The following is a 144,179-nucleotide window of genomic DNA, read 5'->3' on the forward strand; positions in this document are numbered from 1 at the left end:
GACATTGCTTTCCCCTGAATTCCATGTGTAGCCTTTAGTAGGCAGGTTGATGGGACAAGATAACACACTCAGGAACATAAGACCATGCTTATGAAGACCATATAACTTGATAAAAAGCTCCAGAACGAGTGACTAAATACTAAGTGGACCTAACAGGGAGACCACATTCTGCATTTCAGCTCCACAGAGACTGACAGTTAATGCGGTGACACCCTATGAGTTGTACTGTCTGTGACACACTGTCACTTAACAACACATCCTCGTTATCAGCCGAAGCCCCCCCATGCATTCTCCCTGTCAGGTGTTAAATTGAGCCTGATGTTAAAATGAGACGTAATCTAGTCATCAAAATGGAGGACAAACTGGGCGTCGTGTGTTTTCTCTGCACTAATGACAAACATCTGTTTACTGTTCCCATGCCTTCATTCGCACAGATGCGCGAGTATCCTGCAATTTAGAGGCAGCGAGCTGTGGGAATGACACCAGCTGTTGACCAGTTTTCAGTATTGGTGCATTACTTTATGTCATTTTAATCCTCTGTTTAACTTGTAGCTGAGTGTTCAGACCTCCAAATGTAGATCAGTTCTCATTCCACAGGTAACTATGACTCTGGGGCTGCAGGATCCAGATCCAGGCTATTATTAGGACCAAGGATCTATTGGAATTCCTGGGGTAAAAAAGTCTCCCCATTTCCAATTTTTGACTAAACGTTAGTGAAAATTGCCAAAAATCAGCACGCAAATTTAGAACAGGCAAAATATTTTATGAAATAGGAAGCGGTGCAAAAATATCACAACACTTGGTGGAAACATGTCACAGCCCAAGACGAACAAAAACAGTCTATTGGGACCATGTCCTCAACTCAACAGGAAGTTGGCCATTTTAAATTTGGCATCCAACTTGACGATTTGCACGTTTCATAAATTAACTTTATGAAATTAACTTTTTTCATAATTAACGTTAATGTAATGTTTAAAAAAAAACATGTACATTTGTACTACACACCTCAAAGATGGAAAGTTATCAAAAGATACTGCAGATTCAAAAGAGGCGTGGCCACGTCAACGATTATGATTTTGGCATATTTTGACCATTCACCACGAAGCAGGAAGTGCCCCGTAACGTCGCCATACATTGACCAACGGGCTCAAAACTTAATATGTGACAAAAAAAAGACTGACTTTGAACACGTCTACGAACATAACCTTGACCCAGCAGGAAGTCAGCCATTTTGAATTTAGCTATCGTTTCGAAGTTGACTGTGTCTTTGCTGTACATTGACTCATCTGCTCTAAACGTCATACATGAGAGAAGAGACCCTTCCAGAAAACATCAGCACATGAGTCAAGGCCATAGCGCCACCTGCTGGCAGGGTGCTGGCTGCGAGGGCCCCACACAATGGTTCAAATTGACATCAGTATAAAGTGTTTTCAACAGTTTATGCCACTGCTTGTATAAAAGACTTTATAATACTATAAATGTATAATGTCACAACATTACAAGTTACAAAGTTACATATCTGCTGCTCCTGGTCTCTCCCTCACTATTTTAGAAAGCAGGTTTGAAGTTATACGACTCTCATGACCTGACACTAAAATAACTGCAGCCCGTGTACTTGAGAGGGAGGGCGTGTGTTTACAGCCTGAGTGAATGTGATCAGCTCCACTCTGCATCTTCAAAGCAAAAGATGTCCCCTTGAAAAAAGTGTGGGAGCAGTGTCTCGCCCTCCCACTGCATCACTCAGCATTATTAAGCAAAGACGGAGAAGAGGAGGGAGAATGAGGCATGCAGGCGCAGAGGACACATATTATTGTGGAGTGATGCAGCAGTGCACAGAGCTCTGCAGATACTCTCCCATCCTCCATAAATCGCATCACTAATAGATGAGATCTGCTCCCAGTTTCTTCAAATAAATCTCCCCACAGAGTCAATATGCTTCCTTTTATGCATCAGACGCTCAGACTCTGATACTGATCTGTGCTTTACTCCGGTGCAGTATGACTGACATATGAAGACATTTTTTTTGAAAACTGAAGAGCATTTCATGTTGTGCTGTGCTGTCTGATGGCTGATGGCACAAAGGAGCTGCCCCAATGCTCTTTGAGGGCCGCCGCTGGAGGAGTCTGTGGCAGAACGTGTCCCTGAGTTGCCTCAGTTCAGCACCGAGGGGATGAGAGGGATTATCCGTGAGGGCTTTTAGCTTCGCCCTCATCCTCCTGTCTGTCACTGCCTCCACACTGTCCATCCTCACCACAGGGCTGACCTTCAAGAAGAGGACACTGGCCACCACTGGTAGCAGCCCGGTGCCAATGCCTCCTCTTACAGCCTGCTCTGTCCCTGTCCCCTGTAGATGTAGAGGAGCTGCAGTGTTAACTGACCGGTGCAGCTCAGGTACTTGCAACTATCTGCCATCTCCACCCCTTGCCCATGAACAAAAGAAGTGGTGGTATAAAAGGAGACTTTGTAGAGAGGTTTTCCACCTTTCAATTCCTGGGAACGCACATCTGTCTCGTGGTCAGCAAACACATCTGTTCTCGTTAAAAAGGCCCAGCAACTTCCTGAGGGTCCTTAGATGGAACAAACTGCAGTCAGTCAAGACTAGTTGTGACTTTCTACCGTGCCACAGTTGCAGGTGTGCTGGTTTATGCCATGTCTGTGTGGTACACTCGGCTGCACAGTGGCCGTCAGAGGAGAGACTGTAGAGAGAAATAATAACTGCAGAAAAGATGATCGGCTGTTCACTTCCCTCCCTGGACACCATTTCCACTCTGGAGCCAAAGCAATTGTCAGAGGCCACTTCCATCTGAACCACCACCTGTTCAACATGCTGAACTCTGGTAGGAGGTACAGGATCATCAAGAGTAAAACCAACAGATGTCTTTCCATGGGCCGCTAGAATTGATGTGCAATGATGTAGAAAGTTCATGTTTGTTTGTTTGTTTGTTTGTCCGCATTCTGTTTTTATATTTAATGCACTTTACAGAAGTTGCTTTTAATCATTTCGGAATGTGGATGTTGTCCATGTGTAGAAAGTCCACCACCAGCCACTCAGATGTTCAGAACCTCCTGATGTTGAGCTGCAGATGGTTCCTGTCTCATCATTCTGCAAAGTTCTCCATCAGGTCATAAGATACTAACCTCGTCAACCACATAAATGAAGAATGGAGCATAGCTGTGGATACATACTGGCACATCCATACGACTAAGTAAAAAATATACAATAATAACAGTAAATGCATGTCACTGAGGCGGAGAGGTTGATTCACCTCCTTATTTGGCTCAAAGTCAAGAGTGTAACATGAGCCGTATCACTGTAGTCAATTATTGGATTATTTTATTATTAAAGGTATACATTATCCACTTGTATACCTTTGAGTAGCTAAACCCCCCCCCAAATGTCACACACTGAACCTTTTTATGTCCAATTCAATTCAACTTTATTTGTAAAGCACTTAAAAACAACCAGTGGGAGCAAAGTGCTGAACAGAAGAATAAATAAAAGACATACAAACTCCGTTTAAATTGTCAGATTATATCATGTTCTGTATATTCTGTATATTCTGTATCACTGTAGTGTTCCTGCTTCCAATCCCAATTCGATGGCACCCAAATATTCTGGAAATTCCTTTTGATGCATGCCTTTGAACACATGTGGAGTCCACACTGCTGCATTTTATTTTGCCACCCAGGCTGTGGACCACATTGAATGGAAGTGAAACCATCTTGACAAGCAGTTTTTCAACCCTGCACCAGATTTTTCTTGATTTTTCCTGAATCTGAATCTGGGCTGTGTGTTGGTTTACCTGTCACAGGGTCATGGGGTTTTCTCCTGTAGATCACTCATTTTATGTGACAGTCTAAAAGTGTGATTTAAACACACACACACACACACACACCATATATCAAACCCAGTGACTACAGTGTCTCCACTCTGTGACACACACCGCTCCCCTGAAGGCATCGCACTCCAGCCATCTGCTCCAGCAGCGTCAGCCTGTGATATCACTTTGACAGAAGCTTATTTCCACAATATACTCTCAGGATCAACATATCTGTCCACCTACAGGATTCCCACTGCAATTCTTCCGCTGAGCAAGATTTATTTCTTGTGTGCGACACAGTGCGTAGGCAAAACGTATGGAGATGTCATCTCTGTTTTTTTCATATGACACCCAAAAGAGGAGAGGGTTGTGGGAAAGACTCAGAAATATTCACTGGTTCTTGGTGGGTGACCAACGTTTGAGTTCTGCAATTTTAACTGCAGTAAATCTGAAACACTGTCATGTCATGTAGTAAAGGAATTATGGTGATCAGACTCATTCACAAAGAAAAGGGATTTCTTTTTATTATTTGTGAGATTTTTCCATGACTCAGTGGTAAAATGGTCAAAAAGGTCTGAAAATGACACAAATTTGTGCGGATCTAAAGAGGCAGAATGGCAGAAATGTAATTACTGTTTATGATTCACTCACACATGTGTTTAAAATATCAAGGCCTGCCTGTTGCTGGCTGACATAACAAATAGCATCATATTGACTGAAATAAGCATGAGCGACTGCTGTTGCTGCAGGGACAGCATATATTTAGACAGCGTTTACATTAGATCCAACTACAACAATAACACAAGTGCTGCAGCCGACTGCAGCGGTGTCTCAAACTTGAACACGATTCCTAGAAACTATTTGTTTGTTTAAAAAAGCAGTATTATTTCAAAAAGCTGAAGTGATAAGAATTCATCCCTGCAGAGGTTGGCGGGGAGGTGCAGCAGCAGCCGCAGCACTGACTAATGAAACAGACTCCAATTTCACAAATTCAAAGCTGTGTTTATTTCTCTGTTTCTCCAACAAACAATAAAAAAAAAATTAGCTGAGTATTTGTGTGACTCTGTTCCATAACTGTGCCTCACCTGATCAGTCTGTGACAAAACAGGATAAAGCCGACTGTGGACAGAGCTACTACACTGTTTGACCCTCGCAGATAAATGACTGGGGCTGATGCAGCATCCCGCTGAATCCTGGGAATGTGTAGAATGACTCAGCGTTCTCATTAGGAGTTGGCAGAGAGGATATCCATCACGCCACCACAACAGAGTTATAGTAGCCTATAGGAAACTGACACCGGCTCTGACATTCTAATTGTTGGCTCACTGCAGAGCAGACACTGCTGACTGCTGAGGAAACGTTACTGACCCTTTTTCTGCCGATGGCTGAAAACTATCTGAGGTGAAATCAGGAGGAAGTGATTAGTGGGAAATGGCCAAATTTGTACACTGTGATTATTTCTGAAACAACTTCCAGCCCAGTAACTACAACCACATTAACCTGGTACCTGCCCATTCAGATTTGTATTAGATAATGTAATGAACCAATATATGAACCGATCTGATTAAACAGATATTTAGAACTATGCATGCTATGGACTTTACTCACACTTACACAAGGAAGCGTGCAGGAAGTGTACTGGCTGACATTCATCTGTGGCCTCAAAGGAAAATGTGCATTTAAAATATGGATTGTATGTAAAGGAGCGTGATAGAAAGTGATGCTGTGCTGTAAAGGATGTCCCTGTACAGGTACACACAGGTGTATGAGAATAAGGGGAATTATACTAGTGGTACCTGCCCCACTGGTGCACAGTAGGTGCCCTTTTAATTGTCACCCCTACCCATCCAAATGTCTGTGCATGCCACTGCTTACACAGCTATTCTAGTTCCAATGTTATCATTGTTTCCTCCATCAAGATCTTATGTTTTTAGCTGCATTAGTCTGTCACTTTCTAAGCATAATTCACAAAGTAAAGAAAAGATTTATACACAGATCTGTGTTCAGATCACTATCTGATCTATCAGATCTAAGAAATTTGAAAATAGGGAGGTGGATTATCACAACTTGGTTTGTTTGACACTTTATTTAAAGAATGATTGTAAGACCACTGAAAGAACCTGGCTGCAACATGAAGGACATCACTATCCCTGTCACCGACTGTAGCTATGGAAACTGCTTCTTTCTCATCCCGACTGTACGTCACAAAACACAAGACAAATCCGTGCAAAACCAAGCGATAGCTATTAAATAGTGACAATGCACCTAGCTCAAATGAAATCAAGGATACATTATTGTCCCCACGGGGACGTTTTTCTGCGGCATTCGTGCGACGACAGCTGCAGAACAATACACAGCAAGACAGGGAGGACAAAGGACATGTCATTCAGAGAATATAAATAATAGAATATAAAGGAAAAGGTAAAGGAAATTCATTCAAATGTGGACAAGACATCAAAACCTGAGAGTCAGGACTGACGTGACTACATTTGCTTTGCTTCACATTCACAGCCTCACAGGGGATTACTAATGTTGTCAAAGCAACAGCAACAAACCGTTGTTAATTTTTTTGCTATTTTTGATGACATTATCCCCCTTCTGTTTGCAGCCAGAGGTCAGGGGTCATCTGCAGAGCAGCAGCGTCTTGTCTGACGGCTCTAACACATGGTCGGCCTCTATCTGCAGCCTCAGCCTCTCCAACAGCTCGTTCTGACACACTCTCTGACCTCCATGTAAGAATTTGCAAATGCATATGTCAATACTAATTCCCACAAGCTTCACCGGCATGAATGGAGGAGAAAAGCAATGCTGCCAAAGCATTTCAGGACATCAATATCGCTGGTGCTGATGCACAATAATGAACTGCATCTTATGTAAGACTGTGACTGATAACGCACACATGCAGCAGCAGCTGTCATCAGATGATGCAGCTGATCATTTGTAAGTTATGCTCAAACCTAAACACACATTGACATACTGTATATATGTATGTATACTGTATACACACACACACACACACACATCCTTCAGCCACGTGACACGGACGAGGTGGATATGAGGTGTCACTGTGTGTGCGTATGCTCTCATCCGCCTGCAGGTGTTGTTGCCATGGCAGCAGCATATGAAATTGTCTGAGTGAATCATGAGTCGACTGTCTGTTCACTCCGAAGCCATGAGCTCGGGTCCTGACCTTCTCCATAGGGGGCGCTGAGCGTAGTGTGTCAGAGAAGCCAGTGAAATTAGATTCTTCCACCGCACACGGACCACGTACAGCCTTTTTACTTCATCCAACCGCTGTCAGGTCAGTGACAACCGTATCCTCGGGCTGTCCACTTAAAATTAGAGAGCAGCTGTCACTGGATTATCTTATCCTGAAACAGATTCTTAGAATACCCGGGACAGAATTATCCTGACGGTGACAGGGACAGAAGGAATGGAGCTGGCAGACATTTTTGGGGGCAGGAGCACCTAAATGCCTATTTTGAACCACCACGATACTGACAGTGGCCTGTTGAGCACGAACACTTACGAGTCTGCCAAGGTGCAAATCTTTAAGGGTGGTCCTTTAACCCTTAAACGTCCACTGTGTAAGAACTGGTGACATCAAATGGTGAGAATGTTGTGAGTCCACAGATACAGATGTTTTAAGATTGGTTTATGCTTCTGCTTGAACGCCAAACAATGTTTATTTTAAAGGGATTCAATTATGGGTATTATATTATTGTGGACGTGGGCGTGGCTGACACCGATGGAGTGCAGGTGTGATGATGGCTCTTGAACAGGTGAGATAATTGACACAGCTGAGGCTGCCTTGTAATCACCATGCTCTCACTTTATATATTCAGTAGCCTGCCGGCGCCACGAAGGACTGACTGCTGCACACAAGGAAGGAAGAGCTGACGGAAGCATTGAGGTGCATGGGACACGGGAGACGCTGCTAAGTTTATATTAGTTGGTGTGAGTCCACAAATAAAAGTTTATGTTAAGCTGCGAGCAAACCAAGTGTGTCTACATCTGTGTGGAGAGAACTCACAGTGGTAAGAGACCTACTACTACACAATGTTGATTAAGCCTAGAAAGCTCCACGACTCCATGTTTCTTAGTATTGCTGCACACAGGAAGTGATTAGTTTAATATCAAGGCAGACAGAGGCAATGGCCAAAAATAAGTTTGAGTATGACTGAAAACTCAAAGAAGCTCTGCAGTGTGACAGGTTAAATCATATGCTTCTTGCCCAGCACACTGCCCCTGCACAGTCGATGTATACATTAAATGCTCCCTGTGTCAGGTCTGATAGTATTGTTTGACAGAGCCTGTTTTCAGGAGGATGATGCAGTGTGACCAAAGACCAAACAGAGGTGGAATCATTCAAGCTTTAAATCAGCGACCAAAGCTAAATCTGTTTTTCTTAGTTAATGAAGAGACTGTCAGAATACAGTATGTCTGTGTCTGATGTGTTTGAGTGTTTTCCTCTTGGACTGTAGCTGTATTTGTCTCGTGAATGTGTCCTCCTAGGTTTCCATACAAAGCCCAATGAGAGCTGTGACAGTCTATTTACAGCAGCGTCCCACAGGGCTGGGGCTGTATGGGAAAACACTGTGTACCGAAACACATTGATGGCTTTCTACAAACTGTCGTCCCTGTGCAGGAATCACATTTTCATCATGATGTTGTTACCATATCTCCACAGTAAAAAAATTTTTATTTTTTATTTAGTCATTCACACCTATAACTGCAGGGCTGTGGTCTTCAGGGACACACACACACACACATAGAGAGGTTCATCTTGATCTGAGCTCCAACTGTAGAAATAATAACAGCACGACGGTCACATGGTGTTTAATGTGTGAAGCTGTTGTGAGTGTGAAGTGAGGTGCTGGATTATTGATGCCTCTCCGAGCTCCTCTGCCGGGCTCTTTTCTGCCCGTCTCCTCGGGGAAGAGGTGCGCTCACTCACCTCCAGCCCGGGTGACAGCCAGGTGAATTACTTTCTTCATTCTCCCCCTGCTGACCCTGCAGCTAGTGGCCAGCAGCCGTGCATTTTAATATGGAGACAACATGAAAGAGTTTGTGTGTTTCTTTGTATTTGAGGACCTTTTCTGGCATAAACCTTGTCCCAATGCAGTGTTTTAGTTGCACAAACCTGTGTGTATACTAATATTTATATCTTTGTCAGGTCTAAAAAAACATCGTTGTGGGGACATTTTGTCAACTTTATAGGGCTTTTTCAAGGTTAAAGGAATACTTCACCAATTTGCATTTAGCTTTGTATTACTGGAATAGGGGTAGTATTTGTGAAGTGTCACTAGTGAGCACGTAACAAAAAAAGAATCATCCCTATTCTAGTAATACAAAGCTAAATGCAAATCAGTGAAGTATTCCTTTAAGACCTGGTTTTAGGGTTAGGCACCTAGTTGTGATGTTTAGGGTAAGGTGCTAGGGAATATATTATGTCTTTGATGTAAGATATACTGTAGGAGTGCGTGTGTGCGCGCGTGTGTGTGTGTGTGTGTGTCGCTGTTGTGAGGGATTTTGTATTGAACAAAAACAAAAATAGAAAGAAAGGGAACGACGGCATGATTAAAGAGAATGGAGCAGAGAGATAAGAGGAGCATATCAATAATTAAAAGGTCATGCATAAAGATGAGGGTGGGTGGGTGGGTGATGTTGGAGGTGGGGCCTTCATTTAAATGGTACCTTAATCCTCCATTAATGTGCAGCAGCCAAGATCTGCATCCTCGTCACACAAGGTCACAAGGATGGCGACACTGAAATTCACCATGGGGATTTATTCATGCAAAACCTCTGCCCTTCTCATGAAAGTAAACATACTGTATAAGAACTGACGTGCAACAGTACTGTACTGTATTTGTACTGAATAATACATATTGTAGTTTCTCTCTGTCTGTTTAAAGGCATCTGTAAAACCTGATTTGATTCGGTGACCGACTAAAACACAGTTGATGCTCTACAAAATAAGACTAAGCCTAAAGGATAAATCCTTTCATTGTTAGACAAATGTGTGAAATTATTCTTGTGTGTGAATACAAATAATCACACAATGCAACTGGAGACATTATAATTAATCACAGCACAGACCGAGAAATCTTCTCACCATGCACAGTATTTAATCTTATTTTAAGTGTTTCTTTAAGTCTTGTGATGTATTGCAGTATTGCACGATCCTGCATATGTGGTTTCATCGCAATATTCAGAATTTAAAAAACTAGGGTCATAGACAGTTTTGAAGTGTTGGGATTACATTTTTGTAATGTGAAGAAAAAAACAAAACATAATTAATTTTTTAAGGGCATTCGGTTAAACGTGATCATTAAAACTATTTTTACGCCATATAAAACATTTCTTTAGCTTAGAAATAGTAGTTTAACGTAGTCGTCCTCAGAGACAATGTCATGCTTGAATGTCCAGCGTGAAAGAGATCCTGACATCTATTGCAGGGATTACAGATTGTCAAAAAGGATTCAAGCGTGTCAGGAAACAACAGCACAACAGAACAGATGTTGTTCTTCCTAGTTTGAATAGTAAGCCTCTGCCTAAATATCTGAAATGTGCACTGGCTGGTTTGTCCATTCAGGCCACTGTAGAAACCTCTGTAAAGGAAGGCCCTTGTCTAAAGTACATATAAAAGTCTACTTCTAAGTCTACAAAAACAAAACTTTGTATTTTAAAGTGGTTTTACACATATCCAAACATATTATGGAGAGTACATTTGACTGCTGCTAATAAATCATCCTAAATATCACACACTGGATCTTTATCTTTTGGTAAATACAGACTATAAAGGTCCTTCAAGTCATGCTGATGAGTATCTTTTCTTCAGATTTTATATTATGTATATACACAGTATTATGTAACAGTGCTTCTTAGAACTGGCCTTGGAAAGATGGTTTCTCAGTCATACATTATTTAGCCTGATGTATATAAAGACCAGAGCTTGGATGTGCATGTCTTCATCTGGTGTTACCATTCTTGTTATTTGCTATGTGTACATTGTTCAAAATGAAATTAAATGTATGTGAACCTCTAGATAGACAAAAAAAACAACAACATTTTAAGGATAAATACAGAACTCTATCTTCTTTCACTATAGATTTCTGTATATAATTAATCTAAGGAGGCTTTGGGAACAGTTATCCTCCATTCTCAGCATCACACTGTGCAGATGTGTTAATTCCGACTATCTCAGCAGAGACGTTTCGCCTCTAAATATAACCACATATGCCAAGTTCAGAGTATTCACATTGAATCAAAGATCATTCCTGGTTTAGCTTTATAAACAGAAACAGAGTGTCACCGGGTTTTCTTGTTAGTGGTTCTCCTGTTTGCAGCTCTGACCCGGTCACCTCGTAAACACTGATCTCTGTGAGTAGCGCGTTAACCACGCAATTATGAGCAGCTAGGGAGCGGGATACAAATGGTGTCGTGGAAAAGTGAGTCACAACACAAGCTGTGCTCAGAGATAATGACCGATTTACTCCCTTATCGTCTCAACTAGTGTGTTTCAGTGTGAACTGCCCCCGTGGAACCAGAGGGCATTTTACCATAACCTCCAGATTTATATCACAGGACGGATTCAGCTGCGGTTTCAGGGAGGAAGGGAAGAAATAAACCTCATTAGACTTTTTTCTGATGGATGCGAGTTCAGTTGTGGAAAGATGAAGAGAAAAAAACACTTAATTTTTTCGTTCGATTTTGCTCAGATATGGTTTGTTATAGTATATTCTTATTATTGAGGCGAGTGTCAGCATCTGAGCCAGTTTGCTCCTGTATGCACTGCACACGAGGTCAGAGACGATGGAGCCACACACTGGCTCCAAGCCATTTTAACTTCCTCCACTTTAATATCACCCACTCACCATATGAGCCTCCTTCAAGGGTAATGAGGGAGCAGACTGCTCACTTCCCCTCTCTGGACAGCAGGTTTTCCCATATACAAACACGATTTTAATCACAGACAGTCAACTTGGGGGTTATTACAATGTGTCTTGGGTCTGGGTTTTTGGTTATTAGCTTTATCCGGCGTGTGGGTGAACACATGAACGTTTTTTTTTCCAGTAATAGGCTGATGTTTGTTCAGTTTAGAAGGGGATGTAGATTTGCAGAGAGAGATTTGATGTTTGCAGCAGTCATTTCCAAACAGACAGAATACCTTTTTAAAATGAACTGAACAAGCCCACTGCAGCAACTGCAGCGACATTCTCAGTCAGTATGTGGGCAGAGGTTTGTGTAGTTATAAAAAGTAAAATAAAAAATAAAACAAATCCTGTAACTGTCAGTATTTAGGCCAGTTTGACGTTGTGTGACGTAATTGATTACACATTTACAGGATTTTACATCATTTACAAATATCTATCATATACTGTTCAATCCAATCCAACTTTATTTGTAAAGCACTTTAAAACAACCAAAATTGCTGAGTAATACATAAAAGACACAATAAATAATAGGCATGGAAGCTCATATGAGGCGATAAGATTCATCTAAAACTAAAATAAAAAGACATAAACGTGGATGAGACAATATATCATGACTTTAAAAACTTGTTTTCTCCAAAAGAATCCAACTATTTCTACTCAAAAGGTATTGGAACTTCTATTTATCAGGGTTATCTGCAAGTTTTTTTTTAAAAAAGAAGACATTTTTCAGTTTCATTTGAAGCAGGTTCATGGGAAGGCTGTAAGACGCTCTATTCATTTCTCAGTGAACACTAAGTAGGTGAAGTTAAAAGGAAAAAAACCTTTTAACATTTTCTACTTTACCTGATTATATTTCTGTTGTCCATGTAATGTACCTCTGTTTCATTCATCTGAGATAAATGGCTGACTCAGTTTTGGTTTAAGGAGGAAATGGAAAATTGCATGTATCAATACTATAAAATGACATTTCTTGTACAATTGCAATACAAAATGAATCGGCGCCCAAGTATTATGATACAAACAAATCATGAGAAAAGCATATATATATATATATATATATATATCCTGGACTTAGCTAGCTATTTTATCAACTTAATTAAGCAACTTTATAATGCCCTCCTGGCAGCTGTATTCCCAATTCCCAATAATTAAAATAATCTAATTTTTCAGCCTCTTAAATGTGAATAAGTTCTGGTTTCTTTGCTCCATATAACGAAGAATTCATTAAAACTGAATTATTTTGGTTTGTGGACAAAATGAGACATTCGAGAACATCATTTCCATGATTGAAGAACACTGATCAACATTTTATGATATTTTATGACACAAACGAACTATATATAATTTTCTTGCAGCTAACTTATTGTTGTTTAAATGCAAATAAATGAGGATGTCCAACAAGATTTATGTACATCTATCAGCTGTCATCCACAGGATTATTCCTAGTGTTCAAGATGGAAGAATCCAAGGAGCCATGAGAGCCTGCCTGTCACAGATGAATGATTGGACTCGGTGTGACAGCCGCGTCAGTGCCCCCTCCCTAAACTTTGAGGCAATAAAGCCAAGGAGGTCAGAGTATGACACCATGTTTGACCCCCAGCATGAAACCTCCGCATGGCATGTCAGAGGTGACCTTCTGTGGGAGTCAGAGGTCAAGGTCTTAAAACAAGAACCCCAATATCATGGAACCCACGGCAACCTGATGCCCATCTGGAAGAATCCACCACATATGGGTGTAAGAAAAGAAATAAATGTTTTAATTCATAAATTGTGATTTTATAACTCATATGTCTGATGCAGATGATGAATGTAAATTAAACCAAGCATCAGATATCATTGATACATTTAACAACTTTCAACCAAGAGCCAATAACAATAATAATCTGACAATTTATCATAATAAATGACTAATTTATTTTGTTTTATTGTGATATCCTTTCGTGGACATGTATTGTCCTTAATCTGCAGAGTTGTGGAGCCCTATAGAGAGAACTGGACTATTCAGTGAGGTTATTAAGCCTCCATCTGCCAGATTCCTTCTCCCTCTTGCCTTGTGTTTTAGTGTCCTGGCCTTACATCACTAACAATGGGGGCTGGAACTAAAACTCCAGGCTGTTGTAGAATACACAGAGGCTGATTCACATGCTAGACAGTGATATAAAATATCAGTTACATTTATAGTCAAGTCCAAATAATTAAGAAAAAAAAAACCAGACATAAAATGAGTTGTGACATCAGCCATAAAAGCCTGAACTCCCATTTTGAAGCCACAGAAATTGCGATCTGGCATGTGACATGTTGACATTTTGAAAGTGAAAAGTTCAGACGTGTCAGCCGGCTACCAGACAAAACCAGCCATCAGTCACACTGATTACAAAACTGCTTCATCAAATGAATATCTGCTCAAAGATTGTAGGTTAAACTGCTGAAAAACTAACATGTTGCCTCTGACTCTAACCATGTCCTGAACCATGAATACAGACTATGGTCATCCGGCCGGACGTACAGGGATCCACAGTTTAATAAGGTTTGACTGAAAAACGCCTTTGTACACCAGTCAGTCTTAAAACTATGTATGGAACATTGAGGAGCCTTAAACACCATCTTGTAATGTATGTAGTTGTGTCTGTAGTCGGTATAATGTAATGTTTAATGTAGTTTTTTTCTGTCCCGTATGTTTTGTACAAACTGCAAAGCTGTGGTGATGCAAGACACATTTCAGACATGTTCCGACAATAAATCGTATCGTATGTCCACTAATGTGTTGCTCTCTATTTTTCTCTAAATGGGAGCATCATCCATCCATCTCCTACTGCTTTGAAGAGGATCCAAGACAAGCAAATAAAACCATTAGGACACAGTTTACTGGAAAGTATCCTATAGACTCCTATTCAAACTGACTATTTTTTTAGGTCTATGGGTTGGTTTAACAACAGCAAAACCACTTTATTATTTAGCTGAATGTATGCATCAAGTTTCACAGTAAAGCTTTAAAAGTGCAAAAGATTATTGCCGTGGGTGAGAATGTATTTTATTTTTAAACTGGGGCCTTTGAATTAACCAGTTTGGGATGTGGATCACAGCTACATCAGAGAGCAACAGCTTCTTTCATGAACCAACAAGGATTCTACCGAGCATCAATATGGAAATTAAACATTTCCTGAGGGGAACTGCAGAAACTTGTCTGGTTTACTGATATACTCGTGCCTGGTAAATAGAGTGGCATCAGTTTAAGAAAAGACAACTGACACTGTGTTTTTTTTCCTCCAGGCTGTTGCTAGTGAGAGTGTGTGCAGAGGATGAACTGCAGTGGTTAATAAATGACCATGAGTGACAGTCCAGGATGGAAGATGAATGAGGGCAACTTATGCAGAAAGAATCCAATCACAGAGGGAGAGCTCCCAATGTTCCCTGTGGAGAATGAATTAAAGAGTAAAGGTGCAGAGCTTTAACATGCTGCCCAACTGCAGCACACACACACACACACACACACAGGCCCACTGGCTTTTGTAATCACCTGTGAAAAAATGTGATAACATCCAGAACCTCTGAAGTGAGATTTAATTTCCCTGCACCCAAGTCAAAGAGACACGAATACTGCAGAGGGAAAAAATCTATAAAATTAAACCTTTACTCAAACAAACAAAAAAGTTCTCTAAAAAAAATTAAGAATCATGATTCCGGTTTTGTAGTGTGTACTTTTGGTTATCGGATGAAGAATTGGAGTGTGAATAAAGATGAAGGCGGGTTGAAATGCAGAGCTATAATCCTCTGAAATAACTTTTCTGAGCTCTTCCTTTGGGCCAATATAATACTGTGACACCTTGAATTATGCAGCTCATTTGTGAGAGAAAGAGAGCGAGTGTGCGTGTGTTCTTACATGGGTATCTTTGTGAGGACCAAAACACTTGGAAACCTAAGGAAGTCGGGACAGTTTGACTGCTCCTCACCTTCTGTCACCCCTTAAACTGACTTTTTTGGGGGTTAAGACCTGATTTTAGGGTTAGAAATGGGTTTAAACAAACACTTCACCTATTTCCATTTAGCTTTGTATTATTAGAATAGGGGTAGTATTTTTGAAAAATTGTGCTTCCCAACCTCAGTTTCCCCTGAGTTGAGAAATATCTTCATTCTTTTCTTTGTTACGTGCTTACAGTCAATTCAACATAATCTATTTGAATAAGTTTTTTCAGAATAAAAGCTCTGAACTCGATATGAAATTTGAATTTGTTTTGTGAAGATAAGCAAATAATTTTGAGATTACATTTGTTAAATCATCTGCCAGACCACTGATAGATACTGATGCCCACGGGCCATCAATTGCTGACCACTGAGCTAGGGGATGCATTATGTCTGTGATTATCCTCACTGTGTATGCTGTGTAAACGTGTGTGTGTGTGTGTGTGTGTGTGTGTGTGTGCGTAAGAGAGAGAGGGACATCAATAAACAATAATTATTTGTCGGTACACATCATCACACAAATCACATGGAGCGGTGCCATTATGAAAAGCTCAGGGCTCTCAACAACAAACCACCCCCTGAGCAATTAGTGGAATAGAGAACGGAGCCCCTGCCTGTTCAGGAAAATGAAAACCAAACCTCTGCAGTGATTAATAACACATGCAACACAACAGTCTAGACTTAAAAAACATTTAATATTGGCATTTAGCATTTAATGGTCATGGCCACTTTGATGCCCCTGATAGCAGAGTCTTTTCCTCGCTCTGTGTGCTGCCACCCACCATGACTGCAGCCCTCAGTGTAACAACTAACAACATCATTCCTACAGGCAGTGACTGATGATGTCCACCGCCCAGAAGTATCCACCCTCTGTCTTTTCTGGATTATAACAGAGGCAGAGTGATGGTGGAAGGATTTCGAATAATGTGAGTTACTATGAGGTGTTTAGGAGCCTCCACCATCATCTCATGTGGTGGATCTAATCCTCACACATCCTTATCTGGAGGCTCAAGCTCAGTTGGACGGCAAAGACAGCTTGAGACAGGATGATGCAGTGAAACATTCATAACTAGCCTATTTTGTTAGTGGAGTTTGCATGTTCTCCCTGTGTGTGTGGGGGTTTTCTCTGGCTTCTATGGCTTCCTCCCACAGTGGGTTAGGTAGATTGGACACTAAATTGACAATAATAGGTGTGGGTGTGAGAGTGGATGGTTGTTTGTCTCTATATGTGTCCCTTTGATGGACAGGCGACCTGTCCAGTGTGTACCCCGCCTTTCGCCCTGTGTCAGCTGAGATTGGCGCAGCAACCCCCACGACCCAACGATGTAGAGGATAAAGCGGTTGGAACTAGAATATATTGGCATTTTGAATGTGTTGTCTAAATGAGTCGTTTAGTCTGTAAAAGTATTAAAAACAAGCGAAACTGATTTGTCTGACTGAAACAGCCAAAAAAGGAAGAAAATGTCACATTTTAAAAACTGGAACTACCACATTTTTAATTAATGGATGATTTAAGTGATTTAACATCATTATAAATGATTGCAATTGCAGATCTTAATTCAAATTAAATGTGTCAACATATTATCAAGGCCCATCAATTACTTTCATAGTTGTAATATAAGCTGTTTTTATTTTTTTCTGTATAAGTTTCCAATGAAAATATACATTACTTATACAATTTCAGTATCAGTTACAGGATGTAAAAAGAAAAACAAGAGGTGAGAGACAGAGATGTCAGTAGCACTCAACTCTCCGTCTCTCACTTCCCACCACACAAGGTAGTACAATATAATTGGAATAACTATAATACTAAACTAAAATAAACTAAATAATATCTTTTATTTGCTTATATTCCACTCTGTATTTTAGGGGTTGGGCCACAATTTTAGAAAGCGGGGTACAGAAATAGTAAAAGTAACTTGGGCTGACCCTTTATTGTGTGGCGTTCAAAGTGTTGCAACAACGTGTTTAGGACTTGAAGACTGGAATTAACTTCTACGACTGTTTGTGAATGACAAAGTAAATCCAACAACAGTGCATTCACAGCAGACGACAAACCATCAGCGCTCATGGGCCGTCACATCAGTGGATGAGATGTTCTGGAGGAGGAAGTAACACCTTTCTGAACATTCACTGACGTCTCACACCCTCCCACCGAGCAAGCCCTCCTACTGCCGCCCATTGTGTCCCAGAGGAATGATAATCAGGGTGTTGGACATCAGCAAGGGAGGGGGGAAGCTTCCACTTTCTCTTGGCCACTTCATGTGCTGCCAAACAGAAGACAAACAGGCATTGTGCTGCAGCTCAGCTGCTGCTGTTGCTGCTGCTGCTGCTGCCCTGACTGTCCCTGTTTATAGACCCATCACTTAATTGTGGCCTCACACAACTGTGTCCTTTCAAAGCTGCTTCTCTAAGATAATTACCACAATTCAGGCTGCGCCGACGTCTAATGGCTGACTTTCATTCTCTCAACTTTGACATGTGTCTTTAGTGTTGTCATCTTATTTATTTATTTAGGGTATCACACAAAATAAAATGTATGCATGTTTTCCTTTTTCAAAACTTTACTCACAACGGAGACTTCCCATTATTTTGGTTAACCTTTGCATTTGTAAGAAAACAGATTGTGTCTGAATTTGCACAAGCAGCAGCCATGATGCAAAAAAAGGGAGAAAAAACCTTGTAGACGCTCATAAGTGCGTCTCTGATTGCAGCACGTTCTCCTCTCCTCAGGGGTGCTATCTATATCTGAGCGTGTTGATTAGATATCAGCCCCCACCCACATTTGCAATTCGAGGCCTTGGTATTGTCACATTTCCATGCACTTATTTGTTTATTTTCTGCAGGGTGTTAATTTATAACTGTTAAATATAATGCTCGTTTGTATTGAATATTGCACAAGGCTCATTTACTGCTCAGCCAAATTAAACTCTGGGCAAAATTAAAGCCTGGTTGTGCATTGGATTTAAAGTTTCCATCTCCACTTGTTTGGCTACAGAAGCACATTAGCAGTTTTCACACTTTTTTGTTAACATTCATCACAGTCTGGATAATTCATGTTGTGATGTTGGTTATGCAGCTTGTGATGCTGCAGGCCATCTCTGGTCGTCCTGTAAAATTACTGTGGAGACCTGATAAAACATCTCATTTTGGTCCAACGGCTATTGATGACACACACAGATTGATCAAATTGAATAATTAAATTATACATTTGCTACGGTTTCTAGGTACACAAACTCTTTGGAGAGCCTCTCGACTCCGGTGTTGTGTTTAATTCCACATGATTAAAATAACTATTATCCTCACAAGACCATGTGTAACACAAGAAGCAGAAGAAGTTTAGCCCCCACCATCACTCTTTAATTTTGTCGTCTGTGCTAAACAAGCTGCATGCTCCCACAATAACAGTACTGACGTCACTGGCCACCCTTGGACACACGCTGCCTTCACGGTCTCCTCTGAAAATCTGGATTTTGAGAACCTGACATGAAGCGGTCAGAGCTGGGAAGAAACAGGCCTAACTATGGTTGGTATAATCCAGTTTAGAAAATGCAGAACTAGTTTAGTTTAATGAGATTGGCACAGCACCCCCGTGACCCACAAAGTGGTAGAAAATGGATGAATGGTTGGACAACATCCTTACAGACAGTCCTAAAAGTATTCTAAAAAAAAAAGCTGCATAGAAGCCAAGGTTTTTTTTTACGTCTAACTGTAATCTGATCCACCCGCTTTGTAAACTTTTGCTTTCCTTTGTGTTTGTCCCAGGTGTCCTGCATTGTTTTACAGGAGATTTCAGTGGAAAAAAGGGTGTTGGGTATCAAAACCAGCATGTAAGTTGATATTGCATTTTGTTCCACAAAATAAATTAATCTATTAAATATATTAATCTTCTTATGTAATTACTAATTTTTTGCTTGGTTTGTTTCTGCCCTGGCTCCCATACTCCCATACCAACACCACTTGAGCAGAAAGAAGCTCTCGCTTTCAGTGCAACCTAAATCTCCGACAGTCCTTGAACGCGCCGGCCAATACTCACGCAGAGGAGCGCTGATTGAAGCGGAGAGAGGGCAGCAGAGCGGCGGCGGCGACGACGGCCATCTTAGAGCTACAGTGGTAACCGACACTCATCTTCTGGATTTTATTTTTCTTGTTGAGAAAAACACTCCGCCTGACTGACGGGGGAAGAAGGAGAAGAAGACCGTATTTTTTAAGTCGCTGCGGTTTGACTCGAATTCGGGATGCGGTTCCGAGGGAATACGCGATTTGCATCCGCTGTCGGACTGGTCCTCGGACTATTATGTGCGGTGGAGGCAGCTAAAGGTAACTAAGCCGGGATTTACTGTACATCCCTGGCGTGTTTTTGTCACGCAGCTTCTATGGGGATTGTGGTGTGCGGTTGTACTGAGTCCTCTTTATCTTAGAACGTTAGTGAGAATTTGCGGGTTCACAGTGATGCGTGTTCACTAACCTGTTCTGGGATGGTTCAGCTCCGCAGCAGACGCAGCAGCCGAGAGATGATGGAAGTACCCCGCCGGTAGCAAGTGCATTCATCCCGAGATGCAGTCAATCTTAACCTCTGACAATCCAGAATCAAACATTAAATCACATATACATATGTAATCCAAGTGTAAAAAAAATACACCCTAATACATGTTTTGGAGTATTGTACTTTAAAGATAACGTTAAGGCCACGAATCGACCCCCTTCTATCATGTTCTGCAGTTAAGTCTATTTTTAGGTTCAAGTCCCCCTTTAAAAATAAATAAATAAATCAAACGCACACATTTGCGTTGTTTGTTGTCCTATTATGTGTCAACTTGCGCATGTATTGCGCTTCTTCTTCTTTTTTTTTTTTTTATCTACCAAAGGGCAGTTAAGCACGTTTGTAGTTAGGCGAGTGATTATATGTTTCATTTATTTTACAGTCAGTGCCATTAAATGCAGAATGAATGCAGCCAAGGTTTATTTCCCCACAAGTATTCCTAATGCTTGGTTTGGCATCGTTGTGGTCTCATCAGGATGGAGCTTGGTTGGCTACGCATTGCAGATCCTCTTCACATGCTTCTGTTTTATCTATGGATTTAACATTTCAATGTGCAGTGATTACGTCACATATAAACCTTTATAATACATATACATATATAGATATAGATACATATTATACGTGTGTATGTATATGTATATATATATATATATATATATATATATATATATATATAAATAAATGTGGGCTCTTCATTTGCAATGTCACTGATGGACACCATGCCTCCTTTATCTGCTGCAGACAGCAGAGTAGGGCGGACCACCTCCACTTCTCTGCTCACATGAATCCTCTCTTTACTGTCAGAATCTTCGTACTGTGTTTTTAGGTTATACTCAGTCCAATGAATCCCAGACAGGGCGTGTGTGTGTGTGTGTATGTGTGTTTGTGTGTGTGAAGGCAGGTGCATATTATTAGTCAGTGTGGCCATATCAGCATGCCTGGGCAGCCACCAATGCTGGAGGCCATTGTGAGCTGTTTTCTTCTAACGTTACACCCATTTTTTTTCTCTATGAACAGAATAAAGACCATAAAAGGGACGTTTGATCCTACGAAAATCAGCACAGGGGCTTTTAGTCCGGCCATATTTTTTACTCCTGTTGCCATGTCGAGCAGCTGAGAATGCACAGCACTGCGAGGCAGTAACTTAATTTCTCTTTTTTCATCAATCAAACGGAAAAGGTTGAAAGCAGTTCGTCCCAGGTAGTGTGTAACTGTGGTTGTTCTAATGTGTTTGTAAAACACACCTGCTGGCTTTCCAGTCCTTATCAGCAAAGGAGGCCTGTGAAATCACCATCTTGGTGAAGGCTTATCATTTAATGACCAAAGGTCACTTCTGTATTCCATGAGCTGCCTCTTGTCACCTGCAGTCCAGCTTTGTGTTTTCATGGCTGTTGCTGTTGATTTATTTTTAAAGTGTCATAGTGTCATGTCATAGTGTTTCTTCTCCCTGAATCGTGTGGTCTAAATCTTCTGAAAACGATTTGATGTTGTCACTTCAGAAACAGACTGAATTAGTTTTGGCTCATTCAGGATTCATTCAATAATCTATAGAAAAAAACATGTCTTGATACAAGTGGTGTTTCTAAGATGCATCGCAATGCGGAGACGGACGATTCTGCATCGATGCAGTGACGGAACGAAATCGATTATAGCCACGTAACGGTGCTTGTTGATGTTCCCATCTGCTAGAAGCTGCAGCTCGACTGCTGAGACATTAGTTTTGGTTTTGGATGCGGAACGTTTCAATTTCATTAGTAAAGAAGTATTTAAATTCATATTTAATTTCATATTTTTACATATCAACTGATGAAAAAATTGCAAATAGAGTTGTAGAGAATTTAGGATACGATGCATCATGTTGTCGAATCAAATTGAATTGTTATTATACAATTGTAATGGAATTGTGAGACCAGTGAAGAGACACAGTCCTATTTGATATACTTCCCAATTCATACCCACACAGTATTTGATTAAAAAAAAATGACAATACCACTAAGGAATCATAAGTGTGTGTCTTATGTAGCAGGCCTGTTGAAGAAGCCTCGACATGTTTTAGGTTTTGAACACCTTGTTGTCTTTAGCAAGACACCATAACACTTCTGTTATGGTGTATGTGACTTGTTTTCCATGTCTAACCCATGTGATCTGTTACCATGAGCAGCTGCTGTGTGTCTATATGGTCTGGAGTTAAATGTAAGGTCTGCTTGAAATACACAAGGTTCTCCAGTGCTGGGCGCCCAAGGATAGACAAAGGAAATGCTGCCTGACGGGAAGTTTCTTGGCTCATTCATCATCAAATTAATTAATTCTAGTTGAACAAATTGGATTTGTGTCCTGCTTTGTATGGTACCATGGACTTAACATATGTGTAGTCCTCACATGGCTGGAAGAAAATAATACAGGTCTAGTGTTTTAATTTCAAGTCTCTTCATTTATTGTAGGCGCCCGCCATTCATCCACGTAAAATTGCTGTTTTGGTAATAGTCATGCTGTTTTTGCATCACGTCAGTAGTTTTTCTTTTTGAAGTAGATTTTATTGTGCTGGTGAACCCCTGAGGTTCTTCCCTGATGACAACATTATTAAATCACTCAGTAATTGAGATGACTCTGGGGAAATAAATATGCTTACAGTTTGTATTTGCTGTTGCTTTAAACTTTCAAGCAACCACCAATCTGTGTGACATGTGTTGTTCTGCTCTGTTATGGCAAACAGACACTATATGCATGCACAGTCACAACTTTAGTTGCACCGTTGACCATGATTTAATCTAGAAATAACATTAAAAAATGTGGTAGCCAAAGAATAGCAATTTGGTGAAATTGGTGAACTACTTTTGTTTGATGTGTTTTTATTTGAGCCTACCTATTATCCGCTGGCAAAATTAAACATAATATGACACTGGTGTCAGTGTGTGGTTTTGATTGATATGATAATTTATATTATGTACAGTGATCTACTTCACTGTTTGACTCCATCACTGATTGAACGCACATGAAACTCTAGGAGCGCGTGAAAACACATATGCTCAGACATCATTGTCTGTACTTGTAGATTTGTCTCAGTGCAGGGAATCTGGAGGAAGAAACCTCTTAACTACATTATACCAGACTGATTTCCTAAGTGTTTTATAAATGGCTGCTTGGTGGCACTATAATCACTTGCTATTTGAGTGATGGACTAAATTTACATCACATTTCATTTAAATTTGTTTTCTGTTTGTTGAGGTTACGCTGTCAAAGTGACTACTTCTGTGGAGCAGAAGCACCATTATGAAACATTTTACCGTGCGTTTCCTTCACTAACAGTTTTCTTGCCCTAGACACAGGCCCTGTTCCTACACGTTAACTCTTACATGTTTTCAGTATTTATTCAGAGCTTCTGCAGAGGAACAAAGGGCTTTTAGACCACGACATTGAGGTCGGGATCTTGACTAAGCATGTCACAATGTGGTCACTGTTCAAAGAATCGCGTCTCAAGCCTCTCAAGAATGTCTATATGAGATAATCCCCAGAATGTGCTAAGTTGTTGGAAGTATTTTGATTTGGTAAAATGTTACTTTGTCCTGGAAAGACAGGCCATGAGAGTTCTGGACTAAATTTGGGTCGGCTATCTCAACTATCTCCCATTGGTGCCTTCGTCAGCTGAATGCAGTCAGTGAACTGTAACGAATGGGTCATTCAGTTGTGAATATTAAGTTGTGCCAAATGACTGTGAATTTGTGTCGGCCACTAGAGTCCCTGTTCTAAATGTTTTATATGAATACGTCTATATAAGAACTTCAAAAAGCAACACGTTATAAACATCACATTGCGTGAAACTCCACAAAGCCTCAACTATGAATGATGAGTTTAGTTTTTCTTTGAAATGTCAGTATTTAAGTAGAATTTTTTTAAATAAAACAACAAACAAAAGCATACAGGTTTTAATTTAATTTCTGAAGTTTATCCGGCTGTGTTGACCCCTCCCTTGCATCCCATCGCATCTAGCAGATAAACTGGCACTGCAGAGTTATTCACTGTTAGGGTGTGTTAACATTAAGATTCAGATTCCGTGGGAAACAGGTAACCAGAGTGCACATTACCTGCCACAGTTCGTCTTCAGCCGTGCGCCTGTGCAGACCTGCGGCTGTCTCATTCTCACTACTTCACTCTCACTGGCCCTTTTGTGTCGTTTACACTGAGAGGTGATTGAGTTGCATTCAGGGCTCTGCAGCTCCCAACCCCCTCTTCAGTGCAGCGCTACGGTCATCCAGGGTGTGTTCGCTCTCTTTGCGTAGCAGACAAACAAATGTTGTTGCCTGGCAGGGAAACTGAGAGACTCTCCTGTGTGAGCGGGGTGTTTGGGGAGTAAGGGGCCCTTAAGGTCTGGGCTTCCTTTCAGATTTTTTAAGTCTTGCAAGAACAGTCCCCAGTCTGTGATACGGGTGGCTTGCGTCAACAAGCTCAGGGGCTTGAGAGGCAAAAATAAACAGAGGAGTGTGCCCACTGTCAGAGTGTTAGCAGATTGTATGTCGATGATTCTTGGTCCATGGACTTAAAAGTCACTAGCATAAATGTCAATAGGGCTGTCACTTTTTTAAAACTCATGTTTGAACAAATATCAAAGTATTATGTTGAAGATATTAGTGTAGACCGTGTGGTAAATTACCTAAGATTGTCTGATGTGCTTCTAGGCTGTATATTTTAAGACTGAAAGTTTCAAGTTTGAACTAACCCCACCGAGTTTGAGTAGGTATCTGAATGTTGGATAAAAGTGTCAGTGACTCAAATCTGCATACATTATATGCCTGTATGGTTTCAACTTGTGTCTGTCACTGCTGGATATTATGGAGTATTTCCACCCGCTCGCCTCGCCTCACCACAGGACGACACAACACGGCACTACAGTTTGGCGCTGTTTGGCTTGATTTGTGTGTGGGACGTCTCTTCCTGTGACGGCACTCTGGCCAGTCAGTGGCCGGCAGTCTGACCAATCATCGCATAGTACCTACTCAGCACGCTTTTGGAACCTCGCCTGAGCAGGAACTAAAAATAGTACTAAAAATAGTACCTGGTACCAGGTATGGAAACGTTACTTAAACCGTGGCGTGGCGAGGTGAATAGAGCTAGTGGAAATGCGCCATTAGTGTCCAACTTCTCTTGAATCTTCCCTGAAGATTGGGCTTGTAACCGCAGGGTTGCTGATTCAAATCCAGGTATGCATCAAGGGTTGGGTGCCCCTGAGCAAGGCACCCAATTATCCATTGCTCCCCCCTGGTGTTCACTACTGGTTTGTAAAAGCATGGGTTAAATGCAGATGTCAAATTCACTATCACTAATTGGTGTGTGTGCAAAAATATCTTGAAATGTCTCCCACATACTTGTGTTTTTACAGGTGGTGTGTTTGCATATTTTACACAGTTACAGCTGTTCACATTTCCCAAACTTTTGTGTCATCTTCTTAGAAACAGCTATCAGCAAACCACAGACACTCCCTTCTCTTCTCTTCAGTGTATTGCTGCAACTGATGGGACCAATACTGTATGAACAACAACCTGGCAACAGAGAGGCTTTATTTAGTCTCCTGTAGTAATAAGACAGGCTACACACTCTGCTTGTAGACTGTGCCGCCACTAATGCAGCCTGTGATTGTCATGTTTGGCCGGTAAATTCAATGTATTCATAATTGTGTGTAATTTAATATTTTCAACAAAGCAGAGCCTAGTAATTTGTATTGTTACTTGGGCCTTAGTCTATAATTTACAATATATAACCTCTCTTATACTTTCTGTAGGTCTACCTTTTGTTGATGTACAGGTATTCTCTGATTGTAGTATTATTGAGGCAAATGATGACTAAAAATGAAGGCTTGTAGGCATCATATGTGAAATATGAGCTGAGTCAATGAAGCAGAGCCTGACAACGCGTCACAGTCGTGACACTTGGCTGCAACATCATTATTACACAACAAGCCCTCAGAGGTTCCTAGCCTTCTTCTCATAATTACTGACTGATCATCTGCTGCAGTTATGATGCTACAATCTAGACAGCTGTGCTGGTTCTCTGCTTTATGTACTTGGTCAGACTGGACACATATTTTAAATTGATGTTCAGGTTTGGTGTGATCACATTGATAAGGGATAGTCTGTATTGTAATAGATGGTAATTTGAACATGTTGTAGCTTACATTTACTACATTGGATGCAAAACTCAGAATATCTCTCAGGCCTGTGTATTACTTTCTCTTGCAGGAAATCTCTACTTAGGTGTCATATTTTTTTGTTTAAACCATTTAAAATTAGTGAAAGTTATAGTCTATTTAGTCTAAGTTTTTGGCAAGAATATGACAGAGAACATAGAACAACAGTGGTATGGAGGGATAGAGCCGTATACAGGTGTCCTGTTGAATGTCAGGATTACCATGGTCCATTGTAGCCCTAACATTCTTACAGAAAGCATTTCATTATATTAACGGGTGAATCGTTATAGCGTAGGCTTCAATAAAAAGCTTGGCAGTCATAAATGGGCTTTTGTCTTTGTGCCTCTGTCAATGGCCATTATAATCGCGTTTCCACCGAGTTTAAAGGTTTGGTTTGGTACATTTGGTTTTTGCATTTGCATTACGAGTAATACCTGTCTAGCTCCACCCACGACAGTCAGCTGATTGGGAGACAGAAAAACCCCATTTCCTATCGATTGGTGTAAATATCCCATGGAAGTCGAAGAAAATGCCTATTCTAATACAAATGTTGATGTCTTGTTGAGACAAACAGCCACAACCCGAGCAGGAAAAAAAGCTGCTGGATGTCCTCCATTCTTGTCTGTTGTGCCGCGTTCTATGTCATTGTACCGGTACAAAGCCACGCTACGTGGCCATTGGGCACAGCCCACACCCCACCTACCAAGTAAAGGTAGGGTGGGGTCAAAATGCAAGCCTGATCTAGGGCTTTACCATTCCGAACTGTACCGTATTGTACTATGATGGAAACACAGCATATGTTATCCTGTTCTTTGGGGCTCAGAGTGGACAACAAATGGTTAAACATTAATGACGGCTCATCTTGTTGCTAAAAATGGTACATATTCCCCCACATAGAAATGGACTGAATGAGTGCATGAATGCGGATAATTGAAATGGAGAAAGCTTTTACCTATACATTCTCATATTTATATTGCAGTAATAATGATCTTGACTGTATCTTTGAAACTGTTTTTTTAATATCTATAAATGTCTCAATTGTCAAACCAATATTTCATAACACTGATAGATTCACTTAAAGTGTAACTAAACCCCCTCTTCTGCAGCAATATTCACCCAGTGCTTGATTTAGAAAAATGCCAAAGAAGTGGGCTGAGATGTGAGTGAGAGAGAAAAGGAGAAAGCGCAGTGTGGGTGTGTGGTCTGGTAGTGAAAAAGAGTCAGTCCTACACATAGCACTGTCTGATTGTTTCCGTAGACATGTTGCTATGCTGTTTGCAACCATGTAAAATGTTATCGACTGGTATTGATCACAAGGGCTACAATGACTAGCCCGTGATATGTTTGAGTTTCTGACCTCTCAAATGGAACGTGGTGAACTCAGCGTTGATGTCACTCCCAGTTCCGAGTTCTGATGTAAATGAAACGCAGCATTTATCCTTGTTCACCTGTGTAAGCAGACAGCTGCATTTCGATGCTGCTTCTTCTCAGAGTTATCCCACTCTGTAGGACATCTGAAAACATCCAAATCCAGTGGATTCCAGCCAAACATCACTTGTGTTTCTTGCTCTTCATTAGTACTTGGCAGGCTTTGTTTGATGTCCTGTTTGTAGCTTGACCTTGCCAGTGAATAAAATGGATGCATTCCATTATGGGATGAAATGGTATTGGCTTGATTTGCTGCACAACAGGATTGCTGTGTCCAGTAACCCTGTCTCTGCGCACATAAGGTTTCATGTGTGTTTGTCATTTTACAGAGGCAATGTCATTTGTCAGATTAGTTAGATTTATAAATGTTTTGGTATTGGATTCCATATATTGTAGGGTTGGCCTGCTGCTGTATTTTTTGGGTTATTTTTGGCATATGATGACATTGCAAGGTTAAAAATGATTTAGCGTCAGTGCAATATCAGCCCATAATATATGTGTTTAGAAACTCCCCATACTGAATTGATATGTGTGGCTAGAAATATAACAGAGGGTCACTGGTGTCCAATTTTGTCCTCCGCCTCAGCCCCACAGTACAGTACAGTATAGTGTTATAGTCAAAAAGAAATTTTAGTGGCAGTTTTAAGCGAAGTAGTTTCTTGGATCATTATTTTTGTATTCCACTACCTTAAAAGTATGCAGAATGTTTTTTTTCCATTCCACTTGGGGATTTGTATCAGATAATTTTTACCTTTTTTGACAGATTATTATTATTATTATTAGAACATTCAGTCAACACTACAGTTAATATACAACACATGGTGCTTCCACAACATCCTCTACTATATGTTAGATATTTCTTTATCAGTTTCTTTGAAGTGAGGTAATGGCTGAGTCTGTAGGATATAATCAGACCAGTGGTAAGTATGCTTTGCATGAGATGAACTAGTTTCCTAATTTAGTCGAATTTAGAAAAAGGCTGTCTTTTTCCATGTGAAGCATCCTCAGCGCCACAGCAGCAGGCCCTTCTCAGACTTCTTCACTTCAAAGCACTTTTTTAAATCTTATTCCTTCCTAAATCCCAAAGCTTCCTCTCCCTTAAGAATCACAGAAATCCTGCAGGTAGTATATATATTATATACCATGCAATAAATCACCCAGTTTCCGTGAGCAATAGTGTCTGCGTTTATGCATATCTCGTCTTTGTTGCACGGCCAAGCAATCACAGCACTGTTGTGATTGGTCTTCCCATTCAGTGCTGGCTGGCATTCAGGGAGATGAAGCTGTCTTGTCAAATGGGTCTTGTTGCCAGTTTCACAAAATGTATTTCATGCTTTTGATGAAACTGTGCATTAGGGTTCATTTAATGTATGGTGTGTGTGTTTGAATAGTGCCTTGATTTAATTGCTGACGCACAGTAGTCGTGTGTTTTGCATGTGAATTTGGCCTGATAGAGCATCGTCTTCACTCTGCCATCTGCGAGTATAAATGTATTGTATAATTATTATAATTGTATAATCTCTTTTTCCTCAGTTGATTTAAGTGCTCCTCTCAAACTGTTGTAAATTGGTCTCTTCTGTTGTTTTTAAATGCTACATGTTAGATAACAGTAAATTAAGTTAAAATAGACATTTATAGATCAGATGCAGGCCGTTTTTACTAGGAATGATTTGACTGAAATGTTTGCCATTCAGGCCACACGGTAACTGTATGGAATTTGCGTATTCTCTCTGTGCACAAGCAGGTTTCCTTCAGGTGCTCCGGTTTTCTCCCAATGTGAATGTGAGAGTGAATGGTTGTTTGTCTGTGTGTTGGCCCTGTGATGGACTGGCAATCTGTTCAGGGTGTACCCCGCCTTTCGCTTTATTTGGCCCCACCGGCCCCACAACCCTCATGTGGAGGATAAAGAGGTAGACAATGAATGGATGTTTTTCCATGAACTAGAGGACTTTAATGTTTGCTTGATGTTGTACCATTCAGTGCTGGCCCTGGTTCAGCACATCTCGATGCTGAAGGCTACTAAAAACTGAAGGACCCGACTACCCGTAACTGTGACTCTGTGGAAGCTATAGCAGATTATCGTAGTAGTCTGTCCTGGCAATCTGTCTAAAGACATCCACTTTACTTGAGGTCACAAGATGCTGAGCGCAGACGATTTATTGAGCTTGATTAATTACAAATGACTTGCAAAGACCGTAGACAAGCACTGCAGATACGGGACACGAACCAGAGATGTGAAGGAATAGGGAGGCTTTATGCAGTTTACAGCATCAGAGACGTTTGCACATAATTTACTACACATATACTATTTGTTTGTCATTGCACATCTACTATATCAATAGACCTTTTTGACAAATGTGGTTTAAGATACTGTACGTCATTCTCAATATTGTGATGTCGATGTCAAACAAATTCCATTTAAGCAGCTTTTAATTCATTTTCAGTGATCAAGTAATCACTGAGAATTACTCTAAATTATGTAATGACACAACACAACTCATTTGCCCCCCATCGCTCATTTGTGCTAATGTAGATTTCCGTTACATGTGGTTATTTTTTTTAAGGTCAGTATATAATGCTGGAACAGAATGTGTTATTAAGCATCAGGCATCTGAATCATTAATTTGTGTTGTTGTGGCTTTTAACATAATGAAATGATGATGCAGTTACGGGTTATTGTAAAATGTTTGGTTCACTGACACAGATCAACTGACTCTGGATGTACAGTATAACACAGTTCTTTTTGTTTTTAGATTTTTTAATTATTAAATCTGGAGTATATTTCTTTCATTTTAAGACTTATAAGTACAGAAAATCAAACAATTGTGTTTGACAAGGACTATACGAATATTTGAATCCAATTGCACATTTTAATGACAAATTAAGGTCAAGTAATGTCTGGTTCTTATAAAGCATAAAGTATCTCTCAATGTTTAAACAGAACAAAGAGTTTGTTCTTGGACAATGATGCCTTTCATAATATAAGTTCTGCTTAAATAGCATTGATAAGTTTCAAATATGATTTCTTGGAGTGTGTTTAGTTGAGACCATTGCCCTGATTATAATAATGTAATCTTGAAGCACAATTGTACATTCTTGTCCTGGATTGGTATCTGTAGATCATTTAAAAGCCAAACAGTTGGCTTACTTACTAGTCATACTTCATATGTGGCTTTGGTTCTCAGGAAATACTCCACTGCAACTCCTAAAGAAACCTCTCCTATAACTTCTGGCAAATGATGACACTTAATGAATAAATACAGGTTGTTAACCACAGATTAATTACTATGTAACCACACCTGTTTCCTTTTTGGGACTCTTATTGGACTTTTGTCAGTGATATCTCACTGCTGATTGTGATAATGCTGCAGTACATATCTTTTGAATAGATTAGTTTGATCCAAGACCCAGGGAACTGATCATCTTAATCAGTGGGGTTAAGGTGAGGGCATTAACTGAACTGCTGCACGGACTCAGTGAATGTAATCAAACACTAAAAGAGTGCAAGAGCCTTTTGTAAATGGCTCTTGCACAAGAGTTGCAGTTAGACGCCCTAATTATAATAAAGTGGTGCTGTGCCCAAACTAAAACCCTTACTATATGATTGTGTTGTGATAAACAGTGCAGACAAAGATTTTTGTTTGAAATTGCTTATTTGTTCTGATGAGAGAGGGGAAAAAAACATTACAGACATTATTTGTATAGACCTTTCTTTGATTGTAGGCACTCATGTTTTCTCTTTTTGTTCTCACAGTCAATAAGCACAAACCATGGATTGAGACGACTTACCATGGGATCGTAACTGAAAACGATGACAAAGTGCTACTGGACCCTCCTCTGATTGCACTGGATAAGGATGCTCCACTACGATATGCAGGTAAGAGAGGAGGTTTAATTATGCTGCTGCTGCTGCTGCTGTTCCTTGTTCCTTTAGTGCCTCAGTCTCACTAAACATAATCTTATGCATCTCTCATTTGACATTAAAGTAAGGAGACTAAACACACAAATAAGACTTTACATTAAAGCGTAGGGATAGAGAAAATCAAGACTTTATTTGTGGCTAATACCAATATATTATCATTGTATTCCCACTGTCTTTTACCTCTTTTAAACATCTTAGCTGTTAATAATAATTTATTGGTGTTGCACTTACTACCACACTATTTGAAACTGCCATTTCAAAATCATAGTGCTCCAACTGAGTAAAAGACATTTGTAGATACATCTCATATGACAGTAGGTAGCGTACATCGCTCTTTACAGCATGCTTTCTGTGCTCTGTGAAGCATTTATGTTGCAAATAGGGTTTACAGATCATACTGGATTTTACGTTTATATTTTGCCGATGTCCAATCAAGCAGTTTTGGCCAGTATCTGACCGATACCGATCATATTGGCTCATACTATATATATTCTTTTTTTGTTTGCTAAAGTGTTATTTTTCAACTGAACTAGTTATTTGTGAAAATTAAAAAAAAAACATTTAATAATCAATTTTGCCATTGTGGAGGCTCAATATAGATTAAAAGATCACTGGTTCAGTTCTCAATGTTGGATAATTGGTTCATGAACACTTGGTAGCAGACTTGGTGGCTTGTTGGCATTCTCCACATGTAATTATTATGACATGTCTGTTATTCTGACACACAGCTGGCTTCCATATCCACTAGACTCGCCCTTTTGATATTCAGATCAAAATACTCTTTCATGTTATTTTCCCTCCCAGTGGTGAAGCACAATTAGTGTGCTTTATGTACCAAGGCAGCATTGGCTCTGGGGCTTTTTAATCACATCAGGATTGACTTTGGCAAGAATTCAAAACACCACAGCAGTGGAAATTATTTCACATCACATGACCTGTGCGATCTTTTGTCTGCTGTGCTCTTCACACTCTGTAGTCTCACTCCATTTGAAATGGCCTTCTTTTAAAAGAAAAATGCCAGATAACATCTCTGTGCCAGTCATAGGGAAAGCCAAATGTAATATTCTTCACAAAGATGTGGGAAATAAAATGTGTTGGCTACCGAGAGCGACTGCCGATCATGTGCTGATTAGGGGTGATTGGTCGCGGCTTGCAAAACTCATTAGCAATCGGATTATCGGGCTGTAAGTTTGTGAACTGCGATGATTTTGTCAGGGCCTTTAATAATATTCCCACCACACAAAGTTTGTCTCCTCTCACAGTAAATTAGCACTGAATACAGAGCCTGGCTCTTTTGTTTCAGCCTTTTTGATGAGCTTGAGTTGTGTAAATGGACTGTGTGTCCTTGTGAAGTCGCTCTCAGGAGCGAGCAATCTGGCCTCACGTGTCAGGAGGGCTGACCAGCCCGGCTGTGTAAGCCTCCTTCTAGTTGGCCCCAACTGTGCATACAAACAGGGTTCATTGTAAAGCTGACCCAAAGGCCGTCCAAATGCCCAATCATTGGCTCTTCAGTCAGATCGGTGAATAGGTGAATGTTAAGCATGAACAAGAAGCCTCTGTCTGCAGTCAGTGCTTTGACATGACTGCAGAAATAACTGAGTTATTGTGTAAATATGACTAAAAGCAGGGTTTCAAAATATATATTAACAAGAGTCTGACTGAAATTGTAGTAAATGGAATTTCTCAGTGTTGAACTAATGCCACTTTTCCACTACATGGTCCCAGCACCCAGCACGACTCGTCTCGGCACAGCATGTTTATTTTTGCTTTTCCATTGCGATTGTACCGGGTACCTGGTACTTTTTTTTAGTACCTGTTCTGATGAGGGTCCAAGCGAGCTGAGCCGATACTATGCGTGACATGGTCAGACTGCCGGCCACTGATTGGTCAGAGTGCCGTCACTGGAAGAGGCATGAGCAAGACGTCAGACACAAGAATCAAACCGAACAATGTTGAACTATAGATCAATTAAAAATACTTCAAAATCCTGAAAACTTGTGTTAATCTCCAACATTTAGCATGGAAATCTAAATATTTAATTTATTTTTAGTCTGGTGTCTGGTCTATTGAGCTGTATTTCAGTTTGGAGTCAGACGGAGTCTGTGCTCCAGTCATGAAGGAAGTTCTGAACAATTCTGTAAACAAATCCTTTTAATTTACTGATTCTAGTGATTCAGTACATCGAAAATAACTGCATTACAAGTCACTCGTCACTAGTTTGTGTGTGTCGCATGTAAAGCAAAGTCACGGCAGTTTCATGAAAACCTGCTGTGATGATCCCGCCCAAGGAAGTACTATAGTAATTGAAAACCAACCAAACCTTGTAGAGTCGAGCCGTGCCGTGCCGTGCCGTGCCGTGCCGTGCCGAGTTGAGTCGAGTCGTGTCGGGAGCATGTAGTGGAAAAGTGGCTTAACACACCTAGATCATGTGGATGAGTTGAATTATAATTGCATGTGTACATTCACTTGGACTCAAACAAGCCTAGGTGGTCTGTGCATGTACCACCATTCCAACCCTGGGCTTTTTAATATATTTTAAATAATAGAGAAGCTGTCTGAAGTAGGCCGTAGTTGTAGGCAACTGGACTTGCTTGAGGTAAGTGACCTGGATGACTTGGAGCCTTCACAAATAAATAAGTTGGCACAGCAGTGTGTTTTTGGACAGACGAGGAGACCAAATGTAAGCACTGCCAGCTTAAAGAATTGAGTATTATGGGAGTGCTGTGTCATAGAAAGACATGGAAGCAGATGCAGACACACGTTAGTATGTTAGTAATCTATTCCCTGCTAGTGTTTGTATACTGGTATAAGGATTATAGTCTACTGAATGCCATAGTTAATGGCAAGTGTAGCTTGACTTAGATGTGCATGGATATGTACTGCAGTATACTCTAGCACTGGTTTTAAATGTGTCTTTCTGTGTTTTTTTACATGTCTTTAGTCAGGCCTGTCTGTCATACATCTAAACCACAAACGTCAAAATAGGTTTAAAGTTAATTGATTCAAGGAAGACAAATATAATTATACATTCAAGACAATTGAAAAAAGGTGTGCTCACATAAATATACATCACTGAATATATAGAATATTGATCTCTGAAGTATAATGTTATCGTACACACCAATCAGAGTGGTGGCTGACAAGCTGAGTAATTCCTAAGGCCCCTGTGTGAACTAGTCATTAGAGCTGTGGTGAACACAGAGGCCCACAACTCCCACGGCATGACTGGCCGTGTACGGCCACCCCGAATATGAAATCCATTTCTAATTGTTTAGTAGGTGAAAACAAAATGTCCAGGTCCATCCCACTGGAGGCCCTGACTGCCGGGGCTTTAAAACAAGCAGTCGAGCAGAAATTCATCAATTCATCATTGTATGAATGTGTGCTCCCGAGATTTCTTTTTCTCATCTTCCCATTCTCTTGAATTGGGAAATGGCTCCGATTTTTAGACTGTGCAGTATGGATTTTATTATTAAACGGTGAATTAATTAACTGATCAAGTAGTCTGCACAAAAATATGATTGGGATGTTTTTGAGACAGCCATTCTTTCTTACCTGTTTTAAATTCTTTCAACTGCCAGAAGACTCTTTGCTTGCGAAATGTTTTGTAAGCTTTGAGCAAGAGTTATGTTTCCCCTCCTGTCCTCCCTCTGTTTTCTCTGAGCCTTCCAACTCTTCTTCTAACTGATCTGGATTTATCTTTTCTCCCTTCCTTGTAGAGAGTTTTGAGGTGACCCTCACTGAAGAAGGTGATCTTGGGCTCTTTCTTCTGCCTTGTGCTGAGTTGTTACTATTAACCCACTAACGCAAAAAACACATCCACACGTTTACACAGCAACTCCCGCCATGCTCTGTAATATCCCCATTTGGTTTTCTCGATTTTTCTTTTCTTTTTGTTTGTTTTGTTTTCTCACCCTGAATATTTTTAAATTCCTACAGCTGGATGAAAAGTGTGATTTGGGGCTGATTGTACTTAGAAATATCTGTGCATGAGACATCCATTGCAGTTTGCAGACCCTAACAGTTTTTCAGCTGTCACCAGGAAACAGAAAGCCGCTTTAAACAGAAGTTTAAACAGGAGTCACTCACTTTGCTTTCATTTTGTCGATTTCAGTCCTTTCAGATAAAAATATGGAATGAAAATCCAAATTAAATTTAAAAAAAAATAAAACATGAGATGATTCCATAACTTATCCCTCATGACAATTGGAGTAGAAATGATAGATTTGGTATTTAAAGAGAACAGAGAAAGAGAAAAGGCACTTGTGATGTTTGACGTGCCCCTCTGTGATCTATCAGGTCTATGCAGGTACAGTGACTCCTGTGGATTTTTCTGACATTTAAACCTTCAAATGCTGAGATTGTTAACTAATGCAAACTCTCTCTGCTGTAAAGTTTCTGTTGTTGCATCTTTGCCTCCGTGGATCTCTTTTGAGTTAATTTTCCACCACTAATCTCTACCATTAGCATGGCTGCAGTTGTCATTTGATGTGGATGTCAAGCAAGTTGATATTTCTAACCCCAGTTCTCATCCAGTACCTTTTGTTTGAATACTGTTATTGTATCAGTTTAGTTGATTTTATCATTTTAATTTGGATTTTTTTTTTCCTGTAGTTTGGGGTGAGAGGCAAAATTACACAGGAAGACTTCCTTAAGTCATGCGACAAATATATTTGAGGTGTTGTCTGAGATCTTTTTATATTTCTTTCACAGACTTTTTAAGATGGCTGGATTTTGCTGGATCCTGTTATCACAGTGCTTTTTAAAGAATTTTAATTTTGCAAAAAAATTCCTTTTGTTAATTTCCTTTTAGTTTCATACGGTCATTTTTATTCATTACAGAGAAAAATGATCTTCAATTTAAATACTGTTCTGTATGTACTTAAGTTTTGGTCTCGGTTTCATGACTTTCATTAATAATATCTTACGTACTCCTGTGAAATGCCTGTTCACACATCCTTTCGGTTTTCTGCCTGCATGACTGGATGCAATGTTTTCCAGTGGCTTGAAAAAGACACTGTCTACTGTTACTAAATATCCCACACCCTCTCAACCCAGCCCCCCTCCCCCAATCTACTCACCCATGTGACCGTGCTTTTGGGCTTCCTCCACAGACACCACCCACCCCTATCTACAACTCCCTGGCTCCCAAAAACCGTGGCTGATCTTTTTTGCGTGAATTTATGTTTTTTTTGTTTTTTTTGCTTGAACATAATTGGTTGTTTTTTTTAACAATAAAACGTCACACCTGTCGTCAGTCATTCTGACAAACTCTTCATTGACTCTTGACGTGTTCAGGTGAGATTTGCGGCTTCAGGATCCACGGACAGAATGTCCCCTTTGAGGCAGTGGTCCTGGACAAGTCCACTGGTGAGGGCGTCATACGGGCCAAGGACAAGCTGGACTGTGAGCTGCAGAAAGAGCACACCTTCACCATCCAAGCCTATGATTGTGGAGAGGGTCCTGATGGTGCCAACATGAAGAAATCACACAAGTGAGTCAACCTTTGGCAGGACACAAACCCCTCGGCAGATCTTAACTTTGAGTATTCCTACTTTTTAGACTGAAATTTTCTGAAAAGTATAAATAAGTGCTTAATAAATATTAACAGCTCATTAAATTTAAATCCCTTCTCATTTCTATGCAGGATAATTAAGGGAACTTTCAGAATTAGCTTGTGTTCAGTTCACGTAAAATTCTGTTTACCATGATTTCAAAAGCTTAATTATTAAATCTGAACTGCTGAGAGAGTCATGCACAAAGCAATCTCTACAATTTTCCACAGTCAGTTGGTAACTATGGTAGCATGAATGAAAGACTAGTTTTATTTAGAATTTTGGAAACTTTCAGACAAATACAAGAAGAACAGAAGATGGTACAAACAGAAAGACAGTAACCATTCCCCATGTGATTATTCAGTACAAAATGTGTCTTTCTTTGTCATATGATATATGAGGTCTAGTTGTCAGGATTATACATATTACTTTATTAACTCTTTGACTGAATTAATAAATTTAGTCATCTGGAAATGTTATAATAGAATATGTAGCTAAGGTTAAGGATGACCGAGCCCTAACCTCAATTATTTGTCCCATTAGGGCCACTGTTCACATCCAAGTGAACGACATCAATGAGTACTCTCCCGTGTTCAAGGAGAAGTCCTACAAAGCCACAGTCATCGAGGGAAAGAAGTACGACAGTATCCTGAAGGTGGAGGCAGTGGACGCTGACTGCTCATTCCAGTTCAGTCAAATCTGCAATTACGAGATCGTCACCCCCGATGTGCCATTCACCATCGACAAAGATGGTAAGGACCTTCACTCAGTGGTCTTAAAAAGGAACCTGTCCACACAAAAACATGTGGAACCAAACATATACACTCTTTTTCTTTCTCGTTTTGTAGTAATGTTCCGTAAACATGGCATTGTTTCAGGAAACGTCTTCATCCACTCGAGTAGTTGAACATGCATGCTGTGTACAAATGTATATGATCACAGAGGCATAGACAGAATAAAGATAGCCAGGGCAACTAAGGAAAGAAAAGAAGTTATCATAAAGCGAACAGAACAAACAATCTTCAAACACAAGAAGAGGAATATGACGAAGATAAGCGACAGTGAATGCAAGAGCAAAAGAGAAGTGGGATTAGGACATGATTATTTTCCTAAAGTAGTGTAATGTTTGTGTACACGAAAAGACAAGGGTGGAGTCCCAAAAATGCAATTTCCATGTGGATAAAAAACTTAAGCTGACTGACCTACACAGTTTTCGTGTGGACAGCCTCTTAGAAGCGTCAATTTTATTTACACACATCACGTTTTCTATTGATCTGTGTAAACAAGGGTGCCACAAGAAGACTGTCTGTCATTCGCAAGATAATGTCCTTGTCCTTGGAGTGTCTCTCTGATTGGTCGATCATTTGTGTCTAGCCATAGGAATAATAAGCTTTAATTGCAAAAGAAAAGTTTGAAATTCGCTTGGCTCATTTTTATGAACATTTTTTGTGACTTCTGCACAATTATTGTTGCAAAAAAGAAGCATCTTGTAAAGCCTTGGAGATGTGACCTATAAACACACCCCCCCAGGATGTCCATATAAGGAGTTATGTATTATTCCCACGGCAATTTAAGGGTGCGCATGGTGCGATCCGTGCTGCATGTGCAATAGGGGTTAATCTCATTACCAAGCAATTGCCTGGAAATTGCATGAGAAATAAGACGGCTTTACCATTATATTACTGCCTAATTGTAAGATTCTTACCATGTTGTTAGTGAGCGGCGCTACCATTATATTACTTCAGCCTGAAAGTGGGTCACTTTTTGTGTGCTCAGATTTCTCATTTGCAGTTCTGCACAATGTAAAATGTTATGTTTGTTCTTATCAGGTGAAAGGTTTTTTTTATACTTGAAACATTTGACTGTATTTTTTTTCTTTTTACGTCCTCAGGCTTTGTTAAGAACACAGAGAAACTGAACTATGGTAAAGAGCACATGTATAAGCTGACTGTAACCGCCTACGACTGTGGAAAGAATCGTGCCTCGGAGGATGTGCTGGTCAAGATCAGCGTCAAACCCACCTGCAAACCCAGCTGGCAAGGTATCAAGGCTCTCTTTTACTGACTCAACTTCACCAACCATCACTGGTTAGATGTTCTTTTATTGAGCCGATTCACCGCAGACACACAGTTTCCCCTTGAATTTGAATGAGGTGTTTGATTACTTGATGACTCATTACTATTCTCACCTGTTTTGTGTGCTGTGCTAAAGAAATGTATCTTTACTTTTTTTCTACTCTGTCTAACCCTTTCAGGTTTCAATAAGAGGATTGAATATGAGCCTGGCACCGGAAGCTTGGCCCTTTTCCCCAGCATGCACTTGGAGACTTGTGATGAGCCAATCACCTCCATCAGAGCTAATATCGAACTGGAAACCAACCATATTGGGAAGGGCTGCGACCGTGACACTTACTCTGAGAAATCACTGCACAAACTGTGTGGTAAGTAGCTGCTCCACTGGAAACTGTAGTTTTTATTAGATGGAATCAAAATCGGCCTATTTTCACCTATATTCCTGCTTGCTTGCTTCCTGTCTGTTTTTTTTAGGAGCCAGCTCTGGCACTGTGGAGCTCCTGCCTGCACCGAGCAGCTCTGTCAACTGGACAGTGGGGCTGCCCACGGACAACGGACACGACAGTGACCAGGTGTTTGAGTTCAACGGCACGCAGGCGGTCAAGGTCCCTGATGGCATGGTGAGCACCAGCCTGAAGGAGCCCTTCACCATCTCTGTGTGGATGAGACACGGTCCTGGAGCCCATGAGAAGGAGACCATCCTCTGCAACTCTGACAAGACAGGTAACAAGAGTGTCAAAGAAAATGTCATTTTCATTATTAAGTCAAACTGCAACTATATTTGTCCTTTAAACTTGTACTGCCAAAAAACGAATGATAGCTTTTAGAAAATATTCTACCTGTATATGTGATTAAAAAACAAACAAACATTGTAGTTTTAAGCTCTTTAATCTTATTGACTGTAAAGTCAGTGTCCAGTGAGGAGGAGGCAGTTGATCAGCCTCTGTCCGGCTGCTTATATAAGAAGGATTACATCAGAATGACTGTGGCCTGGACAGGAAGCTCCCACAGCCATGATCTCAGCACCATTCATGACCTCTATTCATACAGTGTCTGCTTCACAGAGTCATGAATGCATCCTATTTGTGTTCTCTCTTTTCTACGTTTTATGTTTTTTATGTTTTTACATTAAGCTAAAAATAATAAATAAGTAATTCTGATTTTAAAAAGTGTTTACTTTCACCAAGTGTTTTTGTAAATATATTTTGTTTTTTTGTTTGTTTTTTTACTACCAATCTGATTTCAGAAGCATCTTCTTCTGAGAACCTATGAAGTCATTGTTGTAAAATCACAAGAACCAGAACTTAACATGACAAAATCCCAGTAGTTACATATTCCAGAGGGGATTATCGTTGTTAAATCATCAGACATAGAATTAGGAGCTTTTGCTGGTAATTAGAGTTTATATTTAATTTGCTGGTCTTAAGCAACAGTAGTAAATAGGAGGGGAAAAAAAACATAGATCACCCCAGATTTAAGTCTCCCTTCTGTTATTTCTGTGTGGCAGTTTTGATGTTGTGTTTTAGTGGCCTCTTATGAATTCTCTTATGAATAGCTAGATGAAGCAAACTGCTCTGTGATTATGGGCTATAAAAATAACATTCTTTTAACTGACTGACTGATTCTTTTGTCGGGGTACTTGATCAAAACTTGTCATCACCTGTCTCCTGAATCGTTTTGGTTTCATGTCCTTTTCTTTATTCTCCGTTTCTCCTCCGCAGAGATGAACAGACACCACTACTCTCTCTACGTCCACAACTGCAGACTGATCCTGCTTCTCCGCCAGGATCCATCAGAAGCCGAGAACTACAAACCAGCCGAGTTTCACTGGAAGCTTGACCAGGTCAGTCAACACGACTACTACACATTTTAAGACCGTTAGCCTGGGAGAGCATATCGTATGTAGCTTTCACAGTCTGGATGCTTTTCATTCCCTCTGTTGTGTGGTCCACAGGTGTGTGACAAAGAGTGGCATCACTATGTGCTGAATGTGGAGTTCCCCACTGTGTCTTTGTTTGTGGATGGAACCACGTTCGAGCCCTTCCTGGTTACAGAGGACTACCCACTGCATGCCTCTAAGATTGCAACCCAGCTTACGATTGGTGCCTGCTGGCAAGGTAAACTTTTCTCTCTCTCTCTTTATTTATTTATTTTTTCTTTAAATAGAAGACTGCAGTAAAATTGAAGAGTTGTAACACTCTGTTTTAGCAAAAAAGTAAATCACAAAGAATTCCTCTTACTGATAATCTGCCTCTGTAATACCCCATTCCCACTGGTCAAAATAACAATTTAATCCTGGGTTTTAACAGGGTTTTTTTTACCAGTGGGAATGTGTTTAATCGACATTCACTCCCGGGCCAAATGACTGCAATACATGCATGTTTTATTGGCCTCTGCTCTGATCAGAATCAGTAAGAAATACCTTAATGAACTTTTGTTTGCTTATTTTTGCCAGCAATGTGCCAAAGAGTCCTGCAAGGGCACATTTTTTAAAACCCACACATGCTATATCCATAAAGCTCTGTAACGGAACTGACCCGTTAACCATTATTATGTCTAATGCAATAACACACCCGCCTGTACCTGTTAATAAAAGCCCTGCAAACCCATTTTCAATGCGAATTTCAATAAACCACAGCCGATCACAAAAAAACACAAAATGCCAAAATAAAAAATCCATGTGGGATCACAAAGTATAACAAAGCCTCTAAGAGAAAATGACTCTGATGCTCCATTCTTGGCCCAACACTACATCATGCATTAGTCTTCTAGCATAGCCTTTAACCTAGTTAACATTAATATTTATAGCGATTCTTACTTAAGCTCTTATCTTCACTATCACTTAATTCATCATTTGGCTCATCTCAACAATTGATTTGAAGAGAGACCGAAGTTAAATATCCAAAATAGTGACCACTGTAACGTTATCACTGAGGGCTATGGGGTTTCTTTTTGTTCTCTTCCCCAGACTTGTATAGTTTCTAGCACATCAGTGACATCATATTTCATGTGACCCACGGGTGAACCACCGGTGATGGAAATGATGTTGATCCCCTTTTTTTAGCTGCTTCACCAGGCTTTAAATATTCCCCGTGTCTCTGCTAACTTTAGTGCGAAAGAGGCTTAACACTATCTATTTTCTGGAAATGTACTTTAATGCTGCTTGTTTACTTCCTTTTGCTCTGATGTTCTCTGTGTAAAATATAACACGCTTGTTATTTCATTGTCAGATGATGCCGTATTAACTCTCTCTCTCAGATTCTCACTTGATTTGCACCCCGGCCTCGTGTGAAGCGTCTGAATTTTTTCCTGCAGCTCCTTAATCTTCCTCCCTGTCTTTCCCTGCTCTCTTGTTTCTGTCCTTTACAGACAACTCAGGACATGACAATGACACTGAGACAGTCTCTGAGTCCACCTCAGGTTTCTCAAGCCTTTCCCTTATTTCATGTGTCCACAATGTCCCACCACGCTAACTGCATTTTCATGTCATTTTGACTAGAATGATTCTCATACATTCTAGATAAAGAGAGAACCATTAGCAGCATGACGCACAATGGATGAGATTGGTGTGGTTTTGTTTTTTTGTTTTTTTTTATTTACATTGCCAGATAATATTTGCCATTTTCTTCATGTATTTGTACACTCACCTCACTGCAGCAGCGAGGCGGTTTTTCACAACAACCTGAGACAGAAACAGAAATAGACGTAAATAATGAGGACAAAGCTCTGACGTGGCTACAACATTTTGAATGTGCTGGCTCTTCTTTCAGAACATGACCTTCTGGTCAAAAGCAGTAGCTCCTCCCTATCAGATAACTACAACTGCAGCACACACACACACACACACACGCACACACACACTGTGACCTTGAGATGAGGTTTGTTACCGACTCTGCAGTGGTGCAGATTTATTCTCATGATGGTTTAGCAGAAAGACACATTGCTGTTGTTCCACCTCTGACTTAATGGGATTTGTGCAGCTCAAAACAACACTTAAAGTTAAATGTGTATTTAGAGCATTTCTGCATTAATCAAGGTGACATCACTATCGTAGATAATCCCTTCCTTTGGTTTTTCTTTTGTTCTGTTGTCATTTTTTCTACAGTAAGGCAGCAGTTCACCCTGCAGACGTTGCATGTGTCTACAGCCTTTTATATTTTATATCATTCATCATTCTCCTGTCTGGCTCTCTGGGCCACAGGCCTTGTATGGACACACATTCTAACTTGCATGAATGCCATTCACACCAGCTTTGCACCTTGAGAGGGAATGCTTGAATGACCAGTCTAGAAAAGTCTGTGGCGTGTTCACTCGAGTAACTTTGTTTCTTCCATCCTGACGAATCCAGGCGGTAACGGTCGAATGGCTCAGTTTTTCCGGGGGAACCTAGCAGGACTGATGATCCGCTCTGGCAAAGTAGAGAACAAGAAGGTGATCGACTGTTTGTACACCTGCAAGGAGGGTCTGGATGTGCAGCTGCCTGAGGAAGTAGCTTCAACTGTCAAGGTGAGGAGGGTGGAAGGTGTCTCCGTCAGGATGAATCTATAGTAAAGTATTGATAGTACAGTATAAAGGTACATCAAGAGGACTCTGTAGCCTATATATGTTTCCATCCTCTTTGGGATTCCAGGAGAAGCAGTCGATAACGTATAAAGGGGTTTAAAGCAGTTATAAAGGAGTCCTGAAAGTCTGAGATGTCGCTTTCTGTCATTTTAATGTTGAAATTAAAAGGAAAAGGGTCTTGCTTTAATTATTTGTCTTTCATTTGGGTCGTTCCAACCCGAATGTTGTAATTGTATCCTCTGGTCAGAATGATTATATTTTAACATTTTTCAAAGAAACATCATCCAATCGTTGAAGAATACTAACCAACACCCTTTTGCACAATAATCTGCTTTTTCCACATATACCACATAGATATAATATTTATTTGTGAATAACTCTTTAACTGTACTGTAACTGAATGAAGATCAGTTGCTTTCATTCACGCCATATTTGACCTGATTATTAATAGTAGCACTGTTCATTTACCTGACTTTTTTCCATAATGAATTTCATAATATTTCATTTTCTCTGCATTATTTCTTGAGAATTTATTGAAAATGTCAAAAAAAATAGTTATATGTCTCAAACAAACTTGTGATTCTTGTGATATTATTTTCTCTCGATTCCCTCTGATGATTCACATGTTTAGGTGTAAATAAAAGTGTGAAAAAAAGTGTTAAAATGACACGCGCTGTTACATTGAATTCTTCTCGCAGGTGGAGTTCAACCCTAACCAGTCTTCTCTGACCATTGAGGGCGACGACATTGATGCCTTTGACAAGGTCATGCAGCACATCTCCTATTTGAACTCTCGCCAGTTCCCAACCCCTGGCATCCGACACCTTCGCATCTCCACCACTGTCAAGTAAGTAGCAGAGGACAAAAATACTTCACAGCTTGTTAACGTGCTGGGCGGTTTGACCAAACATTTATATCACAGTATATTTCAAAATGTCAAAGGTTTCATGGTGTACAACGGTATTTTTTATGCATGAGCATGAGTGAGTGCTCCAGCGAGAGAGAGGTGCAGTTATGTGTGTGCGTGTGTGTGTGTGCTCTCATATTGAGTGGTTGATGGAGAGAAAGAGGGAGCGGCACAGTTGAGTGTGTGTGTGTGTGTGTTGCAATTACTACCATAGTTACTTCTCCAGCTAAGCCCTTTGCATGTGTGATGCAACAGTGAAAAGGATTGTCCCTCAAATAGTGTTTTCCCGTTTTTTTTTTGCAGTATACGAAACATTCATATCACAGAAAGAATTATAACCGGTTTTCAGCGTAAACCAGTATTCCACCCTGTGCTTGTTATCCTCCTTTCTGCTCGGCCTCTATCATGCCACCTCATCTGTCAGTCAGCAGCTGCTCAACATTCATGAGACCGGTTGTTTCTGCCTAATAGAAATTCAGAGACGGTTTGTGTTCCTGCTTTAAGGATGGTTTGTTGGATTCTGATTTCCACAACAAAAGGAAAACATGAGCTGTTTTATTGTTGAAAAATGATTCTGCTGTTTGTTGTCTCTTTGTATATTTTTCATAGGACTGATGTAGTCAGAGAGTGAAAACAGCTGTGTTTGCCAATAATAAATCAGCTCTAGTTAGCGTTTCAGTGTAATGTTGTTTTTCTACCACCACTGTGTTCTTGTCAGGTGGTGCTATTATAACTAAATGAATGCAGAAAAACAACCGCAGTGAGTGTTTTATATTTAGAGTTGCGCAGCAGTTTGCGAGTCGGTTTCTTGATTCTTTCCCCCACGGTTAGCACTTCAGGTAGCCCATGTTTATTCATTCTCAATAGTCATGTTTGTTATCAACCGTTCCAATCTTCCCTCTCATTAATATATCCTCCCCCAATTATCGTGCATTCCTCCAGATGCTTCAACGAGGATTCCTGTGTAACGGTGCCAGATGCTGAGGGTTACGTGATGGTGCTGCAGCCTGAAGAGCCCAAGATCAGCCTGAGCGGCATTGACCACTTTGCCCGCAGTGCTGCGGAATTTGAGAGCCAGGAAGGCGTGATGCTCTTCCCCGAGCTGCGCATCGTGAGCACCATCACCCGCGAAGTGGAAGCAGATGCTGAGTCTGAAGCCACAGAGGGCGCTGATGATGACCCCACTGGTAAGAAAAATGCACCCAAGAAACCCTGATAACATTAAAGGGAATGAGTAGATCTCGTTGACCACAGTGATTGTACAGTTGATGGCTGTGTGGGACATACAGTAGCTCCTGAGGATTATGTCTGCATGCTGAAGGGATTGGACAGAGAGAGGGTTAGGGAGAGGGAGGCAGTGAGAAAAGAGGTGTTTACTACTTTATGGGAGGGGTCAGTTGACCAGACATGCCATCTGTTAGGGCTGTGTATGAGCGAAAGGGGAGAGATAGTGCATGTGCAATGTGTGTGACACAGATACAGGGAGATACAATGCCCTGTGGTGTACAGCAGGACCTATTGATATTACTTGTATTATCCTGCCACACCTTACACAGTCAACAAATGAGATGTCACAGTAGATGATTAGGAGTCACTTCCACCCAGTCAGAAGTTACAAAACTGTCATATAAATGTCATAGTAATTTGTTTTAAAGGGGAAATGAATAAGACAAAAAAGATAAAAGATAAAATTCCTTCCAGTTGCATGTGTCTGTGCGTCTTCTATGTGTCTTACATCTGTTTTTTTAAGACAACTACTGAAAATGGACTCGACTGATTAATGTACACTGCTGATTTTTCTTTAAAAAACCAAACAAACAATAAATACCATTAGCTTCTAAACACGTTGTGATCAACCTGCAGGAGTTCATGATGAAGGACAGATGTCAAAAGCTAACTGTATTTTTGTCGTACATGTTCTTGATCAGGATTCTTGCTCATCTCCTTTCTGTTCATTGTCCTCAACTGCAAACCCTCACACCATACCTTTGTGTTGTCTAATCTATAAAAACACGGCTGACTTGTTCCCTCTGCTCTGACTTATATATGAATCTGACTTATAATGGTAATTTAATATATAGATGAAGAGATATGAAACTGAAATAGCATATTTTTCTAAATGCACCAACCTTTATTCCAGTATGTGTGTGTGTATTAACATGTCACTATGAACCCCAAAAGAAGACTAGTACATAACAGGCACAACAGACAACCATAAAACTGTGGAAATAGATTATTATTGATTTTCCTCCCGTTGTTCATTCAGTCCAAGAGACAGTGGTGTCAGAGGAGATCATGCACAACCTGGACACTTGTGAAGTGACTGTGGTGGGAGACGAGCTGGACGGGGAGCATGAGAGCCTGGACGTGGACATGTCCCAGCTGCAGCAGCGCAGCCTGGAGATGACCTCTTCTAACCTGGGCCTTGTCATCACAGGTACAGAGCACAAAACATCTAACTACATAGAAAGAGAATTCCAAGTCCTCAAAAATAAACAAACATTAACGTTGTATAAACGGTGTGTGTGTGTGTGTGTGTGTGTGTGCAGGTGTTCAAACTGCCAACCACATTCATTATAGGATTCACTTTAAAAACCTTGTTTTCCATGACATCACCGTTTTCCTCTAACCCGTTGCTTTACTTTTGACACAACCTCGCCTCTGTGTGTTCCAGGCGTGAACACCATGTCCAACTACGAGCAGGTCCTGCACCTCATCCGTTACAAGAACTGGCACACTGAGGCTCTGTTTGACAGGAAATTCAAACTGGTCTGCTCTGAGCTCAACGGTCGCTACATCAGCAACGACTTCAAGGTTGAGGTACGACTGAGCTTTCGTCAGTGAGGCCACGGTACACTGACGCACTCACAACTGAAATTTGCAGGTCAAGCCGTTCTTTTCCCGCTGTACTTTACTGGCATCTAAAATGAGGAACTAAGAGTTTGAAAGGGTTTACATGTAGGGGTGAGACAATATACAATATTATGGCAGATCTCAGCTCTCACAATAAGTGATCATGGTGAATTTCTATTATTAGGATAATTATGAACATTCACAAACTCTTTCTAACAATTCAATAATTTGTAACAGTTTTTATTAACACCAGTCATGTTCACAAATGTTGACATTGAATGAATGAATGAATGAATGAATGAATATCTTTATTTAAGTTACATTCATATAAAAAGAAAACATTATGCAGGATCATTTAACACAAACGTGCCAATAACCGAAAAAGGAATAAGCCAAAGGGTGTGGCTTATTTTTCTGGGGAAATCAGAAATTTAGAGAACTTACACAAGTACTTTATTAATACTGAACTGTCAATTCACATTGTACGCTGTAATTGTTTTACATTTCAACAATATCCTAAGGCAGTTTTGATTCAATACATCCTCATTGTTTTATAAAGAATAGCACATTCATCTATATGTGTGCATCTTTTCTGAAAGCTTACAGATTTGTACCAAAATGAAGGTTGATTACGGACATAAGTCTTCATCTGTTTATGCTCAAGAATCTAAAGAACTACATTCAAAATCTATCACAATAATATTGTAAATCATAATTATTTGAGTCACGTGAAACACCTACTTACATGTATGATTTTGTTTCTGTTCCCTCAAGGTGAACGTAATCCACACGGCCAATCCCGTGGAGCATGCTAACAATGCCATGGTGCAGCCCAATTTCATTAACCCCATCCATCACGCTTCTGTGGATCTGACCGGTCACAACCTGGTCAACGCTCACCAGGCCTCAGGTACGGCAACCAGGAAATGCCAGACTTTTACTTAAAAACGGATCATCAGTCCAGATTATATTTAATATTATCGCAATGTCTATTAATAAAAAATGAAGACTGACACAAATGAAGAAAGTAGAGTTTGAGTGCAGTCTAGGGATGGGACGATACCACTTTTTTGTGTCTGATACCAATATCACAAATTTGAGTATCTACCGATACTGATATATATATATATATATCTATATATATATATATATATATATATATATATGTCTGATAGAGTCATTTTAAACCATTTATGAACTATGAAGCTGTTAACAACACATTTGTGCCGAGTCATTTCAAAGACATATTTCCCCAACTGTGTAACAAATATTGTTCTCCCAAAAAGAAGAAATAAACAGCCCAAACATGACTCAGCTAAAATGATTTTGCTGATGTTTACAGTCAGTACATAGTGAAGCATGTGATATATATATAGGATTTTGGGATTGTATCGGATTCCACATTTATCTGTCCAATATCCGCTCCAGCGATTTTGGCAAGTATCGGACTGATACTGACGATACCTATTCCCATCCCTGGTGCTGTCTGTGACATCTGTACAGACACCGATCAGAACACAGCCTTTTGTTTTCCAGCTTGTATAATCTTCCTTTTGTGCCCCGACTAAGTCTTCCACTACAAGAGACAGACTCTTTGCTGTTAAGACGGGGCAAAGTGGATCAGGCTGGCAGGAGACTGGCAAAGCTATTTAAACAAAGACACACCAGCATTAAACTGCAGTTTACCAAGAGCCCATTAATATCAGCTCACAATGAAACTGAAGTCCTTGAGATGTCCTCAGCCAGACGTGGAGGCTGCGCGTCCACGCATAAATCTATAAATCTAGAAGAGGGTTTTTATGTGAGTGTGTGACCATGGGCAAATTGAACATACTTGTCATTTTGTGTTTGTCTGCGTTTGTTTGTTGGCCTCCCTCCTCACAGTGGTTCCCAGCGCCGCCACCGTTGTCATTGTGGTGTGTGTGAGCTTCCTGGTGTTTATGATCATCCTGGGCGTGTTCCGCATTCGAGCTGCACACCAGCGAACCATGACGGACCAGGAGAACGGCAAGGAGAACGAGATGGACTGGGACGACTCGGCTCTCACCATCACTGTCAACCCCATGGAGGTAAAAACTGCAAAAGAACAACGGAGTTTACATGTAGGCAAAAGGCTCTTGCAAACAGAATTTCACTACTACGAAAAAAATGTGGTCATGTTGCAGCCCAGACAGTGGCCCAGATTTATCTGAGCTACTATAACTGACTCATGGGGAAACCTCAGAAAAGAAAGCTGCACCAAAAGTCCACAGTGGAATTATCTCCTTAATGAATCAATGTTTGTACAGTGGACAAGTTACAGCACATCTCTGCAGAAGGAGTAGTAGATTTGTTTGGAGCGGGGGTTTCAATGACATTAAAGATTTTATTGTAACTTGTGAAATAGGGGATTTCATTTCTTGGACTGTTGTCAGTGTGGATGAAGAAAACTATTATTTCTCTCTCAGATGTTTTTTTCTCTCGTACTTTTAGGTATAATTAAAATAGTGCTGTGTTCTTGTTAGATGACGTGCAGTAATATTCAAAATGATACTAGACAGGATGCTCAAAATTATAACAATCAAAGGACATTGTACAATATCGTGATTTATAAACGTGTGTAAAACAAAACTGTGAACATGGGAGCAGTCAGTTTTAAGAAACTGTTGTATACGCAGTTTTAACCTGCATGTATACGCTAAGTCGGAGTGGAGTCGGAAATTTCCTCCCAGGTCTTTGACCCGGAAGTAGCAGACAATGTATAAACTGCAGCACTGTTGCTGGAAAAGAATAAAACAACACAATGGACTTTAGAACCACAGCACAATCCATTTCACTGTCCATCAGCCGTTCGCTGTTTGTTTTTCTGTGACGTAAAGGTCAACAGGAAACAGATTCATTATGCACTAGTTTATAGAGAGGAGATACAGCGCCACCTACAGAGGTGGAGTCAGGGTGTACGCAGCCAATAAATGTGATTTTCCTCTGCATGTATACTTGGACTCGGCAAGTTGTCTACTGCGGCCTTAGCTCGATTAAAGCGTGCATGTGACTTCCCACCAATAACCTCCCCGTCCTCTCCAATTCAGACGTACGAGGACCAGCACAGCAGTGAGGAGGAGGAGGAAGAGGAGGAGGAGAGCGAGGATGGAGAGGAGGAAGATGACATCACGAGCGCTGAGTCAGAGAGCAGTGAAGAGGAGGAGGGCGGGGAGCCGGAGGACCAGCAGGGAGCCAGCAGACAGCAGCAGCTGGAGTGGGACGACTCCACCCTCACCTACTAAAGCCACACACACACACATACACATAACCGACACACACACATGCACATTCACACACACACACACGTACAAGCTATCTCTGACATACACGCATCACCAACTCACACTTACTCAGAACCTCATTCTCAGTTCTTCACTCCCCTCTCCCGATAGTTTCATGTCTTAAAAAGAAAGAAATCCCCTCATCATCATCATCATCATGGTTTTCCTGTCGTTATCTTAGTGGTGGTACTCAAGTGTAGTGTAGTCATCACCGGATTGCTGATTTTTACTGTTTTTTCTTTCTTTTTTTATTTATTATATTTGAATTCCCAGGAAAACTTGGCCTACATTAGTTTTGAGCTGTGTGAGGAAGCCAACCCTGCACTTTCTGTACTGTCTTTTTTTTCTCTCAGACATAAGGCATTCAAATTTGAGAACAATGTTTTCCCCCTGATGTATATTCTCGCTTAATGCTTTTTAGATTTGTTTGCCGCTATAAACTCTCGCGTTTTCTTGCCTCAGTAGTCCACAGTGAAACAAAATGACGCTTTTAACAAGTAGACTGCATTTTTCTTTTTCCTTTTTCTTGTTTTCTTTTAGTGCATGAGGATATTTGAAAAGTCATATGTGTAGAGAAATAAATTGCTTTTTAAAAAGATTTTGTAAATATAAAGAAACCATGTAATTAGTCGATGTGTTAGTGAAGGCCTGCTCAACAGGGTCCAATATCTAAAGTGATGCAGTATGTAATGTAGAATATTTGTGTCACAGAGGCTGTAGCATGTTGCTAAATTTACGCAAAGGCTGTTCCATCACGCTTGTACAAAAATGTCCGATGAGTAACCCAGGACTTCTGTGACAAAGTCGTATCTATTTTTTGTTTTTAATTTCCTTTTTTTTTTTTTGCAAGGAGGAAAAATAATTTCTCTTACTGACTGGTGGATGGTTTCAGCTTCATATATGCTTTGCTTTGCTTGCACAGGTGGCAACGCTCCACTCCAGGTGTCACATGTATTTCATTCCTGATAGATCTCACTGTTGTACAGAAGGGATTTTTTTATTTTTTATTTTCCACTCGGGATTAAACGCTAATGTATAAGTTGACATTTCGTGTAGAATGGTACAAACACCAGTCCAGCAGGTGTCGTGCTGTTGGTCTTGAAATATGGGTACGGACGTTTCTTCCAGCGTAACTGGACAAGTAGAGAAATTTCTTCAGCAGCTTTAAAATGGTTTTCGCCGGCATTTCAGTCGTGCCGTGCTGACAGAACCAGGGAGAGAATAAAAAAACCCTTCAAACTACGGAAGGAGCAGATTTATAACAGTCAGAGCTTTGGTGGCGTTTGGTTGAATCGTGTCGTTGCTGGTGTTTATTTTTGGGAAGAGAAGTGAAGTTGAAGTGCTTCTCAGGATTGCTCGGTTGCAACTTTATCTTCCACGGCTCAGCTATTTAATCTCGAATAATAACACGTACAGTTGACGCATTTTAAGCCGGTTTCTCACTGCAAAATAAGCAGTGACTCACTCGTAGTTGAATGAATTACAGTTGAGGACATGGCTGCTTAGTTTACAATGGGAAACCGTTAAAAATGAATTGTCCTCTTGTTTGAATCTTGAAAATGAAATTATTTTTTTTGCAGTAGACCACTAGATTTTATTGTACATGGAACTGTACTGTAGAGTTATTATAAGATATTTGTTTACATTTGGTAAACTTATTTTCATTCTGGTATTAGTATAAATGAGCTTATACAATTGATTGGGAAAACTGTGTCCACCCTCTTATCTCCTCTCAGACACTGTTGTAATATTGAGTGTTAGTCTCATGTTTTTTGTGTAATGAGTAAAATGTAAACATTTCCTAAACCTGCATTAATTAAATCAGATTTGGGGTATTGAAGTGAGCAGAATGTGCGGCGGCGGCGGCGGCATCATCATGATGCCCATATTTTGCATGCAAATTTATTTTCTGAGCTCTCATTGACGGCGGTTTACAGGCTACTTATCAGGATATGAGTCACATAGTTGAGTTTTGGCTTTTAAGTTGTATTAAATTATTTTTTTTTTTAGATGTCGGAAATTAAGTGACAGTCTCCCCTCCGTGATGACTCGGACTTAGCAAAAGGAGAAGAAGTCTGAGGTTGAGACGGGAGTGCCTTTTGCCTTTTTTCAGTCATGGTGAAATTAGCAGGTCTAACAATAACACTCATCCATGCTCTTTTTAATTGTGGCATTGTTTTATTTGTGTTGGTTTAATGCTAGAGTTCTCATTGGGGCTGGGGAGTACATTTTACTTTACATTTGTTGTGAACAAAAGTCAGCCGCTAGTTTTAACATTACCAAACATTTCACATAGATGTCATGTGTTCATGTTGATGTGTAGAGGACGTAGATCCATGTTGTATCTTCGATAGATATTGTACTTATTCATATTGACGGAATCCACCTTTAAAAAGATGCACAATACATAATGAATTTGCTTTGGCAGTGTAAAAGGGTAAAATACGGTTAAATGAGCTGTATATGTGTATAGTGGAAGGTGATTTTTGAATAGTTTCCTATTGCCTGAGTTTTGGAGAAATGATATTTGAGGGCAGCATGAAATTCACAAGAGTAAAAGCCTGTTGACGCTGAGAAATTGTCAGTTTCATTCAGTCAAAAACTTCACATCCACACATTTCATCTGTAGTTTCACGTTTGAGACTGTGGGTCACTGGCATGTGCACGCTGACTCTGACGTCACGTCTCCATGGCGACTCCTCCGTGTCCAGTTTTCTGGGTTCTATGATTTGTGATCGGCCCCTGAGCTCAGTGTAAGTTGGTTGAATTAACTGAATGTCACTGCCTAACAAACTGAAATGCAGCCATACTGTAATAACACAAAGATGTAAGGGGAATTTTCTTTGCATGAACCACAAGTTTGTGTACGTTCCATGTGGGATTGTGAGACTGGAGTGAGAAAAGTGACGTGATTCACTACTGATTCTCATACGGTCCGTTTCACACGTCCACACCACTCCAGATATATACTTTGTTTTTGTTTCCTTTAAACTTTTGCTCAAGGAAAGAAGGTTGAGTATTCTTTGTATTTTTTTCCTTTTTATTTTTTGAACAGTTGGATGTTTTCCTTTGTGCTTGTTGGAGCTGCTCTCACTTTTCTACCAATTGAAAGGCAAATTGTAGTGAAGTCGATGCTTGCTCGCAAACAAAATAAAGGATTAAGAGATGGTATAACGTCTGTGTGTCTGTTGTTTTCATTCAGTCTATCCCTAGTGTTTGCAGCGTTGATGGCGCTCCCTTGTCTTGAATATTGAGCAGCAGTGCCCTCTGGTGGTAAAGGTAAAACATTTTGTAACTCAAGACTGAAGGTACAATTCTAGAATATTCCGATCTGTGAAAAGCTGTAAGATGAAATACACTTTAACACAATCCTCTACTCGAACACTACTGATTAAAAACTAGTTTGAAATACTAGACAACAAAATAATAGAGACTTTAAAGTGTAACCTCCATTGTGACGTAACTTTCTTTAGAAAAAGTTCCTCTCAAGACTAAATTGCTAATCTAACTGGTGACTGAAAAAATGTTTGTATTCTACTTGTTGTGACCCCCGCAGACACCAGCATTATGTTGCATCTGAAAAGTGACCACACATCTAAATGGCCACCAACTAGTCATCGTAGTGAATGACTCAAATTAGACGCTGTCACATGACCTCACACACTGTTCAACCCACGGCAGATCAAACTACAGCCTGATGGGTTTGATAAAAAGCCTTACGTTTGGTAACTTATCAGATATTTTGTTTATTAAATGCTCAGTCATGCTTCCATCTACTCCTCTCTGATTTTGCATTTGCTTTCTAGTCCTTTGGTGATTGGCAACTGTGCCACACTCAATCAGTGGTTCTCAAACTTTTTATACCAAGTACCACCTGAGAAAATATTGAGCCCATGAAGCAACACCATTATCAACAACGTTAATATACAGTGGTGTAAATGGGTTGAGCAATGTCAGCAACAGACTTTTCACAGGAGGCAGATTTATTCCCAATAAGGTAATTTGCTTTTATCATCCTTGTCTTCCTCACACACTGGTATAGTGAATTTTTGGAGTGAGAGATCTAATTATTATTATTATTCGTTATATTTTCTATGTACTATGGTCAAACTCAAGCTCAGCTCCACTCTGATCACATACCCTGGAATAATCAGTAGATTTCCCTGATTTCCCTCCAAATACCACCAAAGGAAGCATCTGTACCACAGACCATAGTCATTCACTTTGTTTGCAGTGTTGCATGTATTTAGCATTTCTGTTATTTTCCTCGTACACAGGACAGTTAAGTTAAAATGACATTCCATGTTGAATATTTGCAGCGCTTGCACAGGAAATCAACATCTTCATCATAGCAAGGTTACAAACACATACATCCAGAGCCGCTGAGAAATTCACTGCCTCAACTATCCTCCATATTTATGTACACATCTTCATATTTGCTCGTACCTACAGTATAATACAACTGTACACTATTCTGGACAAAAGACATTTACAAAGGTATGGGGACATATAAAAACATACTCTTAAAAAGTGGTCACATTCACAGCAACACCTAGAAGTGCATCAATTGTTTACAAAATCAACAATCAATTGGCACATTTTTTTTTGATAATAACAGAGTTAAAATGTATACTTTGTGGAATAATTATGCTTTGGTGTTCACACCAGAGCTGGCTAAAGCCATAATTTTGTCCTCCGACCCTGAAAAAGAATAAAAACAAGTTAAATGTGAATGTTCATCTAAATAATTTGTGTTATTAAATATTTTTGTGTAATCACACGTTTATTCTCACCTGGGTTTGCAGTCACTTTTTCAAACTGGCTCAGGGTCGCTGTAGCGTTTTCACTGAGAAAAGTCTCGTCCTCTGCAGTGAGCTGTCAAACAAGACAAAGGCAAAATATATGGAGCCTGCTGTAGCAACTAGTCACAACGACATGACCAGAATAAGTCAGCGGCACAACTTTAAATGTCACAAGCCAGTGAATCACAGATGAAGCAGTGGAGAAAAACATCACATCTCTGCTGTGAGCATTCCTCACCTCCTCTCCCAGTTTTCTCAAGGCTGTGAGGATTTCCATCTTCTGCTGCATGTGCACATCCCGCGACAGTTTCCCCACCATGACATCCCGATCCATCTGCACAAAAGATCAAACAGTACAATTGTTAGGACAAGGGTTAACACATTAGGGAGTGACAGATTAATTAATTCCACACTGTGCATGAAATTCTAGGCACTGCTGCACAAACCTCTGCTAGTCTTAACCTCAGCTGTCCTGGCTGCTTCTTTGCAAAAAGACGGATCACCTCTGGTGTTTTGAATGCTTGGCTGATGGCAGCCTGGATTGCCTGATGAAGATAGAGGCATTCGATGGAAATTCAAATCACTGAGTCAAGTTACTTTGATTAAATGCCACTTCAATAACAGTAATTATACACAATCCACTCTGATTGTCCATACCAGCTGCATCCCACCGAGTTCATCCACAAGTGTCATGTCTCCTGTCATGATCTTCTTCAGAGAGTCGTGGAACTCACTCAGCTGTTCCAAGGTTTCCTTTTTTGTCTCCTCATACTCTTCCTCGTCCAGCTCTTCTCTGGAATAAACACAAGAAGTCTACATAGTACTGCATATTCTGGCACAGGTCAGACTTGACAGAGGTTCTCATTGACAGCCCCATCTTCTGTGATGGACTGGCGACCGGTCAAGGGTGGTCCCCGCCTTTTCCTTTATGCCATTTGGGATTGGCTACAGTCCCCTGTGACCCTCATGTGGAGGATAGAGTGGTCAAAAATGAATGAATGAGAGTATGTCCCTTTACTACACCTGCATTCCTCCAGGTCCTGAAGCTGCTGCATCAGTCTGTCAAGCTGCTCTTCCATGTTCTGCCTCAGTTTTCCTGTTTCTGACTTCCCACGTGAAGCCATCCTTTTTAAAATATGTCTGGCCTAAAAGAAAATGTTTTGAAAGAGAAAAACAGAGAATAATACAAGAATCAGATGCTGAATGTGATATGGATCATCTTCCCACTATGGCAATGTGGGCTGCTGAGATCTTGCAGGTGGGCATCACACGGGAATGTAAAAATTACATAGCCTGCTATATACAGTTGAACAGTATTTCAGATTTTTTCCTCCAAGTATCACCAGAGGAAACTCACGTACCACTGGTAGTACACATACCATAGATTAAGAATCATGGAAATAGAAAGTTACAGTAGGTGCAGGACATCAAATCGTATCTCCAGAATAAAAGCTTACACATACCAAATAGAAACCAAATAGCAATGTGAGTAAACACAAGCTCAATGCTAACGTTATTATTTATTAGTAATTGGGACAAAATGTGTATCTACTATAGTGTTGTGCTGCATTCTTGCATACGTTCAAATTTGGGAGTGGACATCAGAGGCTTTGCTACACGTTTAACATGTTTAATGTCCTCTCAAAACAAAGTTTTGGGGAACTGCAGTAAATCTACTTTCACGTCAACCTAGCATGCTAACTGTAAGTACCGTCCTCAAAGTGAGCATTGCAACAAAACTGTGAATTATTTAGCCACAAACGAACAATTCTGAAGAAACTATGTGTTAATGGTTGTACTAAAATGCAACTCACAAATGTACTGATTGAACAAAACCAGCTGTTTAGCCGATTAGCCTGTTAGCATGCTAAAAGAAAAGAACTCACCGTGTAAACAGGTGTAAACAGGTGTAAAACAGCCTTGCGATGAGTCAAATGTTTGCAATAGGTTTGACTACAAAGCAACTAAATCGCGCACACGAACGTCCACGAACAATAGACACTTAACAATAGACAATAACGCTGTTATTGACAGACATTTGTGTTGTCTGTGAGGGAGTTTGTGCTTGTGAACGTAGCTCAGCAGCAGCAGCAGCGTGGGTGTGGCTGGCGCGTGACGTCTCCGTCCTGTTGAACATAAGGTCTCCCATTCAGGAAGCAGGTCACAGAGCAACTGGATATCGCTGTGTGTCTTCTGGTAGTACAATTCATATTATCACATTATCTCTGTTTTAAACTGTATATGATAAAGCCCATTCGCTTCCACTGCCATATTTAAGCCACTGGAACGTTTACTACGTTCCGCTTTGCGGCAAACGTAAGTCTCGCGTTAACTGGTTACAGATGAAGCTAAGGTTTAAACGCGTTGTCCGTCTTTGTAAACCGTTCACTCCCCTGCGCCAACGTTTATTGAGGAAATCAGCATTTTTACCTCGCGCAGACACAGGAGCTGCTGGTCAGTACATCCGAATAATGGATTTCAAACATTTGAACTGACTGATGGAGGCAGCAGTGGAACAGAGGCTGTTGCGAGCCATGATGTGTAATCGCTGAGTTGTCAATATATAATATAGATTATCATCTCATACTAAAAAAAATGCTATAGAGATGCTTTCAAAGACCTTAAGTCGGATCTACAGTTGTGTTGTGTTGTGTAGTGCAGCTTCAAGATGCATTCAAGGAACCTTTTAAATGTCATTACTTCTGCAAAGTACATGCACATGCAGTCCACTAATTAAATGCTTGCTGCTGTCACCTTGTAATTGTAGATACACCACAGATTATGTCTTCATTAGAGTAGAAAGAATTGTTTAATTTGAATTGTTTTAAATCATCAAATGAATAATACAATATGCTCATCCATACAATGGAGAGTGAATGTTTACAAAATGTCATACTGGACAGACTGTCTAATGGCAAGCAGGCACGATATCATTGAGTGATCTGCCCCAGGCAGAGCCATGGAAACTACAACAGGATATAAGGCATTTACATACTGCAAATGTAAACATACTGTAGTTTTAGCACACTTAAACTATAATATTGAGGCTGCCACTGTTTGCTCTCTGTTTCTCTCTGTTTCTCTCTGTCTCTCTGTACTGAAGTATTAGTAACTGTGGAGGATAGCATTATATCTGTCAGTGAACAGCCTGCCAGAAATTATTATTAGAAGAAGTTTGAACTGGGGGAGGATGGGAAGGTGGTGGGACTGGGGAGACGGGAGAGCAGTTGGGTGGAGAAGTTTGGCCTGTGTTGAACAACTTTGAACTGTGATAAAGAACTTTGGGACAAATATTTCTTCTATGTGGAGGACAGCATTACACATCAACAGCGTGTACAGCCTGTTGGGAATCATAAGAAGAAGTAATAATAAAAAGAATAGGGGAAGTGAAATAGAAATAGGAAGTAATGTAAAATTACAGATGTCAACTGCTACACCAGAACAAGCAATGTAAAAATAAGCAGGCACATTCTCTTGCTATTTTCTAGTTTTATTTCATCTTTATTAGATTTCATCTTCTTTCACTGTAAACTAACTGCACACTCTTTACCTTGTGGTTGAATTGTAAACCCAGCTCCAGAATGTGGTATGGAGGCTCCCAATATAACCAAGGTGGTCCTGCTGGCCTGCGGCTCCTTCAACCCCATCACCAACATGCACCTGAGGATGTTTGAACTGGCTCGAGATCATCTGGAAGACACTGGTTGAGTGAAATTGAAATACTCAAGACACATTTTCTTTCTCACTTCTAGAAATATCAGCTCCTGCACATTGTGAGGATTTAATTTGCCCTGATTTTGAGAAATACTTTGATTGCATCTGCATCCATTTCCAAGACAGCTGATATTAATTGAAGTGTGTGGCTCTCAAAGCATAGAAAGGCATCAGTTTGGTAGTTTTTTTTTTACCACAGATGAAATTCACCTATATACCGCTGCAGAAATCACAGAACCTGGGCGAAACCAAAAATGTCACTGTGTATTGCAACATAAAAGCAGTGTCAGGATGAATGTCCTTGAATAAGACACTGAACACCAAAATGCACTCAGTAATTAGGTCAGCACTTTGTGTGCTTTGCTGCTATTGTGTGTGTGTGTGTGTGAAGAAGTAATGAGTATCAACCACTAATTGGTATTTTAAATCTTAGCAATGCATCATATATTGCAAAAAATTTGATCTAAAAAGTTACTGCCAGTAGCAGCGCAGTTACATTGCAACATAAAGTGGATTAAATATTAATTTATTCCCCAGACAACATTGAGTAGAAGTAAAGACAAAATGTAGATAAAGCAGTGTAATGTTTGTCATAGGTGCTTCCTCAAGTGATATGTGTCACCTTTGGTATGTTCCTCATCAAGTATATAAAGACTCTTGTGCATACTGTGTGGGTAAAATTCCTTTTTAATTAGGGCCTGAGCACAGTGTGGTGCAAAGGTCCTGTTGCACCCGCTCTAAATATTCTTTTTCATCTTTTTCTTTTACTTGCTCTTTGTGCGAATTTGTGACGGCCTTGTCATGCACAAAAACTCACCAAACTCGGTGTGCATATCAGAAGCTGCGGAACCTGCAATCTGACTCATGGCGATTTGATTTGATTTTGCAGGGATTATACTTAAACGGATTTTGCCATTTTGTGTTCCCATGGTAGTGACCAAAAGTATGTTTGCAGGAATAGCACACTGCAGGCTTCTGCCTGTGATAAACCTACAAAGCCTGTCATTGTGCAACCTACTGACAACAGGAAGTACGTCTTCAGTAACAATAATTTTTTCATTTATTTGAGGCTGTCAAAGTGAAGTCTCCACTTGCTGTACTCTCACATAAATTATTGGTGGCCTCCCTCTAAAGCCACGCATTGGTCACTCCACACCCCAACATGCACGGTGTGCAAGGGTTTGTTCAGTGCTGCTTGCGGCCCTAGTTTTAACTGAATCTGCTTTGCTTGTTGCTTTGAGTCATGTATTTTATTCACACCCCTTTAATTTGTGTCAAAGGTCAGTACAGGGTGTTGAAAGGCATCATCTCTCCAGTGGGTGATAGCTATCAAAAGAAGGGTTTGGTTGAGGCCTCCCATCGTCTGGAGATGGCCAAACTGGCCACAGAGAACTCGGACTGGATCACTGTAGATTCCTGGGAGATGGAGCAGCCTGAGTGGGTGGAGACAGCGAAAGTTGTCAGGTAAGTTAAGAATAACACTTTGCCTCTCGCTGCTGCTGCAATGCAGGGGTGTTGTCTTTGTTGCTTTTAGTCCAAAGACATCTCCCAATGACTTGAAGGCATTACGTGATCCCTCATTGTCCTTAATCAGAGCTTATTTGCTTGTGGTTCATTGTTTTCCTTACCAGAGATATATAATGATATTTTAACACAATTTACAAGCAGCGCCTCAAACAAAGATTTAGATAATATGATGTGTGTCTTCAGTCCAAATGACACAAGGACAGTATGATGAAGGGTAATTCTTTTGTCAGTAATTTGTGCATACAAAATCCTTGTTGCAACATCCAAAGTCACAAAAAACCCTAAAAAAAATATTCTTTTACAAAAATTTTACATTCTTGCTCTTTGAAACATATTAAATCTTATTCATACATGTAGACATTGGAATTAAGGTTAGCGTTAAGGTTTTTGAGTTAAAGAAAATGTGAGTTTTCCATCACATTGTTGTGGTGTTAATTCACTGTATACAATAAAAGAACTGAGGAGTTTCCTGTTCTTGAAGACATAACTGCATAAGTAACCTAAGACATGATTGTCAGAAGATTGACATGGTTATTATTAATTATTACTACGAATCATGGAATACTGCCCACAACGCTGCTACTAAGTCAAGACATATGGGTTTAATCAAAGTCATAATTCAATATTATTCATGTTAGTTAGTTCATTTGAGATGGTCACTCGACCTGAATATAGCTGTACCAAAAATGTGTTTAAACTCAACTTTTTTCTTAGGGATCATTTCTAACTGAATCGGATCTTTTGATTCCATCTTCATTAGGCATCACTATGAGGAACTGCTTGCCCTGGAGCAGAAGAGCGATGACACAGATACAGTTAAATACGCCAAAAAGAGACGCATAGAGGAGAATTGTTTTCAATCTTCATCTCATCAGAAAATGAGAGGTATGTACAATATAATATATACAAATTAGATATTGCTCTCTCAACCCTCCTTCACACTTCTGCCATTTCCAATTCCTGATTTCAGACCAGCAACAAATCATGTCTCTGTATTCATGGTTTACTGTATTCGGTTGATTAACATGAGACGGTGGTTTAAATGTGTGGATAATTGGGCTGTGTTGTTGTGTGGTGGCTCACACTGAACATCCTGTTCATTACATGCTTTTATAAGTAGTGGCATGAATTATTTTTAACTGTGTGGAATTAATGTACTGCACAGGAACAGAGGTGCATACTGTGCCACGCATTCAGGTTCAGTTCAGTTCAGTCAACAACTCGTATGGAAACGCAATGTTTATAACGGGACGATTATTACCACTGTACTACAACATGTTTTTCAGAGTCTGCAGAGCACAAAACTGTATTTCTAACTGAAGTGGTTTATCAGTACTGCCTACTGACAGAGCACTAGACTCTTTTATAACTTAACGAAAGTAAACACTGAGATTAGACAGGTTTATTCATCTTTAACTCAAATGTGGTTGCATGTTTGCTCTGTGCTTTACGGTAGACACATAAATGGTAACTGATAGTCATGCAGCTAGCACTGTGTAATAGACAGGATAGTATGTAGTGAGAGAGTGAGTCGGTGTGTTTATGATGTTCATGTTGTTGTTTCAGGTGTTAAGTTAAATTAAGTTCCGTAAAGCCTTCACGATTATTATTGGACCTAAATGAAACAGTCCATTACCTTGTGTGAATACAGATTTCTGTGAATTTAAAGAGTGTTTTGGCTAATGGGAGAACACTACTCCAAAAATAAATAGACAGTAGTTTTGTTTTTCAGATATTTGAATGCAGCAATCTTACATATTATATCTTTAAATATTATTTTCCCTGTTATCCAAAACACATACATTAGAGTCAGTCAGAGGCTTCTTCAGTTTCAGAGCTAAAGAAGCCTCTCGGATGACAGGTGAAACGTCTTCAAGAAAAACTTCACATCCAGTTGCTACTGGCTCGTTGTGTTTTGGATAATCATGACCTGGATGAATGAGTGTCTGACATATTTCCCCTGTATTCCCCCCATATTTCCCCTTTGTTTACATATCCTAAAGTGTTTCTTCATGATCTGTTTTCTCTGTGCTCAGACGGCCCACAGCTGATGATGCTGTGTGGAGCTGATGTTCTAGAGACCTTTGGGGTACCCAATCTGTGGAAGCAGGAGGATGTTGTTGAGATTGTTGGCTACCACGGTTTGGTTTGCATCACCCGCAGTGGCAATGACCCCCACAAGTTCATCCACCAGTCAGACGTGCTGTGGAAGTATCGCAAAAACATCCACATTGTCCATGAGTATGTGACCAACGACATCTCTGCCACCCACGTGCGCCGGGCGCTTCGCCGAGGCCGGAGTGTCAGGTACCTGCTGCCAGACGCCGTGGTTCACTACATTCAAGAGAGCGACATTTACAGTGCAGAGAGCGAGCAGAAAAATGCTGATGTGGTTCTAGCTCCTTTTCAGAGATACACAGGAGCTTCCTCAAGCTGAAGATATCACTGCTGAGCTGTCTGCAACAAGACCCATGGGTTAACTGTGATTTAAAAACAAGTCAGCTTATTTATGCCTCCTCAGGTGCCTACTTTACACAGTAGTCTCTTTTAATGGTATGTGTGTGTGTGTGTGTGTGTGTGTTCTTGTATTTGTCACCTTTTTCTGACCTAAACACTGACCTTGTTAGGATAATTAGTCATAGAAACAAACTGAAAAACTGGCTAGTTTCTGGCTAAGATTTGAATTGTGGTTATGTTAGGGTTAGACATGAATTGGCTTAGGTTAGGGACAAGGCTTTGTCTCCTAAATAAGTCAAGTTCTGTCAAGACAATGTTGTTTCTATAACAACCAGGGTTTACCAAAGTGCTTTATAATGTAAAAGGTACAACAGCAAAGTACGAAACAAAAACTTTAAACACAAAAAAATCATGATGTAAGTGAAATGGTAAATCTAGTTATAGCTGATAAAACATTCTTTTCCTGAAGTGAAGGCCAGAAAGAAGAGTCCAATAGTAATTTAATGTGATGGTGTAAATCAAGAAGAATAGCTGTGTAAACCTGAGTGTGTATGTGATTTATAATACATACACATGTTTTATAATATGATATATAATTTGTTTTTCTATCACTGATGCCGATCTTTAAAATTACATCTCTCTTTTATTTGAGGAGGTTGATATTTCAAAATCAATGCGATTAACCAGCCCAACCAATTCATCAGTCAAACTCAAGCCTTCATAGATTTTTCTTAGAGTGACGTGAAGTGATGGTTTTCATATTTGCAATTTTCCATGAATAAACGTGTGTGTGTGGAAAAGTATTCGTCCAAGCAGCAGTTCAACTATCATACGAATCACCTTCACAAGTTTGTGTGAAACAGACTTGGCACTTAAATGTCTAGAGAAGCTTGAAATGTGATCACAAACAAATAAATGTAGCCTTTTTATATGCTTTACCACATGTTTTAGTATACTATTTCTTAAATCATCACGTCAGGTTTCCTACCAACACTGCTGAATATTATAGTTATATAGTTCAGAGCAAAGTTGACAATACACTTTAAAATATGTACTCGCTGCAACAGAAAATGAAAGAGATTTGTTTTCACTTGAAGTAAAATAAACATCTGTCTTTGTCTTTTACTTTGCAAGCTTTTCATTGCTGTTACTGTTTTATTGTCGCACAACTCAGAAACTCCTAAGCTCCCTACTTAAGAAAGTGCCAAATTGACACCTACACTTTTTAATTAAAATGCTGACTGTCATAATTACTTTCAGATAATAATCCCTGACAAGATTAATTGACAAATTGCCAGCCACACTACGAGGGCAGTGTTTGTTGACATGAAAGCATTACTGATTTAATCACATTAGCAATTAATTAGCTTTAATTGTCAAGAGTACTGGAAGCAGATTACATCAAAACCTCACGAATACGCATTTATTAATCAAATGCATTGTAAGTGAGGTTAAGTTTGTGTTTGATTTGAAGTCGTGTTTTGATGTTTCTCTCAGGTGCTGATGAAGGACGCTTTAAACATGTAGAGTCTTGGCTTCAAAACAGCGAGATAAATTTTTGTTTGTAGTGCTGGAGTTGTATATACCTACCACATTGCATGGCTGAGGGACTACCAGTGTCAATATTAGTTTTCACATTGTGTAGGAAGGTGTGCCATGTTCACCTAGACCATGAATAGATCATAACAACCACAGATGATTTTTATATACTTTTAAATTTTTGTCCTGCTTGAACAAAAGTATAAATAAAATTTGGAAACCATTTTCATTTGAACTTCAATATTTGTCATGCTTTTATGTGACTCTTAGATCACAACCAATGCCAGTGGAAAAGCTCTCCCCAAACATGAAGGTCAACTTGCCTGTGTGCATGTGCATTCAATTAATATTTACCATCGAACAAACAATTTCAAGAATATGTTCAATGAACTGCACAGCAGAACCAGTCTGATACGTCTGTGTTAACCTTTACACTGTGGCACTAATGTGAGCTCCTCCCTCATCTCATGACTGTCAATCAGGTTTGACTTACTGAACTTAGTGCCTCCAGGACCCTCACAAAACAGCATTGTCTGTGCATCAAAACTCCTTACTCCACGAGTGTGAGCACCAGATTTTATTCACACACGGACACGCACATCTTAGGGGTGGAAAAAGGAGTCATCAAAATGCCCACTAGTCTCTGTGGCACATGGGACATGGTCAGCAATGTCAACTTTGAGAGCTACATGACTGCACTGGGTAAGTACATGATTTTCTGTGTTAAAAAGACTTTAATTATCAGAATCAGAAATACTTTACTCATACTTTGGGAAATTGGGTTTCAAAGAATAGAAATATTGTGCATACAGACCAAGAGAATTACGATAAATACTAATAAAAAACATTTGCTTTACCAAAATGTATGAAAACTGAACATGTAACAGTTTCAACATGGGGATGTAACATGCTTGCATATATAACATTGTGCAACTTTAAATGTTATTGAAATACATTGCAACTCTTGGAAAAACAGCACAAAAAAAACAAAATATGGGCCTATGTTGTATCTGTGCTTTTTGTGGTATGCATGAGATGCTTTGGGAGAGAAAAAAGGAGTTTTAGCCTTGTTCTCTGCCATTTCAGGCATCAGCCTGTGTGTACGAAAGATCGCTCTGAAGCTGAAGCTGAGGAAGGTAATTGAGCAGCAGGGGGACCAGTACATCCTCAAAACTCTCAGCCACTTCCGTAACTACACCGTCTCATTCAGAGTGGGCGAGGATTTTGAGGAGTTCACCCAGGGACTGGACAACAGACATGTCAAGGTAGGGAGGAAAGTGGATAAAGGGATCATTTACAGTATATGATTGTGAATATTTTGTAGATCATGCAGTGCATTTTGTAAGTCCCTTTGGATAAAAGCATCTGCTAAACATGAAATGTAATTTAAAATTGATTGATGTTATACTTTTGTATCATCTGTGCAGTCACTGGTGTCATGGGAGGGCAATAAACTGGTGTGTGAACAAACTGGAGTGAAGAACAACCGTGGATGGGCTCACTGGGTTGAAGACAACAAACTACATCTGGTAAGAATATGAATAATGTACAGCAAGTCATTTTCCTTTTGCTATTTCATGGCATTGTATTCATTTGATGTTTCTGTGACCTATTTCTTTCAGGAGTTGTACTGTGAAGGGGAAATCTGCCAGCAGGTTTTTAAGAAGAATGGAACCTAGTGAAGAAGACGGGATTTTCCTTTTTTGATAAATGACATTGTGTGTTATATCCATTGTTTCAAAACCTTGACAAATAAATATTTTCTCAGTCATGTAAGGAGAAAATACTGTGTGTCATGTCAGGGTTGGATTGACACCAGTAGATGGCGTCCCTGCATTACTTTTGTCAGATGTTGGCTGTGGCTGGTCCATTGTACTCAGTGAGCACTGAGCATTTGTATTTCTCTTCAGTTGGTTGACAATGATCCATGCTTTTCAGGTGCTGACTTTTTGTTGTGGATATCTCTCTGATACAACCTTGCTTTACAGAGACTTGAGTAATGGTTGAGCTTTTTGTGGTCTAAGAATGTGTTTTCAAATATTGTGTAATAAAGTGGTCTTTGGAAAAAAAAAACCCTGGTCTTATTCGATTAATTTTGTAATTCTCTTTTTAAATAATCGTTTAATTTAATTATTACTTATGTTTTAAATATATACTGTTATGTTGCTCTTCATGTCAACATCCATTCCACTGAACCAGTTAAATCTATTATAGTGAGACTATATATAGAGCCAGACTGACTATTTAGCCTCATAATCAATAATTAGAGTGTTGCTTTGAGACAAAACAGTGCGCATTAAAGGAGGTGAATTATGACGTCGATATGACAATGAGCAACATATTGAAGCCTCACACCTCCCCCATGCGTACTTTAAAGTCACGTGATGTTCCGTTGAACCAAAATGGCCGATGTTGTATTTTAACCTATGAAAGACAGCTACTTTTCTTTTTGTTTCATTCTTGGGAGGAAATCATTAAACGAGAGACTTTTCGGAGGAACCGTGTCTCGCCACTGTCCTTGTACATGAGTTTTAGTTTTTATCTTGAAGACAATCAAGACTGACACATATTCGTTGAACGAGTTAGACTATGCATATTTAGTTCAAATACAGGCTAGCTAGCTGGCTCTGGCTGCCACACAGAACAGCAATTGAAAGTGATATAGCAAGCTAACTGAGCTGCGATGGAGGAACTAAGCGCAGATGAGGTAAGGTGATCATTTAAAAGGCTATGTATTAGAAGCCTTGCTCTGGTTCAATATCATGGTAATTCCGTTAAGGTTTTAACTGTCCTTTGTTGGTATTTCTAAGTCCAATGATGCTACTAGCTGACATGCTATTAAAACTAGCTTAGTCAATTTGAAAAAAAAAAGAAATTCATCTGCGACAAGAACCACATTTATTTCTTCATTTCAGTGAGTTTCATCCAACGCAACCCGTCAGCTGTTCATATACAAGAGACTCTTAATCAAACAAGCTTGACTCGTATGAATGTTAGTGTCACGGTTGTTGTTAATGTATTTTAGCCGGAGAAGCAGCATGCTAACTTGCTAACGTGATACTAGGGGCTTTTCGCAAGCTGACCTGTAAGTAACGTTGTTTTCCTCATTTAAAAATGTGTACCTTGTGAAACGTGCACATGCCGTTTAATCGTTGTCGTCATGCAAATGTTGTGTTCAAGTTATGATACGACAGATTTTGAGTTGAAATGGCAAATCTTGCGGTGCGCTCGCTAGCTGACAGATGGCTAACGTTGTTTTGCTAACAGTCAGAAAATTAGCCCGTGAGACGACTCAGCATAAAAAACACACACCGGGCCACCATTGTGCAATGAACTGTGCGTCCTATTTATGGGATCACTAAGCTGCTCCCCGTGAAACACACACAGTATACATGCATCAGATTTTCTTGTTGTATCCGTTCACCAGTATTTAATTACCCGATCAACCCGTTAACAAATCTGCAGATTGATGTACTTTGATAGCTGTGCTCCTCAGCTGAGGTTGACGATCAGTGTTCACATTTGACTTTGTTCATAATGTAGGTTATACTGTATCTGTTCGATAAGACCGGTCTTTTAATTTTGTCACCATGTCACTCCAAAAGTGATCGATTATATACATTTATTTCGTCTTATATTACAATTTTGTATGTATAATTATAATTGTAAGTTGACTTGCAGGCTGGTATGACAGGGATCTAAGCCCATTCAACTACACACATTGACCATGAAATGAGGGGAGAAAAAAGAAACAAAAGTGACCATTAGCAGCACACTGTTTTGAAATAGCATTTTTAAATTAAAAGTATATTATTATAGTCTGTGTCACATTTTTGTTTTGCCATGTTTATAAATGGTCAACTGTGTTCTAATGGACATCATCACGTCGTCATCACAGTGATGATTGAGTGCTTACCATACATGCTGTCAAATGTGCGTGTCCTTCAAAATAAAATAATAAAAAGCATCCCCTCCACCACCACTTTCCCTTCTACAACCTATACAATTTGGTCCACTGACCCACTATTCATAACAGTATGCTGTTCATTGTGCTTTAAATAATCAACATTCTCTGGTTATATTCATACTAGATTCGCAGAAGGCGACTGGCACGACTGGCAGGTGGACAGACGTCACAGCCCAGCACCCCCCTCAGTACACCCTTAACATCTCCACAGAGAGAGACACCACCTGGACCCCTCCATGGACCCTCAGGTGCTGTACCCCAGCCCCTGCCACCAGCTGCCTCCCAGTCATTGGGGCTCAATGTCCACAGTGGTACTCCTGCCACTTCTCCTATGGGAACCTCTGGTAAGAACTCAATAACTACTTATTTATGGATGTGTTTCAGGATTTGTCTAGTTTGTTGTAACTGTGCTGGTATTACAGGTTATACTTCAGATTTAATCTTGAACTTTGGGTTTGATGTTAACAACAGGTCTGGATTCAGTCACCACAGATGCTGTATTGCCAGCTCTCATGTGATTTATAGCTCTACTTTGTGACTCAAATTGCCCTGCTTTGAAAATGTTTGGAAAAAATGAACACCCTTATTTGTTTGAATCTGACGCACAATACTCGAAAGGGATCATTACACAGCAAAAGTAGTATTTTAGCAACAATTTATGAATTCTTAATAACGTCATTAAAATAGCAGCAGTTTGCTAAGATTTAAAATTTTGTGTTCGTTTTTCACAACTGCAGAAAATGCACGTATGGATGCTATAACAGTTACATTTCAATTTTTTGTTAGTATGCAGAGGTGTGCATAGTATACAACTAAGTCAACACTTGGTAATAACATGATTTTTGATAGATGTTCATTTTTGTGGGCTTATGAAAGTATTGCACACCATGTTGATCTTAGACACCAATGTGAGCTTTTGCTAGCCTGGCACGACAGAGCATCATGGAGTGGATGTCCATTTGATTTATTAACAAATTAAAATAAAGAAAAAAATCTAAAGAGAAATGTAAATTAGGGAGAAAAACAAATTCAAACAACAAACAACTCTTTAGAAATGTAGTCAAAATAATAGGATATGTTTAAATAATCACTACTCTTTGTGTGTCAGAAGTGTTCATATGTGGTGTTTTTTTGTCTTTTGCTGGAGTGGCATATGGTAGTCAGAGCAGTGAGGGTGTCAGCTCCCTCTCCAGCTCACCCTCCAACAGCCTTGAAACACAGTCCCAGAGTTTGTCGCGGTCACAGAGCATGGATATTGACACTGCCTCCTGTGAAAAGAGGTAAGAGTTCAAATGACCCATTTACAACAATAAAAAATGTGACTCTATCCTAAAATGTGTGTTTTGGAGGACTTGTCTTTGTGGGCTTGGAATGTTGCGACAAACTATGTTACCTCCTCGGTGCTTGCTTTGATTATGTCTCCTACAATACTCCTTGTGACACTAATTAACATGTTTCACACCAAATCTGTCTGGATTGTGAAACTGAATATCGCTCGTTTCCCCAAGATACAAGGTTGTAACAGTTCTGTTGCTATTTATCAGCTGCATTGTACTTTTGATTGTTTGTATTGTTCATGAACAAAAAAATACAGTGTTTCATGCCACATAGTATTTCATGCTACATGTTTTACAAGATCTAGTCAATATTATTTATAGGACAAGGCTAATAGCTGCTTTACCTGCACCATCAAGTTTGAATGTTTGGTCCGAGTAATGATGAAGAGATAAAATAATCACTGACCTCTCTTTTATTCTAGCATGTCCCAGGTGGACGTGGACTCAGGGATAGAGAACATGGAGGTGGAGGACAGTGATCGCAGGGAAAAAAGGAACTTGACTGACAAGGTAAACAATAACAGAAAACATTTAGAGAGTTATTTTAGTTTTTAGTGGGCCCTCATCATTTCCAACTGAAGATCAAGTGGGTTTTCGTAAGAGTAAATATGAAAGGACTCTTTCAGTATTTACAGGAATGTAACTGGGGATTTTCCACAGATGCTTTTTGTTTCCATTTACAAATGCATACCTGTCTCTTGATAGACCAGATCACAAGATAATGAGTTGAACAAGTCCTTTGATGTGTGTACTGTAAATGGCTCTAGAGTGTGATCAACATTCACTGTTGTTTCTATATTCCCTTAGGAAACCTCTGCAAACTCGAATGTCTCTGAAGAGCAGGCTTTGCAGCTTATTTGTAAGATCCTCCGCGTATCGTGGAAGGAACAGGATAGAGATGTCATCTTTCTCCCGTCACTTGCTGCAGAGTTTCACCGCAGTCCTAAAGATGGTATGTTTACTCAGCAGTGTCTTATCTCTGTTAGCATATCTAGCTGAATAACAATATCAAGTCCTGTGTGGCAAAGGAAAGCTGTGTTTAAAATTGTCTTGCATTTAGTAACTTGATTATTTTTTGATTTTATTTTTCCCCTCTGTAGCATTTTGTGACTTCAAAGACCTCATCAGCCAGATCTTGATGGAAGTCTTAATGATGTCCACCCAGTCACGTGTCCATAACCCCTTTGCCAGCTTGACTGCCACCTCTCAGCCAATTGCGGCAGCCAAATCCCCAGACCACCGTCTGACGCTGGTGCAGCCCTCCAGTCTAGGTGGCAGTCCCATGGGCCCCAGTGTGGGGTCCTTTGGAGCCAGCTCTCTGTCCAGGCAAGTACCTTGACCTTGAGTATTGTAAGCCCTCAAGTCTCAGAGACTTGTCAAGCCTTTGGTGTGGTTGTCATCTACATGTCCCTGAATGTGTTTTTAAGTTGGAAATTGCCATGTCTATTTTTTCTTCATCTTTCTGCTTTTGTTTTGGTAATTTCTGTTTATGAAGACATTGTATGACATTATGTTTTTCATATTAATCATATCATCAATGTTATCCACAGTCTGTATGGGTGTGGTAGTCCTCATCCAATGGCTTTGGATGCAGCCAGCGGGAATTCCCCATCTCTCCCCACCCCTACTACACCCTCTTTACCCTCTACCCCGCAGTTCATTGTTCCCCCCAGGCCATCCATTACTTCTACTCCGAGACAATCCCTCAACCCTCCATCTGCTCCACTGCCCATCTCCCAACGCTACCGACCCTACTCTGTCTCCTCTTCCTGGGGTGCTCCTTCCCCATCGAGCTTGGGACCCAGAGGAGTTAGTTTCCTTGAACCCTCGCCCAGCCCTGCAGGGCCCTCTGTTCCTCCCAACACTCCAGTTCCTGTCCCTCCACCCAGTCCCCAGAACCTCCCCTTGAGCTCCTCTAGGGCTCATAACCTGGCTTCCTCCACAGCCCTTCCTGTGGTGCCTCCTTCTCCCAGGTCACGCACTCGACATGCAGCCTTTGGGTCCAGGATCCCACCGTCTAGGTATCTCATCATGTGTCATTGCGTGTGGGTTTGTTGAGCCCTTCTAAGCAGATATGCTAAACCACCAGGGAGCTTTCTTACAAATTTTTTTTGATGTGAATTTCTTCTTATATCTTCTTCTCTTCTATTATGGTAATCTTGGCTGGATTTAGATTGCTGTCTATACGTCAAAGAACAGTGTGATATTTTAGCAAGTTGCTTAAGAATCTAACATACTTAACATCCTGTACGGATGTAAGATGCACAGAATCATGTCCTGTCACACCCCTACACTGCCTTAAAGACTGAGTCACTCTCAGACTTTTGGACCCCACTGTATGATTTGTATTTAACATCTAAACCTTTTGAGTTTTTATACAATGGGTAAATTTTTCCTTTTTTAACGTCATGCATTTCTGGGAACTCATTTGAAGCCAATGAGATGGGCTGTAATGCTCTGAACATTGGCGTGCTGAAGACAAATTTTATGAGAGATAGTGACACTCGCTTTAGTCATTAGTAGGAAAAAATATTTTCTCAGTATTTAAAAGCTAGAGTCAAAGAAAAAGGAAAAAGAAATGATTTTCAAGCAAGCATGCAACCCTCCAGCCTCCTTTCTGTATTGCCCCCTTCTACTCTGCCCTCTTTTCTTGTGACTGTGTTACAATTACACATTTGTCCTCCATGATTTTTCACATCCCTTCTGTCTCCTCATGCTTGCGCAACATCCTCCTTTTTTCCACTCTCTTCCCTCACTCCTTCTCTCTTCTCCGTCGTGTTAGCCCTCTGTCGTTCCTGTTCTTTGCCCTATCTGACATGTCTCAGGAAAGCAGTGATGAAGACTCTGAGGAAGAGGAGGAGGATTTTGCTCGGGTACAGTTTGGGTCCAGGTACACTGCTGCACGGTGTGAGTTAATGTGTGTGTGCGCGCTTGCTCAGTGGCGGGCCCACTGCATGTTCCAGCAGACTAACGGTGCGCAAAACACACCAGGTAGCAGTGGCAAAAGATAAACTGATGGAGACGCATCAGTCTTTGAGAGGGCTTTATTTGTGCTTCATAAGTTTCAAAAGTCCTGTTATTTTTGTTCTATGATATGGTGGTATGTACTAAATACAGTATCAACAGATGAAGATTAAAGTTGTTAATGTGTCGTGGTGTAAGCCCAAAGACCAATTTTTTGGCATTTATTGGGAATATTTCCTTTTTAATCGATATAAAAATCTGTAAACTCAAATTTACTAGACGGTGCACAGTCCCAGGGAAATTATCCTCGCACGTAAATGAGCATCTTAACACGTTGGGAATATCTCCAATGGCCTTTTAAATATTTTCTTAAAGAAAGAGTAATGCACATGGAAAAAAATGTTTGTTTATTTTTCATTTCATATTTATCGTTAAATAATAAAATACTTTATTTCTTGTGATACAGACATTTCGATTTTCTTCTTTTTTTTATTAGTGCCACTTGATGATGTTGAAAAAAATGTTGATTTCACTTTTAGCTTTGGAGCAGTTTTAACCAATGTTTTATTTTTTCTGTACTTTGAAGCAGCTTTCATACAGGTTTTGCAGCTACATCTGACCACTAACAGCAATATGTCTCATGTGACCACAATTGCAAATATTACACAACTTGTTTCATTTTCTTTCAAGAGTCCAATGCTGTGTTTTTGAAATGCTTGCACTAATGCTTTTTAGGTTTTCTTTCAGGATCCTTGATCATTGTTTGTGCTTGTTAATCAGATAGACAAGCTAATAATATTTGATGTGTACTGTAAATCTCTTTGTGCTGTTCTGTTTTCTTAAATACACCCTCCTATGTTCATGTTCATGTGTGTTTACCTTTGTAGTCTTGGCGCATGTGGAGCGGGAATGTCCAGCGATTCAGCCAGCGACCGCTTCACGATTGAAACATGCAAAGAGACAGAGATGCTGAACTACCTCATAGAGCGTTTTGACAGTGTTGGCATGGAGGAGAGGAAAGCTCCCAAGGTAGTTTTTTTTTTTAGAAAAGTCGTTCAAACAAGAATATAGACTTATATTTCAGGTTCTTTTTAAAAATAATAATTGAGTTGAAATAGGTTATAACATATCATGAGAACAGAAGAGCAGTGTGTACACCAGAGACTAGCTGCAGGCCTGTCCCAAGGTTTTATTCATCAAAGAACACTCTGATTCTGTAGAGTATTTCTGTGACGATGTCCGCGTACATTTTTTTTTATCACTTATCTAACCGTTTTCTCTCTTTTATGTTTTTCCCCCAGATGTGCAGCCAACCAAATGTCAGCCAGCTTCTCAGTAACATTCGTTCTCAGTGTATTTCTCATGTTGCTCTGGTTCTGCAAGGCACCTTGACCCAGCCTCGGTAAGCAGCAGCACACTGAAATTTCTTATATGTCATTATATTTTTGTACATTCCCCCTTTCCTTTCAGGGTCTCCATAGCAACTACTCTTTCACCTTGCCTCTACACCCATCATGTATTCATTCATTTATTTATTTATTTATGTATTGTCACCACAGTGAAACTCTTTGTTTTCTTTGTGTAGAGGCCCTCACCAACCTTCTCTGCTGGTTCCTTATATGCTGTGTCGGAACCTTCCTTATGGCTTCATTCAGGAGCTGGCACGCATTACTCATCAGGAGGATGAAGTCTTCAGACAGGTGGGGGACATATCCATCCATTTTGATCCATATTTCCTTTTTACAAATTCAGATTCTTAGGATTAGGGGTGGGTCAGAATATTGATTTGGTAATATATTGTCATCCTTCGTGCAATACGATAATCGATAAGCCAGGGATTAAGGCATTCTAAAGTAAACAATCCCTGCCAGTTTCACTCTCCATGCAACATTACTTGATGTCTCCTGGTGGTGGCACAGCTCAAATAAATGAGGGAAACTTGGGTGGAAGTTACCTTAAGTGACACACAACAGGATTATGTTTTGCTTTCATTACGTTGACTTGGCATGTAAACATGACCCTTCAAAATCTTTGTTTTTCAGATCTTCGTTCCTATCCTCCATGGGCTTGCTCTTGCAGTTAAAGAATGTTCTTTTGACACTGACAACTATAAATTCCCCCTCATGGTAAGGAGACATTATCCATGTTAGTTCTTCATTGTAGCACCTAGCAGCAGATGAGAGTTGTAATGTATTTGCAGTTACAGGGAATGTACAGAACAACAGCAATGTGTAAGATTCTGATTCTCTACTCAGGAATTAGATGGTTCCAGGTGTATACTACAAGTACCATATGTGTGCAGACATCCGTATTTACACATAATATGAATTCCCAGCAATAAAATGTGTGACAAACTTGTGTCAAAGCCATGCAAAAATCACGTGTGGTTTTGTGGTCATGCAAACACACCATGATACCTGATCTGCAAACAAAAAGTGACTTTGAAAATAATAAAACTTGTCATTGTGTTTGATTTTTACAGGCATTAGCTGAACTCTGTGAAATCAAGTTTGGAAAGACTCACCCAGTGTGTTGTTTGGTAAGTATAGTGAAGTATTACTAAATCTCATTTGTGACATTAATTAATCCCTCGCTATATCCGCATGTCTCAGGTTATTTAGGTCATGTATTTCACTTTCAATTTCACTTGAGTCTGTTAGAGGAATTGTGTTCACAAGTCTGGCTTTTGTTTTTGGTTTTATTCCTTTTATTCCTCATATCAACACAGTCAAGTGTTATCAGTGCATAAATATGCTGTGCTTATTTTTCCATTACATTGAAACTTCTTCCCGTTTCACAGATTAATGGTAAAACAAAATTCATGATGAATGTAGACCGACCAGGCTATAAACATGAATATCAGATTTACTCAGAGTTAATATTGAACTCACTCTTCACTCTTTTCTAATGGACCAATATATAGAAAAAATAATACAAATACTATTAAATACACATTTAGACATTTAACTCTCCAACTGGGTTAAATTGAAACTGAAATACATTGTTCAGTTCACTGGTTACTGGTACCTCTAGACATAAAAATGTGATCACATGAATCATTTGGAGTCTCTTATTGTTCCTCTGCACAGTCAACATCATTGCCTCTATGGTGTCCCAAACCGGTGAGCCCTGGTTCCGGCAGAGAGGTCCAGAGACTGTCTTATCTGGGAGCCTTCTTCAGCCTCTCGGTTTTTGCTGAGGATGATGTGAGTTGTCTTCTCATTAAAATATCTTAATTGCAACGTGGCTCCACTCTGGTGCCATTGAATGTTGCGCACACACACACACAAATTCCTCCCAAAAGCTAAGAACTAATATTCACAGCAGACAAAAATAAAACGTCAAGATACTTAGTGTTCATTTCTTCCTTTAGACCAAAGTAGGAGACAAGTATTTCTCGGGCCCAGCCATCACCATGGAGAACACACGAGTTGTCAGTCAATCATTGCAACACTACCTGGAGTCAGCAAGAGTGAGTCTCTACCATGATATTTTCAATAGCTGTTGTCTGTCTGTCGGTATACAGTAGAATAATGTGTTAAAGTTGTTTGATCTTTTTTTTTTTTCTCTTTAAAAAAAAAAAAAGGGTGACCTGTTTAAAATTCTCCATAACGTTCTACTGAATGGAGAGACGCGCGAGTTAGCGCTGAACTACATGGCAGCTCTAGTCAACTACAATGTGAAGAAAGCCCAGATGCAGGTGAGTCACAAAAAGTGATTTAAATAAAGGTGGCCTACTTATGTTTGCCATGAGAAAATGGTCTCCCAATATTTCATCAATACCATTTTTCCATTTTATTTTATAACACTGTTTTAAATGAGATGTTAGCATGTTGCTGTTATGATTATTTTAAAAATCGAAACAGATGTGTACAGTTCTCTGCAACAAAAGAAAGCAAGTTAAGGATTTTGAAATTCAATTAATGATATAAAAATATGTACACCCATATAGTGTCGTGGGTTTGTGTCAATGAAAAATGAATGAGGCAAACATAAGTTGCTTGTTTTAATCGTGTTTTATTTATTAATTTTGGGCATTGATTTCAGATTTATTGATCCGTAATAGGCCGTTTCATTTACAGCTGACAGCAGTCCATATACAGTATACACACATGACTCACTTGCATGATATATGTCCGAAGCTATAGCTCAAGGCACACAATAACCCTGATTAATAAGGTTAAATACATAAAAAAGATTTCTGCTTTCTCCCAGACCGATGATAAGCTGGTGTCTACTGACGGCTTCATGCTGAACTTCTTATGGGTGCTGCAACAGCTGAGCATGAAGATCAAACTGGAGACAGTGGACCCTTATTACATTTTCCACCCACGCTGTCGCCTTGCTGTCAGCCAAGAGGAAACACGTCTAAAGGCCACTATGGAGGAGCTGAAGAGCTGGCTGTCTGAACTGCGTAAGATGATTTTAATTAAAAAACACGATTGTGATGAGTTTTTAAATAGTTTGCGCTGTATACAGTTCATGTCACATGTTGTTATTTAGGTCACTTGGAAACATGACATGGTCTGATGCACTAATCAGATCTAGTGTGTTTTTGTATATGGTAGTGATCTGGCAGACTTACTAAGTGTTTGTTGAAATAATGAATTTAATTTGCTCACACAAACAGACGAAGACCCAACAAAGTTCTCAGAACCCAAGTTCCCCACCGAGTGTTTCTTCTTGACACTGCACACACACCACTTGTCCATCCTACCTTGCTGCAGGCGCTATATCCGCAGGTTGCGAGCCATCCGTGAACTTAACAGGTACACGCGCACACACACGCACTCTGCAGGACTCTGCATTGACTTCCATTCATTTGGAAAGCATAAACAAAACATCATCCTCAACCCAATATTGCTGTGTTCACTGTGTTAGGACTGTAGAGGAGCTGAAGAATAGTGAAAGCCAATGGAAAGATTCTTCCCTGGCCAGTCGACATAGAGAGATGCTGAAGCGTTGCAAAACCCAGCTCAAGGTAAGTTCACCAAATTGCTAAAAACCTGCAGTATTCTATTAAGGAGCATATTTTGCAAAGACTTGATCTTCATCATGTGTGACTTTAACCTGTCAGAAACTGGTGCGAGCCAAAGCTTGTGCTGACGTGGGTCTTCTGGACGAGAACCTGCTGCGCAGATGTCTGCAGTTCTACAGCACAGTCATTCAGCTCATTCTCCGCATGGTGGACCCTGCCTATCCCAAGTGAGTGTCCCCACCACAGACTCTGTTTCTCTTGGTTTCTCTGTGATATTGTATTAAATGTAACTGATGTGGTTTTACTCTAGTCCTGGCTGCATACTGATTTGACGATAAAGGTCAATTGAAACACAGCGGTCATGTTTGCTTCTTCTCTTATGCAGCATTACCCTGCCACTGAACCCTGAGATTCCCAAAAGCTTTGCTGCTCTTCCCGAATTCTACATTGAAGATGTGGCCGAGTTTCTGCTTTTTGTCGTGCAGTAAGTTCACTGTTCAATTTCTAGCATTGTGACAAATGCGTTGTGACTTAACAATGGATTATGGATGGTAAAGATTAAATGTTCATAATGATTCATATGTTCAAAAGAAGTCAAATTATGAGCAGAAATGCATGAATAAAAATAAACAAACCAAGCATGTATACAGATGAGATAAAATGCTTATCAGTAAATATGTGATTGTCCTTTTTCATCACAGAAATCAGTGCCCTGCTTACTGAATCTCTTACTCTGCCTTGTCCCAGGTATTCTCCCCAAGTTTTATATGAGCCGTGTGTTCAGGACATCGTCACCTTCTTGGTGGTATTCATCTGCAGCCAGAACTACATCAGGAACCCCTACCTTATCGCTAAGTTAGTGGAGGTGCTGTTTGTCACCAACCCTGCTGTACAGTCTCGTACTCAGCGATTCTCTGAAATGATGGAGAACCACCAGTTGTCCATCAAACAACTAGTCCCTGCCCTCATGAAGTTCTACACTGGTGAATATTTGATATACGTATTATGGCCACGAGCAACTGTGCTATATGAATGTAATCTGCAAGATGGAGTCACAAAATAGTTTTCATACTACGTTTTTCACAACAAAACTGTCTCTGCTCAGATGTTGAACATACCGGAGCCACCAGCGAGTTCTATGATAAGTTCACTATACGTTACCATATCAGCACTATCTTCAAGAGTCTCTGGCAGAACGTTGCCCACCATGGCACCTTCATGGAAGAGTTCAAGTGAGTGTGTTTTTGAGCAGCTATTTCTGTCATGACACACACACTCTGATTCTTGTCCAACTGCTGTATTTTTATTTTGTCCTTTTTGTCCTTTTGTCTTGTTCTTCTTCTTTTAGCTCTGGCAAGCAGTTTGTTCGCTACATCAACATGCTGATCAATGACACCACCTTCTTGTTAGACGAGAGCCTCGAGTCCCTGAAGCGTATTCATGAAGTTCAAGAGGAGATGAAGAATAAGGAGCAGTGGGATCAGCTACCGAGGGTCAGTGCTCAGCCTGAAATGGTCTTATAATTATATAAAAATGTTGGCAATCCCAAAGCTAAACGTATAACAAATAGTTTTTAGTTAAACTTAAGAATTACTATATTATTAACGCTCAGTACCAACTTACACTGGAGCTTTCAGAAAACTCCCCTAATCCCCCAGTGAGTTCCACAGTCTTAATTGCAACCTTTCCTAGACATAAATGTGACCACTATTTAGAAATTGGAAATCTGCACTTCCAAGTTGTACTTGCATTATCACAGTTATGATAGCTGATGTGACCTGGATGCAGCATTAACCTGCTAAGGGAAGTTATAAGTTTTTTTAAGAAGTAAAGGCAACATTTACAGGAGATAATTTAAATTGGTGTGCATTGTCACCGTAACTCATGTCATTATATTTACATTAGAATCTAATTGTGGACAACTGTTGAAAGAAAAGTGTTGTAAAAGTGTTTTCCTGCAAACATCCAGGACCAGCAGCAGAGCCGTCAATCCCAGCTGACTCAGGATGAGCGGGTGTCTCGCTCCTATTTGGCCCTGGCCACGGAGACAGTGGACATGTTCCACATCCTCACCAAGCAGGTCCAGAAGCCTTTCCTCAGGCCTGTGAGTGTCGCTGTCCCAACTGGACAGTTTGTAAAATGATCACAATTGCATTCCGTGTACTCAATTTTGTATTGACAGTCATAAAATAACTGTAGGCAACATGATCAGCCGGTACTGGCTATGTTGACAAAGATGATCTATCCTAAACATCACCTCGGTCTTGTTTACACAGGAGCTGGGGCCTCGTTTAGCTGCCATGCTGAACTTTAACCTTCAGCAGCTCTGTGGGCCTAAGTGTCGGGATCTGAAGGTGGAGAACCCAGAAAAGTACGGCTTTGAGCCCAAGAAACTCTTAGACCAGCTGACGGACATCTACCTGCAGCTGGACTGTGCCCGCTTTGCTAAAGCAATTGCAGACGACCAGGTTGGCAATGATGGATTGCATTCAAACACAAATACAGTATGAAATAAAAACAAAGGAGGAGGTTATTTTAATAAATCCTTTTTTAAAAGTCATGGCTGTAATACTTGTACGACGCTTACCTAGATTATGAAATTAGGAAGCAGGTGGGGATCTGCAAATGTGGTTTTGTACTTAAAAGACCATACCACGGCAAAACAAACCACCATACATTTAATCAAGAAAGCAGGAAATAATTGCTCTTTTTTTCCATTGCTGGGAAAGGATACGCTGATTTGATGGTGCAAGCATTACAAGCGTGTGAACAGCAAGGAACAGTGAAAAGAGATGTTTGCTGTGGAGTTAGTTATGTAGCAACACGGTTGTGCAGCTTTTCATGTAACAGCTCAGTGTGGCTTCTCCTTGTTCCTTTTAAACTGCACTGTAGAAAAAGTGCTTTAATTCACTGACATTTTGTAGGTGCATTTTTAATGTATGATAATAGCAAGTGAAATACAAAGTAACATACGCTGATGAATACTCTCACCATTTCAAAGACACTGGTCTCTTGTTTCTCCCCACTTAACCTTGTCCCCTTTTGTTTCGGTTCAGCGGTCATACAGCCGTGAACTCTTTGAGGAGGTGATCTCAAAGATGAGGAAGGCTGGCATTAAATCCTCCATTGCTATTGAAAAATTCAAGCTGCTATCCGACAAGGTGGAGGAAATAGTTGCCAGGAACTCCCAGTCTGAAATGGACTACAGTGATGCACCCGACGAGTTCAAAGGTGAGTTCACCCCAAAGGGTTTTAAACGTCATACTTGCATATTATATCTAGTGAATCTTCTCTCAAGCTGTGCTCACATCCCAGTTTTCCATGCACTTAACTATCAATCTCGTGTCATTTGAGGGGCCATACTCCTTTGTTTAAGTGTCGTACACCATTTTTAAATTCACTGGCCACATCTATTAAGTAACTGAAACTTTCGGCCCTCATAGGTTTAGTTATTTGGTGAGAAATCCAGAGTGACCTTGGGTCAGTCAGTGCAGATGGACAGGATCTTCAAGTTTATGTTGCTGTTAAATTCCCGAAATTTGCAGGGGATTTGATAGCTCATAGAGGTCATAAAGACAGCTTAGAGCAGGGCTATCATATAACCACAGACTTTAATATAATCTAGTAAGAGAACATGGCCCACATACCTCCTTTGATTCCCTGATATATCCAGCCAACTCACTACAGTTAACAAGAGTGTGCCATACAAGAGGCTTGTGTATCAACTTTCTATGTGGTTAAAAATTTCCCCATGCCAGGTTTTATTTTTGTACCGCACAAGGCTGTAACACAACTGTAACAGCCCTATGACATTTCAATAAAGGGCACACTTTATTACCAAACTTTTATGGGATGTTTCCTTAACTGGTGTTTTGACAGGTCCTCTGATGTTGCTGCCATAAACTTTGTTTTTTTTTTAGCACTTGTCACTGTCTTACGGTCATACATTTGAATGCCTTCAAAAATGATGCTCTTATGTTGCCAGTTGAATACCTCCTGTTCAGATCTATTACCTTTGAGTACTAATGTTTCTCCGAATTAAGTTTTTTTTTTTTTCCTTTAAGAAGAAGAAGAAATCTAATTTGAACATAATGGGTGATCACTGTGAGACGGTAATCTGTTTCTGTGCAGCACAAAAGGATAAGACCAGGATATTCGGTTGAAGGTTGTTTGTTTTTTAATGTTTTTATTTTCATCCCCTTTAAAATATCCATGTGGCTTTGTATTAACAGACCCACTGATGGACACACTGATGACAGACCCTGTGATATTACCTTCGGGGAAAGTCATGGACCGATCCATCATCTTACGCCACCTGCTCAACTCCCCAACTGATCCTTTCAACAGACAGCCTCTCACAGAGAGTATGCTCGAGTCAGGTAACTACCATGATGCCTTTTTTTTTTTTTTTTACCACTAATTACGTTATAACCTGTTTTCTTGAATCAGTTGAGCTTGTGAATGTCACTCACTCTGTGGTTCACTCTACAGTCCCTGAGCTGAAGGAGAGGATCCATACCTGGATGAGAGAGAAGCAGGGTGGACGACCTATGTAAGGACCATGAGGCACCAAAATCTGGCCTGTTAATCGTCATCATCAAGGGATCTGTCCAAATCGCCTCAATTCACTGTCGCTATGACAACAAAAACGTGAATGGAAAAAAGATTTGATAACATTTTTTTTTCTTTTCTTTTTTTTGCATTTACCCTTTTTGTCTCAAACCATGGTTCTAAAAACAAAACATAATAAAGTTAAGACTTTTAAGTTTTTTTCTCATGAGTTTGTGTGTATATATATTAAATATATACATATATTTAACAAGAGTTGTTAGTTTATGCATTATAATGCTGCAAGAATAGGTTTCCACCAAACAGGTTTCCTGTGGAAGTGCATTCATTCACTTCACTCATCATTTTCTTTGACTGCTCTCATTTAATTCTGTAATACCGTGTATGTTGGTGTCATTAAAGTCTTTGAATTATTTAGTGCAGGTGGAAGGCAATACACTTGGTAGAGTTTGGGTCACTTCCGGTAAAAAAACAAAACAAAAAAAACAAACTGTTGACTCCCGCTGAGTTTTGATTAAGAAGACTGTAACGACGAAGAACTTGAGTCCACATAATGTATGCTGGTGCCCCCGGGGCGAACTTATGCACGGTTTGTGCTTTTAGATGAAGCTCATATCTGGCAGTATTCATTAAAGGATGTAGCTAAACGTAAAGTAATCCTAAATGTTAGCTTCCTTTTGAGTACAGTTTGAAGATGAGCAGCAGTTTACTAAAATACAGTATGTTGAGTTATTCCTTTTTAGTCACAGTTCGCCCTGCTGACTTCAGTAGAGTGAGTTTACTTCTTGTGTGTGCATGGCCTCAAGTCCAGAAGCTCAGAAAAGCCTTGTGAACAAGAAAACCCTCTTAGGTGACATGGAAGGATTGTGAGAGAATGTAGCATGACCACCAGGAACACCATCATAGGAGCACACCATTAAAAGTTTGTTCTTCAGTGCCACTGACGTCCTCACCTCAAGATGGTTTCTTTATAATGGCACTGTACCTAACTTGAACTTGCTGACCTTAACTGTACAGGAAACGATTTCCTTAAACTACATACCTGTTTTGGAAGCTAGGATTTTGAACAGAAATAAAAGATGATGCACAGTATTTCACAACTCTCCACTATTTTTTCCCCCTCCTTTTGTGGCTAATTTTCTTCATGTGTGAGTTTAAGGATCTAAAAAAAGACTTGTATATAAAGTTGAAAGCTTATCCTTCAGACATTTATGTAAAACAACAAAGGTACACACAAAGAAATCTAGGTGACTACATGAGATTACACAACAAAATAATCGTTCCAAAAAGTTAAAAAGCATAAAGTCCCTATCCTGACACTCCTGAATTCAATAGTCATTTGTTTTTTGTGAGGTGTTTTCCCAAAACGCATAAGCAGAACTACTTTGAGATCAAAGTGCAAAATAGTATTTGACATTCACTCAAGGGAAGTGATCAGATGCTCCAATGAAAATAGCCATGAGCTCAACCAGCACAAGAAGGTGTTTTACTGCATTTTCTGTCCCTGCTTTTTAAGCTTTATGCTTGATCTTCAAAAATATACCAAGAACAATGAAATTAAAAGATGCAGTGCTGATTTTTTGATTCTGATTCTGAAAGCAATTCTTAAGTACAAAACAATATTTAGTGCTGTGCTATGTTAATGTTTTTTGTAGGTAGACTAAACTCCATGGGTATTAAACTTTAAAACAGTGGCCCAGTGTTATTTAGACTTTCTGAAGCATCACATATTGTTAAATTAATTAAGTGTTGTCCCTGAAAGCCCCCTCAGTCATTTTAAATTACAATTCGATAGAAGTATGGCAATATTTTTCCTTATACTTATTTTTAATGCTGTATAAAGTAAGTCTTGGTAATAACTTTATACCAACGTATAAAAAATTTTCCAACCCTGTTTCATGGTTATTACATTAAAACAAGGCTTTCCAACAACATTACAACTAAAGACATACTATAAAAGAGTATGCCAACCCTGTTTCATGGTTATTACATTAAAACAAGGCTTTCCAACAACATTACAACTAAAGACATACTATAAAAGAGTATGGATTAACAGTAATGATAATTTTGCGCATTAATGAGATTAGAAATTAGATGACACAACCATAATATTGCCTTGCTCTTATTCCTGTAGTGTTTTCATGAAAGGCACATAATCGTTCATGTATTTACTTTTGTTTGTCGTGACAAAGTCTCGCTAGACGGCGCTCTTTGCGGTGACCCTGCATGTTGCGGTGACAGCGGTGCGGGGCAGAGCTGCTGGGTGGGAAGAAGAAATCCTGCAGTGTGGCGTCACGAGCGTGAAAAAAGAGCGAGTGGGAGCGAGAAAGTGAGTCCCCGCCCATTTTCTGCCCACCGTCCTATTTCGAGGATTACCATTGGCTGTCCGGCGCTTACGTCACTGATGTCTCGTCACTCGTTGGTCTGTCCGGCTGTCAGTCAGCGTCGGCCGAGAGCGAGTTGACGTAATCTGTTGGGTAAATCAAGGCTATCTATCAATTCCTCTCCTCCTCGCTTCGGTGCCGTAGAGACATCTTTCTCTTTCACCTACACAGGGAGAATAAACGCCAATAATCCGCTGACCGACATTACAGCATCCGGACACCGCTATGGTGGGTGTTTTTCACCAAGCTGGACTTAATAACAGCGTTCGTGGTCACAGATTCTGATAGAAAACAACACATTTTGACGCCCCGCTAAGCTACCGTGACTTCCCACCACTGTCCTGTGGTGTCGGCGTCGTCGTGGTGAGAGTCCTCTAACGTGAGTTTACCACATATTTATGTTTTAATTGTTGCAGCGCAGGAGCAGGTTGTTATTTCATGTTGTACCTGATGTATTTGTTGGTGGCCGGTGAGTGTCTGTCTGTTTTAGCTAACGACACTAACAAGAGACGTGTGTTTGGACCGCTACTAGCCTCGGTTCCGTCAACAGTACGATATTCGTGTTAAATTAATATAATATATGTTAGATGCACTTTATAAGAACACTGTCTGTTAATGGTTAGACCGATAAATCCGTCAGACAAACAACAGAGGTTGGTAAGTTCCGTCTCATTACGTTTTGTCATTAACGTTTCATTCATAGACGATAGTTTACAGCACAACCCTGTGTATGACACATTGCACCAGTGAGGATGAAATGCTACATTTGATATACGCAGAGAACAGTACAGTGTCTGTCCTGCTAAAACAAGCATGCAACTCCTCCCTGCTCTATTCCACAACACACAGACAGCAGCGGAGGATTAGCCTACTTCCACACACTTTAATAATGTTTTTCTAAAATGAACCTTTTAAGCTCTTTGTGTGCACACAGTGTGGATGGACAGTGTAGGATGGATGCAGCAGACAGGCCCAGCTCACTGACCCACTGTAGCCCCCCAGACCAAACAGACAGATAGAGTTACATGGGCGTATGCTTCAGCAAGTATGGCTGACTGCAAAAGGACGGGGGAAAAACACCAGATATTTGGCTTGTGTAGTCAGAAGCAGGACGCGGGAGAAGATATAGCATAGATTTCAATGTAAATATAATATTGCAAAGAGTGGTTTTGAGAGAAACATTTGTGCAGCCCAATTAATGTAGGTATGCTCTATCTATTTGACCAAAGTGTATTCCACATCTGTTGTGTATATATAAATTAAATTAGTCACTTTGCAGCCATTTAATTGTTGTTTTTCTGTTTGATGTTAGTTTTTATGTTTATGTTTCTTCAATGTTTTGATTTACATCTTGTATGATTTACATTCAGTTTATTTATGAGTTTATTTGACATGGACAGTGCATATTCTGTTTTAGTGTTTCATGGCAGTTGACATCTGTTATGTGGCATTCTGCCTTCATCTTTTCTGTCCTTTGCATTCTTCCTCTTTGTTGTTTTTTAGCTGTTGACATCTATAATGCTGCATTACTACCTCCTTCTTCTCTCTCTCTCATGTCTTTCTTTTTATTAAACATTTCTGTAAATATGCCAGGGTTAGCCAAAAAGGTTAATTTTCATCTGTAGTTCATGAGTTTATAAGGCGTCCTGAAAAACAATACAATGATCCTGGAATCCAGGAATCCTGGAATACAATGAACAGAGTAGCCACCATTCCTGTAGTTTATATTTTTCAAATGAGGGAAAGAGATACTTTTGCCCTTCATGTTTACCCTTATCTGATCTGATTCATTTTTTTACAAAGCAGTTGCAGTTAAATGTATTTTTTGTTTACTTTACAGGGGGGGATATACAAGGAAACTTACCTGGAGTTTGTGATAAACCGCAAACATGTCTGGGGCGTCTGTAAAAGTCGCTGTTCGAGTTCGACCCTTCAACTCCAGGGAGATGAGCAAGGACTCGAAATGTATAATTCAGATGCAAGGCAACACTACAAGTAAGTAGTCCACTGGCATGCACACAACAACACACATTCTTACATTTATGCAGGCCTTTCCTCTAAGGGAAGTTTAGTGTACCACACATGCACCCACATTGTCTTTAAGGACAACACGGGTCTTAGCAGAGAACAGTAGAATGAGCAGGCTGAATAGTGCACAGTTGGGGAGAAACTGCTTGAAAGAGAATAAAAGGCTTACAGAGTGAAATTCCTCCTCCTCTGAAGGGGCCTGCATGGCCAAAGAGTCTCTGTGTGTGTGTGAGAGAGAAATGCTGAATTGGTCAATACTGGGGGACCCAGAGGTCACCACACACTATATGTGGCCTGCTCTCAATTCATCAATGCTTTATCACATAGTTGAAATGCATGTTGCCATGTAGTTTATGATTGTTATCTCTTTGTTTAGATAAACAGTTTGTGAACAACCCGTAAAGTGTAACAGCCTGAAGTGAATCATTTACAAAATAAACCACGTTTTACTTTTTTGTCAAGTCCACTGTCAAACTTTTGGGTTGCATTTACAAAGAACCACTAACTAATAATTTCTCAACTGTATCCATAACTTATTATTGGGATTGGTGGTTAACATGATGAGGATGCATGGATGTTCTTGTGTTTCTTTCATGGTGTGTTGCTCAGCAGTATTATACTTTTAGTCACACAAAGTATTGTGAAAGTATAATAATTATATTAATTATTTATATAATATTTTTTAATTATACACATTGAGGGTGTAAATTCATATCTTTCCATTAAATGTTGGAAGTGCAAATCTGTGATGATACCTTTCTTAGCTTCTGCTATGTTAGAAACTACCAAAGTTTAGACTATATCAGAATAAGAGACGAAAATCTGAATGGCATTTCTTTTACTGTGAACCGACCTGCTTACTTACTCGTGACTGTGAGTCATCAGGAACTGTGAAGTGCTAGCTGCCTCTTTAACCTTTCCTGCGTCGTATGTCCCCCTTTTGAACAGTCTCTCCATAACATTAGCATGGAAACATCTAATGACTTGGTAACAAGACAGCATGTGACAGCAGAAACCTGTTCTTATTTGCCTCTGGTTTTGTCTGTTAGTCTTACTGGGGTCATTAGACTGAGCTTGTATGAATCCTCCATAAGATCAAGTATACTTTCCAGTTGTGGCTCCATTGCGCCTTATCTCTCATACTCTACCAAAAAGAAGCTTTGTCAAATCCCTCAGTACTTTAACTCCATAGCCCTTGGTTTTCATTATGTCAATGTCATTCAGAGGTGCTGGAGGGTGACTTGTGGTTTGTGGCAGAACTGCAGTGGAATATGCAGTGTTTTAAGGGGTTAGAGTGAGTGTGTGTGTGTGTGTGTGTGTGTGAGCAAAAGAGAGGAGGCTGCAGTACTGCCTACTCTACATCCTATCACATGGGCAGATTGCAGAGCAGAAAGGGAGGCTGGCAGACAGCCATGCTCTTTCCCTTCATCAGGACTTCATTGCAGATGGTATGCTGAGAATGCTGTTGTATTAGGATGCTCAGGTTCAGTGGAAGCTAGTGGCTTAAACATGCACATGCAGTTGGAGTCAACTGATGTGCAGTAAGAACTAGCTGACTTGACATTCAGTTCAGCTAATGTTAATTCAGTATTGTGCTAAAGATGGTTCTTCAGTTTTGATGATAGTGATTTGTGCTTCATAGTTATACTGCAGGTGTTTTTCATGACTTAACATATCCCTTTCTGTTAGAAATATTACGGAACCACATTCAAAACAGATGAACATGTCAACAACAAGCATTTCTGTTAATGTCTTCTCTTATCACCATATCAGATACACAATAATTGGCGGAGTATGTAATGATGGCAAGTAAATGGGTCAGAAAGCTGTAATGGAATTGCTTGGTAATTTTTCAGGTGTTTGGCAGATATTTGGACAAAGCTGTGGCACTCCTCCTATTGTTGATACTCACTCAAGGGTATATGTGTCTGTCTGTGTATGTCAACAACACAGCGAAAGAGAGAGAGAGCTTGGGGGCAAGGGCAGCATATGCTGTCTCCCTCTCTCTGCCTCCTTTTCACTATGCAAGGCGGATTCTCAAGGGTAGGGTGCAGGCGAGGGGGCAGCAAACTGATTATCCACTGTGCCGGAAATGTGTCTAAGGCCTCTGCAGGCAGGCTGTAAACAAAAAAGGCCTCTTTCAGTGAAAGCTCTTAAAAATACCAGCGCTAATGAAATTATAAAGGGGGGAGCGATAGACTGTTGCATCAGTCAACTATTGTTGCTCCAAGATATTGAATAACTCCAGGACACCCATGGCCTGTCTTCATTCGAGCCCCAAGTGTTCTCCACATCGCTCTCTCGTTGTGTAGCCCATGTGTTGTTCCCATTTAGCCAGTGAGTTGCCACCCATGCATGTATGGCCAAAGATGCCCAATAGCGCTCACACACTGCATAAAAGGGAAACAGATCCTCTGTTTTATTCAAGCAAACCTGCCTGTAACTAGATCAGTGTTTTTTTTTCTCCTTTTCATTTAGATCAAATTTTCCTTTTGCTAAATGTTGCACAATATCCTGGAAGTAACCTAATTGACCAGTTGTTAGAACAAACAGAAGGTCACTGCATTAATGAAAATTTCACCCTTCAGATACAATTCTGCTGAGTCTCCTCTTAGTTCTGGCTAAGTGGATGGTGACCTTACTAACACCCTACAGCGAAGAATTAGCTTCAGTGTCAGTTACACATGAGGGGAGGCTATCACCACAGCAGAAATGACAACAGGCCCATCTCGTATGAATAAATTGTGGTGAGTGAAGAGATAGCTGGCTGGGCAAGTGTGGAGTTAGATGGTGAGCATGGGTTTGGATGAAAGATGGTCATCTTACTGCTGAACCATGTGCAGACAGGCCGATTGACCTGATTAGGACCATTAATCCACTGGCTTGCTTCAGGTCACCACACCCTGCTGCCATAATCCTTATGGCCATTGTAGGTGCATATATACCTACATACACATGGGGGGTATTCAGGGTGTTGCATTCCTCATTGCCTGGTGGCTGGTGCTAAGGTTATTGTGGAGTGACACAAATGTGCCCACTTGAACTACTCACAGAGCAGATTCACACATTCCAGACTATCCTCAGAATGAGGAGGGAGGACGAGCAGATGCTTGTGTCTGTTATCAGTTCATGCTGTGTCACAGGACTGTCATACCAGAAGCACCAATCCATGTCAAGTATCACAGACAAATTCCAATGCACCTATTTGTCACTACAGCAAAATAAAAAGTGACTTACAGTGTTAGGATATTTTTTTTTTTTTAAATAATAAGATCCAGTGGAATCTCTGTAAATCTTTTTTTCATGATAACCACAAGGAATAAATAATCATATGAGTCAGTGTGTAAGGAAGTGTACCATGCATCTATCTTTTAATATCTCCTCTCTATGTCTTTTATGCTTTTGAGTTGTCAAGGCAACAGCATTGGTTTTCCCCTACTGCAGAAACATTAAGAATGAATAAATAAAAGCTTCTTACATCTTCTATTTTTCCTTTTTTTGTCATATGCTCTAGTTTTATCTTTTTTCATGGTGTTCTGCCTTGCAGTACTGCCCTCATATACCCTCTAATTGAAATGGAATGTTAGGCTGTTGCTGTTGAAAATTCAGGTAGACTTGGTCACAGAGTATGGGTGGATAGATGATGAGGATCAGAGATACTTAATTTAAGTTCAATATTGACATCGTCTTTGAATGAGACTAGGCATAATATCTGGATTGAGGTCCCTTGTTTAGGCTTTAGGCTTCTGTTCATGCAATCGGTATTATATTTACTGAGTGTTCAAATCAAATGTCATCGTTACAGTTTACATTGCAAATTAAAAGGTGGCACATAGCTATGGTGGCTTTCCATGTCAGGCATCTTCATGACAATTCCAATTTGCAAATGGGTGTGTGACCCCTTTTATAAAACACTTGTGGTTGGACTGATTTGTCATTGGATAGACAGCAATCTGTCTGAATGGAGGGTCAGTCTATCTGCATAAAAAATAACATGCAAACAACAAAGCAGAGAATAATAACTATTCTTCTTCATTGAAGTGTTTTGAAATGAATAAGAAACCACAACATGACATTTCACCACAGGTATGGAATATAGTTGTGGCAGAGGTCAGGGGAAAGTGGTAAATAACTTATCTTACTCGGTGGAGGTTTTAGCTATGTAGAGCAAGTTTCCATATCAAGTTATGTTGACTCTTAATCACTGTTAGTTATTTTTTTCTGTTTTTGTCCAGTGTGTGTCCTTATTCAAACAAACTCCTTATTTCATATACCAAATATTACCCATAATAGTTTGTATAAGTTTATAATCACTTCAAAAGTGTTTTTGTAACCTTAGAACAAGCCTTTTATACGAGTGTGTGAGTGATGATGTTACCCTAAGGGACCCTGCTGCATAACATCATTAATTAGGCTCTGCCAACTTCAAGGGGCTCAAGGATCAGCCGCAGATGTCTCAAAGCCTAAGGTGTTATCAGTACATCTTGAAAACAATTGTATTTCCTGTAATGTAAAATAAGTATGCAATCCTCTTTCATTTCCCCCAATGTGGTGGAATTTCTTTCCATACTTAAGCTTTGCTAAATGTAGACTTCATCCCAACCTGTGATAAGGCTAAGTGGGAGTTGTTGGCATCTTCTTGCAGAAAATATGGGAGATGAGACAAGCGGATGGGACGTGAGCTGACGGGAGAGGGGGAGGGGCATATAAACGCAGTCACAGCAGCAGCAAAGACAGGCTGAGTTGTGCATGAGCATCATTCACGTGTAGGACAGCGTGAGATGGCAAGCACATACCCTCGTCTGGCTACAGATGATGGGATTTCTGTTAAAATGATTGGAGGCTGAGAAATGCATTAGAATCATGCAAGAAAAAAGAAAAGGTAAAGCTATAACATGTCAGTGGGTACATTTCTTGCAGTTTGTGTCTCCTGTAAAAGCCTGGAAATGCACCAAAATACCATTATTAAATGAAAGAAAATGAATGACGGAAATCTCCATCCTAAATTAGATTATTGTGTTCATTTTATGGCTGCATGGAAACCTTCAGGACAACATGTTATTGATGCTCTTGGGCAGCCATTACTAGAAGCCTCAGCTCGATTGGCCACTGGCCTGCAGAACAAACAAATCCATTAATGTTTATAACTACTGGAGATAAAAGGCAAACCACACACCCTCCATTACATAACAAGGTGGAACAACACAGTAGTTTGGTGAAATTCTAGTGTCCTAGATTCACACTTGTACCGAAACAGTTCAAAAGGTTACAGAGATGGTGTTTACATAAATTATCACTACCTGATTTTTTTGGGGAAGAGAAATATGTCACATTTGAGTCTTTTCCTGCATTTGCAGATAGGGTCATAGGACAATGCAACTATTATGAATACTTGTATTGTGTTATGTTCTAGAGCTGTAAATAATGAATTCAAAGGAATGGCACTCCTGGCAAGCTTCTTTGCCTGAGTTGGGTGAAATGGCTGAAGCTTCCCACATTCTAGAGAGTGAATGGGTTTTTCAGTTTTTGTGCCTTCACCGACACAGCTCCCTTTCCAGACGCCATTGTTTGGTTTCCTCCCACAGTCTGACTACTGAATTCAAAGGCAAGCTGGAGAGCTTTGCAGTCCAGGCACGGGTAGCTAGGTGCTGGACGTGATCTTCTTTTTCTAATATGCACTAGTAAGCAGTGTGTGTGTGTGTGTGTGTGTGGGGGGGGGTGTTGGCAGTGTATTATTTTTTATTATTTTTGAAAACTTTAATTTAAATGACAGCTGAGCTCACTCTTTCGGGAACTTGATCATCTGCCTTTCAAAAACGACTACAGATTGAAAACTGTGCAGAACATAGAGTTCTGTTCTAAACATACACACGCACACAGACACACTGATGCACACAGTTTCATGCGTCATCTCTGTCCTCCACAGAGAAAGTGCAGGATAAAGGGTGTTACTCATCTGACATCAGCCTGAGGCATCATCAGCCAGTGCTTTTCTTTAATGTGTCACGGAACATATCAGTCACATGATGCAGCTTGTTTTTTATATTTTTTTTAATTTTAAAGATGGATGGAGTTGTAGTTTCACACATTATGTGTGCTAGAGTTGTGACGTCACATTGCTTACATAAATGCTGGAAGCATTTAAAGTGAAACTTCAGTCTCTGAGCGGAGGCTAGTTGGGGAAATCCAGGTCACTGCATTGTAAAATGGTTGCCTTTTGTGAGCAGTGAATGTAAGGGGCTCTGTATTTCCCTTGTACTGCTTGGTCTACAATGTCAGTACTCAGCCATTTAGCCCTGGATCATATGATGATCCTTATGTTGTCTGAAAAAAATATCAGAGGTCAAGGTTTAAAACACAAATGTTAAGAGAGAACAGATTTTCATCATGGTTTTCAGTTGCGTTATCTTAACTTGATTGCCAACTGCAGCTAATATTAGCAAAGCTCTCAAGAACAAGAAATTACTTTATTGTTGGAATTATGTACTGCTGGAATCACTGAATCACAACGGTTCCCTCAGTATGCTGATATCAATTCATGGCATCCGATTCATACACTATTCATTTACAATTAATCCTAACTTGTAATGTTGTTAATCTAAGTTGAACTCGGAAGAAAAAAATATTCCACATGTTCACATCTCAAATGTTATTCTTAAAGCATAACATTTCTTACTAACATGAGGGAGCTTGAAACGTTTATATGTTAAGGACTATTTTTAACTGGAAAATACCAGACTCGTCTAAAACTACAGAGGTATAGCTTTAGCTTTCCATGACACAGGATGTGTTGGGAAGCACCTCTGACCTTTTGAGGTAGCACCTGCACAGAAGAGAATGTCCTCCCTGGATCTGATCCATGAGAAACTCATTCCCTCTTGGAGCTGTGAAGAGCTTATTTTATTTAGAACATGTTTCAACATTTAGCCACAAATAATTCATATGTTCATTTGGTGGATATGTCTAGAATTTTCTTTAGCACATGAGGCTTTACATTTGCCGCGTGCCATTTAGATATTTGGTGTTACTTCAGCTGCGATTCATGTTAGTTAAATGCGGGTTTAACCCCATGTGTCATCACCCGAGAGGCTGTCTGATATCTCTCTCGCTCTTTGTTGTAGTTCTACTGTGTTTGTTTATCTCCTGAATGGAGCCCTGCTGGCTTAGCATGTTCTGTCTGTCTGGTAGCTTCTAGAAGCCTCTCCATAGTCTCTGTTAGAATGGACTCAGTAAGGCTACACTCACAGCCTTAGCTAGCTATCAGTGTCTGTGGGATTAGAGCAATGTATGCTTTGGCTATGAGTTTGGCAGAAAGGCTGGGCGGCTGAAATCTGTCCATTCCTTCCTGTCACTGACAGTCGGTCGGCATGTGAAGCACAAGCCTCCATCTGCTGCTGTATAAATAGACTGTAGTCAGAGCTGAAACAGCTGGCACATAGGCCAGGACTGCGCCCTTTCCCATTGCTTTTTACCTAGGCAGAGTGTAATTTTATTGCTTTACTTTTTCTTTTTGGTATGGTTTAGCTACAAAGTAGACACATCTGTGAATTAGTGGCTATAAGACAAATACGTTATAAGAAACACAGCTGCATTAATTGAGAGAATAAAAAAGAAAATGTGCTGATGATGCTGTAAAACATCATGCTTGAGTTTTCACCCCACTGTCATCCAAATAAAATGCTCAAACTCCCTACCCAAACCCCATGATTTAGTTTCTTTGATGCAGTTACTTCAAATATGTTTGAGACATCATATTTTGGTTTACTTTGGTTTAATTTAGTTCACATTTAGCTGACTAGATACCATGTGTTTTGAAAATGATGTTCTTAACCGCATTATACAGCTTTCAGTGCATTGTTCTGGCGTCTTCCTGCCTTTTTCTTTCGTCTATCCTGGTAGGAAGTGGAAATGTACATGATCAGCCTTCTGAGCAGCATCTGAGAAGTTTGTAGTTTGTCTAGATCAGTAATTTCCAAACTGGGTTGCTTGTACCCCCAGTTTGGCCAGGGGTACACGGTACACAAGGTGATATAGGGGGTATACAAAACAAAAGGCGGTCATCATTTTTTTTCAAGTGCGCAGGAGTAAGGGGTAAATGGCTGGAGGTCAAATGTCTCAAGGGGTATGGGACTGTGTAAAGTTTGTGAAACACTGCTCTATATTGATGACAGTGATATAGATTCTGTGAAAGGTCATGTCCCCTGGCAAGGCAAACTCATATACCTGTCTGGAAAATGCATGTCTTTTTGGCAGGAGTCAGGTGAGGAATATTGAATTGCTGTGTGGATGTTTTTTAATTAAAGGCCTCAAGGCATCTTCGTGACCAGTTGCAAAAGTGCACTGTATCCAAGGGCCTAATCAAGATACCACATGGTGGTTTCTGTTTTGGATATGTTGTCTGTCCAGTGTTGTGGCTGCAACAAGCTCAGCTGTTTGTCAAATGTGCACAGCAGTGCTCAGACACTACTTATAGCCTGTAGCTTTGAGCTGCGTCCAGTGACAACTCTGTCACCTGTGCTGCAGCCCTGGCAACCGAGCCATCACACTCTCTCTTCTAAAGATACAGGATACAACATGCAGATCATTTCTGTGGCCACCCCAGCATGTACTCCATGCTCTCTTCATGCTCCCCATTTAAGACTGAGCAATTGTATTAGCACTGATGTGGCATTGCTGAAGCACTCGTTTAATGTCAGCAGCTGCTTTGCCTTTCCACTCATGCAAAAACTATGACACCAGTACAGGTTGTATGGAAACACATTAGTAAAATTTCATTGCTATCTGTTTCTCTTTTGACATAGTGATAGCACAAAGCTAACCATTGATTTGAGAACATTTCAACCCTAAATACAAAACACACTATTTTTTGTTATACCTGTACAAGACACTAGTTATTAAAACTGTGTGGCTGAAAAAAAACACACATGCTACTGTAATTCTGCACAGATATAATTTTCTGTATTCCTCACTGATTCCTCCACTTGTTTTCTTTTATATTTAATGTATGTACATGCATAGTGTATTACTGCCCTGCCTGTAATCCCAGACAGGCATTGATCAGTTTTCATCAGCTTCTTAGATAGTTACTGGAAGGGAGGATGATGTATTCAGCTGTTTTAGACTCTGACAGTCTCTAACAAGGCCTTCTAACAACCTAATCACTGAGGGGTCTCTTTGCTTTCCTGGCCAGATTATGGACCCCATGTTGAATGCTGGAGTACAAAATGTCTGCCAGCGATAACCAAATGAGCAATAGAAGGATGTGGTTAGTTAACTTATATTCACCCTGCCTGGTTATGGAGAGTTCCTGGGAAGTGCCAACATCCCATCAGTCCTATATTGGGGAGGACAGGAAGTGAAAATGCAGAGCTGTAGTCCTTTTGGAAAGTCTCCATTTAAATTATACTGATGTGCTATTTAGTAGCTTGCGTGTCTTCGCTCATCATTGGGCTCACCCCTGATTAAATATGTCACCGGTTTGTTGAGTGAAAGGTTAATTGTTTCTGGTGGCCTGATGTTGACTCAGTATTGATAAAACAGTCCCAGTTTTTATGACTTTTACCTCTAATTTGTGGTTTTGTGATGGTGACTGCAACCATTCAAATACCAGTTGTACCCCATCACAATATTCTTGTAAATTTTCCACTGAGAATGTATTAAACTCTTTTTTGTCAAGAAAATATACATAACAAGTAACTTAATGTCTTAGTCACAAATCCTAAAGCCTTGCTGTATGTTTAAGGACTTAAAAAGGATTAGAGTCCTGTAATTACTGTTTAATAGTTTGTAATACCTATGGCTGTTTTATTTCTACAGAGATGTGATAGGGAATGCTTGAGGCAGAGAAAACAGAGCGCAGTGTGCCGCATCATCCCCTCCTGTGCCAAGTTGAGGTCGTTATGGCAACCAAAATCTGTTCCTATACCTGTTACCATGGTTGAGAAAGACAGAATGATGACGTTGTTTATTAGGCAGCTGAGTGCGTCTGCCATTTTAAGTCCCGGACATGACTCTGGTGGGAATAATTACTATAAATGGACAGTAAAGGAATTCCTCATTGACATCTGCTTTTCTGACAGTTTTGTGCAATGCTTTAGTGTGTTCACACAGTTTCTGTTTGTGTGTGAGTGATCTACAGGTGCAAGCATGTAAAGTGAAGTGAAAGTGACTGGAGCCCACATTGCTCAATCTGTACAAGGCAGGGATGTTGTTCCTATATTGCAGTCTAGTCACAAATCTGGCTGTGTAAAAGAGAGCGACACAACAGACTCAAATGCTGTTGTTTTACATGATGTGTCTCTGATTCTGGAGTCCCAGCATATTTTCTAAAATCACACATTGGCACAGCAACATGTTCACGTTTTGTTGGTTCCATCAGTACGTTTACATAGCATTAGAAAAAAGGTAATTACAGCAGTGTAAAATGAATTTAAAAGCAATTGTTAGCAGTTGTACTTAATTACATTTCTAAATCAGGAAATCAAAGGTTTGTCTAATACAACCAGGTAGTGTAATTGGCAGTTGAATTAATATTGCATTTATACCTTCAGTACGACTCAAACTGGCCTTGATGCTCTGTGTGTGTGCTCCACTAAAAGAAGAAGCCAGTACATAGAAGAAGAATGCGACAGCAAAGAAAACATGGTGAAATCCAGAACGGTGCATTATTCAGTTTAACAAATTAAATATTTTGAAGTTGATGGATTGTAGAAAGTCATGGAATGGCTCTAACGACTAGCTGCTAGATAAAGCTGTGCGACATAATAATTCAACCAAGAAATGCTTTATACAAACAAGCTAAAATCACCACCTAGTGTAGCAGAGGTGGACACACTTGATTAAATAAATTGATTCTCTGCTAGTGCTTATATACTGAAATAAGGGCAGCAGTCCAATTAAACGGAATAGTTAAGTTACAACTTTAGAGCAACTTCACTGTGCATGGAAATGAGTACAAACAAGTGAAGGTAGCATATGAGTGGGTCCTCTTAACAGCAAAGAAAGGGGCTGAAAAGGTGATTGATATTCAGTTGAAACAGTGGTATTTGGTGAGTTGTACTTAAGTACATTGAACAATTCTTGTCTTCACATCGTGCTACCTCACGGCTTTCAAGTCTGAGAGCAATGGAGTGGGCAGCCAAATGAGACATGACCTCATCGTACGTCATGAGCACGAGTCACAAGAAGACTTGGCACTTTTTGGCTCCATTTAGAAAATGTTCTGTCACTCTATGACATCCACCCATTTCTGACAAGGTCCCATGTTCAAATGGAAAATTGACAGATGTTGAGATTATGAAGCTTTTATCATGTCCGAACGAAACTGTGACTCTAGTAAGGCCAGTTTGGAAGCCACAGTCAGTGTGCTGGCCTGTTTTGTGCAGTGCACTGTCCAAATCCCAAACATGTGCCACTGTCTCATCATCTTTCTGTTTTTAATGCTATGTTGACTGACAGAGAGTGGATCAGACACGGCTCCTTCATTAATAGCCACTGTAGATTATTCTAGGAAAGGGGAATATAGGGGCACTGGTAACATAAATCCCCCCTCATTTCTTTTTGTCCTGGCTCACATTTCCCTTTGGAGGCAGGTCAAAGGTGAAATTGGGCTTTATATAGCCACCTATCTTGCTGTATCCTCTTCCAGTACCCGTAATGGAAGCTCCTGCCCTGCCTGTCCACCTTAACCTGTTTGAACACTGTAGGAGGTCTAAAAACACGCATTGTTTTAACCTGTGCTAGGTTGTTGCTATCTACATTTCAGTTCAATGAGAATTGCTATAAACATCACGTATTTAAATCAGAAAATCTTTATTGTCATTGTAACAAGTACAACAAAACGTTGAGCGCAACCCTATTCAGGGCAATTAAGCCTGAAGCAGTTAGCATTCTGGTATCTGAGGACACCCTGTGCTTTTCTTTTTGTCAGTGTGTGACCCATGGAGGGCGATATGCAATCCTTGTCTCTTCACATCTCCTGCATTATTGATAAGTGTGCTGAAATCCTCTGAACACATAAGGCACTCAGCCTGGAACATCTTGATGTGAAAGCCTCACAAGCACCCTCATGTCGAAGAGGCAGACCTGGCATTAATTTGCCCATTAGCTTTTCTGTGTCACAATGAAGACTGAAAATGTTTGGAAATACAAATTATACAATATTGCTCTTAGTTAAAATGCAGTTGCTGTTTCTCTTGTTGCTTTGTTTGTATTGTCCCTGTGCCTTTGAGCATATACTTAACTTGTAGTCCCTCAAACTATTTCCTTAAGCAAATGTCTTTATTTAAATTAGTAAATTAGTCTTTACATAAGTCAGCTACTATATAGTCAGTAGAAGTTTGTTTCAGAGGGATAATTGAGCAACAACTGGGGTAGGATCTGTGTAAATATCCTACAGTAACTTATTAATCTCCTCCTCTCTCCATCAAATATCCAGTGTGTGTGGTGTGGAAAGCTTGAACACTCTAGCAGCAAGCATAGTTAAGAGGCATGACATGCCAAACATGGCTGTAGATTCTTGTTCATTTAGAAATGTCTGTGTGGCCATTGGGAATGGTTGGAACGTACAGAAATAATGTGTCATCTTCCCTAGCAAATAAAATGGGGGAACGTGTCTTACTATACTTTTTTTATATATATATATATGTATATGTATATATATGTGTGTATGTATATATGTATGTATATATATATATATATATATATACACACACACACATATTTTTTTTTTTTTACATGAAATGTACATGGTGTGTTAGGTACAACTACAACTGGACACACAAGTTTTTCATCAGTTCTCAAAAAAGGAAATGGCTCATGATCTGCCAGTGGTTCATGTGACTGTCTGCTCCAAATATATCACTGTTAGTACTCTGATTAAGGAACAGGAACAAATAAGACCAAATATTTATCCTATTTGAGTGTTACTTGTGAAACCAGTTCAGAATGTTTTCTGTTGTTTTGGACTAAAACAAATACATTAATGGAATTTTAATAGTGACTTAACAAGGAAGAAAAAATAAATGCGCAAACTAAACTTCAGCTTCACTATTAAAGACCCCTGCTATATTCCAAACTTACTGAAACATTCTTAAATCTGTGGTAGAAGCATCAGACTTAAACATTTAATTACATTCACCTACAATTTTGTCTCCCTTTCACAGCTATTTTGAACCCCAAAGCCCCAAAGGAACCAGCAAAGACCTTCAGTTTTGATTATTCCTACTGGTCACACACTACGGTGAGTTTGAACTTTTTCTCTTTTCCATTATTATTAAATATATTGTCTGTTTGACATACCATGAATTTTTTGAAGTTACACATTTTCAGTAATTTCTCTACCCTCTCCACAGCCGGAAGACTCTTCCTTTGCATCACAGAACCGTGTGTTCAATGACATTGGCAAAGAAATGCTACAGCACGCTTTTGAGGGCTACAATGTTTGCATCTTTGCCTACGGCCAGACAGGAGCTGGTAAATCCTACACTATGATGGGAAAGCAGGAGGAGGGCCAGGAAGGAATCATTCCAATGGTTTGTCCTACTCTTTCATTGCAAAGTAGAGGTTCTGACACAAATCTAATTTTGGATGCAAACCTCAGCAATTAAATTTCACAATATAATGAAATATATATATATATGTGTGTATATATGTGTTTATATATATATACATATATATATATATATATATATATATATATATATATATATATATATATTTATATACATATATATGATGTGTGTATTTATGCTGTACACAGATCTTTCCAATCTTCTGCATTTGCACTAATCTATCTCCTGTTTCTGCCTTCCAGCTTTGTGAAGATCTGTTTGAGAAAATCAATGATGTCAACAACAAAGAAGATCTCTCCTACTCAGTAGAGGTGAGTCTCACACTGTTTTAACATCTGTTATCTGCCATTTTCAACCCCTGCCTCCGACACCTGTATTAAACCACCGTTAACGGTCAAACAACATTTACATTTTGCCACAAAATTCAAGGGTGTTGTGTGTTACCATAACATTTCCCTTCTGATAATTTAGTTAATTTACTCACAACTAATGTCTTTTTCTCTTTGCTGACGCCAAGTGCTTGCTCATTCTGTGAATTCTCTTCATCTCTCTAAAATAATATGAGGCCTCTGCCAGATAATGTTGTGATTTGTATTGTGATAAAATGTATTTAAAAATATGAACAAGTGACAATTTCAAATATCCTTATTATATTATTTTATGTTATTCAGCCTTGTGTTATTGTTTTGCCATTTGGAACCTGAACCATTACTGAAGAATTGGAACCAGAAATACTTTATTAATCCTTGTGGGAAATTGGTTACAGCTGCTCCAGTTAAGAATAGACAAATGACAGAAACTCACTTTTCACATTTGTTCACTTTTTTGTGTCTAGGTCAGTTACATGGAGATCTACTGTGAACGGGTGCGGGATTTGCTCAATCCCAAGAACAAAGGGAACCTACGAGTACGAGAACACCCTCTACTGGGCCCCTATGTGGAGGACCTGTCCAAGCTTGCTGTCACCTCCTACACAGACATTGCTGACCTCATGGATGCAGGCAATAAGGCCAGGTTAGTCCATCCCTGGGATCACCTTGAGACTGTGAGAAGGAAGCAGAGTAATAGTAGTAGTCATAACTGTGATGATAAGATAACCCACATTCTCTGTAGAATGAAGTAAGTCAGACTGAAAATTGTTGGCTAATTTTATTCAGGACTCCAGAACATTCCTAATGTTGCACAAGCTTGAATAAAATAATACATCAAGAATGACCTTGATGACTGAGATTCTGTAATGCAAGTAGTGAGTATTTCTCAGTAAAAATGTATATGCTTCAGTTTAATGTCTAGGTGCACGTGTGTATGTTTTACTCTTAGTGTGTGCGGGTGTGTGCCTAAGTCACAAGAGCTCCTGTGGGGAGGAGTCAGCCTTGCCTTAATCTCCCTGTGCTGACTCAGAAGGCTTATTTCTAGAACATGGCATGTAAACCCCATATCTCCCTTGTGGCTATTCCTCTTGAGTATGCTTTGTGTATTTGTGTTTGGTGTCCTCACAGCATTATCCACCGCTGCCTCACAAAGTAATCTTTTACACTTAATTCACCTTTAATAGGTGTAAAATCCAGTGTTGGTAACTCAAGGGAAATCCATGAATTTTGCACTAGTAATACTCAATTATTTCAAAAATAATGATTATCAAAGTCTCCATAAAAATGTCTTTCATCCACATGTGTTTGTATTCCCTATGACAGAACTGTGGCTGCCACCAACATGAATGAGACCAGCAGCAGGTCCCATGCTGTTTTCACCATTGTCTTCACACAGAAGAAACATGACAGTGAGACAGACCTCTCCACAGAAAAGGTCAGAGAACACGTCTATTCTTAAATTACATCATGGAATCTTCACATGTAACCTTCTCAGTCATTTAAGTTTATGTTTTTGATATTGGCTCAAGTTTTTTTCTGGTCTTCTAAATGGGTGATGACTGGAGAAGGAAAGAGGGCATTTCCGCTTTCTGCAGTAAGATAGAGACCACTTTGTTATTGGAAACACAATGCCTATTGTATTCATTTAGCCTCAGTAAAAAATGCCCAGTTGTATCTGACTTGAAAATTACATTCAGAATGCACTTCCTTCCAGATATTTTGTTTGGCTGTGTTTAGTCATGCAGTCATTACAATATCATGCAGTCATATTCTCATCCTCTCTCAGTTTGTTAATATGTACTTCTTTTCTTTCGGCTTCTCCCCCTTTAAGGGTTGCCACAGCAGATGATCCGCATATTTGATTTAGCAGTAATTTTTACATTGTATGCCCTTCCTGATGCAACCTATCCCTATTTATTCTGGCTATGGATCAGCACTAGGAGTACACTGGGTTCACCCCCCCATGGCTGGGGTCAATTTAGAGTGTTCAATTAACAATGAGCAATGGGGGTTGGGAAGCTTGCTCAGGGGTACCCCAGCCCTTGACCTAGTGGGGATCTGAATTGGGAACTGAATTGGGATATAAGCCCAATTCCCTCCCACTTGGCCAAGGGCTGCCCCAGTTTTTTTCCAATGTACATAACTCATAATTTTGATGCATCTAAAATGCCTTTTCTCCCTATCTTTAGGTCAGTAAAATTAGTCTGGTAGACTTGGCGGGGAGTGAACGAGCAGATTCCACTGGAGCTACAGGCACCAGGCTAAAGGTACGACTGCCTTCATCATCCAGCACCTGCATTAATAAACTGTAATCCTATATTACCTTGATGGCACTTGAATAATATGTTTTTGTCTGTTGTGCAGGAGGGCGCAAACATCAACAAATCTCTCACCACACTAGGAAAGGTTATCTCTGCCTTGGCTGAAGTGGTGAGTATTTTATGTATAGTATGTTTGTATCTCTTCTTTCTATTTCCTTCTGTTCTATTCTGTCCTATTTTATAACTTGACCTTGTCTTCTCAAGGAATGAATGTTTTAGACTGGCGTTCTGTAATGTATGCCCCTCTGTTTTCTCTTCTCTTGTCCTTTTAATGATTGCTTACGCAGGATAACTGTACCAGCAAGGTAAACTCTTTGACAGCTCAACAACTAAACCTTTGATTCTTCCCATTGGGCATATTTGACAGCCTTTTGCCATGTGCAGTGTTGCTACTGTACAAAGTTTTCTGCCACTACCAATTTTTGTCATAGAAGTGCATTTTATTTGGCTTCACCCCCGATAAAAGCACTGCACATCAAATAGGCTTGTGCTCACGTCACCCATTTTTGGTGATAAATTATTCATCTTTCAGTCTTTATTGCCTATTCAATTTTAAAATAGAACGACTATATCAGTTTTTAGTGTTTTTTTCTGTTTGCCAAATTATTATTTTTTTATTGCAGAGCAAGAAGAAGAAGAAGAGCGACTTCATCCCGTACCGAGACTCTGTTCTGACATGGCTGTTGAGGGAGAACCTGGGTATGAACATCTAATGATTCATATTAGCTTGACTCAGGGCAAATTTATAAATGTGGCTGAAAATTCTGAAAGTGGAACCACCCCGTAATAGAAAGTACGGGTATAAAAATACACCTGGAGCTAGTGCACATTACTCTTACCAATTAAAGAACCCTGTGAAGACTGTATTTCAAACTAACTAGACAAGCACACACCCATGTATGTGGTTTGTATGACTGGAGGAGAGATGTCAAGGGTTTATTTAATCTTAACACAGGCAGTACATTGCATTGTTGGATTTAGTATTCAGCATTTGTTTTGCTTTACTTGTGTATTATTTTATGCCGAGTATGTTATGTCACTATACAATGGAAAAACTGTTCTGAATCTAATGGTAATCATTTTGAGGTCTGCAAATAGGAAATTATTAACCTAAAATTGACCTTTCTACTGATCCTTTGTTATTAGGAGGAAACTCCAGAACAGCCATGGTTGCTGCCCTCAGTCCTGCAGATATCAACTATGATGAAACTCTTAGCACACTTCGGTAAAGTTTCTTTTAAAGATCTACTGTAGATATATTTAGTTGTTTGCATTTGCATTTATTCGTCTTTTCAGTCCCTTCCACTCAGAATGTATTTTGTATTTTAGCTATGCTGACCGAGCCAAGAATATCAAATGCAATGCTGTCATCAATGAAGATCCTAACAATAAGCTGGTGCGTGACCTGAAGGATGAAGTGGCTCGACTGAAGGAACTCCTCCATGCCCAGGGCCTAGGAGACATCCTGGACAGTGAGTTTAATGCTGTCACAGCGAACCACATTCTGAAGCCTCACAGCATTTATCTTTTCTTCCACCACAAGTTGCCAAAATTGTCTGTCTTCATCACTGTCCCATTGCTTTCAGCCATGCAACTTTGTTTGCCATGTTTGTACTTCTTCCACTTACAAAACTAAAATGAGTTTTTGTAGACTTATTGACCATCATACTGGTTGTCTTATTATGCCCGCTTATAGAGTAAAATATTTACAATTTAATGTGTGTTTTGTTTTATGATAACCAATGTTGAAAACGGTTTACCATTCAAAATTACTTAGTAAATAATTAAATGGAAATTTGCAGCGTGAAATTTGGCTGATTCTGTGTGACTATACAAATTGTAATTAAAAGTAGCATTAAAATATCTATATAACAATAATGGCTTATAGTCTAGTAAATTAGAAACATAACATCCCAATTAAAAACTAATAATATAGAAGTGATTAATAACCTGCTTATTAGCTGATGCCTGCTAGATCATGCTTAATGATGTGCCACTTAACAAATCATTTCATGGATTTTCTTCTCATCCACGTAATCTCCTCATGCAGTCCTCAGAATTTTCTCTAACCTTTTCCTGCCCTTCTACTGGTGCTGACATTTGACCCTTTCTCATCTTTTCCTGCTTCCCCTCAGTTGATCCTTTGGGGGATGATTGCCCAGGAAGTGGAATCAAATGTGTGTATATGTGTGATAGCCTTGCAGTGTCTATCACTAATTGCCTTATTAATAATAGCTAACATTGCTTATACGCCTGTAGATAAAATCTTCTACAAGCTTTGCATGTAAATGCTTATAGCAAAAAAGCCTTAAGCGAAGTACTCTCAGAAATACAAGGCTGATCTTGCAAGGGCATGCAACTAGGTTGACATGTTTTGCGCTTGTGTCTCTGTTACTTTTAGAATGACAAGGCTGCTATCTTTAAGGTTTAGCTTAGTTCATCTTAGATTTATTACAAATTACTTTTCAAGTCTGAAACACTACTTTCAGACTTGCTTGTTTGTCTTCCCCACCTTTAATGCACTCGCATTGATTTCTCACCTTATCTTTAGTGACTCACTTCCTTAAGCATCTTCTCTTGCCATTGGTCTTTGTTATGTTTACTTTGTTTTCTTTTACTAATCATCTGCTGCAGCTGACAGTGCCCAAATCTTTAGAATGGCACTTCTCACTCCTCACACTGAGGCTCAGAGCTACAGACGGAAAGGTGCATGGATTTGTAGCTACACCCAAAGCGTAGTATAGTCATGCCAATTTGGTTAACTTGATTTGTTGTTATAGCATTAAATAGTTTGTTTGCTAGACTAGCGGTGTAGCTGTTTTTCTGAAATATCACTAACACATTTTTCCTCTTGCCATATACCTTACCAGAGTAAAAACACACATTTAGCTGCTGGTATCCCACTATGTGGCAGCTTGGCTGAATATAAATGTTTTGTTTTGGAATGTCAGCACTTCATTTTATTTTAAACTCTGCATTTATTAGCAATTTGCTTTGCATATTTGCTTTTTTGTTTCTTGGAGAGCACAGTCTGAGTAACCTCAAAGGTCCTTGAGGCCATTATATTGACATGAGCTGCCTGACCTTTAGTGAGGCTGCTGTGGGTGTTCGAGTGCATGCCCCTGTGTACACGCTTTGCAGTGAATTAAATTACTAGACTGCAGGCTGACTTTTGGCACTATGTGTCAGCCATTCTCATCTGTCCTTTCTCTAGAACTTCTTGAAGTGTCTATGTCTTTTCCATCCTGTACTTGAAACTCTAGTAGCAGTTCTCACAGTGTGTTTTCATTCATGGTAGAGTTCAAGACAAAGGCAACAAAATGGCATCCTTCTATTCCGTAGAACAGGGGTGTCAAACAAAGCCAGAGGGTCCGATCCAGCCCACAGGATGTATTTGTTAATCTAATCATAATGTGATATACTACATTTTCCAGTTCCAGATACCTGTGACTAAATGTTTTGTGCCGTTGTAGATCCACTGTGATCTGTAAGTTGTGTAAATGGCAGAACTTTGTAAAAAGATGCTTCATTAAATGTAAAACAAAGGGAAACATTTGGAGATCTTGTTGTTTACAGGTTATTATGCTATTATTTTATTGCTCCAGCCCACTTGAGATCAAATTGCGCTGTCTGTGGCCCCTGAACTAAAAATTAGTTTGACACCCCTGGCGTAGAGTCACCCACACTACAAATTATATGCTCCGAGTTAATTGCTCTACACTGTAATTCTGACCCACATTAAAATACCCTACTGAAATCTCTCTAATGAAAAGTAACATGAAATTAGTTGGGTTAAACACTGTTAAAACTGCCAGGAGTGAAAACTGCTGCTGTCTGTAGTGTGTTTTTCTTAACCCTCTGACCTACAATGTGTGTCTTACATTGGTCTTCCCTCCCTTTTGTCCTTTCTGTTTTCCCATATCCTTCCCTGCCCTCTCTTCCCATTTGGTATTTGGTTCCTCCATTTTCTGTGTTTTTTTCCCCCCTAACCTGCCCTGGGTGTGCCCCTACCTCTTTCTGTATTGTTCTCCTTTTCTCTCTTTCTCTCTTGCTGTTGGCTCAGACCTCAAAGACATTCAGAACAATAAGCATAGATACTTGGTAGCTTCAGAGAACCAACGCCCTGGCCATTTCTCCACAGCCCCTATTGGTTCCCTGACAGCCTCCCCATCCTCTGGTGCACTATGCAGCCAGGGAGGACTCCAGTCAGTCACCAGCATCCAGGAGCGCATCATGTCCACACCTGGAGGAGAGGAGGCCATTGAAAGACTCAAGGTAAACTAGGCCTGCGTTGGCCGCGGTCATCATCAAATTACATTTTTGTCTCTAATGAAGAGAGTCCTATAGTTATCCGCCCCACTCTGGTAAAAGTTTTTTTCTTTCTTACCAGAGAAGTGGTAAGTGAGGTTCCTTTTTGTTTTTAGTTTATTGGACTTGTACATGCTGTAAATATCCATGCATTTAAAGACACTTAAATGATTGGAAGCATGATTTTGTTATAACAGAAACATGAATTGTCTATTATTACATATATATTTGATTTCTGTCCCCAAAATGCAGTTTTCTTCATCTCCTTTATCAAACTATGTGGCATAGAAGGGGCTTCCCTGATTACATGTCATTGCGTTTTACAGTCATTATATTGACATACTGTAATTTTTAATATTTAGATTATCGTGACTTGTTTGTTGTAAATGGTATAAGGGGGTTCCTCAGTGGATAAGGGCTGTGACACTTAAGTAAAACATATTGATTAGCATACACCTGTCAGTATATCTTTGTTGGCGTTTAATGAAAACACAATTTGACCACAAGTCCTCATGTGGCCTCAGACCTTGGTACCCCTCACCCATATAATAGAACTCACACTCTGCCTAGTGCATAGGCTCGTAACAACCGGACATGAGGAGCTACAGTTTCCATGGCAACCATGGTGCCCAGTCTGTCTGTCATCCAGTGACGTCAAGCACCAATGGAGACACTTAGAAAATTGGACCAAAATAGACTGCCTTTTAAGAGTGAAGCACATGTATTCATTTTCTAAAGGTGCTTGAGCTATGCATTGAAAGTTACCTTTACAGGTATACACACTAAAGTGGTGTCAGTATTGACGAAGGTACCTGTAACAATTCCCTGAAACCTATAGTATATATGTATTAAACATTATCAGTAACACATATTGCATAATTTAAAGGTTTAAGGAAGTTTAACTTGACACAAACAATTGTTGTATAATTGTCATAACATACGTTATGGTTTTTTCAATCCTTGTTTGTCACGATTAATTTTGTTTTCTTAAATTTCTGCTTTGAAAATAATGGATTTACCAACTTGCGGTGAATAACTTGGGTTATTATAAATGTCCTTGGGTTTCGTGATAGGCGCTTTATAAATTGAAGTCATTATTATTATTATTATAATAATAGTAATAAATTATTTCAATATCCTATAAATACAGGTGGTAAGTGCTTATTATCTGTTATGATGAACTCATTGCTCCTTGTATTCAGGAATCAGAAAAGATCATTGCTGAGCTTAATGAAACCTGGGAGGAGAAACTGAGAAAGACGGAGGCAATACGCATGGAGAGGTCAGTTTTGACAGGCTTGGTTTCTTTGGTTCCATTTCCATGTCACAAGCAAAAAGTGCTACCCCTCCCTCACACTAGTGTTAGATATACTGTAGCTCTGTCTCTATAGCTCTGCACCTGTTGTTTCACACCTTAGTGCTGTCTGTCTCATTTCCTTCACCAGTGTGTCATTTCCTCTACATTCTGCTCATCTCCTTTAACTTCTCTGTTGTTACACTCTGCAGTGCAGTCACTCTTCTCACATCCTTTCACCCCCTTTTTATCCACTCATCTGTAACTAAGGACATCAACCATGTTGCGATCTGTGCACTGAGGCTCACTGTGGGGCCTTTTTCTGTTTCAGTTCCATAAATCACTGGCTGTTATGTCAAACACCATTAATTTCCACTCTGTTTCTTTTATCAACAATACAATCTTTACTGGAAATAAATGTACACATTTTCATTATACGTTCATTGTTGCAGAAAAGCTTTGCAAGAAAACATGCAACTAGCTGTGTGAAGGCACTAAAAACGGCAATGTCTTCCAACTTAGTCTCCTTGTAACCGTTACTCCTGAGTTAACAGATGTTTTGCCTTCACTACAGAGAGGCCTTGCTTGCAGAGATGGGTGTGGCAATACGTGAAGATGGAGGCACTTTAGGAGTCTTCTCTCCTAAAAAGGTACAACAGACATGAAACGCTGATACAGGCATTAGTGGTGGAGCGAACTTTGTCAAATTGCCCATGGCTTGTAATGCACACCCTTCAACTACCGTTTCCTCACTTGATTTGTTATCTTCTTACATGAGAACCCTCCATATACAGTCACTGTTTTTCTCATCTGGTCACTTTATCATTTTGACTGTCTTTCCACTCATTGTTATTTTCCTTCCGTCACACACTCAGCTTAGTCATGAAGGGCCATTTGACAACCAGTTGGATTGTTTTCCCACTAAAGAGGTTTGTTAAGTCAGCAGACAAAGCAACTTTCCTGCATTAGATGTAGCCCCACAAACGAACCTTTGCATAACACACAATAAACATGTTTATTTTCATGGTCTGCCTTGCAAAACTTACTGTATAGTTGCTTCCTGCTTTGTGTGTATGGATCCACTCTGCTTCCAGTATCATCCCATAGAGGCAACATACAGGCCAGTAGGTGTAGTACGTGCATGTCAGCAAAGCAATAACTGTGACAGAGATGGTTCTATTATCTTTTAATCACAGACTGTTCAGTGCCAGCTGTCACTAGATCAGCTTTGGTTTCAGAAGATTCCCCTCTTTGAAATGAATCCTTCTTTTGGCATGGGGGACCCCCCCAATTTGTATGTGTTTTTTTCCCTTTGTTCACACCCTTATGTTGTCCATTTTTTTCTCTCCTTTCACTTACTGCTGCTCCACTGGTTAGCATTTTGTTGAGAAGCCTTGTGATCTCTATACAGACTTTAATGGGGTGTTTTCCCCAAAAAAGGTTGGTGTTTGCAGGAATACTTCTTGGTGCTTTTTGTTAGTTTTGATACAGACTCAGTAGACTTGGTGTTGGTGTTACTTTTAGGCATGGTCATGTTGAAGATCATGTATCACCAATAAGCCATCAGCAGTGTTTTTATGTATTAAGGAAAGTATTGATGAAAGAAGGTTAATCTTACAAATGTACTTGTGCTAAACTCTTTTCCATGTCTCATCTCTAGACTCCACATCTGGTTAACCTAAATGAGGATCCCCTCATGTCGGAGTGTCTGCTCTACTACATCAAAGATGGAATTACAAGGTAATTAAAACTTGAATTTCAACAGTGAAATGCTGCAGAGGATGTGAACAGGTCTGTAATTCCTCACAGACAGGGTCTCTGAAAAAGTACTCTGTATTTAAGTTTTCCTCTTTTAACGACTAGAAACAGGAACTTTCAGAGTAATATTAAAATGCCGAAACATCTGCCAACAACCAACTTTCTGAAGTTACTTTCCCTCACTCTTTTTCCTCTTGAGCCCCTCTACAGACTATGTCTGTTGAGAATTTTGTATTAGTGACCCAGGGTGACAAAAGTAAATGAGATGCCTGTTGTGTGCTTATAGTGTATGTGTGGCCTTTTTTAAGTAATGGTTCACAGGGTTACCTTTATGTTCTGGCACTGACTTTTATCAAAATGACTGCCAATCAAATGAGAAAGCAGTTATTCGGCTCTTAAAATGGCCTCTGTGATTGTTTCAGGGTGGGTCAGGCTGACACCGAAAGAAGACAAGACATTGTTTTAAGTGGTGCTCACATTAAAGAAGAGCACTGCATCTTCCGCAGTGAAAGGAATGCCAATGGACATGGTGAGACACTCTATTCTAAGTTTTCTTGCTGGTGTTTTCTTATGCATGTGTATGCATTGAATGTCTGGATTCTTTCATGAAGGAAGATATGTTTCTTGGTCTCATTTAAAGAAAGATAGTTATAGCCCATAAATACTGTGTTGTGTTGCACTGTACTATTCAGTCCTGCTAATGCCCTAAGAGGCTGTAAACACAAAAAGAAAAAAGATTAGATATTTGTCTATTCCCCATTAAAAATGAGCTTTTTAGGATGAGTCACTAATTATTTTGTGTGTGTGTGTGTTTTTGCTGAAGTTATCGTTCTGCTGGTGCCCTGTGAGGGATCAGAAACTTATGTCAATGGGAAACGTGTTGAAGATGCAATCCAGCTTCGATCAGGTACATATCTCATTTTTAACAGATATGTTGCATTTCTGTAAACAAAGTTGTCACATGTAAATTTCCTATTTTCTTATCTCTGTGAGCTGAGGTAACAACAGATGATTGATTTCTTGATAACACTAGAAAATCCATTTGGATGTTTTTACTTTTTAAAATAAAAAAATAAATAAAAAACATGGTAAAAGTAAAGGTCAGTGCTGATAGTTGCATTATTTACAGTTCTAATGGAGCAGTGTCTATTTTGTCCATGTTTGCCCTATCTTCTTTTAGGTAATCGTATCATTATGGGAAAGAACCATGTGTTCCGGTTCAATCACCCAGAACAGGCCCGAGCTGAAAGGGAGAAGACACCGTCTGCAGAAACTCCTGTGGAGCCTGTGGATTGGACCTTTGCTCAGAGAGAGCTTCTGGAGAAACAGGGCATTGACATGAAGCAGGAAATGGAGAAAAGGTACGACATTTTTATTTCCGTTTGTTTCCAATTTTGGCTTGTATAGTTTAAAATAGGGATTGTACATAAATTGTGGGCTAATTTGACATTATATCATTCTCCTTACAAAGGCTCACTGAAATGGAAATCTTGTACAAGAAGGAGAAGGAAGAGGCAGACCAACTTCTGGAACAACAGCGACTGGTGAGTTCAAATCAGCTGCTATTTAACCAATCCCACTTTGTAAATGTTATTGTTTGTTTTTGTGGCATTGTTGATAGATGTTGCAGACAAGTGAGTTAAAGCTACTCAGTATGTTATATAGATGTTAAGACATAACTTTGATGATTTTTGCAAAAAAGGTTAATCATAAACAAAGGCAGATTCTTGAGGAATCCAGTTAGTGATACTTGGTGTGTTTTTTTTTTTTAAAATGTGCCACATGATGTCTATCTTATATTGAATTTGAAGTTCAAGCAAGATTTGCTTTTGTCAGTTACAACTGGAAGTTATTTTTTGATTTTCACTTGGTCCATTTAAATCTGACAAGTACTAATTCTCACTCTGAGCTCTGACTCTCTTGAGATGTGTGTGCGTGCGTGTGTGTAAATCGCACTTTTACTCCTAGAGCATGTCTGTTCTTCTTGCATGGACGTTTTCTGGGTTGAGACGGAGAACTTTTACCTGCCTTCTTATTTTGATCTCACTTTTCTGTAGCAATTTTAATGAGCAAAAAATGGATGTAAAGCTTCCCCCTTTCCAAATCCCTGTTCCCCTTTTCTTGTGACTTCTCTAGTGGATCTGAATCTTGCAAAACAGCAATATACAGCTGAATTTGGTTTGAAATGAACATCAAAATCAATTCAGAACTGACTAAACAATGGCCTGTATTGAAAAACATACCATATTTTGGAAAAAGCGCTGCTGCTTTTGCATGGTTCATGTTAATAGCACGTTTTCTTAACTCACCCAGTATTGGTTCTGGACTAAGTTGCTGTGTTTGCTGTTGAACTGGTCAACTCTGAAGTGGCTCTTGATTTGCTTGGATTAGATTTCTACTCTAGTTTCCTTGCTCTGTTTTGTCCTGAGTTTCATCAATGCAGTTGCTGACATGTACAATGCATTGGGATAACACAAAAAAATCCTGCTGTAGTTTTTGATGAATAGTAACAATGTGGTTTCTCATTGACTTCTTTGGCTACCTCTTTTGTTAGCCTGGCATCTTGTCGCACAATAGGGACACTCACTCAACAACAGAATTACAAAAATGAATCGGTGAAGCACAGACTTATTTCATATTCGGGTGGTTTTATGCACTGAGCTACAGGCTTACAGTTAGAATTCCAGCAACATTCATCAAAAAAACATTACATTTCTAGCTTTAGATGCAAAATCATTCCAAAGTCCTGAATTTTCTGCACCGACTGGTTGTGATCTGTAATGTACTTTGTCTACACAAAATGAGAAACTGCATCTCTTTTTCCAACTAACATCTTTCTTGTAGTGGATTAACACCCTCACTTCTGCATCTCCTCTCTTTACTGGCTTTCTGATCAACTGCAAGAACACTCTGTCTTCTAACTCACTGCTAATACTAAAGCCACTCAAACCTTCTGGACTAAAAGGTGAAAGCTCCAAAATCCATCTACATGTATGCCACTGTAGCATGTTTGGGATCCAGCTTTCAAATCACAGAATTTTTAAACTAAGAAGAGGATTATCACCAAACTATACAGAAGTGCTCCAATCAGCAACTTTTCTCTGTTGATATTTCCTTTCTAATCATAATAGAAATGCTTTACCTTTACTTTTAATAACAATATGCAACATTGGGAACAGAATTGTTAAAATCATCCACATTTTTGAGATATGAAAAGCTTTGTTTTAGGTGAACATTTTAATGAATATAGAATTATTTATGTATATTATTTCATTATTTACTGGAAAATATATGAGAAAGACAAACTGACCAGAAAGTCAATGGAAGCCACTGTGTTGTATGTACATTTGTTTGTTTTTCTATTCTTATTTTGAACATTACTCTGGAAATAATACTGCATGTTTCCATACATCGTGTATTGTAATGATGTATGCAAATATTTTGATATTACTATTACAGTGTAATAGTTATCTTTAGCAAACATCCCAAGCCCTTTAACTGTAAATGTTCAAGCTCAAGAATTATGTTCTTATTTAACTTAACAAAAAAACCCTCATACTCTAATAAAGTTCCCATGTTGCATATTTATACCTTTTTAATCATTCATTTTTAAGCCATCCTTTCATTCTCTCTTTGATTTCCCATTCTAATTTATCCTTTTTTTTGGGGAACCATTTGGTTTTTTCCTCTGTTGTTTTCCCAAGGATGGAGACTCTGATAGTGGGGATGACTCAGATAAGAGGTCTTGTGAAGAGAGCTGGAGACTGATCACTTCCTTGAGGGAAAAGCTGCCTCCCAGCAAGCTGCAAACTATCGTGAAAAAGTGTGGGTTACCAAGCAGTGGAAAGAGAAGGGAGCCAGTCAAAATGTACCAGATTCCTCAGCGCCGACGCATCACCAAGGACTCCAAATGGGTGACCATCTCTGATTTGAAGATCCAGGCAGTCAAAGAAATCTGTTACGAAGTAGCACTTAATGATTTCCGTCACACACGGCAAGAAATTGAGGCATTGGCCATTGTAAAGATGAAGGAGCTTTGTGCTAGCTACAGCAAGAAGGACCCCAACGAACGGGACTCTTGGAGGGCTGTGGCTCGGGATGTTTGGGACACTGTAGGAGTTGGTGATGAGCGCATAGAAGATGTCATTACCAATGGGTCTCGAGCAGGAGGAGCTGTTATGGATGAGCTTAAAGTGCACATTGATAAACTTGAGGACATCTTGCATGAGGTGAAGAAACAGAATAACATGAAGGATGAGGAGATCCGTGCTCTCCGGAACAAGATGGTCAAAATGGAAAAGGTTATTCCACTCATGACCCCAGAGATCCAAGAAAAGCCTCCTAGTGTGGACACATCCACCTGTGTGGCCAGAACTCCAAGCCCTTGTGAGGAAAAACATCCTGTGCCAGAAAAGCCGGATGGAGAGGATGTAGATTCACAAACAGGCCAATGTATAGAAGACGACTCAACCCTAAAGCGAAGCCAAATGCGCTGGATGCGTCAAGAGCAGTTACGCCTAAAGAACCTTCAACAACAAGAGATCTCCAAGCAGCTCCGCCGCAATACTGGACCACACCGCTTTATACCACCAGAGGACCGCAAGCTGCGCTTCCCCTTCAAAAGTAACCCTAAGCACCGCAACTCTTGGAGCCCTGGCACTCATATCATAATAACAGATCAGCAGGTTGTTGAGCTAAAGGTGCCCAAAGAAGCTGTAGTTGAAGAAGAGGCAGAAAGCCAGGCAGGAGAAGGGGTAGTTTCTAGAGAAAAGATGGCTGCTTCACTTATTCAAGTCACTCCTCCATTACCAAACCCATCAGTCCAGCCCAGAAGCAAAGACTTGGAGCAAGGTTTCAGTCAGGGCCACAGAAATAACTATAGGAACAATCAACATCAGCAGCAACATGAACGACTCCGCAGCAACTCTTTTCATCATCGCCAGCGGCCCTCTGGCTCCATGGAGTCACTCCAGCAGTCTGAGAGCAACAGGAGGCATAGCCAGGCTTTCTACCAACCTCGCCACCATCAGAACCACCCAGTACATCCCCAGCCACACCTTCAGCAGCACCCATACCACTATAATGGCATGATGCATACAGATGGCAGCTTCACTGGTTACCAGCAGTACCATCACACTGACCATGCTAACCATCCAAGTAGCTTTCAGGCACCTCCACGAATGCGCAGGCAAATGTCGGCCCCTAATCTAAAAGCCAGCAGAGAGACGACAGTCTGAGTGGAACTTGTTAAACAATGAACTAGTTTCAAATTCTTTTAGTAGGCAAATACTTTACAGATCACAACAACATATTCATGTGAGTCAAACAACTGAGGCTAACTGTGACCTTTGCACTTGATCAGCATGTTATTGGTTGATCCAAAAATATTGTATGTATCATAAAGACATTTTATCATCGTAATATATGCTGTTTTTTGCTGCATTGTTTGCGCCATCATCAGCCTTAGGAGAGCTGTCATAAGGAATTGAAGCCAACAGATAAGGGGACGTTTTTTTCCCAGAAGAGACCTTTCATGCCTACTCGTTTTGTGCGTGTGTGACATTTCATCAATCATGCTTTGATTTGCCAAAATTGTCTTCATAGTTTACATTTTGGAATTTAATATTGATTTGCCAGGAATGTTTTTAGCCACTACAGTATAAACACATGGATGTGTTTCATTTTCATCAAGAATTTGTTGTTTATTGCAGCCCAAATTCCAAATGATGAAATACCTATTTATTCATCTCTGTTAACCATGTGATTGAATGTTACGATTGAGGAATTGGGTCTGCATATTTGTTTAATCTTTTGTGTTGTACCTCATGAAACTGTCATAAATCAACACACTACGTGATCGCTGTTTTTAACCGATGTAAGCAGTGCTCAAAGGATGTAGTTTTGAAGAAGTGCCGTTTTATGCACTTTTTTAAATCCATATATGCATTTACTAGTGTAGTATTTTTCCCTTCATTTTAATTTAGTGGCTTTGCAGTTCAGCAAAACCTTTAAACAGTATAGCTTTTATTTTTTTTAATTTTTTAACCAAAACTAACTTGAGTAAAACCTGATTTAATCAAATTCTGTGCTATTTTATCCTTTTTTTCATATAGTGTGACACATACTTGTATTACAATATTTTGCACTTCCTGAAGTCACGAGTAAGCTGTATAATTAGTTAGTGAATACACAAATTGTAATGTTTAGCAATAAGTTACTCTTTTCTTAAAAGTATTATCAAAACACCCTTGACAAACTACCTACCCACTGAAATCTGAGAACCACTATGCTGAAATCATAGTAGATGGATCCAACGGTATGACGAGGGAACACACAATGATATCTTTGTGAAAACATGACCATAACCAATCAAGACTGTTTAGAATTACTTCCCTCGCACTTTCTGTAAAGTTCGCACATCGTGATCTAAGTTTAGATTTTTGTTTCATGCTGTGCAAATATTGCAAACACAACGTTCTCTGTGTTTCAAATGAATGTTCAACAGAGTGTTGTCATGACTCCCAAAGACTCGCCTTAAAAATGCTGGAGGGAGGACAAAGACTTGAAGTGCTTGCTTAATGTCATTCAGGATAAATATCCATGTCAAATCAAATTTTGAGGACTGCCTTGTTTTAGCTGCACCGAATGCTAGGTTTTCATACATAAGCGAGGTTGTCTATGAAATCAGTTTTCCATGTTAGTTTTTTCCTCTCTGTTTTAGCTGCTTCTTATTTGAATTAACACATCAGTCTGTTGAATCTGTTTTCCTTGCTGCATTTTTTAGCTTTAAAATAACCCACTTTCAACCTTCAATTCACTTTAAAGACAGTGACACTCAGCAGCATGAAAGAAACCTTTGAGGCCTATCAGAATGTTAAACCAGGATTGAGAATGATGAATATTTTCTGCCTTTAAATTCATGTTTTGAATCTATATATCCTGCCTTACTATGCTGTAACAAATACCAAATGATATAAGGACACATGCAACTCAAATCTCTGCATCCTACACTTCATGACTTTATGACTATCTTTGCATGCAATAGCTTACATTTCTTTAGCTCTAATAAACACTCCATTAAAGAATGGTATGTAACTTGTGCACTGTGGCTGACAGTGACCAGGTAAGATGGAAAGAATACATATAGACGATGTAGCCTATCTATTACTGTTATTTTGATATGTGCATATACAGTATATCTGTGATATGTCCAAGTTTAATGTGTCTGACCCTTTGAATCTGCAATACCAAGTGCCTCACTGTGGCTATGAACAAAGTTGTGTTGCTTCCTTCGTCAAGCACTATACAGTACATATTAGACAGTATTGTTCACAGGTAAAAAGAAAAAAAAAGGATATAGTTAATCCCTGTGTTTCTGGAGATTTATTTTCAAAGTATGACTGAAATAAAATGACAAGCTCAATGTGGAGTTAATAGTTGTACATGGGTGGCATTTGTTTTTCATTACAAATAAGGCAATTTAGGTATTGAAATGGATTTCTGAGAATCCACAGCATTGACGATTTGAGACCACACCTCACCTCACCTCAGGCCAGGTTAAAGATGGAAGTTTCAATTAATGCAATTTAAGTTACAGTGTGCTTGACATTACATTTAGAAGTGGTAATTTTATACACACAATTTCCAGATTCGGCAAAGCAAAATTTTATTGGTGTCTTTTTACTATAATTATTTATTAATACATCATTAAACTCGCTTAAGACTTTAGATATCAGTATTTCGAAAGAAATAGATTCACCTGGTTAGTTGTGGTACTTTTTTTTTTTACGAAAGCAGTAAACACTAGAAAAACACTTTTCAATTTCAATTCAGAGCTTTAAGCTTTGTTTTCAGCAGGGAGGAGGTTCATGACAAATGAAAAGGCCACATTGTCTTCCCAGAAGACACTGAACAAACAGAATGAGGTCATCGGGACCACAGCTTGCTCTCCTCTGATGAGAATGGCGCCCCTCATTGGATTACACTTGACTCATCTTATAGTAGCACCTCTACTCCACTCCAGCCATTTCTCTCTTTATATAATGTGTTTGATAAAGTTGCATACTGAGTCACTGCAGACCGTAGAAAAAGATTAAATTTTTTTATTCATTGTACCGGGATTTGAGTTACCTACTTTTGTAAGTATGTAGAAAGAAGATATGCAGTAGTAATACGTTTCTTTACAATTTGGGCTTTTTGAATGTTATTCTTGATTGTGTTAATTATTTTGGTCCCAAAGACAATTTAAAATGATACATACTTTAACAAGATAAATATATATGGCAATAAAAGACCATAACATGCAGAGTTTTATCACAGGTTAACAAATATAAGTAAAACAGTCTAAAATACTTTTAGTATTTATATTTGTATTTTTTTTTTTACAGTGTTGTATCTCACTACACAATGTATGCGTTGGAGAACCTTTTATGTCCATCCATCCATCCATTTTCCTTCACAGGAGGGTTGCAGTGGGTGCTGTGCCAATCTCAGATACATCACATATCGCCAGTCCATCACAGAGAATGTCACATAGCATAACCTATACATCCAACTGCATTCAGCCATTTGTTTTTTGGTTTAGTAATCTTAAATCATCAGTACACAGTACATCAAAAAACAAATTTGTGGAATTAAAAAAGAGAGAATTAATCACTGTGCATATTTCTGGTTGAATGTAACTCTGATGGTTCTCTAAGCTCACCTATTGTTGCCACATTTGTCCATGCTTTCTTTCCCCTTCCCTGTGTGTTGATGTCCAGGTTTATGAGAGCAAATTGCAAGAACTTCAGAAACAGGTCGAAACTCGCTCGCTGATAGCCGAGACACCGGATGAAGAAGAGCTGGAGGAGGAGGAGGAAGAGGAAGGTGTGTACTGTTAATATAGATGCCATGTAGATATTCCTGTTACACTCTGCATTATATGTGCATGTAAATAGTGTACATAAAATGCACTGTATTTTTTTTTCTCCACATTTTCTGTCCAGAACCTAAACTACTGGAATGTGCAAACAGTATGTCTCCTTTCATAATCAGCAGAACATAACAACCTCACTCAGATGAATTCAAGTTTGTTTTTATTGCCGTACTAATTTCATTCAAGTCATTCTGCCAAACTAGTTCATGTGTTTATAATAAATCATACTTTCATGCTTTAGACACTAAGAAAACATGCTACTTATACGATATAAACCTTCACTGAGCCTATTAGCCACACATTCATTGTTTGGCAGCAGTGTTCAAGAGAAGATGCTTTTGAAAATAAGCCTCAGTATCCATTAACTTCAGTAGCAGTTAAAAAGCTAATTTACAGATCATATGCTTTACTGACCAATTCATTGATACCGATGTAGGACAAATATATAACTTTTTGCCTGATTTTCTGGGTATAATGTTTTTAGACTTTGTTTTCTGCATATATATACATACATACATACATACTGTACATACATACATACATACATACATACATACATACATACATATATTTAAAACAAGTTAAGAGCCATGGTAGGTTGAAATCCTACAATCCTAAAATTCTTTGTCTACTCGATTTGAATTTCCTTGTTTCGTTGCTTGTAAATATAATACATTTCTGTAGCTGACTATACACTCTAATGTTAAAGGTCAGACACATGCTCACTTATTCAAATAAAGGTGACAAAATATTTCACATGATGTAATCTTTAGTACAGTAGATTTGTGGTGGGCTAAAACAAGAACTTAGACTTGTTAGGTTCTTTAGGTTTTTCTGTATGTGTGTTAATGCAGCATGTGAGCATAAACTCTGTTTCCTGACCCCCTGCAGTGCCGTGGACTCAGCATGAATTTGAACTGGCACAGTGGGCCTTCAGGAAGTGGAGGTACCATCAGTTCACCTCCCTCCGTGACCAGCTGTGGGGAAATGCTGTGTACCTGAAGGAGGCTAATGCCATTAGTGTGGAGCTAAAGAAGAAAGTAAGTGAAGTGTGATGCCAAGGCTTTGTGTTGGTTATGTTTGAGATCACTTACTCTGAGAGTATATGAAAACATATACACTAAATTAAATGTTGTCGAATGCCAAACTGTATTCCAATAAAGTAAGCGACAGGCAGCCTTATCCACAGATGTGAGTCAGCCTCTTACCGTTGATGCATCACATTCTGGGATGTTCGACTGAAGATGAAGATGACACATGATCTTCGGACCGTATTCCTCATGATAAACCCACATAGTCGTGTTACTGAATAAGCACAAGGCTTCAGATTTCTGTTCAATTCCAGACCGATGCTGGTGATTTAAACAGCTAGATGCTTTGCTTAAAGCATTATATTAGTTCCACAAACATCATTTAATTCATCCAATAATTCAACTGGAAAAACAAGGTTGTCTATCATTGGCTGTCTTTTCTATCAGGAAACCTGTGTGATTTATATTCTTGTTCTGTTGTGGCATGTTCATGATTTATATTGAGACATAGGATATATATATATTTTTTTGTCAGATTTCTTGTGTAATATATGTCCAGTGTGATTAAGTGGTTTAGGCTTTTGCCCCAGAGGATGCTGGGAAGTGAGAGGCCACAAAATGGAGGCTGGTTAGTTAATGATTTGTTTGACCTTTCAACCGCATCCGAGTCCTGATGTATCTGCAGTCAAATTTAATTATATTTCAAAAGACAGTGAGCACTGCTTGTCTTTTATACAACAAAATGTTGGTCACAGAGTGATGTGGCTGCGCCCTTTATTATTCTGCTGTAGAGGGAAAAACACAATGGCTCATTTGTCTTTCTTTTAAACCACTCACAATCATCTTGGGTTGCAGTGACAGTGCAACCCCTGAAAGGAAATATATGTCAGGGAGGGCCTTATTTTGGTGTAACATTTACATGTGGGCAGGTAATCATGGTCACAAAATAGACAATTCCCCAAAAACACCACAAATCCCTGATCTGAAGGTTGATCAAAAAGTTTTTCTGTGTTTATGTTGCTGGTTTAGAGGTTGTTGATGTTGTTTCCCGTAGCAAAGGTGATTTATTTTTTTCAATTGCAGCAGGCTGGAAGATAAGAGAAGAAATTGGTATGGGAGTCAATATTAGTCCACATCCAACAAATCAGACTGCACTTTCCAAGTAAACAGTCAGGGTTCTCGGTGTCGAGATCGATTTTTATGGTTGTTTTTTTGTTGTTGCTTTTCTTGGTTTGTTTCCCTAATCTGTCCTCATATTCTTCCCTTTACATTTTCAGGTCCAATTCCAGTTTGTCTTGCTGACAGACACACTGTACTCACCACTGCCTCCCGAGCTCCAGCCTCCAGAGCCAGAAAAGGAGCGTGACTCCAGGCCTTTCCCTCGCACTGTGGTGGCGGTAGAGGTTCAGGACCTTAAGAATGGAGCCACACACTACTGGTCCCTTGAAAAACTCAAGTAATCACCAAACAATATCTCAGACTAGTCCCAAATTGGTTCAGTTATATACACATACACATTTGAGAGACTTTCTATAGTGGATGTGCTAGATGAATGCATAAAAAAACAATACTGTTGTGTCATTACTGAAAATAACCAAGAGGTTGGTGTTCAACATAAACTACTATGAATTATGATGCTGATATTTGTATATCTAGAGGTGTTTCTTGCCTCCACGCATTATGTGAGCTGTGTATCCGCTCTGTGCTTGTCATTGATATTGAGTGCACTCTGACGTCATTTGCAGGCAGAGGCTGGAGCAGATGAGAGAGATGTACGACCGTGCAGGTGAAATGGCCTCCACTAACCAGGAGGACGGCGAGAGCACTTTGACAGGAAATGACCCCTTCTATGACCGTTTCCACTGGTTTAAACTAGTGGGGAGGTATGTAACATATCATGCACAGTTCTCACTGCACATGTTAACTATAACCCATCACTAAATGTTTGAATGCTGTTTACTGTGTGTGTGTTGTTGCCTTTTTGAGTTTTAAATCAGATTTTGTTGGCTAATGCCACTTAAGTAGCCTTTGTGATTCATTTATTCAAAATGGATATACACATTTACATTCATTAAATTTTTCATTTCATGATAAAATTGTGTTCGAGAGACTCATTTTCTTTTATGAGAGTCAAACAAACCAGCAGTGATATCACATGTTATGGTATCATTGATGATCTATGACTGTTTTTGCTTTTATGAAACTGTTTTTGTTTTTTGTTGTTGTTATAATTTGATGTTACTTTTGTGATTTTATTTTGTTGATTTTGATTTCATGTCACTTAAAGTGTGTGTGTATTAATTTCATTTGACGTTTAAGTTTTTATTTTTTATTATTTTTTAATATTTATATTTCCATTCATCCTTTATCATTTTGTTCTGTCTGTTTACCTTTGTCTGTTAGAGCTTGTTAACGACAATGCGTCTTTGAATGATTTGGGAATTCTGGTAATTTTCACTTCAGCATAAAGTAGATTTTTACAATAATCCTTTTAAATCCTTTCTTAATATGTCATTTAATTTTGGTATCTCAAGTCTATGAACTGCTGTAACACCCAGCAACTCCATTTCGCAGCTGCTCATAATGAAAATAATATTTTGATGCAGTCTGCAATTGGAACTTACTTTACTTTGGTCAAGTGTAATGTATCTTTTGCATGTAACACTAAATCATTTTATAATTACGAGACAATGTTTAATTTGTGAGACAACAATGATTTTTATGCCAAAGTGAAATATCACCTCAAACCTGTCCTTAATGAGCTGCAGTTGCCTGTTTAACTCTTTTGTCACTACATTGTTACCTTCCCTCGGCTCTTGTGACTGTTTGCCCCGAACCACCAACCTTCTCAGCTCCCCCATCTTCCACGGTTGTGTTAACGAACACCTGGTTGACCGCACGCCCTCGCCGACCTTCTCCACCACTGACTCCGAGATCACCGAGCTGGCTGACGAGCGCCAGAGTGAGATGTCTGACTTGATTGATGATGAAGCATTTGTGGACGACACCAGCTCGGATGCCGGCACTGAGGAGGGCTCGGACATCTTCAGTGATGGCCAGGATCCCTTCTATGACCGCTCCCCCTGGTTCACTCTGGTGGGAAGGTTGGTGACTGGCATTTCAATGTACACGAGTAGGGAATGGAAGTGGAGGTGGATGTTGGATTGGTTCTGTATAGTTTGTTTTAATAATCTCATAATCTAAAGTGAAACAAAGGGGAAATTAGAATATATTAAAGCATATCTCTACTTGATTTCCTCTCTGGTAGAAGTCAATTTTCACAATCAGATGATGTAGTGTATTCATAGCAGCTTAGCATAGACGCACTGGAGCTGTGTTGAATTTAATGTGATTAGTCATTCTTTTATGAGCTGCTTTTCATTAAGATTCAGTCCCCCCAAAAAAAGAAAAGCCACCATCCATCATATTTCTCCACCTCCTCCCTGCGTCATGTCTCATCCCCCGCCACCATCACAGCACTGACTGTATTAACTCCCATCTGTGTGATGTTACATGCATTTGTTGTCGATTATTTGTCTGCCATTTTATTGTTGTTGTTTTTTTCTTTAATCCTTCAAGACTTGTTTTATTTGTCTCTTTTTTTGTTTATTACATTGTGGTTAAATCATTTGTTGGTTGTAACAGTGTTCTTGGAATGTACTGTAGGTAATATTAACTCAGTTGTAGTTGGCAGTCACATAATCATACTTACTTAGTGTTTATTTTTAAATGGATGGCAAGATAAAATAATGTGCTGCAGCAGCATTTGAAATCACAGCAATATGCCGTATCGAGGCTGAAGCCTCGGCGCTGTAAACATCATATTGTAGCTTGGAAACAAACACGGTGTGCTAATCTCAAATTAAAATGACAGATCTGTGCAGGCTTCAAGCCAGCCAGCCTCTGAGGTGGCCATAGTTCTGCATCACCCTGACTTTATCACGGTAACTTAACAGGTTTCACAGGATTTACAGATATCGCCCCCCTGCCTTGGCCTTCATTCTCCTAGCACAGGGAGAGAGGGGGAAAGAGGGAAGGGAAGAGGGGTCACCAGGGGTGCAGCAAGACAAATCAAGGCCCACAAAACAAAATGTCAGGGAGTGTGAGTGAGAGACTAACACAACACAACAAAACACTCTTTTACAGCCTTTACTGCTGCATCTCAGGCAGTCTGTCATCAGGCCTGTCGAGCAGTTTAAAAATAAAATGTATGGTTTCACCTGCTGCTGATTTCTGTTCCCTGAAGTATGTATGATTTTATGTTCAACCTTCTGTTTTCATTTATGTTTTTGCTTGTCCCTCGAAAGTAATTGTCACTAATATTGATTGTATGTTATTCCTCTCTTTAACATGTGCTGATCAGTGTTGTTTGTGCACATTATACGTAGCATATTTAGCAATTTCAAGCTGTTAGAAAACGGTCTCTGTGGTACAGTATGTGTATATCTAATTTGTTTTTGAATATATTAAATTCTAATGCTAACATGGCAGTTATCAAACATAAAAAAAAAATCATACATTGTCATAACAACAGTATGACTGCAGCAGGTGTTCCTCACTGCACCAGGATTTCTTGTTTATGTCGTTGTTTTTTATTTGCAGAGCGTTCGTGTACCTGAGCAACCTGCTGTACCCTGTACCTCTGGTTCATCGCGTTGCCATAGTAACAGAGAAGGGTGCGGTGCGTGGTTTTCTGCGTGTGGGTGTCCAGGCAATAGCTGGTGAGTAATTAATGAGATTCTGTAATGAGCAAGAGCAATGGGGAGCTGAATTTATCCTGGAAATTATTTATTTATGTGCCATTCTGCAATGATGATATTCTGCACAAAGTCTTTGAGATTTATTAAGCAAATATTCCTGAAACTATTATAGTGATTCAGACAAATCATTGTAAAGCATTATTACCATTTACAGTCCATCTGTTTTATGTATTTTTAACAACATAATGCGATGCTTATTTTTGTCAAAATCTGTTTGTTATTGCTGAAATGAAAACATCTGCTCTAACCAAATATGTGGATGAGTTCCATGATAAGTCCCCTATATTTACCCTAATTTCTAAAATGGATACTAAAATAAAAGTATTGGTATCACCCCCCCCCCCCCCCCCCCCAGTAATAAATAAGTAAATATGCTATTTAAATAAAAAGAAATATATACAAAAAAAGGATAGCAAAATGAAATGTAAATACAGCACATGGTTTTAGATTTATTTTGATATCACTGTGAAACTAAACGGCCCTGTAGGACACGTATCTTGTTTCTCGTTGTATTTCTTTTGATGCTCGCAGTTGTAGCCATGTGGGTCTGTGAATAAATCCTGATAAGAGGATTGTTTGTCCCTTTGTAGCTGATGAGGAGGCTCCAGACTACGGGTCAGGAGTTAGACAGTCAGGAACGGCCAAGATTTCCTTTGATGATGAATACTTCAAAAAGGTAAGTCCCAGGTCAAAAGAAAGGAGTTTCAAACCAAAGAGAAAACTTAAACTGCCTGCGTGTGTGAGAGAGCAGGTGGATAATATTCAAAACATTAAGTCAGCAGAGTCTTTGAGTTTCTTTCTTGGCAGTTGTGTGTACCATCTGTATGCTAGTCTTCCTCCTTCAACTCTTCTTTTTTCCCCAATCAGAATGACTTTTCTTCCACGGTTATGACTCGCTCCGGCTTGTCCCTAGAAGAGCTGCGCATTGTGGAAGGACAGGGTCAGAGTTCAGAGGTCATCACACCCTCAGAGGAACTCAACAGAATCAATGACATGGGTACGTCTGCCAGACCTTCACCTTTCCTCTCATAAATTTCAACCTTTCAGCCCCAGTGGGAAACATAGTTGGCAGATGGTCCTGTTGAATACAAAGGAGGGCTTAAAATGTTTAGTTATGGAAATGAGACAATGCAGTTTTTCTTGCTTTGTGAAGGAATGTGTCCAAAGACTGTTCAGTGCGTTGCTCTACAAATCACAAGCTTGATAATGTGCAAAAACCAGTCTGATTTTATTGTGAGAGCTTAGTATTGATATGCCTATTGAAAAGTCAAATCCCAGATGCACTTGTAGGTCCATCCATCCATTTTCTACTGCTTTATCCTCCATGTGAGGGTCGCAGGGGGTGCTGTGCCAATCTCAGCTGACATAGGGTGAAAGGCGGCTACATTTTCAACAAATCACATCTCTGTAACTGTCCACTGTGGCCTTTTATTTTTTTCCCCAGACCTCAAGCTGGGTAACATTGCAGAAACCAAGCTGGTTCATGGTGATGATCTGATCGACCAGCTGGAGGTGGGCAGTATCTTTACCTTTCGTGTTACTGTGCTGCAAGCCAGTGGTGTCCCACCTGAATATGCTGACATCTTCTGCCAATTCAAGTAAGTTTGCTATAGTTTAAAAATGTACAACAGCTTTTGTGTTAGGGAAAAAAAAGACAAGATACAAAACTATGCAAATAGCACATCAAAACAGATTTACATGAAATGTCATTTTGAAAGTCAAAAAGACAGTTGATATAACTCAGTCTGTCAACTGTGGTGTGCTGTTATTGTTGAATAAAACCTTTGGAGTTGAAGCTAACTCCTAAAGGCTGATGAAATTAGTCAATTAATCTGTCTGTTGCTTTGTTAATGATTATATGTACATCGTGGAAACTCCGATATATCTTGATGACAAATAAATACCACACAGTGATGCTCATTTTGTGTGTGTTCAAGTTTCCTGCATCGTCATGATGAAGCTTTTTCCACTGAGCCCCTGAAGAACACAGGCAAAGGAGCTCCTCTGGGCTTTTATCATGTCCAGAACGTGAGTGGACACTCACACACGCACACACCCTTAAGCATATGTTAGCAACTTAATGCAACTTAATGCAACTTAATTTTCACAACTATCACAACAAATTTTGACAACTTCTTGTTTTTGGAGCAGATTTCAGTCGAGGTCACAGAGTCGTTTATTGAGTACATCAAGACAAAGCCCATTGTGTTTGAAGTGTTTGGCCATTACCAACAATACCCACTACATGTTTATGGACAGGACCTGATCAGGTGGGTGGTGTTTTAAGAAATAAACTCCTACAACTGCTGTATTATTTCTGTATTGTTTTAAACAATGCTTCATTTAAGGTCCCGTGTGTAAGATTAAGTGACATCTAATGGTGAAACTGCAGATTGTAACAAACATGTCGGTAAACTATGGTGGCTTTCACATGCCGGAAAAAATATTGTTCTTTTTTTGTTTTCAAAATGCAAAACACAAGCTCTGGCTGGTTTGTGCATTTGGTAGCCGATATAAAGCAAGGCTCTTGCCTAATATACATATAAAAGGCTATTTTAAAATATGATGCATTTCATTTCTGCCTATAACCCCTCCTAAATGTTACACACTTGACCTTAAATGTAATTGTATTTTAGCATACAGTACAATACAGAGGTACAGTAAAGTTTTGTTTGTTTTATAACAGTCCTCCAACACCATCAAGGAAATACTATCCTATTCCAATGCCTCTGTCTAAACCAGGTAAGCCTTTTAATGTCATCACACCATATACTCAAAAGTCTTTTGCATTTGTCACCATCATTTCTGCATATTTCTTCTGTTCGTTATGGTTATATAAGCATACCTCACATCTCCTCCCAACATTTTCTTCTTTTTCTCGCTTTCTTTGGATTGTTTTTGTCTCACATTTAATCATCATCTCGCCGTCCAAAATCCTCCTACCAAACTCCTAACAACACTCCCTCTTTCACATCTCCTGTTTCCCGCAACCCTTCCAAACTGTCTCACTATTCCTACAATGTCGTTGTAAACCTAGACCATACACGTAAGATAGAGTTGATCCGCTACTTGATGAGCGGCTATATGAACGGCATGGTGCTGGACACGCTGTCCGAGCACGCCAACGCCTTGGCCTCCACTGCCGTGGCTCGTCTGGAGGACGAAGCTGACCAGCTCTGTCACTTCCCCTTCCTCCCAGTACCTAATGACCCTGTGCTAATTGTGCCCAGACATCATGGTTGGTACAGCAGACAGTGGAGTAGCTTATAGCCCGGGCATAGATCCACATGGGTTTTTAGTGATTAGAATTGTGCTGTGCTTTGCTCTTGTGGTGCTTTGTGACTGCCGGCAATAGTATGATCAGGCTCTGCAGTCGTGATGTGAGCTGCACCTTGCTGCAGGTCTGTTAGAACTGTAGGTCAAATTGTTTCATTGCAACCTTCCCTTGCCCCTTACAAACTAGCCTGACCTGACACCATGAGGTAAGAAATATAACAAATTTGGCATTTATCTATATCAAAGAAGGTCCCTGACATGAGGGTGTACAAAAGAAAAAGAAGAAGGAGGCAGTAATGCAACATTACAGATGCCAATTGCTGTACAACACTGAAAAACAATGTTTTCTCAGCATTACTCAGTTTCCAGAGGCTTTAGGCTTTATAGGAAAGTCTATAAGGACAAGTTGCATATTTAATATCTTATTTTCTTCAATTTATATTGAACAAAATGTACTTCTGAACCTATTACCCTCCTTTAATTGGGACATAAACCTGATTTGTTACACAGCAGAAGCTGTCAGCGGTGGTGTAATATGTCTTTTCGCTCCATGTAGCTATTAATTTTGAATATAATATTTTGTTGTAATTGTAGACCTCCTGCAAATATTTGCCGTTGTTTGTATACCGGGGCAACAACTGTATGTCACATATTCCATCTGCATTTAACAGTCCATTTAATGTAATATATATGTATATTTATATATTTAACTGTATTATTTGCAACAATCCTCACTGAAATTCTGTCAAATTTGTCATATTGAGCGTCTGCGTGTTTGTGTTTCAGTTCCAGCCACTAAATTGAACACCATCACCAAGTCCAACCTGGGTCAGTGTGTCAGCAAGTACGACCTGCTGGTCTGGTTTGAGATCAGCGAGCTTGAGCCCACTGGAGAGTGAGTGTCCGCTCATGCATGTATTGCTAAAAGGAACCAATTAAGCAATATTGAAAACTATTCATAACAATTACATTTACTGTTGTATCTTGCTTGAAGCATCACAGCCTTACACACAACCACCATGTACTACTAAAGGTCATATTAATTGAAATAACCATTCTGTAAAAATATCCTTTCATGTCAGTTTAGTACCTACTTGCTATAAACCATGGCTCATGTAAAATGTTGTAGTCCTCTCTTTAATGTACCATTTGTCAAACACTTCCACAGATACATCCCAGCAGTGGTCGATCACAGTGGAGGACTGCCATGTAATGGCACCTACCTACTGCACCAGGTATGAGGCACCATATCCACATGTTTTCTACTAGTTATTCTGCAAACACTAATCACTTAAACTTAAACTTGTTTTTTGCATAGCTTTTAATTTGATTTTTCCACTTTGAATACACAATATCAGAACGGGGGCATCTTATTTCTTTCCTTTACATCAGTAAATAGAGACTCCGCTTGATATGAAACATGGACCACAACAGGAAGCTTACATTTACTGTAGCTTTGTCGACTGTAATATCTAAGCTCTTGTCGTCTTTGCTGCAGGGGATCCAGCGGAGGATCACAGTGACTCTCATCCATGAGAAGGGTAGCGAGCTTCACTGGAAGGACGTCCGTGAACTGGTCGTGGGTGAGCAGTCTTTCCACAGAGACACAAAGACACTTCACACTAGAGAGTAAAAAAACTCTTATTTCGTCACAGCTGAAAGAGTGTCACAGTAGAGGAGAGCGGGACAATATTATGCAACACTTTTACTTGTCACAAAGTCATTTCACTTTGTAAGGTTTTACTGAATAATACTTCCACAGTTTCCTTATTTATGACACCAGTCTTAAGAGATGCATCTGTTTGCTGGTTCAAGCTGCAGCTTTTCATACTGTAGCTGTAGTATGATAGTACATTTTAGCCCTGCAGAATAAGTCTCTCTATTAAGACTTCCTATGCCATCAAATAAACCATTTTAATGTCCCACCAGGTCGCATCAGGAACAAAGCAGAAGTGGACGATAGCGCTGCTGATGCTGTCCTGTCCCTCAACATCATTTCTGCCAAGAACATCAAGTCATCACACAACGCAAACAGGTGAAACAGCTGAGACACCCACACACTCCCATTTAAGATGAATGCATTTAACAGCATATACAATATATTAAAGGTCCAATATGCAATACCGGAGCACCACTAGTTCTCACAGTTGCGTACGCATGTCAACTAATACCAGGAAGTTATCATACATATTCTAGCCAGGTATGACATGTAACATAAGGTATGACTCAGGCTATTTAGTAGTCCAGGGTTGGAGAGTTAGCTCCAGGTTATCTTTGAGTCCTTTTGCAGTGTGCATAAATGCCAGATTAATATTTCTCAGGCATTTTTAGCCAGAAGAAGAAGCTTTCTTTGGAAGTAATTCTGGAGAGTTGTCTTCAGCTGGAGACTTTCACCTGCTTTCTGCCACTACCAAGCAGCTTGTTATTCGCTGTGTCGATTACTGTTCAAGCCGAATTTTCAGAAAAACGCATTCTCTGTGGTATACAAATGCTGCTACATACAGAGGAGGAGTGTGACACTAGTGCCTTTCTATACATTTATACAGGTGGTATTTGTTTCCAAACTATCTTGAGATGCAGAATGTTGTATATTTGACCTTTTAATATAATAAACGGCATATATTAAAGGTGCAAATCAAGTGAAAGTTTTATGCTGACAAACTATATTGTGAGTGATTCTTTCAGTGCTTTCAGTAAAGATATAAATAATAAAGTCATTTTTAAAACAACGCAGAAATGAGAAACTGTGATTGGGAAGTAGTTTTTCTCACATACTGAAGCTGAAGTTTAGAAACAGTGTGTGAAAATATTTTTGTCTGCTTTCATATTTGCTGAAGGCACACTTGAAATCATGGCATGACCATTTCCATTTTCATTGCTGTTAATTTCCCTGTTAATTTGCTCCATTGTCTCTGTTGCCTGACTCTCTGTGCTTCTCTCTTTTTTTCTGTGCACTGTCTTTTTCCTCCTGCTGCATCCGGACTCACAATTGTGCTCAGGCTTTCTATTGATAAGGATATTGATAGGTACCAGTGAGCAGAGAACATAAGGTTCTTTCTCTGAAAGACCTTTATGCTTCTCTTTTAGTCCCTTTAGATCCATAGAAATAAGTTCTCCATAGTTTGTCTTGTTCTGTTCACATGTTGCATTACATCTGCCTTTATATATCTGTATTTAGTGTCTGAATAAGCATATATATTAGAAGATATTTATATGGATATGTAAAGGTCATGCTAAATGCAACGTACAACTACCCTTTTTGAGATGTTGTGATTCTCTACAATGCTAAATGTAAAGGTATGTTGAACCTCTGTGGCATCCAGATTCCAAATGAATGCTTTTGTCTAAGCTATTATTTGATGCACAAGTCTTAACTTAATCACAGCAAAGGTCAGTGAAGCACCAACTGGGCTCAGTCTTTAGCAAAGAGCACCCTCTGTTGCCACAGAGAGGAACAGTTTAAACCCCTCTGAGCCTCTCAATCAGTCATCAAATACACATAGGTCTATAAAACAATGTGGTGATAGCAGCAAGAAAGAAACATATGATTGAATATCCTTGGATTTATATATATTTATATATATATATATATATATATATATATATACTGTATATATATATATATATATATATATATACTGTATATATATATATATATATATATATATATATATATATATATATACTGTATATATATATATATATATATATATACTGTATATATATATATATATATGTATATATATATATATATATAAATCTTATATTTTCCGCATTATACAATTGTGTAGGACACAGCATGTGCACTGTCGACACGCTCCTGACACTCATTTAACTCCTGCTCACACTGTTTCTGGTGACAAGGTCTCACCTCAGTGTGTTGCCTTACATCTTGTTGTGACTAGGGATGAGTGTGAGGAACACTCACTACACAGTGTTCACAGAACGATCCGTCAAAACTGTCAAGTCATGAAGTGAAAGAATCTGACTTGCTTTCTGGTAATCTGCTTTTGTCATTGTATCCTTTTTACATGTTATCCGCATAGATCCTCCCTCCTTAGAAGATAAACACTGTGTAAGTTGATTTCGCTTTTCAGATAAGTGAAGATACATTTGTTTTTGTTCTTGTCTTCAGGACCTTCTACCGCTTCGAGGCAGTGTGGGACAGCTCCCTGCACAATTCCCTCCTGCTTAATCGAGTCACTCCTTATGGAGAAAAGACCTACATGACCGTATCTGCATATCTGGAGGTCAGCCACTGCTGTAACTATGTTGTATAACTTTTTCAACTGTAGATGTCAGCATGACTAACATACTGTACATCCTCTGTCTCCTCTTCACAGCTGGACCATTGCATCCAGCCTGCTATTATAACCAAAGACATCTGCATGGTCTTCTACTCCCGAGATGCGAAAATCTCCCCTCCCCGTTCCCTCAGAAACTTCTTTGGGAGTGGTTACTCCAAAACTCCTGATTGGTAAGAATCCACGCTGCTGTATTGTGGTTATTTCTACCTAAAATCAAAAGGTTCTGACAACACTGTTTACTGAACCTTCTTTATTAATCATAGCAACCGCGTCACCGGCATCTACGAGCTGAGCTTGTGCAAGATGTCTGATACTGGAAGCCCAGGTGAATTGACATGAAATCAAATGTTTTTCACAATTTTGTTATCAAGTTGTTTTTCCAATATTTTTATTCGAACCTTGCCCTGATGAGTGCTTTTGCCCTGAGCAGGAATGCAGCGGAGGAGGAGGAAGGTCCTGGACACATCAGTGGCTTATGTGCGTGGAGAGGAGAACCTGGCCGGCTGGAGGCCCAGAGGAGACAGTCTTATTCTGGAGCACCAATGGGAGCTGGAAAAAATGGAGCAGCTGCATGAGGTTGGTCCTTAAAAAAAACACAATTACCTTTTATATTGATGAAAAATGCAGACAAAAATGCTGTTTTGCGATGCTAATATTCCCCTTAAAGAATAAGAAGACCTGCAAATACCTACTCTTTTAAGTAAAATCATCTCATTGTGGAAATTTAAGTTGAACATCAGCCCCTCACTGTCATTTGCTCAGGTGGAGAAGACCCGTCATCTGCTCCTCCTGAGGGAGAAGCTGGGAGATGCAGCTCCAGTGGGCACAGCTCCCACCACCAAGTCCCTGAGTGAGTTGCTCTCCCCGAGCATGAGCTCTGGCAGCCTGTCCACCTCCACCTCCATTTCCTCCCAGATCTCCAGCACCACCTTTGAGAGCGCCATCACGCCCAGTGAGAGCAGCGGCTACGACTCCACCGACATCGAGAGTCTGGTGGATCGTGAGAAGGAGTTGGCCACTAAGGTGAGAACAAATTCCGCCTCATGGGATAGGGTGCTTTACTCTTTGCTGCACAGTGACCGTGGAGCCTGTCCTCAACTATCAACTGATCAGCCTTGTCTTTGTTTTCTCATAGTGCCTTCGTCTCCTGACACACACCTACAACAGTGAGTACAACCAGCTGGTCAACAGTATCAGTGACTGCAAGGTAAGAAATCATCGTAAAATTTTACGAGAAAAACTTTTGTTTTTTGTGTAGCTTTATCTTGTTAAATCAGTAAAATGACTCTAAAAAGGAGTAAACAGAGTAAAAGACAGTTTGAAAGTAATTTGTATTAGATTAATTTAGTCTAGATAAATAAAAAGTTATAATCTAAAAAAATTTCTCCTCGTATTTTCTCTTGCCGTTTTTTTTAGTGTGTTTAATTCATATTTGTATGCACCTTTTTTCTCTGCAGCTGTCTGACATCTCACCCATGAGACGTGATCCATCAGTGGCCAGCTTCAGCAGCGCCACCCTCACTCCCTCCTCCACCTGTCCTTCTCTGTCTGACTCCCGCTGTGGCTCACTAGACCAGAGGTAAAACTTCATTAAACTATGTAAATTTGTATTCAGTGATAAAGGGAGTTTTGTTTACCACCAGAAATAAATCTATAGGATGTTTAACTATGTTATTTTGTTGTACTTTGTTCTTCAGGACCCCAGAGAACAGCTCTCGTGCCTCCAGTCCTTCTTGTTCAGACTATGAAAACTTTCCGATGGTTCCATCCCTGGAGGCGTCCTATTTAGCACGGGCTGGAAAAAACGAGTTCCTCAACTTGGTGCCTGATATTGAAGAGATGCGACCAGGGTGAGTGCAGCCACCTTTGGGCTTAAGGTTTTATGTTTATCTCAATACTTGCTCATCTTTTGCCACACTGTACGTTAATGTCATTTTAAAATGCCATTATAAGATGCATCTTGTGGCAAGAACAAAAATGGATTATCCTGTTTTCTAATACAGGTGTGAATAAAAATGTTTAAACAACTAAATGTGATTATTTCAACTAGGTTGATTTCAATCTTCTTCACAAAAAGAATCAAGTTTTAACTGGTCATTTGTTTCAGGTCTGTTGTGTCCAAGAAAGGTTTCCTGAGCTTCATGGAGCCGCGCTCTAACTCGTGGGTGAAACACTTTGTGGCTGTGCGCCGGCCTTACGTCTTCATCTACAACAGTGATAAGGACCCGGTGGAGCGAGGTGTCCTCAACCTCTCAACAGCACAGGTGGAATACAGTGAAGACCAGCAGGCCATGCTCAAGGTACAGTTTAGAGTAAACAACCTGAAGCAACAACCCTAAAGATTCTTCAAGATAAACTGACAAATACCCTAAATCACGAATAATTTACTGTTTACTTGTTAGACTCCCAACACATTTGCAGTGTGTACAAAGCATCGAGGAATCCTGCTGCAGGCCAACAACGAGAAAGACATGAACGACTGGTTGTACGCATTTAATCCTCTGTTAGCAGGGACAATAAGGTAGACACACATTTCTTTTACAAAGCGTTTAAAAAATGCTGTGTCCATATGAGGTTACAGTCTGTTTTAAAAATCTCTTGTTTCCACAGATCTAAGCTGGCGAGGAGACGCTCTGGCCTGATGAAGAACTGAGTGAGTCGACTGGTACACAAAAAAAACCACGGCTATCATTGTTTCTGAAACGACTTTGAACATACCGAGTGTTAACACTTATTAATCATTGTGATTCTTGATGGTTTTCTCTTGTAAGTAGACTTGTGGCTTAAGTCTCCTTTCATGCAACTAAAAGTTTCAGTTCAAGAGATATTTGCCTCCTCTCCCTCCAACAGCCCTCTGCAAACTTCCCTTCCCTATCTCCTCCTCAGATTTTTGTGTTTTTTATGACAATGTTTCTGTCTGATTTTGTTCCGCTTTGTCATCACGCCCCGACTCCCTAACTAGTAGCATGTTGTAATAGTCAACTTGTGTGTGCACGATTCTTCAAAATGTTCTTTCTGGCCACAAATTTTCAGTTTGCCAATTATCTGTAAAAAAAAAAAACAAAAACAAAAAAAACCCGTCTAATACAGTGTTATTCATCTCCCTATAAAAGGTGGATTTTTTTTATTATTATTTTTTTGTTATTAATAAGCCCACATGGTAACTGCAGCAGTCCTCAGGGGATGACCAAGTTTGCTTTGTCAAAAAAAGTAAAGATAGATCAGATAACTACAGATGAACCAATGAAGGAAAACTCAACACAAATATCTCCTAATGAAGTATCAGTTCACGATCTGCGACAGAAGGCAGGGCTACTTCTAGAATTATTGCTGCTAATGAATTCATAGTTGTTGTTTTTTTTTTTTGCTGCTTCCTAAAGTAGACTCTAGCTTCCCGGTACTGCCTCCTGAACTGTCGCATTCAAAATGTGGAAAATTTGTCAAGGTCCCATCTCAGTGAAACAAGAGGGCTGCCCTGGATTCCCAGTGTCATCCATGTGACATTTAGATAACCACTCCTGTCTGTGTACATACACCCCGATAGTGCCGTGTCTGTGACTCATTACTTACAATCATGCATTTGTGTCAACATGAGAAATACGAGCTAAATGCAGAAACATGCAGAAATAATTCAAGTTTAATTCACTTCATCTTAGTGAAATTATGACAATGGATTGTTCCAGATATTTGCCCTTTTTGCTATTTCACCCTTAAAAAAACCTAACCAGGGTAATCAGGAGGTGATGAGGAAGATGGACAGAGAACGCATCATTTGTACACACAGTTTGATCTGGGATCAGAGTGGTAGTTAACTCTTATTTAAGACATTCCTCTCAGCTCCTGGCAGTTTTTCTTACTCTGTCATGTTGAGACTCAGGCCTCAAGACAAGTCACAACTCTCACTAACCTTTAATTTACCCATCACAAACATGTGATATGTGATGAAGTGGGTATAATACAATAAAAGGGAGAATTAAGTTGCAGCGCTTGACAAAGCTGTCTGCTCACAGCCTGCAGGTCACAGAACAATATAATCCAAGCCCATGACCCCCTTTCACTGTCACACCAGTGTCCGGTGAATCCTCTGTAAAGTGAAGAACTTCTTTGATGACCACATGTTCATTTTCTATTTATGTTTTAGAACTCATAACTCCTCTAACCCGCACTGTTTTGACTTCGCATTTATATTCCTTTTATTATGTATTAACACGGGTTTGTTTTTGTCTATTATGATTTTAATCATTCCATAGTGAGGTTTTAAATGAAATGTAACAAAGGGCATTTATTTCTTGAGTGGTAACCAGTTACTTTGGTGTTTAACCTTATTTTTGCACATTAACACATATCTATAGCAAGGCGAGGGCAGATCACACACAGAGTATCAGGAACACTGAAAAGAGCACATATCAAGGCTACACTGGATAGCTGTTTTCCAAAGGGTTTATTAGAAAGATATAAGTTATGTTAAAGGGATGACATATACTCAAAGATTTTATTTCTGATATTGTTTATGAAGATATTTGCTCTGTACATTGCACTATAGCTTGGAGAATGGTGTGTTTGTCGACTGTGTCGGATAGTAGGACAGTGATTAGCACAGATGGGCACTCCAAAACTCTGGCCAACCAACCAGTAGTGTGCCCTCTGTGTCATACGAAAGAAGCCTTATGGTTACATGCGTTGACGCAGAGGAACCAACTGGCTGTTATAAGAGTCAGTCGAATTACTGGTGACAGAAAGCATTTACCACCAAATGTAAAACAGCAGAGCGTCTCTGCCCTCAGGTCAGCCAACCTGGTCAGAGAAACAGGAACAGAAAGTACGCACACTTAAGTTTAAGAAGACTCAGAAAACCACTGTGCACAGGTGGGGGCTCAAATGGGAAGGTACCTCAACATGTGACGGATTTATATGACTACATGTCGGAGCAAACATTTTCACTTCAGTGACTAATTTGCAGATATGTTTTATTTTAGAGTTGTGTATTTATTGTTTGCAAATTGCAATGTATATATTAGTTTGCAGCTCTTTGCACATATTAATAAAAGGTTCAACTGATCAAATTAAGTCTGCACAGTTTAGTTGTTCAACTGGGAATGAACCAAAAGTTGACGTGGCAGCCTCATCCTGCCTGAAGAGGGAGAGTGTTGAATGTACTATGAAGGTGTGTGTGATTCTCCATCTTTGGGGAAAAAAAAAAGAGAACTAAGATGTAACCCACAACTGCCTGTGAGTTACATCAGTCGTTCCTCTTGATTAGAAAGTCTGCTTTTGATTTGGAGAATATTTACTCACCGCTCATGCTAGCCAGCCATCCGAATTCTAACGAAATGAAGGTGGTTTTTAACCTTTTTTTTCTAATATCAGGGAGTATAATAAAAAGTAGCTACAGTGACATCTAAAATGACAGTATACTATTGTTTACGGTGGTGTCTTAATTCACCTCAACACCTTTTTTTTTCAGTTGATGCCTTTCAAACAGAACTAAACATGATATTTTCCATCTTACCCTCTGACAATTAATATCTGGGTTCCCTTTGGATTTGTTCACCACGAGGAAACAAGCAAAACCAACAAACCATGACATTAACACTGTACATTATTTGTCAGACTGGTTTCATTTTCATACTTATTTTGTAAATATCTGTGTTGTATGGAGCTTGAATTCAAATGTAAATATGTTTACTGTATTTGTAATAATTATAATCCATTCGCTGTATAGCATAGATGTGTCATGCAGATACCCTAATTCTGTGTACGGTAATCTTACACCATTGAACTGTTTAGTGAATGAGGCAACAATAAAAGTGCAAACTGTGCATTAGCAGAGTGCTGCCTGTTTGTCCTTCTTTGTGCACAGCAACACTCCCACCTTCACCTGCCTTTACATGTTCCTTCCTCATGCTGAAACTGTAGCAGCAGCAGGAGGAGAAATGCACATGTCCAGGAAATAAGACAGTACTAAAATATTCTACTCAAGTAAAAGTACCACTATTTTGATAAAACTTTAAGTACAAGCAAAAGTACCGGTACCGGTCTAAAAATATACTCAAGTTAAAGCAAAAAAGTAGCTTGTTTAAAATGTAGTAAACGTTACTTGGTTACTTTTTTAACAAGGTTTGGGTTCTTTCTTGTGTTGTGCAAAGGGACGTGGACACAAATCTCACATTAATAAGCTTTACAAATTAAATGCCAAAATAAAATTTAATAAATAACACATAGTGTATCTGTCAAAATGGTCACAAATGCTTTAACTTTCTCAATCACTCAGGAACCTTAATTAATGCCAGTTCACCTGTCCTCATCATCAAGTTTTCAATGTATGAATTTTTATTTATTTTTTTAAATTCATAACATTTTTTTTTTTTACTGTTAAATATGCGGAAAAGACACTCAGTCGTGACAGGAAAACTGGGTGAGCTGGGTCGGTTCCACTTTCAACCCGAGCAAAGTTTGTGTGAGTGACAGCCAAAGCGACCAATAGCAGAGCAATAGGATCTCTGCTCAGTCTCCTGCACCAATCACAGTTTGAAACCAAAATGGCTTCAGCTCAACAAACGTCCTCTGATTGGTGGAAATTCCCGAGTAGGCGTGTACTGGCGTCTCCTCGCGCCTGTCACGCTGAGTGCAAAAGGAGGAAGTGGCAGCTAAAGAGAAATAGTGAACGTTCACCATCATAGTGAGGCTCACTGTCATCTGGACACTTGAACTGACTTCGCAGCGACTTTTTACCCACAGGAAACAATGGCTCAGTAAGTGGTTCTTATTCCCGTGTTTAGTGTGGAAAGTGAAGAATCTACAGCTCTTATTTGGGATTAAATGATTATGGAATTTGTAGTTTTCCCGTATAGTCCTCCCCTTAATGGAATCGTTAGCATGATTGGCTAACAAGTGTAGCTGCAGTTTTCAGTAGAAATGTATGAGACAGGAAATGTAACGTGAAATTTGAATGGACATGGTGTGTGTGTGTGTGTGAGACTGTATTCCTTGTTTTCTCTTCTTAGCTGTGTTAATATTTGTGCTCCGTAAAGAAGATGCGGACCCTTGACATTTCTGCATTTTTAAAACTCGCATAACAAGTTTATAAGGTTATTACAAGTGTTTATTTATTGTTATTTCCGGTGTTTTCACAGAGCAGACATCGCACTGATTGGTTTGGCTGTCATGGGCCAGAACCTCATCATGAATATGAATGATCATGGCTTTGTGGTAAGATTATGACGTCTGTACCCATTGACATTGCTGCTGTGTTTACATATTACTGTACATGTTTTGAATATAAATATAATATTATTATTATTCTCAAAATCCAAGAACTGAAAGCTAATTTTTACTTTACTCTACCGCTCATCTGCTTAAAACCTCACATTCAACCTGTGGACTGAACCACATTTAAATCTAACATTAAAATGATAAATATATTGCTCCGTCATATATGTGTTTGTGTATTAGTAGAAAAAAAAAATGGTATCTGTCCAGATCGACACCAAAGTCTAAAATATTTTTCCTTGATCCATAACCAACATTGATACCAACATGATCTCTTTTGCACACAGGGTACCAGTCTTAACCACTGAGCTACCCCACCCCATTTCAGCTTCTTAAATGTGAATGTTTTGTGGTTTCTTTGCTCCATGTAACAAAGACATCATAAAAACTGAATAATTACGGTTTGGAGATAAAAAAATGAGTCATTTCGGGGGGAGGAAATGATAGTACAGTTAATAAAATACAGTGATGAAATAAGACAAAGTACCACTAAAGTAAAAGGGCTATAACTTGCCTACATCCTGTAATGCTCTTGGTGAGGGTCGACATCTATGTTGGCAGCGAGTGGACTAAGCTACTGTGAAATGTAGCTCAATCTAAAGCAGCTACTGTGGTGAAATAATAATGAGACACTGTAATGTTTATTCTCACAACTTCTGCTCATTCCACTCTGCTTTTATTTTGCTGACTCATCTCCAAACCTCCCCTGCAGGTCTGCGCCTACAACCGAACTGTGTCCAAGGTGCATGACTTCCTGCAGAACGAGGCCAAAGGCTCCAAGGTGATTGGAGCCGAGTCCCTGGAGGACATGGTGTCTAAGTTGAAGAAGCCCAGGAGGATCATCCTGCTGGTTAAGGCTGGACAGGCTGTGGATGACTTCATTGACAAGCTGGTTAGTTGTTTTTTTCTGAACTGTTGTTAAATATTTGCATCTTGTTAAATTGATTTGCTTTGACCAACATCTGCGTTTCTACAGGTTCCTCTTCTTGAAGCTGGGGACATCATCATTGACGGTGGCAACTCTGAATACAGTGACACAACGGTAAGCAGCATGTCTGTGAAGGTTCAGTCATCCAGGTCGTAGACCCAACTCAGGATATGCTCATAGTTCCTGTGTGTCTCTGTTGAACAGCGGAGGTGTGGGAGTCTGAAGGAGAAGGGCTTGCTGTTTGTTGGCAGTGGAGTCAGTGGTGGAGAGGAAGGGGCACGTAAAGGACCTTCGCTCATGCCAGGTGGACATAAGGAGGCCTGGTCAGTCATCACAAACTCTGTCTCACAGTTTTAACTCCCCACACTTTCAGTCAAGAAATTGAGCTCATGATAAACAAATGGTTGATAAAAAAAAAATATGAACATGTCCAAAGTCATATGTGTCCAAACAGTAAATATCTATCATCCACTTCTGTGTCTAATAAATGTTAACACTTTTCATTCATTTGAAGGCCACACATAAAAGACATCTTCCAGAGCATTGCAGCCAAGGTTGGAACAGGAGAACCTTGTTGTGACTGGGTGAGTGGAGTATTTTGTTTTTTAAAGAAACACAATGCTGACTGCCAACTTGATTAGTAATGTAGCAGCAAAGAAGTTATCTCACAAATACAGTTCTCACTGGCTTGGTTCTGCAGGTTGGAGATGATGGCGCAGGTCATTTTGTGAAAATGGTCCATAATGGCATTGAGTATGGTGACATGCAGCTGATCTGTGAGGCCTATCACCTGATGAAGGATGTTTTGGGTATGGACCATGATGAGATGTCGCAGGTAAGATTTCTTTTCCCTTTGTGATGTAATAATTAGAATTGTTTGTGTCATTGAACTGATTTCATCAAATTATGGCAGGCTTTTGACAGCTGGAACAAAACAGAGTTGGACTCCTTTCTGATCGAGATCACAGCCAACATCCTTAAATATAAGGATGCTGATGGAACACATCTGCTGCCCAAGATCCGAGACAGTGCAGGGCAGAAAGGCACAGGGAAGTGGACGGCCATTTCAGCCCTGGATTATGGCACACCTGTTACTCTGATCGGTGAGAGGAAAAAAAAAAAAAGGAGACATGACATGGGAGTGTCTAGTTTCCTTCTGTCTCTTTCCGTAAATTGTGTTTGTCCTGATGACGTGGCAGAAAGTATTGCATCACAGTGAGTTTACAGTTTCACTATGACACCATAACATATTAAAGGGCAGGTGATCTGCTAACACACACACACACACACACACACACACACACACACACACACCATGACTAGTGAGCCTCTTCTAGGGAACTGGATGGATATGTGTCTGACCCTAAGAAGATTGAAAGATTTTCTACTGGTCTCTTCATCTCAAGTGACATAAGGGGGATTTGGCTTTGGTCTTTGCTGTCACTATATGACATTGTGTTTCAGAACAGGCCATGAAGGTCAGGATACAGGAGATTAATAACTCCTTCAGTTTCAGTGTGCACTCGGATGGACCCTAATAATCCTTTATCATTAGATCAGCTCTGCTCTGAACGCACACCTGTTGGAGTACATAGGAATTTAAAGGATATATATGACAGACTATATGTAAAAGTGTGACAATGTAGCAGAACACATTAAATCCCTGTAACTGCTTTTCTGTATTTGTCAAAACCATCTCTGTTAGTGCTGGAGATCTGGTTGTGATGAGAGTGAGAAGCAGGACAATAAGCTGCATTGTGGGATAGCTGTGTGTGTGTGTGTGTGTGTTGTGTATCTCTGCCTGTGGGTTGCATCACAAAGCAGTCCAGTTTTAGCAAGTCATGCTTACTCAACAGTTGTATCCTCTTCTTATCATGATTCAGGGACAAATGTAATTTTAATTTTATAATCTGGCAAAAGTCTAATGTTTTATAAAGTGCATTTTTTTTAACCTTGTTTTTACAACGGTATAATTAGCATTTTTAATATGTTGTTCTTGTAGTGTGGCTGGGGAACAGCATTAACCAGTAGAATCTATGCAAAAATATGTTGTGAGACATTTCAGGACACTTAAATTAGAGTTAAAAGACTCCAATGTTTGTACTTGTACTGCTCCCTGTTTTTTAATGCAGACAGCAGTTAATCTAATTGTTCCTCTCTTGTCCTGTCCCTCCCCCCTTGTGTCTCAGGGGAGGCTGTCTTTGCCAGATGCCTCTCCTCTCTGAAGGATGAGAGAGTGGAAGCCAGCTGCAAACTTACAGGACCAAAGGGGGTGAAATTCAGTGGCGACAAGGCCGCCTTCCTAGAAGACATCAGAAAGGTACTTCACAGAGTAGATGGTAATCATGGGATGACAAAAACTAAATATGGGGGGGGAGAGAGAGGCTATGGTACTGCGATATATTAAAACTAATGCTATAATTTTATAACTACTTGACAAATACACTGCTCTACCTCCTTAGCAACAGCTGCTCAAATATCACACCAGCATTATTTCAGGAGCAGACATAAGAATGCAGTGTTATTACGGTCATCCACTGTCACGGTCACTGACAACCTTTACTAAGCAACTCGTGTTCCAGTATTTGTCATAAGTAACAAAATCACTCGACTGAGTGCTGTACCTTCCAGTTCCAAAAATGGAACAGTTGGGGCCAGTTATTCCTAAAGGAAACTTTAGGACTGTACCATACTGAACCGAACCGTTCCACTCGGCTTACACTCACCCAGTCACTCACTGAATTATCTTGAGTTTTTCCTG

General features: G+C 39.7%; 6 protein-coding genes across 27 annotated transcripts in view; 5 read left to right on the plus strand and 1 right to left on the minus strand.

Moving 5' to 3' along the window:
* Positions 1–19,744: 19,744 nt before the first annotated feature.
* On the plus strand, positions 19,745–54,215 carry clstn1 (calsyntenin 1). 4 transcript variants are annotated; one of them, XM_058644058.1, is made up of 19 exons: positions 19,745–20,038; positions 31,622–31,744; positions 35,509–35,538; positions 37,088–37,283; positions 37,888–38,096; positions 39,236–39,385; positions 39,599–39,784; positions 39,891–40,139; positions 41,138–41,259; positions 41,371–41,533; positions 42,786–42,836; positions 43,765–43,922; positions 44,678–44,826; positions 45,829–46,073; positions 47,153–47,323; positions 47,561–47,706; positions 48,514–48,649; positions 49,624–49,808; positions 50,808–54,215. In XM_058644058.1, exons 1-19 carry the CDS (start codon positions 19,957–19,959, stop codon positions 51,000–51,002), a joined length of 2,946 nt encoding a protein of 981 aa, XP_058500041.1. In that variant the 5' UTR covers positions 19,745–19,956; the 3' UTR covers positions 51,003–54,215. The 4 variants fall into 4 exon arrangements, with proteins under 4 accessions (XP_058500041.1, XP_058500043.1, XP_058500042.1 ...); XM_058644060.1 differs by lacking the exon at positions 42,786–42,836; XM_058644059.1 differs by lacking the exon at positions 35,509–35,538 and having other exon boundaries at positions 19,746–20,038.
* lzic (leucine zipper and CTNNBIP1 domain containing) lies at positions 53,770–58,011 on the minus strand. The gene is made up of 7 exons (XM_058644062.1): positions 57,730–58,011; positions 56,867–56,988; positions 56,501–56,636; positions 56,290–56,388; positions 56,082–56,177; positions 55,835–55,916; positions 53,770–55,742 (listed from the first exon to the last, which is right to left on the minus strand). Exons 2-7 carry the CDS (start codon positions 56,965–56,967, stop codon positions 55,687–55,689), a joined length of 570 nt encoding a protein of 189 aa, XP_058500045.1. The 5' UTR covers positions 56,968–56,988; positions 57,730–58,011; the 3' UTR covers positions 53,770–55,686.
* Positions 58,012–58,165: 154 nt separating this feature from the next.
* On the plus strand, positions 58,166–67,146 carry nmnat1 (nicotinamide nucleotide adenylyltransferase 1). Its single transcript, XM_058642209.1, has 10 exons — positions 58,166–58,297; positions 59,418–59,546; positions 60,838–61,021; positions 61,845–61,969; positions 63,121–63,516; positions 63,606–63,621; positions 65,583–65,782; positions 66,167–66,345; positions 66,508–66,609; positions 66,703–67,146. Exons 1-10 carry the CDS (start codon positions 58,186–58,188, stop codon positions 66,757–66,759), a joined length of 1,500 nt encoding a protein of 499 aa, XP_058498192.1. The 5' UTR covers positions 58,166–58,185; the 3' UTR covers positions 66,760–67,146.
* Positions 67,147–67,466: 320 nt separating this feature from the next.
* Positions 67,467–83,987, plus strand: ube4b (ubiquitination factor E4B, UFD2 homolog (S. cerevisiae)). Of its 6 annotated transcripts, none has more exons than XM_058642874.1 (29): positions 67,467–67,787; positions 69,172–69,391; positions 70,195–70,327; positions 70,807–70,894; positions 71,192–71,336; positions 71,485–71,710; positions 71,935–72,405; positions 73,167–73,274; positions 74,236–74,377; positions 74,650–74,750; positions 74,934–75,048; positions 75,391–75,474; positions 75,831–75,887; positions 76,438–76,554; positions 76,722–76,820; positions 76,935–77,048; positions 77,564–77,762; positions 77,979–78,117; positions 78,230–78,329; positions 78,426–78,553; positions 78,712–78,810; positions 79,074–79,309; positions 79,432–79,558; positions 79,675–79,819; positions 80,296–80,430; positions 80,603–80,794; positions 81,383–81,557; positions 82,559–82,705; positions 82,818–83,987. In XM_058642874.1, exons 1-29 carry the CDS (start codon positions 67,764–67,766, stop codon positions 82,880–82,882), a joined length of 4,131 nt encoding a protein of 1,376 aa, XP_058498857.1. In that variant the 5' UTR covers positions 67,467–67,763; the 3' UTR covers positions 82,883–83,987. The 6 variants fall into 6 exon arrangements, with proteins under 6 accessions (XP_058498857.1, XP_058498862.1, XP_058498856.1 ...); XM_058642879.1 differs by having other exon boundaries at positions 71,935–72,399; positions 73,062–73,274; XM_058642873.1 differs by having other exon boundaries at positions 69,172–69,388; positions 70,189–70,327.
* Positions 83,988–85,372: 1,385 nt separating this feature from the next.
* kif1b (kinesin family member 1B) lies at positions 85,373–139,050 on the plus strand. Of its 14 annotated transcripts, none has more exons than XM_058642557.1 (50): positions 85,377–85,658; positions 87,120–87,274; positions 100,471–100,547; positions 100,660–100,839; positions 101,121–101,189; positions 101,714–101,892; positions 102,573–102,684; positions 103,439–103,516; positions 103,614–103,679; positions 103,858–103,875; positions 104,194–104,269; positions 104,717–104,795; positions 104,900–105,042; positions 105,706–105,747; positions 107,634–107,845; positions 109,081–109,160; positions 109,747–109,822; positions 110,833–110,912; positions 111,353–111,459; positions 111,754–111,837; positions 112,111–112,291; positions 112,402–112,474; positions 119,693–119,798; positions 119,918–119,944; positions 120,739–120,887; positions 122,156–122,334; positions 122,624–122,761; positions 123,731–123,982; positions 125,481–125,599; positions 126,229–126,314; positions 126,506–126,635; positions 127,083–127,236; positions 127,576–127,666; positions 127,790–127,908; positions 128,325–128,380; positions 129,701–129,809; positions 130,083–130,149; positions 130,413–130,497; positions 130,844–130,949; positions 133,050–133,164; positions 133,258–133,391; positions 133,485–133,546; positions 133,652–133,797; positions 133,984–134,244; positions 134,357–134,428; positions 134,679–134,800; positions 134,919–135,071; positions 135,329–135,521; positions 135,624–135,742; positions 135,832–139,050. In XM_058642557.1, the coding sequence occupies exons 2-50, from the start codon at positions 87,169–87,171 to the stop codon at positions 135,872–135,874; spliced, it is 5,511 nt and encodes a 1,836-aa protein (XP_058498540.1). In that variant the 5' UTR covers positions 85,377–85,658; positions 87,120–87,168; the 3' UTR covers positions 135,875–139,050. The 14 variants fall into 14 exon arrangements, with proteins under 14 accessions (XP_058498552.1, XP_058498553.1, XP_058498540.1 ...); XM_058642561.1 differs by having other exon boundaries at positions 85,378–85,658; positions 107,712–107,845; XM_058642565.1 differs by lacking the exon at positions 123,731–123,982.
* A 786-nt stretch (positions 139,051–139,836) lies between these two features.
* Positions 139,837–144,179, plus strand: part of pgd (phosphogluconate dehydrogenase) — a 7,057-nt gene continuing 2,714 nt past the window's right edge. Inside the window, exons 1-9 of the mRNA XM_058642572.1 lie at positions 139,837–139,973; positions 140,355–140,430; positions 141,203–141,382; positions 141,467–141,532; positions 141,623–141,741; positions 141,933–142,002; positions 142,119–142,253; positions 142,332–142,521; positions 143,608–143,738. Coding sequence (XP_058498555.1) covers positions 139,966–139,973; positions 140,355–140,430; positions 141,203–141,382; positions 141,467–141,532; positions 141,623–141,741; positions 141,933–142,002; positions 142,119–142,253; positions 142,332–142,521; positions 143,608–143,738 — 975 coding nt within the window. The 5' untranslated portion in view covers positions 139,837–139,965. The remainder of the gene's footprint in view (positions 139,974–140,354; positions 140,431–141,202; positions 141,383–141,466; positions 141,533–141,622; positions 141,742–141,932; positions 142,003–142,118; positions 142,254–142,331; positions 142,522–143,607; positions 143,739–144,179) is intronic.

The sequence above is a fragment of the Solea solea genome, chromosome 11, assembly GCF_958295425.1.
Source record: "Solea solea chromosome 11, fSolSol10.1, whole genome shotgun sequence".
Lineage (NCBI taxonomy): Eukaryota > Metazoa > Chordata > Actinopteri > Pleuronectiformes > Soleidae > Solea > Solea solea.

Coding starts and splice junctions, on each gene's coding strand:
- clstn1 (XM_058644058.1), top strand. CDS start 19,957: ATGCGGTTCCGAGGGAATACGCGATTTGCATCCGCTGTCGGACTGGTC. Junction 37,284..37,887: donor AACATGAAGAAATCACACAA/GTGAGTCAACCT, acceptor TTGTCCCATTAG/GGCCACTGTTCACATCCAAG. Junction 47,707..48,513: donor GCAACGACTTCAAGGTTGAG/GTACGACTGAGC, acceptor TGTTCCCTCAAG/GTGAACGTAATCCACACGGC.
- lzic (XM_058644062.1), bottom strand. CDS start 56,967: ATGGCTTCACGTGGGAAGTCAGAAACAGGAAAACTGAGGCAGAACATG. Junction 56,389..56,500: donor AACTCGGTGGGATGCAGCTG/GTATGGACAATC, acceptor TATCTTCATCAG/GCAATCCAGGCTGCCATCAG. Junction 55,743..55,834: donor AAAAGTGACTGCAAACCCAG/GTGAGAATAAAC, acceptor ATTCTTTTTCAG/GGTCGGAGGACAAAATTATG.
- nmnat1 (XM_058642209.1), top strand. CDS start 58,186: ATGAAGCTAAGGTTTAAACGCGTTGTCCGTCTTTGTAAACCGTTCACT. Junction 61,970..63,120: donor ATCTCATCAGAAAATGAGAG/GTATGTACAATA, acceptor CTCTGTGCTCAG/ACGGCCCACAGCTGATGATG. Junction 65,783..66,166: donor GAGCTACATGACTGCACTGG/GTAAGTACATGA, acceptor CTGCCATTTCAG/GCATCAGCCTGTGTGTACGA.
- ube4b (XM_058642879.1), top strand. CDS start 67,764: ATGGAGGAACTAAGCGCAGATGAG. Junction 73,275..74,235: donor CGGGTACAGTTTGGGTCCAG/GTACACTGCTGC, acceptor TTACCTTTGTAG/TCTTGGCGCATGTGGAGCGG. Junction 80,795..81,382: donor AAGCAATTGCAGACGACCAG/GTTGGCAATGAT, acceptor GTTTCGGTTCAG/CGGTCATACAGCCGTGAACT.
- kif1b (XM_058642557.1), top strand. CDS start 87,169: ATGTCTGGGGCGTCTGTAAAAGTCGCTGTTCGAGTTCGACCCTTCAAC. Junction 134,245..134,356: donor AGAAGGAGTTGGCCACTAAG/GTGAGAACAAAT, acceptor GTTTTCTCATAG/TGCCTTCGTCTCCTGACACA. Junction 135,072..135,328: donor ATTGAAGAGATGCGACCAGG/GTGAGTGCAGCC, acceptor CATTTGTTTCAG/GTCTGTTGTGTCCAAGAAAG.